The 125,031-nt window shown below is 37.7% G+C and overlaps 3 protein-coding genes across 6 annotated transcripts in view; 1 reads left to right on the top strand and 2 right to left on the bottom strand.

Annotated features, from left to right (window-relative positions):
* LOC127449948 (KN motif and ankyrin repeat domain-containing protein 2-like) overlaps positions 1-20,095 on the bottom strand; it is a 43,005-nt gene extending 22,910 nt beyond the window's left edge. The window contains exons 1-2 of the mRNA XM_051713590.1: positions 20,051-20,095; positions 3,598-3,698 (exon numbers count right to left, since the gene is read on the bottom strand). The gene's annotated coding sequence lies outside the window, so the exon portion shown is untranslated. The remainder of the gene's footprint in view (positions 1-3,597; positions 3,699-20,050) is intronic.
* Positions 20,096-33,142: 13,047 nt separating this feature from the next.
* LOC127449944 (dedicator of cytokinesis protein 6-like) lies at positions 33,143-114,589 on the bottom strand. Of its 4 annotated transcripts, XM_051713584.1 has the most exons (50): positions 114,416-114,589; positions 109,260-109,347; positions 103,564-103,739; positions 103,296-103,364; positions 103,055-103,178; positions 101,733-101,945; positions 100,894-100,979; positions 100,705-100,771; positions 100,316-100,465; positions 100,130-100,210; positions 97,584-97,740; positions 94,542-94,663; positions 94,352-94,445; positions 94,107-94,269; positions 82,716-82,833; positions 82,021-82,091; positions 79,940-80,078; positions 79,486-79,587; positions 76,038-76,124; positions 73,662-73,893; positions 72,714-72,878; positions 71,449-71,621; positions 70,195-70,296; positions 67,558-67,644; positions 67,202-67,297; positions 66,946-67,086; positions 66,701-66,814; positions 64,548-64,718; positions 60,135-60,274; positions 58,887-59,056; positions 58,551-58,699; positions 55,351-55,533; positions 54,821-54,947; positions 54,650-54,734; positions 54,355-54,451; positions 52,578-52,712; positions 48,323-48,475; positions 48,026-48,184; positions 47,567-47,667; positions 47,290-47,482; positions 45,685-45,828; positions 45,404-45,535; positions 44,822-44,836; positions 44,227-44,352; positions 42,670-42,759; positions 42,276-42,512; positions 42,052-42,195; positions 41,859-41,965; positions 41,522-41,695; positions 33,143-34,474 (listed from the first exon to the last, which is right to left on the bottom strand). In XM_051713584.1, exons 1-50 carry the CDS (start codon positions 114,541-114,543, stop codon positions 34,432-34,434), a joined length of 6,420 nt encoding a protein of 2,139 aa, XP_051569544.1. In that variant the 5' UTR covers positions 114,544-114,589; the 3' UTR covers positions 33,143-34,431. The 4 variants fall into 4 exon arrangements, with proteins under 4 accessions (XP_051569544.1, XP_051569545.1, XP_051569546.1 ...); XM_051713585.1 differs by lacking the exon at positions 67,558-67,644; XM_051713586.1 differs by lacking the exon at positions 70,195-70,296 and having other exon boundaries at positions 114,416-114,588.
* Positions 85,559-91,753, top strand: angptl8 (angiopoietin like 8). The gene is made up of 4 exons (XM_051713654.1): positions 85,559-85,901; positions 89,032-89,172; positions 90,509-90,619; positions 90,723-91,753. The coding sequence occupies exons 1-4, from the start codon at positions 85,599-85,601 to the stop codon at positions 90,732-90,734; spliced, it is 567 nt and encodes a 188-aa protein (XP_051569614.1). The 5' UTR covers positions 85,559-85,598; the 3' UTR covers positions 90,735-91,753.
* Positions 114,590-125,031: the final 10,442 nt, after the last annotated feature.

The following is a 125,031-nucleotide window of genomic DNA, read 5'->3' on the forward strand; positions in this document are numbered from 1 at the left end:
AGAAATAGGATCTTTGTGCCCATGTTGTTTTTTTCTAAATAAAAAAAAAAAAAAAAAAAATATATATATATATATATATATATATATATATATATATATATATATATATATATATATATAGCATTTTCTACAAATAAAATGTATTTAATGACTTTTAAAATGTCATGTGGTGTAAAGGTCAATTATTAGATATTAAAATACTTTTCTTAAAAAAACAATCATTAATAAAAAATTTTGAGTCAAGAATATCAAGAAGTTTTCTCAGGGTTACACCACATAACAAAATCTGGCTTTTCATAAAAAGTCAAAATACTGATATGTAATGATATGACAAAATAATGTTGTTGTTGTATTTTGTTTTTTGTCTTATGTTTTGTATGTTCTATGTCAACAAAATGTCTACCTACATGTTGGGTACACCACCTGACTTTGGTTTCGTGGACAAATGTATTTCACATATCACATTTTCAAATAAATTTGTTTTAAAAAGATAATAATTAAAAAGATAATAAAAGATTATTCTGCACAGCTAATGTCAACAGTTCGTTTTCTACAATATCCTTTTTAATTGGGACTTGGTTTTTATTTGTATTTTTTTGTCTCCGGACTTGCCCCAAATGACATTTTTTACTTTAAGCCCCAGAAAAAAAAAATTAAAATAACTTAAATAACATGTTCATCATAGAAGAGGTGTATTGAAGTAATTGTCTTGTGTGAATTGCATTTGTAATGTATTTTTGAAAAATGTCTTAGATCTGGACACATCAAATTGTGCAACTTGTTGAACCCAAACCAAACCCTGACAACCCAGAATACCCTAGAAACCACATAGCAAAATGCAAAAAACTTCTCAGAACACCTGCAGCAGTACCTTGACCCACAACCCCATAGCACCGTAGAGGTTTTGCATGGGGAAAACCAAAAATATATTAGTTTCTAATAGTTTCTTTGACTCTTCCCATATCCTCTTTTCTCATTTCACCGCTCTGCCTTATGCTCCCAAACAACCCCCTTCCCGGCAGCCCACCACATCCACGTAAAGAACAGGGCAGCACTGGCCACTACAGTGCAATGTGTGTTATTATAGTTAACGAAAACTAAATCAAAAACTAACTAAAATCATTTTCGTTAACTAAAATAAAAATAAAAACCAATTATTGGAAAAACTGAAACTAAACTAAAATACTTTTTCATAACTCCAAAACTAACTAAAATAAAATAAAAATGATCTCAGATTCATTTTAGTTGTAGTTTTTGTTATATTAGGGTGGATATGGGCAAAGTGGGACACTTTTGGAAATGTTACATTTCCTGACACTTTGAATTATGATCTAAACGACATGTAACCTAACATTATACCTTTAAAGAAAGCTTAGGATGTCTTCTACCTTTGTCAAAAGCAAAATGAAGAAATATTCAATACTAGGATGTAGAACCTTTGAAGACCCTCTTTTGACCAAATACCAGACTTTTTTCAGCAGTACTGGTAAAGTGGGACAGATGAAAAATTATTCTCTAGAAAATATCTACATCTATTTGGAATACATTTTAATATTTTCATATACACATTCACATCATAACATTAAGTTAACAAACTTTTTTTTATAACCTTAAGATTTACCTCAAATTTCTGTCATTTTCTTTACCATTGCTTTTCCCACTAGTGATCATGAAATGAGCTCTGCCACACAACCCAAAGTAAAATCATCCATTTAAAACCTCAAAAAGATAAAAGGAATAGTTGACCCTAAAATGAATGTTATCTCATCATTTACTCACCCTCATGCCATTCCAGATGTGTATGACTTTCTTCAGTAGAACACAAACAAAGATTTTTAGAAGAACTTTTAAGCCCTGTAGGTCCATACAATGCAACTCTGATGCTCCAAAAAGCACAAAGGCAGCATAAAAGTTTTCTGAAGCGATCTAATCTGTTTTGGGTGAGAACAGACCAAAATGTAACTCCTTTTTCACTGCACACCTTGCAATTGCAGTCTACAGGACTGATTATTATTTCAAGCTCAATTACACTTACTTGTAGAGTCCGTAGAGTGCTAGATGGTGCTGAGAAATAAAACTGAGCTTGAAATCATGATTGCCAAGGAGACAGCTGATGTCAAGATTTAAAGTAAAAAAGGACTTAAATATTGATCTGTTTCTCACCCACACCTATCATATCACTTCAGAAGACATGGATTAAACCACTGGAATCGTATGGATTACTTTTATGCTGCCTTTATGTGCTTTTTGGAGCTTTAAAGTTTTGGCCCCTATTGACTTGCATTGTATGGACCTAAAGAGCTTAAATATTATTGTAAAAATCTTTATGAGGGTGAGAAAATGAGAGACTTTTAATTTTTGGGTGAACGCTCTCTTAAACAGTTTACTCCCCAAATATTAGTTTAGTAATGATTTATAATAATTTAAGGAAATACATATGGATACAATGTGGATCAAGCTTAAATGTCCTTTGTCACTTTACCCATAATCACCCTATATTATAAAATTTGCAACATTTACAATCCACATTAAACATGAAAATACCACTAGATAGAGGTAACACAAGACTGCCCTGAGAATTGAAATTATATTAGTCATGTTAAATTACACCAGTAAACACTCAGCTTTGGCAGCCATAAAAAATTCAAAAATGAAAACTAAAATAAAAACTAAACTGAAACTACAAAACACTGAGAAAACGAAAACTAACAGACAAACTGTGAAAAATAACCAAAACTAAAGTAAATTGTTATACAAAATTGAATATAAAATATAAATAAAAACAAAATTAAAAATCCAAAACTACAATAACACTGGTGTGGCGCTGACCTTTCTCCCTCTTTGTCTGCTCATAAACAGTGTTCCATTGAGATGACAGTGAACAGAGCACAGTGTGCCCCCCTCCCCATCAGCGGTCTGCCCTTTCTCAGTGGCATGCCTGCAGACCTTTCTCCAGCACAGCCAGTCTCTACCCTCCTCCAGCAGGAATGCATGGCCCTAAACTCATATGCCCCTCTCTCCATACCTCTCTCCCGACTTCCATCGCTTTACATTCCAGAACAGCGGAAGTTGACATCTCTTGCCTCTAGGGTGTCCCCCACCCACCGGCAAACTATTAAGATTAGCAATCAACGGGAAAGAGGATGTAGAGAATCTTATATTGCTGGAATGGCACGGTAAATTTGGTAGCTTGTAGTAGCCTAACAATTTCGCAGCAAAAGTTCTTTTGAGCAGCCTGGATTACAATGTAAAAAAAGAAAACAGAATTCCTTTCATTTTGTTTCATATTATGAAAACATGTCGAGGAGTTTCATTAGTTGCACTCCAATGAGCTTTCTGAGGAGCTGATAAATGTTAAGGGGTGGTTAGTTTTGAAACTTGGTCATGTTCAAAGGTCACGTTATCAGTGTGTGAAATTCAAGGTCCATTCGCAACAAACTGTTTAATTTGTCTTGGCTTGGATGTGGAATTTTGGGTCCTTATCTATAAACAAGAAATAAACTGACTCCTTAAACACAGGGGAACCAATACTGTAATTTGTATCTTGTCTAAAGATAGCAGTCAGGCTTTTTGCTTCAATAAAGACTTGTAACTCACCGAGCTGCAGTGATGGTCTCTCTTCCCCGACCTCCTCGCTCAGGGTTCTCCTCTCCCCTCTTCCGATTCCTGTGTCTCTCTTTTAAGGGTGCCACCTAAATCTTGAAGGAAAGAAAATATAACTCTTCATTTACAGGACTGAACTCATATTATGACTAAAATTGGCAGATTCTTTGTATGAGTTTGGCCACAACCTTTATTTTAGATGCTCGTCCTCATCTCAATCATCAGAGAAGCCAATCCTAACGACTGCCTTTTCTGTGAGAGACTAATTCGTCTTGGCTCTCTATCATCATTGCTTACCACCACAACACACCCCTCTTCTCCCTCAACCACAACAACTTAAAATCCCCTTGAGCCTGGGAAAGCGCTGCACTGTGTGCAATGTTTTCAGTTTCAGAGTTCTTCTGAGTCACCCGCCTAAACCCGGAGAAACAGACACACCCCTGATGGACACCAACACTTGGTTGCAAGAAAATCCTTAATATTTGTAAGGTTATCCCCACTAACAATTTCTTTATCTTAAAGGAGCAGTTCACACAAAAATGGAAATTAGGTTGTAATTCCAAACCTGTATGACTTACTTTCTCCTTTTGAAAACACAAGAAGAAACATTTTGAATGTTGACCCTACTCTTTCCCATACAATGAAAGCACATAATGACTGAGGTTTTTAGCGGTATTGGGTTAGCAACAATTGTTGTGTGAGCTACAAGCTACTAATAACTTAAAGTATTTAAATTACAGTAAATCTGCTCTTTATAAAAAAAAGTAGTAAGCTACACTACAAGCTACAAACAACAACTGAACTGAAGCTATTTAAAGAAAATATTTTTAGATATATTGATGTATCTATATATATATATATATATATATATATATATATATGTATACTATATTTATATATTATATACTGTATATCAGACCTCCAAATCAGAGGTTCTGCAGAATTCAGTAATATCACCTGATAGTTATACTGTATATTTAATTAGGGTGACATTACCTTTAACCATGGTTTTAGTAAATTAACCATATTTTAACCATGGTATTTGTAATAGTAACCACAAAATTAACAATGGTTACAACTTAATGGTTACTACATTATTACTATAGTAAAACCATGGTTTATTTTCTAACAGTTAAACAAATAGGCTGACAACATTAAACTGCAGACAATTAGGCTGCTTTAGTTAGGTCTGCCAGAACCAGAAACATCCATTATGATCTATAACTCTGCATAAAATTGAATGACATCTACACTAATATTAATTTTTTTCTTTCCATATCTCAACCTTGGGATTCCTATCCTGAGGTCACCAGAACCGGCTAGATCCAGCTCCGTTTCTGCTTGGTGTCATACTCCACTGCTACGTGTCTCGGAGTGATGATGACTAAATGCAGCCGGAGCTAGCCAGACATCACTTCTGTCTTTTGACTTCAGAGGATGAACTGATGCCAACTCCAACTGTAAGACAATGGATACTTCATATGCCACTGCCTGAACCTTGGACTTAGGATAGACCTCACCGAAATGACCGGCAGGTTGAACTGCGATGCACCTCATTGATCTCTGCCTGCATCACCTTTGTCTATTGATGAACTACACTTAAGACTATCATTTAATTGCCAACAAAAGCCTTCATCAGCCAACTAACAAAGGACAATTCATCTATGTGAACTTCTGCAGTTAATCCAGGATGGACTTCAAAGACATTAGTCATTCATTTTAAAGTTAAATATTTTTTTTTTTTTTTTTAAACAATGGAACTTGACGCTTAGTTTACTCATTTTAAACCATGACTTGCACTGCACACAAATAACTAATGTTGGCATTATATTCATGCTGGTTAGCCAGAGGGGAACTAGCCCCCCACAGTGAGTCTGGTTTCTCCCAAGGTTATTGGGAACTGCGCCCCCCCCCCTCCCCACAGTTTATTTTTCTCTCTCTCCCGCTCCGTGTTGGCCTTTACCTCTTTTTTTTTTTTTCCATCCCCTTGTCTCCCAGATCCGAGAAGGCGGGGAAGGCCTGCTGGGAGGTGGGGCCTGGGCCTCTCATCCACGAGATGAATAAAGGCTGCCGGAGGTGGCAGTTCGGGAGAGAGAGAGCTACAGGCAGCTGCCCTGTGTGCATTTGTGTTATATGTCTTTTGCTTTAAGTTGATCATTAAATTATTATTTATACTGTCAAGCCGGTTTTCGCCGCATCCTTTCCTTTTTACCCTGTTACAGAGGGAATTGTTCATTTTAACCAGTTAATTTACATGAATGCCTAAAAGAAAGAATTTGGTTTTCCCAGCACTACATGAGAGAGAGAGAGAGAGAGAGAGAGAGAGAGAGAGGACGGTTTATGACAGCGCAACACTAGCAGACTCCAAACAACTCGATTTTGGCCTAGGGTGTCACACATGCAGACTGTTTTGCGGCGATCTCGCTCTCTTCAATTGGAGTTATGACACACCTGCCGATTAAGAATGGTGGAGGGGTGACAAACATCCAGACTCACCGCAATTCTCTCTCTCTGATTCTCGTAGAGCTCTCCGAAATAACAACAGGAGTACTGTCGGAGCATAAACAATTGTAATAGAGTGACTTAGGACGTGATTCATTTAGTAACTTTACCTTGTGAATGTGTGTGATTGTGTATTTATCCCATCGAGGCTTGTCTTGGAACGTGTATGTCCATATGCAGCTTTCAGCGAGTAAAGAAATGATGTTCAATAAAAACAGACAGTCGTTTCTCCGCTTTATGATTTCATTTGTCATTTTAGTGTAGGAGAAAACCGCAGGAAAAACGGTGACAGAATCACTATGGATTACAATCAGCGTTTGTGATGATATGTAGCAGAGTGTTATGTAAACGTTCAGATCAGCTTGACGTCTTGTCAGTTCTTCAGTAAAAGCTCATTGGTCATGAGCTTTTGAATGTTGATGATCATTTTTCCCCGTTGCTGTAACCATTAACTCAGCAGGGAGTACCGGCAATCAAGAGATTTATGACCTCCCACTCTGTCTCTCACCTACTGGCCAGCGATTATGTAAATGAAGCTCACACCTGAAAATCGGTGGAAAAATCAGCTAGTGTGATGCCGGCTTTAGGTAAGATTTTTGATTACTTCTGCTTCACCATTGCTGTGTTTGCAATGCAATGTGACACTACTCTCTGGAAAACTTAGCTCATTATTGAAAAAGCAGGGCCAGATTAACCTTATGGGCAATTTGGCACGTGCCTAGAGGCACAACATCCAGGGGGGCACCACATAATGGCATTTTTTGAATTATCTTAGGTCTGTTTTTATTTCAATGGTTATTAAGGTTTTTAGTATCATTAATCAGGTGAAATTATTGTCCAGAGGTTCAGACCTCTACCGAAACATGGTCACGTGGTACCTGTTACTTTTCTCAGTGCTGGCCAGGATGGGCCAATCACACCAGTCATTTATTATTACTGGATGAGGATTTTATAAATGCTTTTATCATCACTGCTGAGGCATCTTTCCACTCACAGGTATGAATCCTTGCAATTAGCCTATCAGTTTTTATTAAAAATAACTATCCAGTGTGCAAATGTCTCCAATGAGATATAAAATGTTCTCAGATGTAAATGTGGATGAGTAAAGGAGCTCATAGTCACCCTACTGAAAAATGTAGTTAAGTTAGTAGCATCACTACTTTTAGTTAACTACTCCCCAACACTGGTTGTTAGTCCCCAACATTCTTCTAAACATCTCATTTTGTGCTCCATGGAAGGAAGAAAGCCACAGGGGTTTGGAATGACATTAAGGTGGGTAAATAACAACAGAATTGTTTATTTTTGGTTGAACTATCCCATTATGGGGTTTGTTGCAACTGGACCCAGGTGGACATGACAACCAAAACCCTCACAAATATATCCTCCTACTCAAATCAAAACCAGGGCTCACTTGACTAACCAGACTTCTTTAAGCGTTTGTTCTGAGTTACAAATCTGCAAGATGAGAAATTTATCCACAAAAACTCACACAGAAATAGCACAGAATTCCATCCCTGGTCATCTAAGGTACCATCTAAACTTACCATCTACCATCTGAAGTGTCAAGTGCACATTCTTCTATAGCGCAATATTCAAAATGCATTTCTGCCGTCCTTGTGGTGACTTAATATGTTTTTACTGCGTAACAATGTCATAGTGGGAACATAAGTTTACATTGTTCTATGCTTTTATCATGCCAATATCTAGAGGGAGAAAGAAACAGTTTTATACAGGAGCCAAATCACAAAGAGCCATTCATTCAGCCCCAAACTCCACAGCTGGTTCTAATACAGAGCTGGGAGGAGCAGAGAGAAGAGAGAAAGATGCCAAACACACGTAATGGTTCAACCACTGCTGAGAAAGTTCTATTCTTTCTAGAAAACAAAAAGTGAAGTTTACCGTAATCATAAAATAGTTAAGCGTATTGTTCCTATTGGGGCTGGGCGATACATCGAATACCCACGATATAATCGCAACGATTTTGCTGACGATGTCAAATTCAACAATACTGTGAATATCGCGATTATTTTAAAGAGCCTTTTATTTGGCAATTAAGTTTCATAGAGTGCATCAGTAAACTAATTTCACGATCATTCAGGGCTGTATAATTGAACAAAATAACATCAAAATGGTGATATATTCATATGTGATTATTTATCTGCCAAAGGCTGCGATTAAAGACAGATAAACATGGTCTGTGTGTGCTTCAGAATGAACCGGTGACGCGCTGATCTGGGTGTACGCGCGGGGGTGGCAGGGCTCATGGGCTCGTGTTTTTAGCGCAGTTCACCTGCACTGTGAAGTACTGCAGGCAGGGGTGGACTGGCCATAGGGAGCACCGGCCGTTTTTCCGGTGGGCCACTGGGTAATTTGGGCTGGTACTACGCAAGTACCTACAGGCGATATAGGCAGCTGCCCTGGGCTTCAACATGACCATGTGGACCAGCCGACTTCATGACAGCTTCTTCCCCCAAACAATCAGACTTTTGAACTCCTGATCTCTCACGATCAATATACATCAGCACTGCACTTTATTAATCTCACACTGGACTGTCATAAATTATATTCTCTCTTAACAACACACTGGCAACTGACTATCAACCGACAGCCTGAATGTCAATACAACACTATACAACCTTACTGCACATTTATATATATTATTTTTATTGTATACTGTGTATTCTATATTGTGTGTATTGTATACTGTACATTGTATATTATTATTTGTATATTGTGTTGTGTGTAATTGTGTATATTAGATATGTAAATTGTGTTGTGTAAATCTGATGTTTATTGTAAATTGGTATATGTCCCATCACTGTCATGACTGCTATGTTGATCGGAACTGCACCCAAGAATTTCACCCACTGTTGCACTTGTGTATATGGCTGTGTGACAATAAAGGGATTTGCTTTGATTTGAATAATCACTAAATGACAAATAACTGCAAGTTACAACAAATACAATAACAGTAGTGTAAATAAAATTGGCAAACAGTAAAGCTATGAGCAGTACATAGTCATTTGCATAATTTATTTATACCGCAAAGCATTTCTGGGAGCAGAAGTGCGGATTGCTAAATAATGCTCACGCCTGACACAAATGCAGAAAATAAGTCATGAAAAATATTACTTTGTAGCTATTTGAGTCTTTGAGGCTTACTTTGTTTAAAGGATAGCAGAAACAGCACTTGTCAAAGCATTGGGCTTTTCACTTTTCCTTAAGAATAATCTGGGGAAGGAATTAAAACACTGCAGATATAAAGATGCAACAAACTCACAGAGTGAAAATATGAGCAATTAATCTGCAAAATATCTCCAAAGATCTACACTTTAAAAGGCATGTTTATTTATTGACACATATTTATATATGTACATATTCTGGCCAAGTTTGTTTTAAAAATAAACATTTACATATTGTTATGTGACTAATTGACATGAAATTTTAAGCACTGTCATCAGTGTCCTGCTGTGTGACACTTTCTTCATCTAACAATTTGGCACATGGTAAGTTGTGCGTGGATCTTGGAGAATAGCATGAGCCTCCACATGCTGTGAGTCTCCGCGGTGTCATGCACAGCGAGCAACGTGATAAGATGCTCGGACTGACTGTCTCAGAAGCTGAGGCAACTGAGACTTGTCCTCCGCCACCTGGATTGAGGTGAGTAACCGCGCCACCACCAGGAACAAGTAGTGGGAACTGGGCATTCCAAATTGGGAGAAAAATATATATGATTTATTTTTCAACAGAAATTGAGACGGAAATATAAATCAATGAGCCGGTGTGTTATGGTGTGGTGTGTTGCGAGCTGGGTTTTGATGGGCAGCACTGGGCAAGAAAGTCCAGGGCCACTTTTTAGTCCCAGTCTGCCCCTGCCTGCAGGTTCAAGCATTCGTGCAATTCCAAACATTAGTAACTGCTATAAAGTTATTATATAAATCTACAAACGGGGAAAAGTAAAGGAGACAGTGGTTCACAAGATGTGGAACTCATATCTGTCAAACAAACATTGCACTTCTCGTTTCATAATAAAAGCTCCTGGTGAAGGTGAAATAAATAGGACAGAAATATATTAATTTATATTTAACAAATCTTATCATGAAAATAATAATAATTCAGTATTATATTATAATAATAAACTTGACTGGGTTCCACAGTAATAATTTAGTATGATGCAATATTCATCTGGTTTCCAAAAATAGGCTAAGAGAAGTCGTTTTTGCACACCTTGTTCATTCATATATAAAAATGTTTTAGTAAAAATATATGAAGGTAAATAAGATTTGTATTAAGCTTCCATATATGACTGTATGTTAAATACAAGTATAAATGTGCAAATCAATGAAATTACATTTTATTCTCCCTTGTTTTAATTAAGTGAAAAACGTGCCTTCATCATTTTTAAATAGATTATTATTTAATGCCTTTGAAATATTAATTCTACATGGCTACAATGGCTGTTTATATAAAATGATGGTTCCTCTGATATAGCATAAAAGTGTTTGTTTTTTTAATCAGAGCAAAAAAATAATTATCGCGATATATATTGAATATCGTCAATTTGCTGAAAAATATCGAGATATAATTTCTGAAGCCATATCACCCAGCCCTAGTTCCTATCCCATTTGTGGATGCATTCACCATTGTTTTAGGAGTGAGCATGCAGCATGGAGGTGACATCTCATTTATTTTGATTACATAGTATAACATTATATGAATATATCCTGCACTAAACATCACATACTCTAATTTGTGAACATTTTTAGCATAAAAAGTATGTGGATGGTGATAAAATTAGAATAGGTCAAAGCAGGCACATTAAAAACAACAATAGCTAACTTCTTACTAACACCCAAAAATAGACTCTCCTCCAGAGACAGGACCTAACACTACAGAATGAAGGGGCCAAAACACAAATGTCCCCTTCCAACTACACATGGACCTAGAGGTCAACCGATAGTGGATACGATAACTAAGGTGGTGGAAAAGGCCAATATTTTTTTTAATTGATTAATTGAATGTTACAAAATTTCTTAATTTTTGCTTACTGTGACAGACGCAGACATAGAGGCTACAAGAATCCAAAATGAGTCAAATTCCAGATGCGTGGTTTTTGTGCAACCAAAATCCCAATAATAACAAGAAAAAAAAATTGCAAGACTTTTCATTATACATTAGCCTGAAATACACCGGGGACTCTTAATTTGAAATGTCTGTGGTTTCAGCTCACATTAACCCACAAGGGAAACAAACATGCGCTGATATGGCAGAAATAGAGTTGTATGATAGTATGCAATTCCGAACTCAGCCATGCACTTACAATCATCTACAATGTGTTACAATAAAATCACTATAAACATTTTCATATGGGCTAATAATTACTGTATTAGCAGTAATTAATCCACAATAGATCATCATTCATCAATAGTAGATCATCAGCGATTGCTTGTCAGTTGCCATATTGTCTGTGTCTCTTTCACATTAATAATCATGAATTAGTCCATACACAGTGATGGTGATGTAGTCTTGGCTCTGTTACAATGCTCTATTTGTATTAATATTCACTAAATTAAGCTTTTTGTAGCCTATATATTCACCAGATGAAGGGTTTTGGCCACAGAGGAACATGAAAAACTATCAGCAACTCTGAGTGTCAATTTGTCAATAACTGATAAGATCCAAAAGGTAACTATAAGCACTGATTAATCGGTAAAACCGATATATATCGGTCAGCCTCTACATGGGGTCATATTTTGTCCAGCAAACACTCAACAAATGTTCAAGACCTTCTGAGATGGGGATGATACTGTGCTCTTAACTACATGAGGGTAGTTATGAGGGTCATGGTCCATTGAAAACAAGTGTGTGCATGTGTACTGTATGTACAGTGTATGAGTTCCGAGTTCAGAAGGAGTTACAGGAAAGGGAGCTGCAGCTCCCCAAAGACCCAGAAACTGGTCGGTCACTTCCTCCCAGCAGGGGAGAAGGGGAGACTTAAAAATAAGGGAGGGATTAGAGAGGAAGGGAGAGAGACAAAGAGAGAAACAATAACAGAAAAAAACAAAAATCTGGCAAATTTAGCAGGAAGGAGAGCAAAAAGAGACAAAAGGGTGTAGGTTTAGAAACTATAAGGAAAGAGAGGCAAAAACAGCAGAGGGTGGTATTTAAATGGAAAACGTCTAGCGCAAAAATACTTTTGCAGCAAAACAGGCCCTAGACTGAAAAAACCCTATGTGTGAGTCATTGCAAATACCACTGGCTTTACATTTTGCTGACCATATGCTGCAAAATAAGCAGAGCGGGACAAGATGAGGCTTAAGGAAAATGTAGTTAAATCTTTGGACTATGGGGTGAGTAATGCTCTGAGCGTGACAGTCTCTGTACAGATTAAAAGGGCTTGCCCGTCAAGATTGTGATCATATTCTGTGCATTCCTCTGAGCACTCAAGAAAACAGACAGACAAAGAGGGAACTGTGCCTTGACTGTGAACTAAGGAAGTTTAAGAATTCAACTTTCTCCTGATGGTTGAAATAATGTATATGGTCCTAATATATACTATATAATTTTGCATACAGTGTCTTTACAATATATACATCCAATGTGGAAATAAAAATCTGACATTTGATGAGTGAAGAATATCCCACAGCAAGAAGAACATATTCAGGATGGAATTCTTCTCTGTTGGTGGTCAAAATCCATTGCAGTGATAGCAGATCAATATCCAAAAAAGAGAGAATGAGTGATGTATAAAACAGCAAACGTATGCTGTTGTGCAAGTGTAAAATTGAGTTATAACTGAAATCAGGTCTCTTAGACTAGGGTTTTCAAACTTTTTGATGCCAAGGACCCCCTTTGCAAGGGACCCCGTGTGTGAGAATAGTAAAATTGCAAAATTTACTAATTGGCTTTTATATTGTCACTGTACTATAATATTAAAAGCTGGAGTAATGTTAGATGTATAAACCCAAGATAAACATTTTCAATTTAAATGTATATATACACAAAATCTATATACTTTGTGTAAAAATGTATACCTTGAATGCACTGAACGCTGGATAAAAGCATCTGCCAAATGTATAAAATCAATTGAAAAAATAATATAATAAACATATTTCATTTAAAATATTTATATACAGTATATTGTGAAAAGTGCTATATACATTTTTAAATGTATACAATAAACTAATAAAGCAACTTTACAAAAATAGTGTATTACAACCATTTTTTTCATAATATATAAAAAGTACATGCCAATTTATTTTTATTTCTATTTTTCTCTCTTACTATTACTGTCAATACAATAAAATATTGGTGAATAATCTACTCTGATTAATTTCCGAATGAAACTGGAATAGTGTCAAATAATGTCAAAAATGTACACTTTTTTTCTCTGAACATTTTCTCCGCCCCCTTTTGGCCTCATGTGGGTCCCCGGACCCCAGTTTGAAAACCCCTGATGTTTCCTGTGATGAATTTGACTCAACTGTACGGAGAGGGAAAACTGCAATACTAACTACAAAATCCACACTAAATCCAAGGCAAACTGCAGTTCATAAGAGTTTTTTTGAAGTTATACAAGGGCAGACTAAAGTATCTGCATTATTGGGGGTCCTTTTGAAGTCAACTCATTGTCATTTTTCTCAGTTTAACTGAGCCCATTCACATGCACACAAATACGGTAATAACTAGCAAAAATCAATTTATCAACAAAATCTGACAACACAAGAAAACCAAGTTTACATGAGCCTTGTAATGACTGGATTATTTTCTGCTTTTGATGTCAAAACATCTTTGATTGGTTTATACTTAAACCGTTCAAGATCTTACCCCCAATAAAGTAACTGGTGTAAGACCGTGCATGTAAACAAGCTCAGTGTTTGTATAGTTTCTGCATTTTGCCTTTATATGGCACAGTACAGAACAGTAAATGAATGCATGTAGTTCTTTTTTGTCTGTTGACCAATTGGGCCTCAAGTACTTCTAAGGACATTTCTGCTAATGACTGTACTTCTGAGTAACATACTATGCAAAAGACCTATCAGCTTATTTTCAGCTGTTGAAATGTTTCATACAAGACCTTACAAAATTATGACCAGCGCTGGAAACTGTCCTGCTCTGAAGTCAGCATGGCCTGCACATATGGTGCTGTTTTTTACATTAGGGAGTGGTATGGAGAAAAAGACGGCATCTACCGAAACAGTATGGGCTGAAGTCAAAGCTCAAGGCCCAGGGAGGGGCCTCTCGCTACTCATGTTACCACTGGAGAAGGAGAAGAACAAACACACACCGCGACGCCATTGGTCATTGTGCTGACCTCTGACAGGAAATGGCCTACGGGGTGGAGCTGAGCAACAGGAATCACCACAGACATCCAAGTTTACCACTCCAAAACAGAATTAAAAGCAAATTCCTGAGAAAATGGGGATTACTGGGATGGTTCGCCCAATAATAAAAATTCAGTCATCACCATCCACTTTCATTGCATCTTTTTTCCATACAATGAAAGTGAATGGTGACTGAGGCTAACATTCTGCCTTACATCTCTTTTTGTTTCCCACAGAAGAAAGATAAGTCAATCGGGCTTGAGGGTGAGTGAATTTAAGCGTGATGAACAGCACAGAGTGGCTGAGTGGGGATATACTGTAAACGCTCAGAAGAGCAAAGAGAGAAACAAAAGAGACATGTTGTAAGTATAGTGTCATGCAGCAATGAAAAGGTCACGAGTGTGTAAGGGGAGCCAATGCATCACTGCGGTCAGAGCAGCTGTGGAGGGGAGACTTTAGGCTTTAGTCAGACTCTGCTTGGTAATGTAAACAAAAAGTAAGGAAAGCAGATTGCATGGCTACAGCGGGGGAACATTCACAGCCGTGGCCATTTCCAGGTTTCAACCCTCTCCTGTGGAAACCAAAACTTTTCCAGAGTAAAGTGCAACTCTCATACAAGCTTTCTAAAATATCCTGACAGAGCTGAGTATAAAGTTACTATAAAACTATGACCATGCGTACTGCCCTGCAAAGGCTAAATGCAAGAATGAAACTTAAAATGGCTTCAATGTTTGGTTTGCCTAGGTTTTAGTCTGGAGTTTGTGGTTACTGCAATTTTCACACTCTGTTTTCTCTGAATCTGTGAATGGTTGAGCCAAACCTGTTCATGTCATAGTCAAAGGGACCAGATTTCGGTCATATAAGACAGCATACAACTCAGTCTCATGACAAGTCGTAATAATTAGTACAAGACAGCAAAATTGTACAAAACTGTACGAGTTGCCTCGTACAAATACGTACGACTTTTAGTCCCATAGAGAAAAATGAACGAACCAACTGGGACTAGAAAACGAAAAACAAATAAATTTTAAGAACGAAACTGAAAACAAGAACGAATTTATTTGTTCCAGGGTGAAAACTTTATTTTTAAATGCTGGTATTGAGATAATAAGGTTATTAATTTGTTCCGATAACTTTTTTACTTTACCTGAAAAATTATTTTCTTTGTGATTTTTGTGAGGCATATGGCTTATTTTTGGGTTTGTTCTTCCAGACCAGGTCGCTTGTTTCTTTTGCCAGATCTGGTAACAGTGCAACTGGTATTTCACCCACCCTTAGCACACAGTACTGTCATGATAAATAGAATGTGATTAACTGTTCTTAGATTTAGAAAGGACGCAGTGGATCACCGGAGCCAGAAACGAAAAAAAAAAAAAATTATATATATATATATATTCTGATGAGAACGAACCAAAATGAAAAAACATTTAAACAATGTGAACCAACAAACGATGTTATTAGGATTTGTCCTAAGAGCTAACCATAAAGTTTAACCCCTTACACAAGCCCTAAACCTAACCATGATATTAATTGGAAAATTACTTCAGTGTATCACTAAAGAAAAGAAAACATCAGGTTTGGAACGAGATGAGGGTTTATCCACATATATCAGACATCTGTATTGCATAACTAAGCATGGAATATGTAACCAAATTTGTCCACTGATGTTTCCTTTCTTAAAGGATGTATAGGAGGCAACATAAAATTTGATGGCTGTATCGAATCGATTTGAAATGTTTGATGACTGGTTGGACTCAATAGGAATAAAAGTCATATCTTTTCCTACAAGTTGATATCTTTCGATTTTGCCATCTCGTATGAATTATTACGAGTTGACTATGTTAAAAGCATGCCAGAACAGTGTGTTCAAGTTTTCGGACACAGCCTTTGCCAAGGGCGGACTGGCCAATGGGAGAACTGGGACTTTTTCCAGTGGGCCAGCCACGAAACGGGGCCAAATGGGCTGCGATAAGCTGAAATTGGCCGCCGCGTTATGCAGAATGGGCCACAAAATGGCATTGCGATATGCCGAAGGGAGCAGTGATATGCAGAAAAGGACAGCGACCCCCACCCCAACAACTTTGGGCCAGTTTCATTTTGAAATCCCAGGCCAATTTCTCTTCCCAGTCCGCCCCTGGCATTTGCTAATAAGCTCATTGAGCAGTTCAAGTCTACATGTGCAGCACACACCCCAGAACACATGCACAGCACATGGAGCAGACAAACACTGAAGAGACACACCTTCACTCAGGGGATTCGTGTCTGTTCTAAAATTTCCATCCTCTCTTCCAGATTAATGCCATTTCCGGATTAGATGGGATTGGCAGAAGATAACAACTCTCTACATTCTGGTCCACCAAATGGCAAAATAAGGCAAATACAGCAAGCAGGAATGCAGTAATGGCAACCCCCTCAAATGTCAAAAGCATGAGACTTGGAGTATTAATTGATTTTATACTTGTTTATTGTGTCCATCAAACAGACACCTACTGTATGTGCACTGAAACTAAACCAGTTTGAAACTATAGCTGAAAGAGGAGGATGATGGGGAATCTTTGTGTCCTTAATTATTGTTGGCATTTTGTAACCTGCATGGAACATCACATTTCAACATGAAAGGCATATTTACATGCCTATCAAGCAGAATAATGCTCACTGAACACAAGTTAAAGTGAACATGACATTCATAAAATTGCTGAGAATTATTTTTTTTAGACGAAAGGCTGCCCACTGTTACACATTGCTCAGAGGCTGCTCTTTCATTGCTCAGGAGACTTAATTTTTAGTTTGTTTCTTACCCAAAACCGATCGTATCTCTTCATAAGACATGGAATTAAACACTTGAGTCGTATGGATCATATTTATGCTGCCTTTATGTCCTTTTTGGAGCTTAAAAGTGTTGAACCCCATTGACTTACATTGTATAGTCATAAACACGTCATACATCTATCAAAATATCTTTGTTTGCATTTCACTGAAGAAAGTCGGTATAAGGGTGAGTAAATGATGAGAGAGTTATCTTTTTGGGTTCCTTTAGTATGGTTCTCAGTTATGATTCATATTACTGTAGACTCAACATTTCTCAAATGTTTATCCCAAAGTACCTTAGGAGACATAAAAATGAGATAACTGTTGACATACAGTAAGAGTACTGAGCTATACAATTAATGTGGATGGCATAAATTGGTCTTGGGAGAATTTTATGAGAAATCTTTATATTGAAATCTCAGAATTCTCATTTGATTTTCATTGGAATCTTATTAAATCTGAATACAGTTTGAGGCATTGTTGAGATCTCTTCTGAAACTCTACTCTAGAAAATACACATGTGAGATTACTGGGTTTTTATTTTAATTTTAGGGAAGACAAAAGAGAAACATCAGAAGAGCAGAAGACTTACAGGGATGGTTCACCCAAAACTGAAAATTGTCTCATAATTTAGTCACCCTCATGCCATCCCAGATGTGTATGACTTTCTTTCTTCTTCAGAACACAAATGAAGATTTTTAGAAGAATATTTCAGCTCTGTAGGTTCATACAATGCAAGTGAATGGTAGCCAAACATTTAAATCTCCAAAAATCACATAAAGGCAAAATAAAGGTAATCCATTTGACTCCAGTGATTTAATCCATGTCTCCAGAAGCGATATGATATTTAAATCCTTTTTTTTTTTTTTACTATAAATCTCCACTTCCACTTTCACATTCTTTTATTTTTGATGATTCACATTATTTGCACATATTGCCACCTAGTGGGCAGGGAGGACGTTTTATATTAAAAAAGTACTTAAATATTGATCTGTTTCTCACCCACACCTATCATATCACTTCTGAAGACATGGACACTGGAGACACATGGATTACTTTTATGCTGCCTTTATATGCTTTTTGAAGCTTCAAAGTTCTGGTCACCATTTACTTGCATTGTATGGACCTACAGTGCTGAGATATTCTTCTAAAATCTTTTTGTGTTTTCAGCAGAAGAAAGTAAGTTATACACATCTGGGATGGCATGAGGGTGAATAAATGATGAGAGACGTTTCATTTTTGTGTGAACTATTCCTTTAAGCAGAAGTCCCCATTTTCTCTCCAGTTAATCTCATTGGGGCTATTTAAACAATGGGGCTATTAAAGAGGTCTCATTTGTGCTTTGGGTTTATCCTAAGAGGAGGTCAGTCATTAAGTGACACGCTGAGAAATATCAACAATTAAAACTAATTAAAAGCATTTGATATAGACTCGCGTAGCCCTGTAACTTAATTTATATTAGTCTGGCAAACAACATTTAGATGCCCAGCGTGTGTCCCACAGTACAAATGGGGTTTATAGCCACGCATTCCAGCGCAAGGAATTCCACGACTTCACCCCACGCGCCAAACGACAAGCATTCCACTGCCGAGCGCGACCGATGCGCACGAGAGTCAGAACTATGATAACGTGCGAATGTTGACACTTTACACACCTACACTGGCTGTTTGGTCCCCTACATACCGATAGGCGAGAAAATAAACAAAAAGTCCCACCCCAAAACAAAACAAAAAGTCGCGCTTGTTTACTAACACGTTAAAACTGAGTTTAACAGGCACAAATTCAAGCAAGAGGAAAGGGGAAAGTAAATAAGCAAAATAACCAAAACAGTAACGGGTCTGAATATTTATCTTTCTTTTCTGCTTTCCTTTTATCACGCGTTCTCTATAATATTTGAGAAGGTGTTTCATGATCAATAACACAATTACAAACAAACTTGCACAATTTATAAGAAAACAGTCAAGCGCACGTGTTAAACCCAACAATTTCTGACCAGCAAAGTCAAGGCAGGACGAAGCCGATTAATTCAAAGCCACTGCAACAAAAGTGATGAACATCTGGAAGTCATGAAGAATTCCAGCGGTCAGTCCCACCCTCTCCCCAGAGTCGAAGCAGTCACGGGGGTTTTAATTCATGAAGAATTTAACCCAACCCGCCATTAGCACTCATTTCACCATCATTTCCGAGCCCGTTTATAAATATGATATAATTACAAAAGCAATACTCACTGATAAAATACATTAAAAGGTGTTTTCTTCCCTGAATGGATTATCCCAAGAAGAGCGCGCGCCAATTTTCCGCGCGTCTGCAAATTAACACAGTTTACCTTAAAATATAACTCGCTTTTCTTTAATAACAGCTGGCGATATTCATAATTAATTAAATTCAACACGCCTGTATTTGAACTCTCAGGATCACACTTGCGCAACACTAGCTATTAAAGGCATTGTGCGCGCCTCCCATGAACAATGCCAAATAATTACCAAATGGCAATGATAGACATATATAAGCTATTAAATAACGAACATTGCTTTTCAAACGAATGCATTATTACCTCTGGAAATAAGTCACATAAAAGCAAGAGTGAAATAAGTCCGCTTTAATTGGTAAAATTCCCATCGTGGTCCCGTTACTTTGCAACTCAATGTAAAATCGAGCAGCACAAAGCCTGAAGCATCACAGCCACGTGAAGCAAACGCAAAAACGACAATACATATGTCTAATGCATAACTGCATGCGTTATTTTCATTAAAAAAAAAAACAAAACAAAATAACAAACACAAGGTTGACCATAGAGCATGTGTGTATTCTCACCTACTCCCTTCCAGTCCCTCAGTCGATGAGGCCAGCAGTCTCACTGACAGCGAGACAAAAACACCGCAGCCAAATCATGAACCGACCCCCTCCCTCTGCTCTTAAAGGAATAGTTCACCCAAAAATGAAAATTCTTGCATCATTTACTCACTCTCATGCCATCCCAGATGTATGTGACTTTTTTTTTTCTTACGTTGAACAAATTAAGATATTTAGAAGAAAAATTCAGCTCTGTAGGTCCATACAATCCAAGTGAATGGTTGCCAGAACTTTGAATATCCAAAAAGCACATAAAGGCAGCATAAAAGTATTCCATAAAACTCCAGTGGTTAAATCTATATCATAAGTGATATGATAGGTGTGGGTGTGAAACAGATCAATATTTAAGTCCTTTTGTACTGAAAATTCTCTTCCCTGACAAGTAGGTGGCGATATGCAGGAACAATGCCAATCACCAAAACACAACAAGAAGAATGTGAAAGTGGAGATTTATAGTAAAAACAAGATTTAAATATTGATCTGTTTCTCACTCACACCTATCAAACCACTTCAGAAGACATACTGTAGATTCAACCACTGGAGTCTTATGGATTTATTTCACTTGCATTGTATGGTTGCTGCTGGCGCCTAGCTCGAGTCTGTGTTTGTAGCCTGCTAGCTTTTTTAGCATCTCTTATCTATCCGTTTTCAACTTTTAATCTTAAATCACTGCCATTTTTCAGTGCATTGTTTTTTCCCCCCACATTATTCTCTTAATGCGATACAACTGCGTGCATTTTTTCACGTGCATTCGCTTTCTATTTTTAATCGCAATTAAACTGCGTGCATTTTACTGTGCATGCCCGTTTTCTCCTCTGTGTTACACGGATTATTGCATTGATCTCAAAGCACCGCTTATCAAGAACAACCATAACTGCTGAGTGACTCCAGCCAGGTCTCCTATGCAACCAAATTGGCCTGGTTGTTAGGGAGGGTAGAGTCACAACCTCCTCGTGGTCGTGATTAAGTGGTTCTCGCTTTCAATGGGGCACGTGGTAAGTTGTGCGTGGATCGCTGAGACTGTCCTCCACCACCCGGATTGAGGTGAGTAACCACGCCACCATGAGGTCCTAGGAAGTAGTGGGAATTGGGCATTCCAAAATTGGAATTGGAAAACGGGATAAAAAAAAAAGAAAAAAGAACAACCATAACAACAAACAATTGCGTGAGGGATTCACATCGATCTCAAACACTCGGCACTCAGGAACAACCAACAACAAACAAACAATTGCGGTAAGTCATGGCATGCGCTCATGTTATTGTTTCCTGCATTACATGCCACATGTTTACTATAGTTTCTTCCATCAGCAGTGAGGGATTTACATGTGATATATGTAAGGAATTAGTCAGGCTGACGGAGAAGAGTTAATGAGTTAGAGACCCGCATCCGAACACTAGTGAAGGTCAGTGAGAAAGAGAAGCCGGTAGGTACTGTTTTAGATGCAGGTAGTACAGAGAGCAACACACACACACACACACACACACACACACACTTTGGTTCCAGCTGTAGAGCCCCTGCAGCAGGGCGTTTGGGTGACATGGCATGCTTGCTCAGCAAAGTGACACCACACTCCCGTTCCTGTTAGGGATTCCAATCGATTCTCCCCACTCAGTGATGCACATCATATAAAGGTAGGGCTACTAAACATTAGATCTCTTTCTACCAAAACACTAATTGTAAATGAAATTATTACAGATCATAGTTTGGATGTGCTCTGTGTGACTGAAACCTGGCTTAACCGGATGAATACATTATTTTAAATTAATCTACTCCTCCAGGTTATTGTTATAAACATGAGCCTCATCTGAAGGGTCGAGGAGGAGGTGTTGCTACAATTTACAGTGAAGTTTTTGGTGTTACTCAGAGGACAGGATATAAGTTTAAGTCTTTTGAACTAATAATGCTTAATGTGACACCATCAGATACAAATAAAAAAAATTATTTTTATTTTTAACTTTTGCCCTTGCTACAGTATATAGATCACCTGGGCCGTTTTCTGATTTCCTTGGTGAATTTGCAGATTTTCTATCAGATCTAGTAGTTAATATAGATAGAGCTTTAATTGTTGGTGACTTCAACATTAACACAGATAATGAAAATGACACAATGGGATTAGCATTTAGCGATATTATCAACTCTCTTGGAGTCAGACAAAATGTGACAGGACCAACTCATCACCATAATCATACGCTAGATTTAATTCTGTCAAATGGTGTTGATACTACAGAAATTCTGCCGCAGACCGATGACATCTCAGATCATTACCTCATCTCTTGCATGCTGTGATCAGCTAATGTTATTCAATCTACACAACGCTATCATTCAGGTAGAACTATTCTTTTGACCACTAAAGATAGCTTCACTAATAATCTTCCAGATCTATCTCATATACTCTGTAAGCCACAAAGTCTAGAAGAACTTCATGTAATAACAGAAAATTTAAATACAGTCATCTCTAGCACTCTTGATAGTGTTGCCCCCCTTCGATTAAAGAAAATTCAGGAAAAAAGCCCTGCACCATGGTACAATGATCACACTCATGCTCTCAAGAGAACAGCTTGTAAAATGGAGCACAAGTGGAAGAATACAAAATACAGATATTTCGTGGTGCATGGAAAGATAGTGTCTGTAGCTACAGACAGTCACTAAAAGCTGCCAGGTCAGCATATTTCAGCAAACTCATAGAAAATAACCACAACAATCCTAGGTGTTTATTCAGTACTGTGGCTAAATTGGTTAGGAATAAAGCCTCAACTGATCCAGATATTCCATTGCAGCACAATAGTTATGACTTCATGAATTTCTTTACTGATAAAATTGAAGCACCTCAGAAAACAGTGTCTCATAATTTTCCTCATGAGCAGCTTCAATCCTTCACTGTCATAGGTCATGAAGAGCTAACAAAACTTATCAAAACATCAAAAGCCACAACATGTATGTTAGATTCAATACCAACTAAGCTCTTAAAAGATGTATTCCCTGTAATCTCAGAACCTCTTCTTAATATTATTAACTCCTTGCTATCCTTAGGACATGTCCCAAGAAACTTTAAAATGGCAGTTATTAAACCGCTTATTAAGGAGCCACAGCTTGATCCTAGAGAATTGGCTAATTATAGACTGATTTCAAATCTCCCATTTATGTCAGAAAATACTAGAAAAGGTAGTGTCCTCCCAACTATGTTCATTTCTACAGAGAAACAGTATATATGAACAATTTCAGTCAGGATTTAGGCCCCATCACAGTACAGAGACTGCACTTTTCAGAGTTGCAAATTACTTGCTCCTATCATCTGATCGCGGCTGCATTTCTCTTCTAGTACTTTTAGATCTTAGTACTGCCTTTGACACCATAGATCACGACATTCTCTTGAATAGGCATGAGAATTATGTTGCCATTTGTGGACTTGCATTAGAATGGTTTAGGTCCTATTTAGCAGAACGCTACCACTTTGTCTATGTAAACGAGGAATTGTCAAATTAAACAAAAGTTAAGTATGGAGTGCCACAGGGATCAGTTTTAGGGCCTCTGTTTTTCTCCTTATATATGCTTCCCCTGGGAGATATTTATCAGGAATCATGGAATAAGTTTCTACTGTTATGCCGATGATACCCAATTTTATATTTCTTCAAAACCTGACGAAATTTCACAATTCTCCAAATTTGCAGAGTGTATAAATGAAATCAAAATTGAATGGCCAGAAATGTCCTTCTATTAAATTCCGACAAAACAGTAGTACTAATTATTGAACCAAAAACCTCTAAAAATAAGCTGCTAAAATATAATTCGAATCTCAATGGATGTACTGTTACGTCGTCTTCTACAGCAAAGAACTTAGGTGTTATATTTTATACCAATCTGTCCTTTGAAAATAAAATTTCCAATGATTGTAGAACAGCATTCTTCCACCTCAGAAATATTGCTAAGTTACAACACATGCTTTCTGCTGCTGACGAACGAATTCATGCGTTCATGACCTCAAAACTAGATTATTGTAATGCATTACTGGTAGGATGTCCAGCAAGTTCAATAAATAAACTTCAGTTGGTAATGCAGCAGCCAGAGTGCTGATTAGAACCAAGAAATATTATCATATTAGCCACATTTTGTCGTCGTTACATTGGCTACCTTTTAGATTTTGTATTAATTTAAAAATTTTGTTAACTATGTACAAAGCTTGAATGGTCTAGATCCACAGTATTTAAGTGACCTTCTACCATGCTATATTTCATCACGATCGCAAAATTCTGGCCTGTTAATAGTTCCTAGAATATCAAAATACACACAAGGAGGTAGATCCTTTTCCTATTTGGCTGCTAAACTATGGAATTATCTCCCTAACACTGTTCGGAATGCTGACACACTCATTGAGTTTAAGTCTAGACTAAAGACTCATATATTTAGCCAGGCATACACCTAATTTATCCATCAACTCACAATTAGGCTGCTTTAGTTCAGTCTGCCGGGACTAGAAACATTTATCATGATCTATAACTCTGCAAAAAATTGAATGGATTCCTATCCCGAGGTCTCCAGAACCAACTAGATCCAGCTCCGTTCCTGTTTGGTGTCAGATTCCACTGCTATGTGTCTCTGAGTGATGATGACTAAATGCAGCCGATGCCAGCCAGACATCACTTCAGTTTATTACGATGGACTTCAGAGAATGAACTGATGCCAACTCCAACCATAAGCCATGGGATACTTCATATGCCACTGCCTAAACTTTGGATTTAGGATAGACCTCACCAAAATGACCGGCCGGTTGAACTGCGATGCACCTCACTCATCTCTGCCTGCATCACCTTGGTCTAATGATGGACTGCACTCCTGAAATGGTAAACATACACTATCAATTAATTGCCAACAAATGCCTTCATCAGCCAACTAACAATGGACAATACATCTATGTGAACTTCTGCAGTTAAACCAGGATGGACTTCAAAGACATTAGTTACAGTTCATACAAAATCTTTGTTTAAACACTGGCCCTTAACCATGACTTGCACTGTACACAAATAACTAATATTGGCATTATATTCATGCTGTTTAGCCAGAGGGGAACTGGCCCCCACAGTGAGCTTTATTTCTCCCAAGATTATTTGTCTCCATTAACCAACAACTTATGGAGTTTTGTGTTCCTTGCCACAGTCACCTTCAGCTTACTCACAGGGTTTCTAAATACAATTATTATTTAATTACTTATTTTTATACAAAATGTACAATCATATTTACGCAAACTACACAATGATGGCTCTAAGACTTTATAGATATTGCAGTTTCATTTTCTGTTAACGCAGGATTTTCTGTAAAGCTGCTTTGAAACGACGTGTGTTGTAAAAAGCGCTATACAAATAAAAATGACTTGTCTTGTGGACCTACAGAGCTGAAATATTCTTCTAAAAAATGTTGTTTGTGTTCTGCTGAAAGAAAGTCAAACATATCTGGGATGGCATGAGGGTGAGTAAATGATGAGAGAATGTTCATTTTTGGGTGAACTATTTCTTTAAAAAGCTAATGCTTTTATTCACTCTTCCTTTATTGTACATAATCCTCAACTATATTTACACTTCTCATTTTCACTTTTAAGATCCGCACAATCTAAAGCAAAAGAATCAACAGTCTAGTTCAGTTGGCTATCACTGGTGACAAACTGTATATATCTATGGAAAATTATTTAAATCACAATTGAAATTTAGCACATTGATGTGTTTATACATAGTAGCGACATTTGTTTCAAAAGCTATTATGTATTGCTAAATATATTTTGAGAACAGTTTATGGCAATACGAGGTTATACTGTTTTCATTGAAATGCCATGACATTGTGATGCACTTACCTCATAAATGATCCCCTCAGTGGAATAGGGCTGCAACTAACGATTATTTTGATAATCGATTAATCTAACGATTATTAGAACGATTATTCAACTATTCTGCGATTATTGCAACGATTAATCATTAGCTCTTAAGCGATTTAGCTTGTGACCCGACTTAAAAGGTCATATTAAACATGATTACTAACAAAAAAGAGGAGAAAATAATCTTTTAAAAATACTTCTAAATGACATTAATTCAAAGGGAAAAAATACTTAAGTTTAATTCAGTAAAGAAATTCACTGCAAAAAATCCTATTGTTATCAAGTGTTTTTGTCTTGTTTTCCATTTAAAATAGTCTAAAAATCTTTAAAACAAGATACATTTACTTGAGAAGCAACATAATATATTTAGACTTTCTTTAAGAGAATGTATCTTAAATATAAGTGTATTTTGTATATATAAGTGCTTTTTTATACTTTTATACTTCTGCGAGTGCAGTAAAGACAAAATATACTTATATTCAAGATCTATTCTCTAAAATCAAGTCTAAATATCTTATATGCTTCTTCTCAATGCATCTTTTTTAAAGGATTTTTAGATATTTTTAAATATATTTTTTTCCGATTAACAATTTTTTATTGATTCTCATAAATGAACAAAGAAAAACAAAACATATACACAGAATCAATCTTAACCCCCACTATTACCCCTCCCAATCCCACCCTGGCCCCAACAACATCCCAGTGGTCACAAATGATATAAACACACATACACAAAAAACAAATAAAATAAAAAATATAATAATAATAATCACCCATCCATAAATTACATATACCCAGCCCATTTCTCCACGAACCTGCTGTACTTCCCCATTCTTCTAAACGACCCCTCCTCAAAGGCCACCACTCTTCCCATCTCCGAGCACCACTCCTGAAAGAAGGGTGCTCCAGCCCCTTAAAATGATCTTCCTAGTGATCATGACACTGATTAAGACCCAACTCTTTATGTGTCTATTTTCAATGTCGATGACCGCCCCATCACCCAAAATACAGAGTCTGGGGCAAAATGATACGCAAGTGCCTAATACATCGCACACCTTCAACCAAAACTCCTGGATCTCAGCACACCCCCAAAAGACATGGGTTATGTCTCCATCCTCTGACTGGCATCGCCAGCAGGTGGGTGTGTCTTTAAGACCAAGCCTATACAATCTAGAGGGGGTCCAATAGAACTGATGTAAAATCTTGAATTGCATAAGGTGCACCCTTGCATCTCTAGATGCAGTCTTGATGTTTTTTAGAATCCTAGCCCAGTCTCCCTCCTCCAATTCCAAGTTTAAATCTTTCTCCCATAGTCTCTTGAGAGTGGTCAAGGCTCCATCCCCCAGACGCTGAATTAACAGGGAGTAATTCACTGATACCTCATGACCTCTTCCAAAAGCAGTAATCACCACTCTCATAGTATCTGCCACTTTAGGGGGGTGAATGCTATTCCCAATAATAGTACAGGGCAAGTAGCGCAGCTGTAGTTACCTAAAAAACTGAGATCTGGGGATCCCAAAATGTTGAACCAAATTTTCAAAGGATCTCAACACACTACTCTCTTATAGGTCATCGAGTGTAGTAACCCCCCTCACAATCCACTCTGATCTATTTAGACCAGTTGACTTTGTATCCTGAGAACTTAAAAAGGAATGAATAATTCTGTGGAGGCAAGGCATAGATCTAGTAGGGTCAGAGACGAATAATAAAATATCTGCATAAAGCAGAAGCTTATGTGCCACGCCTCCTGCCATCACCCCTGGGGAAATCATCCTCATTTGTTATCATGGCTGCTAATGGTTCCAGGGCAAGACAGAACAATAATGGGGAAAGAGGGCAACCCTGCCAGGTGCCCCTATCCTGAGTGAAATAATCTGAAATTAATCCATTTGTTTGTACCGCCGCTACAGGGTGTCTGTAACTTAATCCATCCAATAAATTTACTCCCAAACCCATACATTTCCAAAATCTTTAAAAAATAATCCCATTCTACCATTTCAAATGCCTTTTCGGTGTTAAGTGAGATGGCAGCGACTGGAGTCTGATAATTCGCCAATGGCCACACGATACTGATGAAATGCCTAATGTTATCAGAAGTGCTGTGGCCCCGAATAAATCCCACCTGCTCTATATGTATAAGAGATGTCATAACTTTACTTAATCAATTAGCCAAAATTTTTACAATATTTTTACGTCTAGCTGGATCAGGGAAATTGGACGGTAACTCTTACACTCGCTTGGATCTTTGTCCTTTTTCAGAATCAGACTGATCCAGGCTTGTGTCATGGTTTGAGGAAGCTTTCCATTCTTTAATGATTCCACATAAACTTCTAACAAAAATGGAGCGAGTTCTGTAGCATAAGATCTAAAAAATCCAGCAGCAAAACCATCTGGCCCCGGAGCCTTGCCTGTAGGCAGGGCCTTAATTACCTCGTCAAGCTCCTCAAAGGTTATCTCTGAATCAAGATAATTTTTTTGCTCAGTCGTCAATTTAGGGAGTTCTAATGGATCCACAAAGTTTCTAATATCATCATCAGTAGACGAAGACGTGGAATTATAAAGATCAAGATAGAACTCTTTGAAAGCATTAATAGCGATGTCTGAGGTAAATATTTCACCACCTGCAGATTTCACTGAGGGAATGGTAGAAAAAGACTCTTTCTGCTTTATATATCTAGCCAAAAGTTTTCCTGCTTTGTCCCCTGACTCAAAATATGACTGTCTTGCCCTGAATAACCAAAACTCCACTTTCCGTGACAAAATAGTATTATATCTGTATTTCAAATCGGGTCAATTCTCTGAGGCCATCAGACGACATTCCGCACTGCAGCTCTGCCTCAGCACTTCTAATATTTCCTTCCAAATCCACAAGTTCTTGTGCTTTGGATTTTTTGATGAATGAGGCATACTGTATGATCCGAACCCTAAGAACCACCTTAAGTGCCTCCCAAGCCACGCCCACAGAGGATACTGAGGACCAGTTGGTCTCCATATAAACGTTAATTTCAGCCTAAACATATATTGGAAATCAGGATTTTGCAAAAGGGACACATTAAAGTGCCAACTATATGATTTCTTTTTCTCCATATGTGGCGAACCTCTAAACTCACCAGGGCGTGATCTGAGACTAAGATGTTTCCAATTGAGCAATCGACAACAGATGAAATGAGGGACTTATATATATATATAAACTATTCTAAAATAAATCTTATGGACTGATGAAAAAAATGAATAGTCCCTACCAGATGGGTTCAAAAGTCGCCAAATATCTGCAAGACTAAGATTTTTAAACATCCTGAGAAGCGTCATTGTTGCTCTAGGGGGCTTGCACACTTTTGCTTCACTATGATCAAGGACTGAATCCATCAATAGATTAAAGTCTCCTCCCAATATTATATCATGAGGGGTGCCAGCAGCTTGTAACATCCCTTCAAGATTTATAAAAAAAGCCCTGATCATCAGTGTTAGGTGCGTAAATATTAGCCAAAATCAACCTTTGCCCCTGAATTTCAGCTAAAACAACAATGACTCTTCCTAATTTATCTTTAATCTGTTTGAGACATTTGAATTGTAGATGTTTACTTATCAGTGTAATGACACCCCTGCACTAACTTCAGCCAGCATTAAAGAAAACCCCATATCTTCCCAAATTTTTCAGCTTCCTGCGGGGAAAGATGCGTTTCTTGAAGAATCACTATTTCATTTTTCTTACGCTTAAGAAATGAAAAAACCTTCCTTCTTTTATGGGGTGCCACAATTCCATGTGGAGAGAGACAATTCACTCATATTAACATTTGCCATTTTGACATATTAGAAAAAATAGATTGTGTGTCAAAAACAAGATTATAAAGACCACATTCCCTTTTAGTGCAACAATCAAACCCCGCACTTCCCCCAGAACCAAACAAACAGAAAAAAGAAAAACGTGCGCATTAACCCCGTGCATGACAGAGCCAACGGTGTCCATCCCTCAAGACTCAAACAGTCCATGTACGCCTACGAGAGTCCCTGTGACAAATTTTGTGAGGAATAATTACATAACAGAAAATACTCCGTAAAACAAACTCTAGTCAGTACGCAGAATAAACACAAAGAACGTGTAGATTAATTCACAGAACTGTCCCGAAGGTGTGTTCCTCCACAAAACTAGCTCCAGCCTCTAGCGAAGTCAGCACAAAAAAAACAAACAAAAAAAAGGGCCGTTCAGTTTCCTCGGACAGACAAACAAATGTTCAGTTAACAGGACCTTCCAAAAGACCTGCAAAAAGTTCTCCACAAAACAAACTCCAGCCGCTACAAAAAGAAACAAAAAGAAACAAGAAAGGTACCCAGCTTCCTCGGATGGTCAAGTGTATGTACAGCGAGACAAGCTCACTTGGAGGCAATGTAAGAAACACACCATGACTTCCTCAGTCCATCAATTTTATGAAAGACATCGCTTGCTGTGGGCATGCAAATACCCTGCAGCCATCCTTAGTATCCATTCTCAATTTGGCCAGGAACATCAGTGCAAAAGCGATCCTCCGTCAATGCAAAAGTTTCTTGGAGTGTTATTCCACAAAACAAACTCCAGCTACTAGGCGGAACCAACACAAAAACAAACAAAAAAAGGTCTTTAAAAAGATCTTTATCGGATGATATCAGAAATTTGGCCAGAACTGATCGGGGCCTGTCTCCTGCGGATCTCCGAGCCGGGACCCTGTGAGCTTGCTCGATTTCCAGTTTATGGCCCGTTATGTCAAGCAGACTCGGGAAGAGCTCGTCTAGGAATTTCACCATATCTCAGCCTTCTTCATGCTCAGGAATTCCAACAATTCGGACATTGTTTTGCCGATTACGATTCTCCAAATCCTCCAATTTTTCCCAGACACGTTCAAAGTCTGTCTTGGTTTCTAGTGGATTAGCAGCTAATTCCCTCTCTGATGACTCCAGATAATCGATCCGCCTCTCCACATCCGACAATCTTGTAACCAACTCAGAGAATTTTGCCTCGATTGCCGTAATCGATCAACGTATTACAGCAAGATCCTCCAGGTCAGCAACAACCTTCGTCAGCTTCACAGACATGCTCACCAGTTGCCGCTGGATTTCTCCCGCCGCACTGTCCAAACCGAGTCCCTGGTCTGCGGCCCTGTCTGACGTATCAGCTTGAGCACGTAAGTGTCTTTTAACATTTAAAGAGCCTAAGGATTTTGAATTCTTTGCCATGTTAAATTCACAGAACAGTTATGTAGCAGGGTGTATCGAATCTCACCAGTTTATGACATACAAATAATAAAAAATTAGCAGTGTGCAGAACTCGCCGTTTCTATCAAATATTTGTATTTTTAATATTTACATTTATTCATTTGGCAGATGCTTTTATCCAAAGCGACTTACAAAAGAGGAAAACAAAAGCTAATCATCTTAAAGAGACAGTGGTATGAAAAGTGCCATATTACAAAGTTTCACTAGCATCAGAATAGTATTCAAAACAGATTAAAATGCATCAAGAATTATTTCAATTTTTTTTATGACTGGTTAAGTGCTCAATTTATTTAATATTACATTCAACATTCTCAGATAACATCTTGTTCTTCTGCAGTATAGCTGCTAAAGAAAATGTATGTTGTTTTAAAGGAGTTTTAGCTATTTATACTGGAAAACAAGCCAAAAAAAAATTAAAAACGTAGTTTGTTGCAGTGTACAATGGGGCGAAGACTACCCTCTCTCACCATTCTGTTCACTTCAATCCATCTTTAACTCACAAAACAAAACAAAAAAAATACGCAGCTTAATAAAGCTGCGTATTGTCACTTTTCTTCACGATAAGAAATGCACAGTGACACATATATTATGATACAATACGTCGCGAGCCATCACGTTACAATCTAGCTGCATTAAGCGCGCACACTCCAGAGATGAGCGTCCCCGTGACACTCTCCTCAGTCAGACACGAACTTCAGTGCTGCTCTCGCACGTCATCATTAGAGTTTAATATGATCTCATGTTACGTTAAATGACATCAAACGACTATTCGACAAATAAAATTTCTGGATCCAATTTTGTATTGTCGACGCTGTTGATAATGTCGACTAATCGTTTCAGTCCTACTGTGGAAATTATGAGTTTACGCAACTTCCATATGGGCTGTATAAAGCGCTATTACGCTAAAATTAATTTGTTATTACACATTATTTTTTTCCAGAGAAATTGTCTAGTTACATTTCAAAGACACGTTGGGGTCGTTTAGTGCAGCAGACAATAATCAAGCCGTGATGCGATTTATGAGAGCTGTATGTGAAAAGAAACGAGGGTCCGAGCACAATTCAATATTCGTTTCAAACAATGATCTGAAATATCATCGCTTATAGATAATTAGTAAAATTGGTGACTAGACACAATGAACTTTAATGTAATAAAGTGTTCTGGACTATTTTTTGCACAGCACGTGTCATCTCAAACATGATCAGCAATATGCACAAACAGTGATATATTACAATAATAGGCCCTCTATTTAAACACAAATATATATTTCAGAACTAACTGGATGCTGTAACTTCAAAACATGATTTTAGGAGAAATTTCTTTTAATACTTCTTTCTAGTGGCGTGACTTGGATCTTGCGGGCCCCAGTGCAAAGAAACTGTCGGGCCCCCTCTTTGGTCGTTTTTCATCACCCCTCAGGCACGCGGTCATTTTTATGGTTTCTTTTGGTCAACTGTTACGGGCCCCCTCTCACCCCGAGCCCTACAGCGGCTAGCCACCCTTCCCTCCCTCTAGTTACGCCTCTGATTCTTTCGAATAATAATATGACTTACAATAGCTTTAGGACTATTTCTTTTTTTTGTTTTGTTTTTTCACAATATTTGAAGGGATGCTGCTACAAAACATGACTTTAGGAGAAATTTCTTTTAATACTTTCTTTTTTATTTCTAATAACATTTTATAATTGTAAATGTGTAAGTAGGCCTACTATTTTTTTTTTTTTTTACATCAATACTTTTTTAAACAATATTTTCAGAAATAACGTCATGCTGCTACTACAAATCATGACTAACAGAAATCTATTTTAATACTTCTCTTTCGAATAATATTTTATAATTGTAAATGTTTAAATATTACTTGTGTTTAGGCATACTATTTTTTACATTAAATATTAGATTTGTTTCACAATATTTTAAGAAATAACGTGATGCTGCTACTACAAAACATGACTTAAGGAGAAATTTATTTTAATAAAACAAGTACAATTAGAAAAGAACACAAACATACATGAATAAATAAAAAAACAACACTTTGGTTATTAAAAAAATACAGTATTTAGACCAACAACTTGCACAGTATAATGTAGTTTACACAAACTTTAAAATAGTGCAAAACAGATATTACAGCATTCCAACTATATTAGGTAGGTGAATATAAGTATTGCTAGTTTAGCGCATTGTCTACATTAAAAAAACCTTTTACCCTATATCTTCACCAAATGGTCACATTTAAATCATTCTCTTTTGTTCAGTTAACATACTTGTGCATTAAATGGAAAGTTTACATTACATACTGTGCATTTAACATAACATTCTGATTCTGATTCGATTAATGAGTGATTCGGTGCAGCTGTGGCAGTAAAAATTCAAAGCATTCATATGAATGTTAGTGTGCTCTTGTTAGTGCAGTGTAGATCTTTTACACAGTTAAAGACTATATTATTGAATTATGCTTTCATCCTCTTCATCTGTTCCTAAAGGTACATACAGGATTTCCACTACACATTCTATAGTCTTGAAAAAAATCCAGCGTTTCTTTGCTTATCGACATTATAACTTGAGCCAAAAGCAGAATAGGTTTTAAAAAAAGTTTAAGTATGCTACCCTGTGATAGATTGGTGAAATAAACGTGTCTTCCCAGAGAGAGCTAGTATCTCAAGCTTGTTATTTGTTTGTATTGTAAAAGACATTTGACTTCACAAATGGTTTAATCCACTGAGTGCAAGCAAAAATTTGTTTGATAAATCAAACAGCACTACAAGGATTTCTATAGCAACAAATTAACACACAAATGCCTGTAAGGACTGTGATTCTTACTGTTTGCCCCTTTCAAACAAACACATAGGAAACAGACAGACAGAACAAACAAACAAAATGAGGAAGTGCAGAGGCGCATCTGGACACCCATGTGCTGCTGGGATTACCTAAAATTACCTCCAGTGTTGAGTAAGAAGCCTGGTTTTTTCTTGACTGATGACTACTCTGACCAGCTATCCTGCTATGCTCATGAAGATCATAATGACTGTGTTTACAGCAGATAACCTCTCAGAGTAAACAGGCTCAAGCTCTTTCAATTGCTCAGGTTCAGAGAGAGAGAGAGAGAGAGAGAGAGAGAGAAACTGGCTCAGGAAGGCTTGGTGTACAGTATGAGAGAGGAATGTGCAGAGTTTTAGTGTGTTGGAGTGAGAGATCCCGTCTGGCTCTACATCCACCCTCGTTCAGTGTTGCCACAACTCAGCACTCCACCCGCCGTAAACTGGATCGACTGAGAGAATTCCTGTAAAGAAGAGCAAGAACAGATCCATGATTCATAGAGATCCCATTTCATAAATCCACTATGGTGAAAGTAGTTAAAGGTGAAGCATGTAAATTTTTTGATGTCAAAATATGTTCTACTTTCCCAGCTTATTATTCAACTGTAAGCAAGCCATTCGTGGGTTTACCTCCCCCAAAGTATAAACAGTGAGCCTCCCAGGCACTATCAAAACATTGATGTTTATATTTTGAGTGGTCCGCTCAGCCCCGCCCATCCCTTTCTAGCTCAACCTATAGCGTGACTTTGGGGCATGGCTACTTGAAGTAAACTGTTCAGCCAGGCCAATATGAACATCAATGGCAGCCGTGTTACAGAGGAAACTAAATTTAGCTTTGCCAAAATAAAACCAGAGTGAATATTGGCATGGCATTTACAAGGTGGAGGACTTTGAGGGAATTTTTGGGGTAAGATGGAGATGCCAAACTTGCCGAGTTACTTCTCAACATGTAAGCTACACTCAAGTTAGCTCATTACTGTCAAGCTTCAGATAAATTCGTAAGATTCTCAGAACATGTATCCTTACGCTTACTAGTAACCAGAAGAATCAGAGAGTGCGAAAGGGGTGTTGGCAAAGATTGTTAGCATCTGTGGCATAATATTGATTATCACAAAAATGTATTTTGACCTAACCCTAGCAAAAATCTGGGTTCCAGTGAGGCACTTAAAATGGCAGTGAAAGGGGGCCAATTTTTGAACGCTAAAATACTCACTTCTTCAAAAGTATAGCCACAAGACACAAACAATATGTGTTAACATGATTTAAGCGAGATAAAGCCACTTACTAACATTTTCTGTGTAAAGTTATAGCCAATTTAACAACTTTGTTGCCATGATGATGTAATGTCAACAAACCCTAAAATGACGTTTTAAATAACTTAACAGCTCAAATAATACACATGCTTTTATAAAATTATAAGCTTCACATTTCTGCCTTTAAACCCTCTAAAAATTGGCTCCATTCACTTCCATTGTAAGTGCCCCAATGTAAAGAAAATGAGGGATGCATCTAAATAAATTTTTGTCAAAGTTAATATTACGCCACAAATGCTGTCGAATGAGCTTAACTTGTATTTAACCTGGAATATTATTTTAAGGGAGATATGGCCTAGATGAAGAAAAACAAAAGATGAACAGACGCATACAGTACATAACTGATTTGGAGATGTCATTTATTTTATTATTTTACTTTAGAATGAAATAAAATATTTAAATATTGATTAATTTATACTAAAATAAAAATTTTCATTTTATTGTTATTTTACTTAAAATATATAGTTTTATTTCTATAATTCATTTCAAATGCAGTATATTGTTTTATTTGTATTATTCGTTTTATCAGCTACAACTGTATGTTATTTTTTGTCTCAAATTGCAAGCTCATTATGCATATTGTACACACAAAAATGGGAAGAGCTTTAAAAAAATCCCAAGCTCCAATATGATTGGCTGGCAGCTATGGAACTTGTCACGATGGAAGAAAGGTGCCTCAGATTATGCCTCAGATACTCAGCTTTACAGGCTCCATATGGTTAGAATTAGGGTGGGGGCGGGTTAAGGGCATCTGCTGCCTGCCAGGAACAAAAAGAGGCACCTTTTTACAATGGGCATAACTTGTAGGAGTCAAGGTTCATCTTCTATTTCAGATAAACCTGCCCCTAAACGTCACAATAAATTAACTTTGGTTGGTCATTTTACATCCAAGTCTTCGTAGGCAGTTTTTGGCAAGAATAATCTGGAGAGTGGACCAGACTTTAAGGTGATTTTCATACTGGGCGTATTTGCTGTGGTTGGAATCCAAGTGCGATTGTTCCCGGCATCCCCCGCAGCATTGGTCTGGTTTCAGACACACTCATGATGCTGTCGAACCCCGGTGCTTTTCCATCATCAACTTGCATCATCACAAATACAGCTGAAGTCAGAAGTTTACATGCACTTAGGTTGAAGTCATTAAAACTCATTTTTTGGGGGCCTGGGTAGCTCAGTATTGACATGGACTACCACCCCTGGAGTCGCGAGTTCGAATCCAGGGTGTGCTGAGTGACTCCAGCCAGGTCTCCTAAGCAACCAAACTAGCCTGGTTGCTAGGGAGGGTAGAGTCACATGGGGTAACCTCCTCGTGGTCGTGATAAGTGGTTCTTGCTCTCAATGGGGCACGTGGTAAGTTGTGCATGGATCACGGAGAGTAGCATGAGCCTCCACATGCGGAGTCTCGGTGGTGTCATGCACGATGAGTCAAGCGATAAGATGCGCGGATTGACGGTCTCAGGAGCGGAGGCAACTCAGACTTGTCCTCCACCACCTGACTGAGGTGAATAACCATGCCACCACGAGGACCTACTAAGTAGTGGGAATTGGGCATTCCAAATTGGGAGAAAAGGGAATGAAAAAACAAAAAACAAAAAAACTAATTTTTTAACCACTCCACGGATTTAATATTAGCAAACTATAGTTTTGGCAAGTCATTTAGGACATCTACTTTGTGCATGACGTGAGTAATTTTTCCAACAATTGTTTACAGACAGATTGTTTCACTTTTAATTGACTATCACAATTCCAGTGGGTCAGAAGTTTACATATACTAAGTTAACTGTGCCTTTAAGCAGCTTGGAAAATTCCAGAAAATGATGTCAAGCCTTTAGACAATAAGCCAATTAGCTTCTGTTGAACCACATTCATCTGTACAAACAATAGTAGGCAAGTATAAACACCATGGGACCACGCAGCCATCATACCGCTCAGGAAGGAGACGCATTCTGTCTCCTTGAGATGAATGTAGTTTGGAGCGAAAAGTGCAAATCAATCCCAGAACAACAGCAAAGGACCTTGTGAAGATGCTGGAGGAAACAGTAGACAAGTATATATATCCACAGTAAAACGAGTCCTATATCGTCATAACCTGAAAGGCTGCTGAGCAACGAAGGAGCCACTGCTCCAAAAACGCCATAAAAAAGCCAGACTACAGTTTGCAAGTGCACATTGGGACAAAGCTCTTACTTTTTGGAGAAATGTCCTCTTGTCTAATGAAACAAAAATTGAACTGTTTGGCCATAATGACCATTGTTATGTTTGGAGGAAAAAGGGTGAGGCTTTCAAGTCAAAGAACACAATCCCAATCTTGAAGCATGGGGGTGGCAGCATCATGTTGTGGGGGTGCATTGCTGCAGGAGGGACTGGTGCTCTTCAAAAAATAGATGGCATCATCAGGAAGGAAAATTATGTGGATTTTTTGAAACAACATAACTCAAGACGTTAGCCAGGAAGTTAAAGCTCGGTCGTAAATGGGTCTTCCAAATGGACAATGACCCCAAACATACCTCCAAAGTTGCGGCAAAATGGCTTAAGGACAACAAAGTCAAGGTATTGGAGTGGCCATCACAAAGCCCTGACCTCAATCCGATAGAAAATTTGTGGGCAGAACTGAAAAAGCATGTGTGAGCAAGGAGGCCTATAAACATGACTCAGTTACACCAGTTCTGTCTGGAGGAATGGGTCAAAGTTCCAGCAACTTATTGTGAGAAGCTTGTGGAAGGCTATCCAAAACATTTAACCCAAGTTAAACAATTTAAAGGCAATGCTACCAAATACTAACAAAGTGTATGTACATTTCTGAACCACTGGGAATGTGTTGAAAGATATAAAAGCTGAAATAAATCATTCTCTCTACTATTATTCTGATATTTCACATTCTTAAAATAAAGTAGTGATCCTAACTGACCTCAGACAGGGAATGTTTTCTATGATTAAATGTCAGGAATTGTGAAAAACTGAGTTTAAATGTATTTGGCTAAGGTATATGTAAACTTCTGACTTCAACTGTATACACATGAAGGAGAATACAACGCGGGTCGCTATATTTGTATAATTTCTATTAATTTGGTGTCATTATGCACACCAGAGAGAGCAACACTTGCGTGTCTGTGCATCGCATGCCGTAATTCAGCATCTGTACATGTCCAGGAGAAACGACTATATTTGATGCTCGCAAACTGTCTTTTTTGAAGACACAGCTGGTTGCTTGCTCACTCACGCGTGTGTTCGATTTTGTGCAACTGATGATGTCATCGTGCTTAACAAATGCATGCAAAAATGCACACGCAAGTCATTTTATTTCTAGAACAAGTGCGGACCCGAGCACAGGTTGCTTTCTCACTCATGTGAACCATGCCGCAGTTCCACTGCAACCAAACTCAGACTACCACCCTATTAGGGGTGTAAATCACAAGTTTCATTAAGATTTGATCTAACAATGCATTCAGAAAGTATTCAGACCCCTTTTTTTTACATTTTACGTTGCAGCCTTTTTTTTCACATCAGTCTACACTCCATACCCCATAATGACAAAGCAAAAAACAGATTTTTGATAACTTTACAAATGTATTAAAATGAAAAGAAAAAAACACACAGAAAACCCCCTAAAATATCACATTGACATAAGTATTCAGACCCTTTGCTATGACACTGGGAATTTAACTCAGGTGCATCCCATTTCTCTGGATCATCTTTGAGATGTTTCTACACTTTGTTTGGAGTTCACCTGTGGCAAATTCCATTGACTGGACATGATTTGGAAAGGCACACACCTGTCTATATAAGGTCTCACAGCTGAAAATGCATATCAGAGCAAAAACCAAGCCATAAGATCAAAGGAACTGCCTGCAGAGCTCAGAGGTTGTGTCGAGGATCTGTGGAAGGCTACAAAAACATTTCTGCTGCATTGAAGGTTCCCAAGAGCACAGCGGACTCATAATTCTTAAATGGAAGAAGTTTGGAACAACCAGGACCCTTCCTAGAGCTGGCTGCCCGGCCAAACTGAGCAATCGGGGGAGAAGGGCCTTAGTAAGAGAGGTGACCAAGAAGCCGATGGTAACTCTGGTTGAGCTCCAGAGATCATGTGTGGAGATGGGAGAAACTTGCAGAAGGACAACCATGACTGCAACACTCCACCGATCTGGGCTTTATGGCAGAGTGTCCAGACGGAAGCCTCTCCTCAGTGTAAGACACATGAAAGCCTGCTTGGAATTTGCAAAAAAGCACCTAAAGGACTCTCAGACTGTGAAAAACAAGACTCTCTGGTCTGATGAAACAAAGATTGAACTGTTTGGCCTCAATTCCAAGCATCATGTCTGGAGGAAACCAGGCACCGCTCATCACCTGCGCAATACCATCCTAACGGTTAAGCAAGGTGGTGCTAGCATCATGCTGTGGGGGTGTTTTTCAGTAGCAGGGACTGGGGGACTGGTCAGGGTTGAAGGAAAGCTGAACGCAGCAAAATACAGAGATATCCTTAATGAAAACCTGGTCCAAAGCGCTCAGGACCTATGACTGGGCCGAAGGTTCACCTTACAACAGGACAATGACCCTAAGCACACAGTAAAGACAATGCAAGACTAGCTTAGGAACAACTCTGTGAATGTCCTTCGTGGCCCAGCCAAAGCCCGGACTTGAACCCAATCAAACATCTCTGGAGGGACCTGAAAATGGTTGGACGGTCCCCATCCAACCTGACAGAGTTTGAGAGGATCTGCAAAGAATGGCAGAAAATCCCAAAATCCAAGTGTGCAAAGCTTGCCGCATCATACTCAAAAAGACTTGAAGCTGTAATCGCTGCCAAAGGTGCTTCAAATAAGTACTGAGTTAAGAGTCTGAATACTTATGTCAATGTGATATTTCCATTTTTTTCTTTTTAATAAATTTGCAAAGTTTTCAAAAATCTGTTTTTTGCTTTGTAATTATGGGGTATGGAGTGTAGATTGATGTGAAAAAATAAATCATTTAAAGCATTTTAGCATAGGCTGCAACATGATAAAATGTGAAAAAAATGAAGGGGTCTAAAAGCACTGTATATTGATTCTCTTAGCCAGCGACCCGATGTTTGCGATACCTCAAATTCTGCTGCCATACGATTTTGATTCATTTCGATTTAGGGGCCTGCGTTTGATATTTCGATATTCTGTGCATATTTTACACAATTACAGTTATTGTCTCACAAATTCAACCAAAATATGAGAATATTTTACTGAGCTCACTGAAAAGTGCAAATACAGTATCAACATTGGGACATCCATAACAAAATAAGGTACTTAAAAAAATTATACAGAAAAAGAAATATAAAAAATAAAGTCAAATACATGTGATCATCAATCGTTTCATGACAGCTCATTGCTTTGTGGAATGAGGCAAACACTACAGTGACAATTAGTCATCTCTACAACAGTCAAGGAAGTCTTTCAATCCAAAATATTTACACACCCATGACAGGAGAGTATGTGCTATCCATGTTTTTTTCTTGGCTGCAAAATCCATGGTTGTACTGAAAAATTCTGTTACAGTTTACTGTGATAAATATTAGTAAAGATTTTGATGTGAAGATGTATAAAGTCTTGTAATTCATACTGGTGCAGAACAGGTGTTTCTCTTTCCCTCGTCAGCACAGCTGTTTGACATGGTTGAATTTCTCCATAGTGCTTTAAAATTGAAAAATTTCATGTAAAATTCAAATGCACCACGTTATCTAGGGAAGCCCCATTTATTCGCCCATGTGATCGGCTCTGTGCTTTCCTGTCACAGGAGCTCGTAGCCCTGTTGACCGCATGTGCATGGATAGAGCACAGTGCAACTTCAGGCTTCAATCACTCCACGCACATCCATGTCCCACATGAGAAGCATATTTAGCACTTATAAAGCGTGATGAATAACAAGAGGTTGCTGCATTGCCTGACGAAAAATATAAAACAATGTTTATGCATTAATAAATGACATCGTATCGTTGATGATTTGATCAATGCATCAATTAAGATCGATGGATTGTTACACACCTACCATCTACAGGTAATCTTGGGTTTGGCACCACGGTCCCCAAAACAGCTTTCACATTACCAATTTTTCACGTGAACTGTGCTCTATTGTAGACTAAACTGCCAGTGTGAAAGCTCCCTAAATCAATAGTCAACAGTCTGTCTCTGTGTGACTAGTATATACTAGCACAAAGCAAGGTGTGTGCGGTGATACCTCTGTATTGGAGTGGTTGGCAGAGGCAGTGGTCTATAGAGTTGAGGGATCTTGCGGTTGATAAGGGGACACAGAGCTTCTCTCAGCTTAGTGTAGTTGCGCTCCAGCTCTCTATGGTATTCCTTCTGATCTGGTCCAATCAGAGACTTGTTCTTCCTTAGAGCATCTTCACACCTAAGTAAAGAATATTCTAGATAGTTGGCTAAATTCACATGCGCTTTCATTAACAGGCAGAGTTAAAGTCAAGACTCAGTTCCAGACCAGAACCAGGTCTTGAGAAGTCTAGTCTCAAATTCTGATAATATGCAACAAAGTGTGTTTAACAAATCCACTCCACCTTTTAGTTAAATCCTTGAAGCAGAGGCGCAATTTATTGTGATGGCGGAAGAGCTTGGGGTCCTCAGGAATTTCAGACAGGAAGACCTGAGCCACCTCCAGTGGACCCTATATGACAACAATGATGTACAGATTCACATCCACAAAACAAGCCAACATAAATGGAAACTAAATGGATTGACACTAAAGTTTACCTGATTAACAGTGGTGCCGACACACCCTTGAAGCACCATCTGGAGCATCTTTGGATCAGCAGGGTCCTGATGGGTAGCAAAGGCCAGTTCCTGTGTTTTCTTTTGCATATCCTCGATTGCCACCTCCATCGGCATCAACATGATCTGCAGCACAGTGGAAACGTAGTTAGAAAATCTGTATTTACTAACAATTTACGAATCACTAAAACAAAAGTGTTCTACACCTCCTCTTTGTGGATGACATTGATGCGAGTCTTGATGTAGGGGAAGGCGTGAGAGGTGGTGAGGATGGTTTTGCGTTTGTATTGCTCGTGCAGGTCGCCGTGGGCGCGGCCATCCAGCGTGAAGGGCGTACAGTACATGAATGTGCGCAGGTTATAGTTTTTGTCAAAGTATGTGATGCGCTCCTTCAGCTCATATGTGTCGAAGAAGGGCTCCAAGTATGTAATCTGAAGGTATGCCTGGATAGCATAAACATACACAGCACTGGTCAATATGGTGACCATTTGTACAAAACTGCAGGTTCAAAATTGTTGAAACTGAGAACTGAATAATTTGGATCCAAATTTGTACGCTTGTTTAATAAAAAAGTCTAGATGCCACATGTTCTAATCTGACCTTATTGGGGTCCAGCTTGTTCTTGTCAACAGGGTTGGAGTCCTTGATGATCGTCACCACGTCATCACCAAATCGTTCCATGTAGAATTCCTACAAAAGAAACAAGCATAAATAAAAATGGGAATCGTAAGGAATTTAATGATTCTGGTTTGAATTTCACATAATGATTTCGGTTCCTTAATTCCATTAACTATCTTTTACTACTTTTTAGGTTCTTGATTAGGACCAGGTAAAAATCATTATCAAATGCATCGCGATCTTCATTTAAATAATCTCGATATCGATTCATCAATTAAACAATCTCGATATCGATTCTTAAATCCCAAGATTGATTTTTACTCTATGTGTAGCCCTCCACTACAATGGGAGGAAATCACTCACATTAGCAACCAAATTACACGCTACATGACTAAAAACGTCTGTGATTAGCCACTCTCTGGTGATTGAGCAGTATATTGGAGAAGAATTTCAACAGCGTGTTGAGAGTAAAAGTTTTGTTTGACTCTTTTAATGTACTGTGTGTCCAAAGACGAGATCCACGCAACCCATTTGTCATTGAACAGTGTCCCTTTTAATGCCCTTTCTGTTCTCTACAATCAGTCGTTGATCAAAAACAACAAAATATAAATTTTAATTCTAATCAAGCAGAGCACGGATGAGGTAAAGCCGTTCAAGTCTTCTCTTGTTAACATGAGCTTTTCTACAGACGCTCTTTACAGAAATGCCGGTTTTCTTAAAGAGACAGTACCTATTTTTAGCACGTGTTCAACAAATCAATGTAAAGAATTGTAAATAGAACAAATTATGTATGTAAACCAATAAACATGCAACAAAATATGCTATATAATATAATATCATATTCACTGATAGAATACATGGATTGTTTCATTTTTAAAAAGCAAATGATGAAAATTTTTACAAATATAATTAGTAAAATTAATGTTTTCGTAATATACATAGTTAAAAGGTCCCCTGTATAATTAACAGCATTAGCTGGGAGAGAATTTACAGAAATTACGGTTTTCCTAAAGAGACAGTACCTGTTTTTAGCTCGTGTTCAACAAATCATTGTAAATAGTCATTTCGAATTGAATCGAACCAAAATTGGTATCGAAAGCTTGTGAACTGGAATTGAATCAGGAAATCTGTATCAATGGCCAGCCCTACTATCGATTCCCAACCCCTAAGCATAAATATATTTTTCAGAAGCACTGGGGTCAAAGGAGCAATGTCCAGATTTAAGATGGGTTCCTCTTGGGTTATGAATAATTTCTCATAAATTAATATAAATATAAAAAATTTGGAAAAAAATTTACTGTTAAATGTTTTGAACTGTTCAGTGATTTAAAAAAAAAAAAAAAAAAAAAAAAAAAACCCTGTTAATAATTAACTCATGAGAAACAAATTGCAGTCCGAGAGGAATAAACCTTGTATCTGAATCCGGATGGCAATCTGCTAATTGGTGACCATTGACCTGGGTCATTATCTACCGATAAATCCACACATAATATTAATTTAATTTGTTGTCATTATCATCACTCTGGTCCAGAGACTTACCTCCAGTCTGTGCGAGATCTCGGCCAGCTTGGTGATGGATGGCTCTTTATAAACAAACTCCTGCTCGTCCAGATCTCCAAAGCGGCATCCATAGAAGCATACACGGAAGTACGTGCCAAACATCCTCTATGGCCTGAACATTGAGAACAGGAGAGAGAAGACACTGAGTGCCGCATAAAAGCCTAAATAACTTCACTTTAATCTGTTAAACACTGTTGACATGGAGTAATGGGTTTCTTTAAGTGAATGTGTATACATGTGAGGTAAATATGTCCTTGGAGAACACTGACTTCTGCTATTCTTGTGAAATGGCTTTACATAAGTGTGTCAGAGAGTGAACTTCAGTGTTGGATGGAACAGCTTGAATTTGATGTTAGGCAACCAAAGTTCATGTCCATGCACTCACCAGGAAAACATTCAGGCAGCAAAGGCCAGGCCACACAGAGGAGAGAGGGGGAGAGCGATAGAGACATAAAATGAGATAAAGACCAGAGACAGTTAGATTTTGTGGAAGAAAAAAATAATCCGGTAAAACGGACTGTGCAACATCTGGAACTGATAAATACAGAAGCACAGTGAGATCAATCAGCCTTACCTCCCATCCTGAACTCTGTGCGTGGACACAACAGGGGACAAGTCATCACCGACAAAACAAAGAATGGACATCAATCAAATATTTTACATCTCAGCAAACCACACGCGTTCAAGGAGCAAGGAGTACAAAGCTCAACTAAGTTGTAGACATATTCAGATCTTTAAAGATCCCATGGATGAGCACAGTTTTCTTTCAAACAGGATATTTAGGTGGGAAATACCATTTCGAATGGTTTGTCTCCTTTGTTAAATAGCCAATAGCTATAAGTTTACGTCAGCGGTGAACCATGATTTGTTACTTGCCATTGCTAGTCAGAAGCAGTCGGATAACGGGGAGGTGGCATTCTCTTTCTACAGAGCTTTTGATTTGACAAACATTTTTAAACACCTTAAGTCCATGATCAATCATAAAGGTTTTTGGTCCGTTTCTCCCAAAAGAGTAAGACTGTACGTTTTAAATGTGTATGCCTGCTGAAGGTCGATTTTGTCAAATTTCAGAAGTACACTAGCATATGGATGGCCTCAAAGCTTACAGACATGAACTAAAAGCCACAAAACTCCAATTTAACATGTTTCTACAAACCGGATTGTATACTTTGCTGAAGGCGTCCTGGAGTTTGCCGTGGACAGATGCGAGTTTCTTAAAGTCCCTGTTGGCCTCGTGAATAGGACAGAGGATCTTATAGACCTCGTTTATGGCCTCATACATGGCAGCCTAGAGGAGAGACAGAAACAGAAACTGCAGTCAGCCATTACTGAGCTAATAGTTAATAGCATAAAAATCTGTGGCGCTAACTTGGACACAAGTCTAAATCCTTTTGACTCCCTTGGCTACCAATGCAGTCTGAGCAGTGAAGCTCTCACCATGTTGAAAGAGGCAGCTGCTTGCTCCAAAAGCCCCACGAGTCCTGACTCACTGAAGTACTTCCCCGAACAGATGCCCTCCTCCTCTGGGGACAGGATATCATCAGACACTGCCGACTCTTCCAGCACATTCGATGAGATATTCTGCAAAAATGTAACCCAAGTGTCAAAGGTGCTAAACAGCGTGTAATATTCGCTGTGTATCAATGCACAAAATGTATAGTTCGATTCGGTTTGATAAGGTCAATAAGTTTTTGATACAGCAAAAATATATTTTTATTATATTATATTTCTTTCAATATATAAAATATTAGACATTCTAAAAATAAATGTAACTTATAATTTACAAAAAAAAAAAATCTTAATAAATAGGGAATTATAGTATAAATCTTTTATTTTTTAAATATTATTATTATAATTATATATTATACATTATGATAAACATTATTATATAATTAATTATAATTGTTTTTAAAAGGATTTTTTTTTATTATTCCTCTTATTAAAAAAGGAAACTAATATTTAAATATTTTATTGTTTTTATTTTTTTATTTGATTAAATGTTATAATTTAGTTTTTTTATTGTACAACGCAGGAATTATACAATAATACAAAAATGTAGGCGAGATGAAATTGTGTCAGAAAGAAAGCTCTTCACTACACTTCAACCAATACAATTAGATAAGATGCATTTTTACAAGCTTAAACATAGGTTGAATACTTTAAAAGTGGGACAATGGGCAAAGTGCGGCACTTAAAGGAATATTCCGGGTTCAATACAATTTAAGCTCAATCAACAGCATTTGTGGCATAATGTTGATTATAACAAAAATGAATTTCAAGTCGCTCCTCCTTTTCTTTAAAAAAAAAAAAAAAAAAAAAAAAGCAAAACTTGTGGTTCCAGTGAGGCACTTACAATGGAAGTGAATGTGGCCAATTTTTGGAGGGTTTAAAAGGCAGAAATGTGAAGCTTATAATTTTATAAAAGCACTTACATTAATTCTTCTGTAAAAACTTGTGTATTATTTGAGCTGTAAAGTTGTTTAAATCATAATTTATACAGTCATTTTAGGGTTTGTTGACATTATATCATCATGGCAATGAAGATGTAAATCTGGCTATAACTTTACAAAGAAAAGGTTAGTAATTGATTTTATCACACTAAAATCATATTAACACGCATATTGTTTATGTCTTGTGGCTATAATTTTGAAACAGTGAGTATTTTCAAATTTACAGATTGGCCCCCATTCACTTCCATTGTAAGTGCCTCACTGTAACCCAGATTTTCGCTTTTATTAAAGAAAAGTAGGAAGGAATTGAAATTTATTTTTGTGGTAATCAACATTAAGCCACAAATGCTGTCGATTGAGCTTAACTTATATTGAACACGGAATATTTCTTTAAGCTTAATCCTTTATCATTATGTGTATTTTCTTACAATTAAAAAAAAAAAAAAAAAAAAGAAACAGCATCAGGTTAATCCTTAAATAGTATGAGATGACATTCATGTAGCCATTTGGATCATATTTTCACACAACTTCAGTGACAAATTATAAGACAGTGTCCCACTTTGCCTGTATTCATACTACATATACAATTTACCTGGAAGGACACACAGCCGATGGGGAGGTAGCAGCAATCTTCAAGCATGTTGAGGTACTCAGCCACCAGGGCGGCACTATGCACCAGACAGTGAGCTGCTTCAGCATGGTTCCCTCGCTCCGAATGCTTCCCTGCCATGTTCTGCAGCCAGGTGAGTCTCAGATCAGGAGAGTTCTGATAACCCTTAGCAATCCTGCACATTGAGAAGAGGGATTTGTACACATAGCAGCAGAAGCAACATTAAATGTCACAGTTTTTATGAAGGGACAGTACTGACCTGTACATGAGGTCTAAAAGCATCTCCGGGTCTTGCTGGTATTCCTTCATCTTCACAGTATCGGTCAGAATCATGTGGAGGTTGAAGACCAGATCCTGTACCTGCAAAGGTGAGATACAAAAACCAAGTGACTCCACTGCATTAGCATTTGTTGTATCAACTATAATCTAGTTAAGATAAACCCTATACTTTAACTATGGCCGGTCGCTTTACATGTCAATCAAACTCTCGATTTTTGACTAAGTGGGCGGTTCTTGGTCAAAATAAGCTGCAAAGTGAACCCGAATTTATGCTGTCAAAAGTATGGCTACATGAGATATCTAAGCAGGTTTTCATTTAGCAGATGCATTTGTCCTTGCTCCAGGGTACAATAGTGGTGCCTAACGGATTATCATGCCATGTGGGATTCGACCCAACAACCTTTGGTTACCAGTCCAGATGAATCCAAGTGTGTTATACCTGCTCTGGGAATGGGGAATCTCTGAGCTCCAGGTCATCCTTGGCATAGGTGAGGATGGTCTTTAATGAGCGACGCAAATGTTCTTCATTGAAGGTCTGGGAGGTACCCACAAGTGACGACAGAGACATGGTTACCTGCATCTTCACACGTGCGAAATTCTACAGAATGGGAAGAAAAGGCACAACAGACTCAAGTTTACCAGACAACATCAACACTGCATGTCTATGTCTCCAACTTTGTGGAGCTATGAAGCACTGGAATCAAACATAGGTGTCTAATGTGACATGGTGCCTTACATTGCCGATCTCAAAGTTCTGTCTCATGAGCAGGTAGAGGGAGGCGCTGGCATGACTGCGTACAGAACTCACACTGCTGCTGCAATGCCGCAGTAACCGCAAACACAGATCGGCACACAACTCTGTGTCCTCCTCAAACAGCATCTCTGGGAACTACACAAACAAACACAAGCAGAGCTTAGGCCCTACTCTCAAATCGACTAATAACGTTAATATTCTTTGTGGTGGGGTGCCTGGGTAGCTCAGTGAGTAAAGACGCTGACTGTGCTGAGTGACTCCAACCAGATCCCCTAAACAACCAAATTGGCCCGGTTGCTAGGGAGGGTAGAGTCACATGGGGTAATCTCCTCGTGGTGGCTATAATGTGGTTCGCTCTTGGTGGGGCGCGTGGTGAGTTGTGCGTGGATGCCGCGGTGGATGGCGTGAAGCCTCCACACACGCTATGCCTCCGCGGTAACGCGTTCAACAAGCCACGTGATAAGATGTGCGAATTGACGTCCTCAGAAGTGGAGGCAACTGAGATTCATCCTCCGTCACCCGGATTGAGGTGAGTCACTATGCCACCACGAGGACTTAGAGCGCGTTGGGAATTGTGCATTCCAAATTGGGGAGAAAAAGGGAGAAGAAAAAATAATAATTTTATATATATATATATATATATACACACATACACACACACACTACCATTCACAAGTTTGGGTTCACTTGCCTGAAATGTTTCTCATGATCTTAAAAATCTTTTGATCTGAAGGCGTATGCTTAAATGTTTGAAATTATTTTTGTAGACAAAAATATAATTGTGCCAACATATTAATTTATTTCATTACAAAACTAAACTTTAATTTAAAAAAAAAAAAAAATTTTTTGAAATTGATGACTTGGACCAAATAATAAAGAAAAGCAGCCACTAAGTGCCCAACATAGATGGGAACTCCTTCAATACTGCTTAAAAATCATCCCAGGGTGATACCTCAAGAAGTTGGTTGAGAAAATGTCAAGAGTACATGTCTGCAAATTCTAGGCAAAGTGTGCTAAATGCTAACATATAACACAGTTTTGATTCATTTGGGATTTTTTTAGTCACAACATAATTCCCATAGTTCCATTTATGTTATTCCATAGTTTTGATGACTTTACTATTATTCTAAAATGTGAAAAAAAAAAAAAAAGAGAAAGAAAGAAAGAATGAGTAAGTGACCCTAAACTTTTGAACGGTAGTGTATGTATATTATTTGTGGTGGTGGTGGTTTTAATGGGAGACGTAATTCTCAAATTAATTTAGAAACGCAACTTCTCAGAGAGCTTTTTTGCATGATTATAGCTTGCTGTGCTTAACAGTGAGCAACAGTCAGTGCAGTAAAACTATCTGCAAGAATTTTCGTCTCTTTAATGCTTTAAGTTTAGTCCATTTATGCACACAGCTGTTTCAGCCTTCAAAGCACAGTGTCAACAATACATTAAAAGACGATCACTGTCGGACATTAAATCCTCTGCTGTGAGTAACGCTCCCATATTTGTGAGGTGTTGTGGAGATATTAAAGTCTTTAACCGATTCTGTCTGACACTGTTTAAATAAATAGTTGCAGTAAAAAAAGATGTAAACTTCTGGATGTCATGAGCTAAATGTTGTGCAAACACAATCTTACGGTTATGCGCTTTTGAATGAACAGCAAAAATCGGCCGGAAGCACTCCGGTTACAATAAAACAGGTCATTCTGAGTTCAGGAGTGGTGTTTTGTGCTGCTCTGTATTGGAGCCTTTCTTAATTCTTTCTTTGATAGTTTTGTGCAATAAGATGCTATAGTTATTTAGCCTATTTTATTTTTGAATATCCTTTAGTTACAATGTTGAAATGCTGTGCTTAGCATCCATATATTCCTCTGAATTGGGGTCTGATTGGGATCACATGAACATAACAGAGCCTAATTATACATGGGTTCCTTTAAGGGATAGTTCACCCAAAAATGAAAATTCTCTCATCATTTACTCACCCTCATGCCATCCCAGATGTGTATGACTTTTTTCTTCTGCTGAACACAAATGAAGATTTTTAGAAGAATATCTCAACTCTGTAGGTCCATACAACGCAAGTAAATGGGTGCCAAAAGTCAGCATAAAAGTAATCCATAAGACTCCAGGGGTTAAATCAATATCTTCAGAAGCGATACCACAGGTGTGGTTGAAAAACAGATCAATATTTAAGTCCTTTTTTTACTATATTATTTATTTTAATGTATATTATATTATTTTTTTTTACTAATTCTCCTCCCTGCTCAGTCATCTCCACTTTAGCTTTCTTTAGTTTTTGTCGATTCACATTCTTCATGCATATCGCCCCCTACTGGGCAGGGAAAATAATTTCTAGCAAAAAAGGATTGAACTATTGATCGGTTTCTCACCCACACCTTTCATATCACTTCTGAAGACATGGATTTAACCACTGGAGTCTTATGGATTACTTTTATGATGCCTTTGTGTGCTTTTTGGAGTGTCAAAATTGTTGGCACCCATTAACTTGGTTACGGAACTGAAATATTCTTCTAAAAATCTTAATTTGTATTCTGCAGAAAAAAGAAAGTCATATCTGGGATGGCATGAGTGTGAGTAAATGATGAGAGAATTTTCATTTTTGGGTGAACTATCCCTTTAAGCACAGACTAGGCGACTAATTGTTCAGGCAACCCATTGACAAGTCGGTTATGAAAAGTTGTAGTTTTGCACATTCCTAGTCTCTGGATATGGCTTAGGTCCCTCCTTTAATATAAGAGAATTGTTTATTTGTTTTTATTTTTGCCTATTTAAGTCTGCTTTCATAAGCCAGTGTCACACTAACCGATTTTTCCTCGGATTCAGTTATAACCTTCATTTACATAATTGAGTCCAGTAGGAGGGAGATGAAGCGTGCATTGGCATCAACAGGGAAAGCTCTTCAAACTTGTTTAAAAAAAACATTTCAGTCGCTGGGGCAGACTCTTGTAGTCTCGTCAAGTGGCTAATGAGCTTCTTCTTTTACTGTAGAATTGACAAGTTCTAAACGTTTTCATGATCTAAACATTTTCATAAGTGGTCGCACTCACAACCACATATCTTTACAAACGCTGATTGTAATCCAGAGTGACAGCTTCATTTAATTCTACCTGCTCAACAACAGTTTCATGTACAACAGTAAAGAGAAGACTCAGGGGTGCAGGCCTTATGGGAAGAATTGCAAAGAAAAAGCCACTTTTGAAACAGAAAACAAAAAGAAAAGGTTAGAGTGGGCAAAGAAACAGACATTGGACAACAGATAACTGGAAAAGAGTGTTATGGATTTGAACCCCATTGAGCTTCTGTGGGATCAGCTAGACTGTAAGGTGTGTGAGAAGTGCCTGACAAGACAGACACATCTATGGCAAGTGCTACAGGAAGTGTGGGGTGAAATGTCACCTGAGTATCTGGACAAACTAACAGCTAGAATGTCAAGGATCTGCAAAGCTGTCATTGCTGCATGTGGAGGATTTTTTGATGAAAACTCTTTGAAGTAGTTTAAGAAGTTTTTTTCAAATTGTAATAGTAATTTTTCACATTATTGATGTCCTGACTATACATTGTGATCAGTTGAATGCCACTTTGGTGAATAAAAGTACCAATTTCTTTCCATATGAGCAAAATCTGTACATTATTCCAAACTTTTGTCCACCAGTGTAAATCCCTTACTCACTGAAAGCTGCATATACACACAGGTGTTCAACAGTAAGGGGATCAGTATGGAGCTAGAACTAAAGCATTTTAGAAATTTGTTTCTAGACGTGACATTTAACAAAACATGTTTGTGGTGTATTTTATACATTTGTATTTTTAAACATCAGGTTTATTTGTTTTGAATTTTTTAGAGGTGGAATTAGCTGTAAAAATTCAATTTATATTGTATTATTGCAGGTTCAAATTTTCAGATTAAGAAGAAATTCAGAACTTTAAATACAAATCTCTCACGTTCAAATCTCAGAAATTCAGATAATAAACAAACTAAGTCAAAGGTCAAGCAAAGCTGGGTAATTTACTTATGCTCTGATAAGGGGATAAATAATCTATCACACACATTCACAGTGTAATGACACTCCATGAATCGCATCCTTATTCACTCTAATCACAATTGTTTATGTTCATCACACTCAGGGTCAGCGTTCTTAACAAACCCTAAATATGAGTAATAGTACTGTAATAGTAATGCTTTCCATAGAAAACACCACTATGACAGTTTAAAAGACACACGCACCTTGTAGACCAGAGCTCTCTGTGTGCTGAAGCAGTGTTGCAGGAAGAGGGCACTCTGGTTTCCAGCCATACTGTGGAGAAGAACTCGCAGCACCCCACCCAACACACTCTCTTTCAGCTCTGACATCAACACTGTCTAATGCAAACACACACATAGGAAAACAGCCTTTACCTATGTGAAAAAGCGACATACAATACCAGTCAAAGATTTGGACACCCTTACTAATTCTTTATTATTATTATTATTTTCCACATTTCAGAATAATAGCAAAGTCATCAAAACTTTTATTTGATGACACAAATGGAAGTATGGGAATTACATAGTGACCAAATGAGGTTAAAAAAATGCTTTGGAATTCTCTCAACCAGGTGCCACCAGGGATAATTATTATAATTTTTTTGAATTTTCTCCCCTTTTTCTCCCAATTTTGGAATGCCCAATTCCCAATGCGCTTTTAAGTCCTTGTGGTCGCGTAGTGATTTGCCTCGGTCTGGGTGGCGGTCAACCCACGCATCTTATCACGTGGCTTGTTGAGCACGTTGCCACGGAGACATAGCACGTGTGGAGGCTTCACGCCATCCACCGCAGCAACCACGCTCAACTCACCACGCGCCCCACCGAGAACGAACCACATTATAGCTACCATGAGGAGGTTACCCCATGTGACTCTACCCTCCCTAGCAACCGGGCCAATTTGGTTGCTTAGGAGACCTGGCTGGAGTCACTAAGCACGCCCTGAGATTCGAACTAGCGAACTCCAGGGGTGGTAGCCAGCGTCTTTTACCACTGAGCTACCCAGGCCCCCTTCCACCAGGGATAACCTTTAAACAGTCAGTATGTTTACACGTTACTGATTTAAAATCAAGCTAAAGCTGGGTTTTGCGTAGTCCAGCTACAGTCTTCATCTATCTGTCAAATACACGATATATTGCGTAATCAAATAATTGACGGAAGGACGTCAGCTGAGGAGGTGCCGGTATACATGTTGTGCAGCACCTGTCTTTCAAAACATGAGCACAACAGAGTGGCCAATTGTGGTCCGATTAACATGTCTATATGCTAGACGAAGTCAAGCTACAATCTAGAGATCAACCGATAGTGGATTTTGCCAATACCCATAACTAAGGTAAAGGCTAATAACCGATTAATCGGCAGATAGTTTTTTAAATAGATTAATAGTTCAAAAATATATAACAGGCTATAATAAAATACTATAACAGGCACAGAGGCTGCAAGAGTCTAAAATGAATAAAATCCCAGATGCAGCTTATTGTTCAACAAAAATCCAAATAATAATCAGAAAAAAATTAAGATTTTGTGCATAATGTGGGACTTTTAGCAGTAAGCAAGACATAAACACACAAGGGGCTTTTATTTTGAAATGACAGAGACTTTTTTGTTTTTATTTCACCTCTAGAGGCCGCTGTTATACTTAAGAGCCAAGCTGTTCCAACTGTAAAAATTCTCCAGGTCCGGCTACAAAGGAACACATAACCAATACTTCCAACAAGCAACTATCGGCACCGATTTATCGGTCTAACTCTACTACAATCGCATTACCTGTCTATTAGTCCAACTTTGCAGAAATCTGACTAGTACAATTCGCACTCAAGCGTTTAAATATTTTAAGAAGACAAATTATAGAATGAAATCAATCGTTTAAAGTGATGGTACACATACTGAGTATTGAAGGAGTTCCCATGTATGCTTGCAACATATTAATGTGAGAGAATGTGAGAAGAAAGAGAGAGAGAGAGAGAGACAAAGCCTCCTTTACTTTAACTATGATCTCCAGTGTGTCCAGGACTATTAGAGCAGCTTCTGTTGCCAAGTTTCCATCCACTACCGACTCCTGCTCCACCTCTGCTTTAGTTCTGTGCAGAGACGGTGTTATTCAGTGAGCTATTCATAGTCCCCACCCGACACACACACACACACGGTCGTATGTGTATCCTGTGATTATGTGCTTCATTAATTCAATGGACAGCTAGAGCAACACATCATTATAGAAGTCCAGTGAAACTGTAGAGCAATGGACATATATTAAAAAAGTGAAATGGAAAAAGACACACTTGTCCACTCTGTCTGCGTTCTGTCTCCAGTGAGTGACGTTTTTCCTCCAGCGGACATTCTCCTGGCACCCATAAGGACTGCGCTCTGAAGGCAAAATGATGAACGAATAATAAAAAACCTTAAAGCAGCAACATTTATTCATACAAACACATGGAGAGCATCTGTTGTACCTCTGCAGCGGCGGACCATCTCCTGTCTTGCTCCGATGGTGCCCAGTATGGCCTCCTCCAGACGAGCCTTCATGTCCTGAGACTTCTTCAAGGTAAAACTGTTGATCCTCTCCAGGGTTTTCTTCCCCTGAGACGAAGCACAATGAACAGTATAATCAAGAAGAGGTTGGTTATTCAAAACACAAAAGTGTAAAAAGGAAAAAACAAATATATGCAGAATAGTGATAGACTGATATATCTGCCATTTTATCGGCACTTTGGCCAAATGCTAGCTTCAGACTTCGTCATTTGCGTCAGTTCTAAAATCTATGAACAGCTTTGACAGTGGATAATACAAATCATTTTCAAACAATTGAAAATAAAATAAAATAAATATATTTTTTTAAATTCAATTTGACATTTTATTTAAAGCGGTCATTTTGTCCCCTGTGGTCCGCTTATAATGTTAGTCTGTATTTTGTGTTTTGTATACATCAGCCATTGATATATCCATATTGATCAAGAATGATGGGAAGGGAATGTGGATGTACCTTGTATTCGAAACAGGACAGACAGAGGTGCAGAAGATCAAGCAAGCGGTTGATTTGTGGCACAGACAGGTCTGAAACCCAGTGCTCCAACAGACCCGCATCTGCATTCTTCCACACCCACAGGAAACACACCAACAGAGTCCGGCTGCACTCCGCAGAGAGGGCGCTACACTGACGGCCTGCCTGAAACAAGCATAAACGCCTTGACACCCCACAAATACTGACATACAACAACAAACACAACACACCAAAGCTGTCGGCGGCCATTGCTGGGCTTGATTAGACATCACAACAGGCAGCCTGTTTGTAACAAGAATATACAATGTCTTTACTCACCCGTATGTATAATAAACACTCTAACACACATGACCCTTATTTCCTCAGCCATACACAAGACATTAATACTCGCTAATGGCCAGTGAGTTCACTTTGACAGCAAGTCCTCTTGTGTATGTTCAGGGGAAGAGTAGTACACAGTACTCTAGTGGTTGAAAGTGGTAATGCAGCTGAATGAACAGAGGTGTGTGTGTGTGTGTGTGTGTGTGTGTGTGTGTGTGTGTGTGTGTGTGTGTGAAGGGCTCCTCTAGTGGTGATGTTAAGACACTGCAGCTGTGACCTCATTCTAATCCAAATGAAAAATTCCAGAAGACCATGAAGTATCACAAGTACTCTATTTCTTTTTTAAGCATTTTCTATCTATCTCAGTAGAGCAATAGTGTGGGGTGAAAAGCTGCGGACAATACATTGCATGTAAATAAACTGCATATGCATTAATATGACTTTTTGATAACACTTTCATAAGCAGGGTTCGTACAGATGCTTCAAAGTGAAATTCAAGGACTTTTCAAACACATTTTAAATTTTTTTTTTTTTTTTTAAGGACTATGCTCCAGATGTCATTAAAACAACAACTTTATTTGTTCATTTTCAATAAAAATGTTATTCATTCAATTTATTTATTTATAAAACATCACTTATTACAAGTACTATTTATCTCAATGTGCATCTTTAATTACACATTCATACAGTAACAATTCCTGGTTCATTCATGACTAAATTAATGTGCAATTGTAGTGTGCTCCCTTAAAACAGTAGTCCATACGACTCATGTGCTGTGTTCCATGTTTTCTAAAGTCATGCAACAGATATACAGTATGTGAGGAACTGACCGAAATTGCAAATGGGTCATTCTGAAAAAATGTTGGCTTTCCATCTTACAAAATATTGAAATTTTCCATTCAGTTTTTGCCCAGAAACACTGAGGTTAAACATTTTACAACATTTTGACATTATTTTTATTCATAAAGGACAGCCTGACTGTTGTTCTTTCTTTTATTATTTCATTTTGTTTCACGAACGAAGCAAGGGTTAACACTAATGAGGGTTAAACGGGTACAACACCAAATTTTGTGTGTGAAAATATTAGTTAAAATGTGAATTCATAACTTTTTAACATGCTGGGAAAATCACTATATGCGTGTTTAAGCAGCCTCTGAACTTTGACCTAAAAAATTATTTTCCAAAACTTTCTGTATTTAAAAAAAATGTTTAAAACATAAAAAAAGTTTTAACATTGATAACACCAATGGCATGAAATCAAGGGACAAACATTCATTTTAAATTATTAATAGTCATTTTGTTTTGCTTTTTTGCACTAATGCGTGTATTAAAAATTAGTAAAAAATAAACCTAAATAACTGTAAATGTCACAGAAGTGGTGTATCAACTGAAGGGGACGAGTATTTATTTTTTTTTTCTTCAGGCAACTGACAAATTCAAATACATTTTCTAAAAAATGTGCAAAACAGAGTCGAGCCATTTCATATTATTGAAGGTTATGTTTTAGAATGATACCTTTAAAAAAAAATTATTTATTTTATTTTTTTTGGCTATTTGAAAGCTTTTTTTATTACTAAAAATGTCAAGGGACATGTTTGACAGCATACTTTGATATTGACCCAGATGTTGTCAGAAACAACCTGTTTCACAACAAAGCATTCTTTACACTATTTGACTCTACTGGTCCCGTTGTATGTTTCTTGCTGCACACGCAACTGTACAGCGTTTCTCGAAACACTGTCACAGTGCGTTAGTACGATGCTTCGTCTGCACCAGCAGAATAAATTTACAGTATGTTTGAGACAATTTTCATGGAACTGACAGTCATGAAAATCATCCGGGATTTTTTTTTTTTATGTAAGCAGTTCTGAGTAAGAAGAATACAGCACACAGAGAGAAGTATGCCCAAAAAAAAAAAAAAAAGAAATCCTTTATTCTCCATGATTCATCTCTGACAGGATTGAATACGTGTTTTTCTGAAAATAAATATATTTAACTTATTATTTGATTTAAGCAAAGTATTTAACGATTTTCTATAATTTAAGAACTTTTTAAGCACCCTGTACAAACCCTGCATAAGGTAATAACATATGATAACATTAAAAGTACTTTCACAGCATTGATTAATATTGGTTAAGAGATCATTTCTGCATAAACTAATACATTTTTAACATTAAAAGTTGTATTTGTTAATATGAATTAATGCATTATGTACTAACATAACTTACAATGAACAATCATATATTTATAAATAAACCAAGATTAATAAATGCTGTAAAAAAAAAAATCATTGCTAGTTCATGATACTTAATGCATTAACTAATGTTTACTAATAGAACCTCATTGTTAAATGTTTACTAATGTTTTATTTTTGGGCTTTGTATTGGACACAAATAGTGGACAGTTACAGGAAATTGTGATCTGGACATGTTGCAGGCCAGGCTTGAACCTGCATTGCCTGAATGAGCATCATGGCTTAACACATTCATTAACCGCTGTACCAACGTTCTGGAAACTATAACGTTGAAAGTTAAAATTCAGAACATTCACATCCAATTCAATGAATAATTTCACAGCATTTATTCATCTTGATTCATTTATAATACAAACTATAAATAAAAGGGTAGGTTGCATGAATATGTTTGTATACTTTTACCATCAATTTAATTTGGTACATAATTTTAAATGTGATGCCATTCAGTGGATCTACTGTAAGTGGTCTTTTGCTTGTTCATACTTCTTGTGCAAAAAAACAAAAACAAAAAACTTTTATTAAGATTTTTTATTTATTTATTTTTTTATGTTAATCACAAAAATAAAATTATTTATTCCAAGTTATTTATTCATCAGCAGGTACTCACCACTGGAGGTAAAGTGAAAGGATTGGATTTGGAATGGGGGAGTGGTGAGCCAGCTATCGCCATAGCAACAGACTGGCTGATGGTGCCATTGTCTGGGTCGTTATCGTCGACGAGCACCGAGGCGTGACGTACACGCTGAGGGGACGTGTCTGTGGCACACAGAAGTGGAAAGATACAGATCTCAGATGAAATAGGACTTTTGTTTAGTTTTTAAATATCTCTCTGGAGCTCTGACCTTTGCAAGACTATTCAAGTCATAAACAATGAGTTCGTATAAATAACGGAAAAGATAAGCTGGCTGGTCTATTGTGGGTGCTGGGCTATAGACTGACTAACCGGTGAAGTCGTGAAGCTGGGGTAGCGTCTCCATGACGATGGGGATGAGTGGCAGGTAGAGCTGGGCGATGTGAGAGCGGACCTGATGGTCTGTGTAGCGGGGGTCCGCATCATGACTGCACAGCAGAGAATGCAATGCACTGATTGCCTTCTTGTGAAGGAAAAACACGCTGAGAGAGAGAAAAATAGAGAGCGGTATGAGGAGTATGTATTTAGGAGTATCATAAAAATATAAGTCTACTACAGGGATGCACAATATACTAGTGATCAAATCGGGATTGGACATAAATTATTTTTATTATTATTATTTGTATTGCTTTTGTGGTGGTGGTGGTGGAGGAGAGTCCCCTGGTCACCATGTAAAGCAATCTGAGTGTAGTGCCAGAAAAACGCTATATAATTGTAACATTCATAAAAAAAAAAGTTACATTAAGTAATTATAATGGAAGTGAATGAGGCTAGTCCGTAAACATTAAAATACAGTTTCAAAAATATTGCTACAAGATGTGATCATTTTACATGTTAACATGTCTTTAGTGTGATAAAATCACTTACTATCCTTTCCTGTGTAGTTATATCCAATACCAGGATTATAGGTTTTGTTGTCATGGCAACTAAATTGTAATATTATATATGCTATGTGCATGTTCTGTCTCTTTGATGTATTCGAGGTTATATATTTACATCTTGTGACTATACTTTTGAAACCATGTGTATTTTAACGTTTATGGATTGGCCCCATTCACTTCCATTGTAAGTGCCTAACTGTAAAAGTATTTTCTTTTTTTTTCTTTTTTAACAAACGAGGCATGAGTCAAAATCATTTTTGTGGAAATCAACATTATGCCACAAATTCAGCTGAACTTGTTTGAACCTGGAATATTCCTTTAATACTGACTGTTTACTTGAATGATTACAAATAAAGAAAAAGCATCTGTTTACTTATGTATTTAAGAGAAATTGTTATAATTTAATTGGTTAAAGTAATATTTAAATTTTTTCATATAATAGTGTGTGTTTATTTGCATGTTATTTTTGCTGTGCTAATGCATGGAGTATGGATCAAGTTTGGAGAATAGCTAAATTAATAAAATGTAATATCTGCCAACATATAGGTTTTCAGCCATGACAGAATAAAATAAATCGGCTTTTGGTATCAGCCAAATAAATAAATAAATAAATTAAAAAAAAATGTACATCAGTGCATCCCTAGTAAAATACTTGACCACTGAAGGGAAGGTGTCTCACCCCTCTCTGTCTGGCTCAAGGATGAGTGACAGTTCAGACAGCAACAGGCCGGAAAGAAAATGCTGCTGGCGGAACAGCACAGACAGTTCGAACATGCTGACCACACCTTGATCCAGAACATGACATGAGAATGCTGAACTCTACAAAAAAAGAGAAACAGAAAGTGTGCTTCAGCACCACCATGGTAAAGTGCAAATTATTCCTTAACAGAAACCCCTCCAGGAGCATCCAGTTTGATATGACAACCAAGTTCAGGCGTAAACTCTAAGCAAGCTGATAGGTTCTTTGAACTGATTGTCTGTTAGCCAATTAGCTCACTCACATCTCGACAATTGGCTTGCATGGTTTAAGCTGATAGGTCCTTTAATATGTAATTGGGTAACTGATCGACTCATGTACTCTCTCTTTGCCTAACATTTAAATTTGCTCAGAATGCAATTAAGCTGTTTTCACTGCAGCATGCTGCAAGTTTTTTTCTCTGAAACCACATCCACCCCAGCTCCACTGTCTAGATCTGCTACATGGGGATTGTTTGTAATGTCTAATTGTGCAGTCTCCGCCTCGTCTCCTCCACATTTTGAGTTGACTATCAAAATCCTTGTCTTAACTTTTGCAGGACCACAGACAGCACACATACATCACAGCTAGCTTTTAATCTTCACCCTGCATGCTGCGAATGAGACACAAAAACCCGCATTTATACAAAGAAACCTGAACATTCACTTAAAAATCCCATTAATGTTAGTAAAATGTGATTAGAATTTGAAGTGCTTAATAAGTAGGCTATAAATCTGAAAATAGCAATGTGCTTATATTCTGAAAATAAATGCTCATAAATGTTTTTACTGATATAAAAAATGTGACATATATACATACAGTATATGCAGCATATATTTTCAAAATATGACAAAAATGGCCATTTTCATAAAAAATAAAAAAATAAAAAAAAACGTGTGGAATTTAAATTTGTACATAAGCGCTCAAATATATGAACTCTAATTGTATATGTGTATGGCCATATATCAGATTTCAATATCAGACAATGTAATAATTGCAACAGGCCTAATAATTGAATCCTCATTTGTTTTAGTTTACAGATTTATTGCACATCTATTTTAAACTCAGAGAAGTTGCATTGTATGAAGCAGAAAATTAAGGGTCTTCCAATACCCAGAGGTTTCACCTAAATGTATGGTAGGCCTATTTTTGTGTGTAATTTTTGCTTGCTTACTGCACATTCAGTTATTGTGCAGTAAAATATTTACATGTAATTGCATTTACATTGTAATAAACACAATTACGGAGGTATAAAATGATTTGTTTTTTTATTTGTTTTTTTCCTCCCCAATTTGGAATGCCCAATTCCCAATGCGCTCTAAGTCCTCGTGGTGTTGTAGTGACTCGCCTCAATCCGGGTGGCAGAGGATGAATCTCAGTTGCCTCCACATCCGAGACCGTCAATCCGCACATCATATCACGTGGCTTGTTGAGCACGTTACCGCGGAAACAAAGTGCGTGTGGAGGCTCATGCTATTCTCCGCGGCATCCACGCACAACTCACCACATGCCCCACCGAGAGCAAACCACATTATAGCGACCACGAGGAGGTTACCTCATGTGACTACCCTCCCTAGCAACTGGGCCAATTTGGTTGCTTAGGAGACCTGGCTGGAGTCACTCAGCACACCTTGGATTCGAACTCGCAACTCCAGGGATGGTAGTCAACGTTTTTGACCGCTAAGGTTAAAAAAGTGCTATATAAGTGCAGACCATTTACCATTCACAACTCAGCATGTCTCCATGCTTGCTCTGCAGTAGCAGCAGAGTAACAGATCTAGTCCACCAAGACCAATATCCTATCAATGTCATACCCACAGTAAAGGAATGTTCTGGGTTCAGTACAAGTTAAGCTCAATCAACAGCATTTTTTGAATAATGTTGATTACCGCAAAAAATAATTTTGACTCATCCCTCCTTTTCTTTAAAAAAAGCAAAAATCTGAGTTACAGTGAGGCACTTACAATGGAAGTGAATGGGGCCAATTTTTAAATGTTAAAATACTCACGGTTTCAAAAGTATAGCCAGAAGACATAAACAATATGCGTGTTAACATGTTTTAAGTGTGGAAAAAAAAATCCCTTGTTCTGTGTAAAGTTATAAACAATTTAACAACTTTGTTACAATGACGATGTAATGTCAACAAACGCTAAAATGACTGTAAAAATGACAATTTAATCAACTTTACAGCTCAAATAATACATGAGTTTTAACAGAAGAATTAATGTAAGTGCTTTTATAAAATAATAAACTTCACATTCCTGTGTTTAAACCCTCCAAAAATTGGCCCCATTCACTTCCATTGTAAGTGCCTCACTGTAACCTCCATTTTTGCTTTTTTTTAAAGAAAAGGAGAGACTAGTCTAAATACTTTTTTGTGGTAATCAACATTATGTTACAAATGCTGTCGATTGAGCTTAACATGTATTGAACCTGGAACATTCCTTTAACATGCTAAATCTTTCCGAGAGTTGTCACGACTGAAATGTGGTAGACAGGCAGCAGCAGAACAGGATTTGAACTCTACTGTCAGCTCCCAGCATTACAATGAAATAAACATCAACGCACAGTTACATACCAATCAAGTAACTCCAAATCACTAACACTACATGTCAGGATTTTGTGGGCAATTTATAGAAACATTTTCAACAGCTCACTCTCCCAAACCCTTTCAAGATGAACATGCACTTCTAGCTCTCAAGAGTGAAAAACCAAACATTTAATTATTGACTCTCCCTGCAAAGCTGAATTTGACTAGCCTGAGGGGAAATAAATCGGCCTCATTTTTATTTACATCCCTCATGCATAATCATTTTTCAAGAGCAGTCAAGAGCAAGAGATGTGCATTGAAGAATTAAAGGGGCATTCCAGGTTCAATACAAGTTAAGCTCTATTGACAGAATTTGTGGCATAAGGTCAATTGACCCTTCGGTAAGCCCCACCTTAAAAGCGCTTCTGATCAATCCTGTCTTAGCAACTGTTGTCCTGCCGCCATTACTCTGACATGCGTTTGCTATTTTCCAATGACAGCCTATGGAAGTAATGTGTGTTTGAGTACTTTTAAGCTGGATTTTATAAAAAAAAAAAAATGTAAAGAACATTGTTGTCGGGTCATTTGTAATAGTGACACGAGTTACCCAGAAAAGGAAACGCAGTGTTTTTATTTTTTTAAATTTTAAAATAACCTTTAAATAAATCTGGAGAAGAGCATGTAATGGATTAAACCGTGTCATCCCTCATTCACAAATGAAAATATAACATCTGCAACAACACCTACATTTGCTCTAAGGTAAATTAAAGCTGATAACTGAACGTTAATTCATTTATATATTGATTCAAGTCATAGTAAAAGCGATAGTAAATAAAGAGTTCACAGGATCAAAATGAGTGTTTTATGAGACGTTATAAACAGCTCTGTTCACTTACACTAATGTTATTAGATGTGTAATCACTATTAAATAAAGTTTTTCTCTTTTCAAGTGACTGTAATAATCGTTTGCCTTGATTCTGATTCACAGTCTCCACAGTTTTCATTGTAATTCAACAATTTCTTTTACTAAACACTTCAGATAAATATGCATTACAATGTCACTCTTCATACCAGCCCACGTAAAAATATTATCCATTCCGTTTATAAGAACATTTTGCCAAAAACCACGTCGCTCATGGCAATCTCCCACTCATTCCAATGATGAGTTCTGCAGAGCTTGTCAGAGCGAGCAACCGTAACCAAGGAGGGCGGAGAATATATTACCACAGAAAATAATTTAAACATTTTTTTTTTTTTTATAGTAAAAATTAAAAAGTAAAAATCATGGCTACAGTAACACACTTACTAAAAAGAAGAAAAAAATAGCACACCTGATAAATTATCAACATGTACATAGGAAAAAACACTAAAGTAAATAAACAACAAAAAGATCCCGAACACTGCTGCTGCTTGCGAATATACAATTTAAACTAAGTTTCAATGATCTATACATTGTTATCTGGATAAAGAACTGTTGTATTAAGGTGAGCGTACAGTATTTTTTTTTTTTTGGATAGATCTTATATTTGAGTAATTTGTTTGACTTCTCCTGATGTCTACTCAACGTGTGTATTTTAATGTATATTGTCTGGCACTGTGTACCATTGTAAGTGCCTTACTGTAACAATGATATTTTATTTGTTTGATTTTTTTAAACTGAGTGACAAGTCGAAATAATTTTCTGTGGTTATCAACATGAAGCCACAAATGCTGTCGATAGAGCTTATCTTGAATTTGTATTGAATCCAGAAAATGTCTTTGAGTAACAGAAAAGCACTGAGCTTGTATAAAAAATGTGCCACATGTTTGTGAGCATGTGTGTGCACCTGAGAGGTTGTGGAGGATGTGGAAGGTGATGGGGACGCAGGGGGACTGAGAGTGGCACAGGGCAAATTCAGGGTGATGTAGTGTTCGTGACTGCAGACGATTCGGATGAAGTCCATCCTCAGTGCTGTCAGAGAGCTGGGGTTCTGCGCTGTGTGCAGTTTATTATTAATCTGAATACATACAAATGCACCAAACAGTTATTTGAATGTGTCACACAAAAAGAGCTGTCTGTAGGAAAACACAAGAGATGCATACTTGTGTGGGTTGGGAACTGAGAACCGGTTCCTGTTTCTAAAAAATACTGGAACTGAATGATTTTCATGACAGTCGGTTTCCTTGATGGTAAAATGTTTTTTTTTCTAACAGCCTTCTGACATACAAATAGCTGTCACTGCAGTTTACATAAAAAAAAAAAAAGGAACATACTTCAGCTTTTAAGGGATAGTTCACCTAAAAATGAAAGTTCTTTCATCATTTACTCACCCTCATGCCATCCCAGATGTTTATGTCTTTCTTCCGCTGAACACAAATGAAGATTTTTAGAAGAATATCTCAGCTCTGAAGGTCCATTCAATGCAAGTGAATGGTGACCAAAACTTTGAAGCACCAAAAAGCACATAAAGGAAACATAAAAGTACTCCATAAGACTCCAGTGGTTAAATCCATGTTTTCTGAAGTGATATGATAGGTGTGGGTGAGAAACAGATCAATATTTAAGTCCTTTTTTACTGTAAATCTCCACTTTTACTTTCACTTGCAGATGTGAAAGTGAAAATAAACAGGTACCAAATGTGACTTTCAGCTATAAAACTGAAAGTAAAAGAGGAGATTTACAGTAAAAAAGGACTTAAATGTTGATCTGTTTCTCACCCACCCCTATCGTATCACTTCAGAAAACATGGATTTAACCACTGGAGTCTTATGGAGTACTTTTATGTTTCCTTTATGTGATTTTTGGAGATTCAAAGTTCTGGTCATCATTCACTTGCATTGTATGGACCTTCAGTGCTGAGATATTCTTCTAAAAATCTTCATTTGTGTTCTGTAGAAGACAGAAAGTCATACACATCTGGGATGGCATGAGGGTGAGTAAATGATGAAAGAACTTTCATTTTTGGGTGAACTATTCCTTTAAATCAGTGTAATTACTTACTGGTTGTTAACTTTAAAAACACAGTTGAAGACATAGATGCATACAGTTTTGTCATAATATATTATATTTTAATTAGGGCTGACAATTTAATGTAATTAAATGCAATTAAAAACATACATCTAAAAAAAATAACGTGTTAAAACAAATTACACAATTAGTCATGCCACCGGACCATAGTAAGGAATATTCACCTATATGTTTTTAGGAGTCTTGCTCAGCAGGGGGCAACAAGCGCAACTCCAACTGAACTGGCAGTGCGCAGCTGTACAACCAACAAACCACATTTACAGACAGCAGAGAGCTCAAGAGGACGCATTATTGCAAGATTCTCAAGATGTGTTTTTCTAAGTTTCAAACTTATGTGTTTATGTCACAACACAACCAAAGCATCTGACTGAAGCATGTGTACATGGACATGTCCTTAGAAAAGTACTTTTAAGTCTACGTCGAACAGATTGATGAATTCACTTGCAAAATGGATTGCTGTGTACTGTTGGCTAATGATAGGCTTATGTTCAAAGATATGGAAATAATTTATTGACTTCTAAACCACTTTTTGTATTGTCTTATGAATGATTTACTCATCTGCCACAATAATGTAATGCATTTGAATTATATGAATTATTAAATATTACATTTAAAATCATTTAAATATAATACGTTATAATGATTTTATGATTATTTATTGAATTATTTTCATTTGGGGGCCTTTCTCTGCATATACTGACATATGTGATTTATTGATCAGCACATCATGTAATTGATTTGATTAAATTTTTAATCAACTGACAGCCCTAATTTTAATTAAAAACAAAAACAATCAAATATGATCCAAAAATGCAGTACTGGTTTTGTTTAGTATATTTGTTGTGTGTATAGTAAGGACCAATTATTGTTCAAGTACTTAAATAATTGTTAAGGAACCAGGACCATTAAGTGGAACCAAAACCATTCAGATTCTTCTGATTCCCATCCCTATGCTTGTGTATGCGCATGCACCTGTTTATAATAGGAGCGGATAAGGTTGAAAACAAAGCCTCTGTCCATGAGAGAAAGCAGGTCATTGAAGAAAAAGGCCAGACTGCTGTTTAATCTCTCCACTAGCTCAATATCCTGAAACACACACAGATACAAGACCAGACAGAGATAAGCATACTTCCTGTTGAATCAGCTCTCCCGTGAATAACAACAACAGTAAACAGTTAAAAAAACAGAGCGGAACCCACAATAAGACCAGACCTTACCTTGTGATATCTGCTGGCTATGTCTACGCTGATGGCACACACTAAGGCAGCAATGTCATCCACAAAGCGATCTGGAAAGCGCTGGCGTCTGGGTATGTCCAGACGTGAAGACAGGAAAAGATGATGGGCCATGCTCTTCACCTGTTATCACACCAGAGGAATGAGTGATATCATCTTAAGCTTTGGTTTAAAAAAGCAAACTATTCCTTTAAACTGTTGCTGCAGATGTCGGCTGAGGGTTGGAGGTTCGACTGACCATGAGTTGGAAGAAGAACCAGGCCTGCTGCAGAGACGCCTCCCTCAGGGTACTGGTGCTCACCACCCACTGGAGAGCCAACTCTTCATGAAGCAACTAAGCATGGAGATCATTATTAAAATCATGAAGATATACTGAACCAGACACATGAATGTACACTCACACATAATCAAGTTTTAGTGGACAACCTGTTATGCACACATTCTGTTCACACAATACAGGCAGAAAACTGAAATGGTAATAAGACACATCTGTGAACAAGACAAAGTGACTGAAGGATTGGGTGAGTGAACGAAAGAATGATGGAAAGAAAAGGAAAGTGAACGAGTGAGTAAATGAGACAGTATGTGCTCTACCTTCTTGGCGATCTGCCTTGAGGGAGGGCAGAGAAAGGAGGCAGTCTCGATGAATGCAGACATGCGATTACATCCACGCTCAATGGCCTGCAGACCAGCAGGTGAACACAGGAGAATGGTGGTGATGGTGGCGATGATGATGATGATGAAGGATGGAAAGGAAGATCAGAGAAAATGAGGAAAGAGGGATGAAACAATGCCTGCTGGATGCACAAAACCAGGTCCTTTTACAAACTGATCAGCTGTTGTAGGAGTTGCACTGACTTGTCCATTAGTTCTCGACCCACTGGGTCTGTGTCAACTAGTTCTGGATCAGATTACTTCAGTTGCGCTTGTTCTACATGGTCACAACAAGAGGAAAATGTATCTGTCCACAAACTGCATAATTTGCATGGACAATTTTAAATACGCCAATGCGATAAAAGGAATGTCATAACCGAACCGCCCTGGCGCTATAGACATCCGAGATGGTCATTTGAAGTTCCTTTGTTCACACGCAAAATTTTTGCCAAACCTCCTCAAAATAATCAGGTGATGCCCAGAGACTAACACAAACTCTCAGTGAATGGGACACGACTGTTTTAGCACCAGTTAATACAATGGAAGCAATAATGATCTGGCAATGGAGATACAGTACTTGCTATAGTTTACTTCCATGTTGCTTTAGTAAACTTAAACATGAAATAATCACATAAATAGGATTTATTGAAGTGGAAATATATATTGTGACACTATTCCATATCTCGAGTCACTAAAGACCCCGATACACTTTTTGTAATTAAACAATTAGAAAAAAAAGTTGTTGTTCTTTTTTTTTTTTTTGCTAGAAGATTCATTAGAGAAATGTTGAGGAATTCTAGAGAAGTGGGGGCATAACTCCAAAATATGTATGAGGTAAAGGAGATAGAATGAGGTCCCGGGTCACTAAGGACCCGAGGTATGCATTTAAGGGTTAGCTGAAACATTAATTGTATGTAACCTGGGTTTTATATTTCCATCACTGTGAGAGGCATGTATTGTTGTTGGTATTAATGGTAACTAGTTTTCTACATTTCTTCTGACTGGCAGGCAGGAGAAGCACAGCAGGAGAAGGAAAGACAGAGTTGATAGATTGGAAAGGTGGCATCGACACACAAAACCTTCCATACAAAAGCTCACACACTCCCAGAAATGTACACGCATGTACAAACCTGAGAGCCGGTAGAGAAGCTGGCACAGGATTATTGTGTAGGATGAGAAAAATCATACTAGTGAGACAGTTAGTGATGGTATGAGGGTGTAGGAATGGGATACAGTCAGACTTTGTAGCATGTACATTTTGAGACAATTAGTGTGTAGGGTTTGAGACAGTAAACTAATGTTGGGTTTGAGGTTTGAGACAGTTACAAGTAATGTTATGTGTGTAGGGTTTGAGACAGCAGCAAACAATGTTGGGTTTAAAGGGATAGTTCATCTCAACTCTGTAGGTCCATACAATGCAAGTGAATGTTGAGCAGACCTTTGTAGCTCCAAACATCACATAAAGGAATAAAAGTAATCCATATGACATTAAATCCATATCGTCAGATCAATATAATAGGTGTGGGTGACAAACAGCACAACATTTAAGGCCTTTTTTTATTCTAAATCTCCACTTTCACTTTCACTTGTGAAACTAAACAGGCACCACATGTGACTTTCAGATGTAAAAGTGGAAATTTAGAGTGAAAAAAGGACTTAAATTTGTATCTGTTTTTCACCCACACCTATAATATCGCTTCTGAAGACATGGATTTAACCACTGGAGTCTTATGGATTACTACTATGTTTCCCTTATGTGCTTTTTTGGAGATGCAAAGTTCTGGTCACCATTCACTTGTATTGTATGGGTCTACAGAGTTGAGATATTCTTCTAAAAATCACCATTTGTGTTCAGCAGAAGAATGAAAGCCATACACGTCTGGGATGGCATGAAGGTGAGTAAATGATGAGAGACCTTTCATTTTTGGGTGAACTATCCATTTAAGGTTTGAGACTAAATAAATGCTACATTTAATATTAATGTTAGAACATAGAGTTCCAAAGGACATCATGTTTATAAGGTTTGAGACAGAAATGGGTATTATAAGGGCATATTTGAGACAGTAACAGGTCATGTTAGGGTGCAGGGATTGAGAAAGTAAAATGTTATGTTGGGTTTAAGGTTTGAAATATATAACAAATAATGTTGGGAAATAGGGCCTGAGACAGTAATAACGGGGTTCCCACACTTTATGACCAATGAATATCCATGACCTTTCCAGTTGTCGATTATTACTGGATATGTGGACATAAAATTGTTCCATAGAGTTTTTGAGGGTAGATATCCATTTGTGTGTGTTTAATTAATACATTTAAACGATTATACTTATTAAAGTACAAATGTCTCCAAAGGTCAGACTGATGTTTTACTCTATACAAGCCCTCACAAAGAGCAATATCTAGCAAATTAAATATTTTAGACCAGAATTTATGCTTTAAATGAAAAGTTTACAATCACAACAGACATTTCCATGACATTGGGAAACTGTGGGAACCCTGTAACCAGTTATGTTAGGGTGTGGGGTGAGGGTCTGAGACGGTAACAGGTCATTTTAGGGTGTAGGGTTTGATTGGCACCTGTCTGAGCTCACAGCTGGAGTTGGGGTTCCGACGGAGCACGGCCCTGGAGCCCCCTGGAGCGTAAGCAGAGTTTACCCAGGAATGCGAGCGGTCTATCACCTGCTCATCCACCGACGATACAAACAGACACCACAGCACAACACGGGAGGGGAGGAAGTGCAGGAACATGGAATTAATTTAGGAGGAGGGAAAGGAAAAGTCAGGAACACAGTGAAGAAGGGGTGGGGAGAAGAAAAGCAGCACCACAGCAAAACCCAAATCATTAGCTGTGCAATCAACAGCTGGCACAGGAAACATCTCAACACATGCAAACACATGAATCTCTGAGCCTGCAGCTCCATCACACAGCACAAAGAGTGCTTTAGATTTTCATCAGAAAAAGAAGAGAAAGGACAGAAAAACCAACAAGCTGTGTAATGAAAAACAACCACAAAAATCCCTCAAAGTACTTATTTGAAGGGATAATTTGCTCAAAAATGAAGTCAACTTTCTTCCTTGGAACACAAAAGGAGAAATTTTGAAGAATCTTCACAGATATTTTCATATTATGGTGACTACAAGCTGCAAAAAAGCAATATGAAAGTATCAATAAAGTAGACCAACTTGCTTTAGAAGTCTTTTGAAGCCATTCAATAATTTTGCTTAAGACACAGACCTAAATTTAAAGGGGTAGTTCCCCCAAAAATGAAAATTCTCTCATCATTTACTCACCCTCATGCCATCTCAGATGCGTATGACTTTCTCTCTTCTGCTGAACACAAACGAAACGATTTGTAGAAGAATATTTCAACTCTGTAGGTCCATACAATGCAAGTGAATGGTGACCAGAACTTTGAAGCTCCAAAAAGCACAAAGAGTCAGCATAAATGTAATCCAAAAAACTATGCTGGTTAATGTCTTCTGAAGTGATATGATAGGTGTGTGTGAGAAACAAATCAATATTTAAGTCCTTTTTTACAATAAATCTCCACCTCTGACCAGCCCCGTCCAGTAGGTGGCGATATGCAAAAAAAAAAAAATAATAAAAAAATAAAAAATGTGGAGGTGATTCAGCATAAGAAAATCATACAGATTTGGAACAGCATGATGGCGAGTAAATAATGAGAGAATTTTCATTTTTGGGTGAACTATTCCTTTAATACTCAATTCTTTGTACCCGTAGCTGCCAATCAAGACAAGAACAACACATGATTGAGAAGTCACACTGAGGTAAAATTGAACATCCAGTCAGAAGCCAAAGGAGGAGCCTACCTTGCTGCCAATGATTCTCTGCACCTCCTCATCAGGGGTGGCTGGTGTGGAGGCCAGGTCGGGGTTGGAATTACTAATGCTTCTGGAGCGGGACAAGAGCAAGCTGCTGGGTCTTGCCGTCGCCCTAGAGAGCGTGGCATACTGGATGGGGAGCTCATATGGTGCGGCTCCAACTGAAAAAGGATGAGGGTAGCATTCAGTGTATGACCTCAAACAAGCTGCTCTTGAGAAAACTCCTCTTGTGGCCAAATGATAGTGAGTGTAAAAGGTTAAGTAACTTAAAGGTTAAGTAACATTTACAGTTTTAGTAATGGTTCAAATAACTCTCTAAGGTACACAGAGGGCATTTCATAGACTTAAAGGGATAGCTTGCCCAAAAAAGACACTGCCATGTGGATAGTTCATCCAGAAATGAAAATTCTATAATTTACTCACCCTCATGTCGTCCCAGATGTGTATGACTTACTTCTGCTGAACACAAATTAAAATTTTTAAAAGAATATCTCAGCTCTGTGGGTCCATACAATGAAAGTAAATGGCGACCAACATTTTGAAGCTCCAAAAAGCACACAAAGGCAGCATAAAAGTAATCCATTAGCCTCCAGTGGTTAAATTAATGTCTTCTGAAGTGATATGATAGGTGTGGGTGAGAAGCAGATCAATATTTAAGTCCTTTTTGACTATAAATATCCACCTTTGACCAGCCCTCTCCAGTAGGTGGCGATATACAAAAATAAAAAAGTGAATCACCAAAAAACAAAAGAATGTGGAAGTGAAAGTGGGGATTTATGGTAAAAATGACTTAAATATTGATCTGTTTAACACCCACACCTATCATATCGCTTCTGAAGACATGGATTTAACCACTGGAGTCATATGGATTAATTTTATGCTGCCTTTATGTGCTTTTTTCAGAGCTTCAAAGTTCTGGCCATCATTTACTTGCATTGTATGGACCTACAGAGCCGAGATATTCTTCTATAACACTTCGTTTGTGTTCAACAGAAGAGAGAAAGTCATACACATCTGGGATGGCATGAGGGTGAGTAAATGATGAGAGAATTTACATTTATGGGTGAACTATCCCTTTAAAAGGAAATAAAATTACAAATCCAGCCAGAAAACTACAATACTCTTTGCAATTTTAATCCATAATCAGCAAAAGGACTATACAAAAAATAAGACGTGAAACAAAAATTAGCTCTGGTAATCAAATTTAAAAAAGAAATTATGTGTCCATTGTCAGAGATGTGTTTATCATTCACCAATAGGGGGTGATACAAGCTCTGTGGTGGGCAGGTGGAAGCAGTAGTGGATGAAGGAGGCCAGCAGATTGTTACGGCCATGGTGGTCCTGGTTCCCCTCCAAGTTCTTATGGATCTGGTTTACCAGCAGGGCCATGGCTTCAAAGGCAGCACGGCCAAGATTTACTGCATATGGAGGAAGGAGAGAAAAATGGATTAAAAAAAGGAAACTAACAAAGGAAATAATAAAAAAAGCTTGCTTGGCCTGCTTAGGTAATTGCCCCTGACAAAATATTTGCACTTTCCTGTTAGTCACTTTGGAAAGAAAGCACCTACAAAGAACATAAATGTCATGTAATTGTATAAAAGGGATAAAAATAAAGCAAATCCAAGATGTTGCAATAAGACATGAGATAAAGAGATTAAAGAGAGGGATGTTTAAGGCCAGAGAGCAGAAACATACTCAAACACAGATGTGAATGCTTGGCCAGAACCGTTGCACATGCTAAACATGTGTTCTTGCATTACTGTGGTCAGTAATCATGAGGTCGATAGAGTTAACTTTAAAGATTTGTGCTATTAATCCCAGATTAATGTGGACAGATGACTATAAGCCATTCGTAGGCTGATTTGCCCAAAAAGTGTAAACACTGTGGTACTATACTGTAACACTGCTCTTGTTTGTTTGAGCGGTCTCAAACATCCTGACAAAAGAACATTAACATGAGTTTGGAATGAGACTATCCGCCTACTTGACCAATGGCACACAGGGGAGTGTTCAGGAAACCTGTTTGAAAATAATCATTTTTGGAACTGCGTTTGGTGACACTAGTGGCATAGAAATTACACACTTCCCATTACAACTGGATTTTAGGACACATTTAGTTACGCAATGACGCACAACATCAAGTGTTTGCGTATTTGCATTAAGTATGTTTTGGGCCTTAGAGCACAGTTAGTGTTGCTCACCGATCTGTCCTGCTATGACAGGAGGGTGCACGATTAGCAGTATGAGCTTGCTCATCAGCTGATGCAGGAAGCGCACACAAGTGTCCAACAGTGCCCCCTTCAGAGCAGCCATGCTAGCCTTCAGCTCCGCCTCCACATTTGCCTCTGTGATTACAACGTCCTTCAGTCTAAATGGGAATGAGTACTCCTCCAGAACATACACAAGAGTGAAGAACTTGTCCAGGTGTGGGTCCTATACACACATCAAACAGGCACATATAATAATGTAACATTATACAACATGCTTTTTCTCTCTTGTTTGGTGTTTGTCTACCTCAGCATGTTTAATCTTTTAAATATTTAATTTATAAATCACAATATTTATAAATTCCCTCTGAAATTGTCATTTTTCCCCAATCAGAGGAACCATCCCTTTTAAGTAGATTTAAAAGGCTTAATGCAATTTGTAAAAAAACAGTTTAAACTGTTTAAAAATTACCAAGGCATCTTTTTCACCTTGTTTTTCACTTAATGAACACTAGACTGATATTTAATCATTTTAATTTGTATATGCACCAATATATCAATGCATAATAACACAGGAAGTATTTACCTACATTTATTTTATTTTTTTGAGTAATGAAACAAACTAATAATTAAAGGTGCAATCGGTAAGTTTTTTTTCCCCATGTCATCTTGGACTTACACTGACACCTAGGGGTGTGGATGCAGCATCATTCAAACACACTGTGTTTCAGTTTCTGATGCCACTGTACAAAAATCACTAATCACTGTAAACCATGATATATTTAATCCATGAGTAAAAGTGTCCAACAACAGGGTTGTTACTGAGATTAAGCGAGTAGTATTCAGCTGGTCATGTGATTACAACATGGCAGCACCTATGAGGGGACCCTCTCCATGTAGAAAAAGGCAGCATTTATAAGGTTATTGATATGACTGGAGTCTTCATATTACATGAGTGCTCATGATTTTATACAAATGTTTTAAACTGCAAATAGTTTGAGTCGTCAGTTTTTTTAATGAGGAAAAAGATAACTGAGTGCATCTTTAAATCAGTTTGAAATCAATTAATTAAAAAAGATGGTTTGAACAGCTTCATGGAAATGAATCAAACTTACCAACTTTAAATCAGAGATGCTATTAAAACACTGGTTACACTTTACAATAAGGTTCCATTTGTTAATATTAGCTAACTACATTAGATAACATGAACTAACCATGAACAATACTTTTACAGCATTTATTTATCTTGGTTAATGTTAATTTCAACATATACTAATACATTTTCAAAATCAAAAGTTGCATTTGTTAACATTAGTTAATGCAATATGAACTAGCAATGAACAATTGTATTTTTATTAACTACCATTAATAAATGTAAAAAATACTATAAAAAAATATATTGTTCATGATACCTAATGCATTAACTAATGTTAACCAATGGAACCTTATTGTAAAGTGTTACCAAAACACCTCTTTCTTAAAGGGATAGTTCACCTAAAAATGAAAATTCTCTCATCATTTACTCACACTCATGCCAACCCAGATGTGTATGACTTTTTCTTCTGTAGAACACATAGATATTTAGAAGAATATTTCAGCTCTGAAGGTCCATACAATGCAAGTGAATGGTGGCCAGAACTTTGAAGCTTCTAAAAGCACATAAAGGCAGCATAAAAGTAATCCATATGACTTTAGTGGTTTAATCCAGATCTTCATTAGCGATATGATATGTGTGGGCGAGAAACAGATCAATATTGAAGTCCTTTTTTACTATAAATCTCTGCTTTTGACCAGTAGGTGGCGATATGCAGGAAGAATGTGAAACGGCAAAAAACAAAAAAGAATGTGGAAGTGAAAGGGAAAGTGGAGATTTACTGTATAGTAAAAAAAGGAGTTAAATATTGATCTGCTTATCACCCACACCTATCATATCGCTTCAGAAGACTTGGATTAAACCACTGGAGTTTTATGGATTACTTTTCTGCTACCTTTATGTGCCTTTTGGAGATTCAAAGTTCTGGTCACCATTTACTTGCACTGTATAGACCTACAGAGCTGAAATAGTCTTCTAAAAATCTTCATTTGTGTTCTTCTGAAGAAAGAAAGTCATATACATCTGGGATGGCATGAAGGTGAGTGAAAGATGAGAGAATTTAAATATTTGGATGAACTATACCTTTAACACTCTCATACTCACAAGTTGTGATACAAGGAGGGATCTTAAGGAAACAAAACAAATCACAGTGCTGCTTAATTTTATAATGCCAGCAGTCAATGTGAATGTTTGAAAATCTCCACCCTTGTGTTTCTATTGAATATTATTTCCTAGTTGTGTGTTGGTGAATGTTTCACTGTGTACACAAGCATTACCTGTGTGTGAACTGAGGAGGCTGCTGTCACTTCTACATTAAAGACTCCTTTGTGGTTGTCCACCCATTTCATCCCTGGTAACTGAACCTGAAATACACACAAGCCACATCATATCCTCACTTCATGCATTTTCATGCCAACACAAACAGTTGTTATCATGACACCAAAATCATTTGTTGATACCAATACCAGTGAAAGTTGACAATTCTAGTTACCAATTTCAGTACCATAGCAAAAATTAAATGAAACAACATTAAAATACTCCCTTATTAAACAAGTTTGCACAAGTATTAAAGTGGTCATTACATGAGGAATCAAAATGTTTGTATGTTTCAGTTCATTGTCCTATAAAAAAAAAAAAACAAAAAAAAAACACTGCAATTTTCAGAACTCAAAACTTCCTCCTCACTGCAAAAAGAGTATTTGTTGAAACAAAGCTGCCAAAACGACTCGTTCTCTACTTCCTCCACACTGTGATATCACACTGTGGTAGACTCCATAACAACACATCAATGCCTTATCACCTCCATAGCCCCGCCCAGCATCAGTGAGCAGTGAGATGGCAATGAGAGAGCAGACAGCCAATCATAACAGTGGGTTTACCGTCAAGTCTTAAAGGATAAGCAGCACCAAAACAAAGCATTTCTGACAGAGGGTCAGAATGAGGGTGGAAAATGATCATGTTTTACACATAAATAACTGTTTTTTGTACAAAACACTTTACTAATATTATAAGTGAACCTCAAGGAACATATTAAAATAATAAAAAAAGGCATGTCACGACCCCTATAACAAATAACGTGATAATTACATGTACCCTTCAACCCAAAGCACAACATGGCTCTAGATTAGGGCAGGTTAAAAAATATAGGTCTTCCGATTAATACTGATTCTTAAAATCCCAAGATTGATCTTTTACTTTTAAACTAACTTCAGTTTTGGTTGTGTTGATATTTATACATGTTGATTAAATAGTAACTGTACTGCATAGATTGGGCCCTGCTGTTAATTTTTTTAATTACATTTTCGTAATGTACTAAGTTAGAAGGTTGACAGCATTAGCTGAGAGAGAACTTCTTTCCTATATAGGCAAAATGGACATTAGAACTGAAATATAGGCTACCCAAATTAATCAGAATCGAATCAAATCAAATTAAATCTAGAGCTTGTCAATGAAATTCGAATCAAATCAGGAAATCTGTCTCAATATCCAGTCCTACTCTTAATGATTTTCTATTAGCTGCAGCAGTACTAGTGCTTTTTCAGTTTTTTTTCCCTGTTGTGCCTGTAAGCTTTCCCAAGTTCAGTCAGACAGCATCCAAGTGTCAATTTACAAATCCTACTATGTCTAAGACTTGGCTCAAGAATATCAATTACATAATGTGACATTTGCACAGTAGGCCAAACTGAATTGCTGGCAGAAATTGGAGAGGGGGTGTTAGCTTGTCTTATTATTTCTACATGAATAAGCAGAGAGTCAGGACACTAGCTCAGTAAAGTTCTCTGTCTGCCTGAGAAAAAGGATGATTCTGATATATTAAAATTTAGCTTGATGTCCATTATTTTTCTGGCTAATGTTTTGATGCCTTTAAATTCAAGCTAATCTATATTTTATCTCCAGGTTGATGTTTATGGGTGATTACAAGGGTGATAACAACATATCGGCCCAATATAAATAATAAATGTTCCTTAGACCAAAGATGGCAGGTAAATATGTACAGTAGGATTGCTCCGATTCCAAAATTTTGCCTTTGGTACGATACCAGCCCTGGTTACTCAGTATCGATACTAAATCGATACTATAATCAACAAACAAAAAGCCTCAGATTTTTGATGAAATTACACAGAAAATGACTTGATTAAAAGAACTGCATAAAGTCTCACAGATACAAATTATGCATTTTCCATTTTAATTTTTCTAGATTCCATGTTAAATGTTTTAATTAAATGTTATGTTCAAATGATGTTTAATCAAATTGATACATACAGCTTTAATCAAGTAAAAATATAATAATTACCTTACTATTATATATATATATATATATATATATATATATATATATATACATATATATATATATACATACACACACACACACACACACACACACACACACATACTCACACTACCAGTCAAAAGTTTTGAAACACTTACTCATTCTTTATTATAATTTTTTTTTCACATTTTAGAATAATAGTAAAGTCATCAAAACTATGAAATAACATAAATGGAACTATGGGAATTATGTTGTGACTAAACAAAATCCAAAATAAATCAAAACTGTGTTATATTTTAGCATCTTCAAAGTAGTCACCCTTTGCCTAGAATTTTCAGACATGTACTCTTGACATTTTCTCAACCAACTTCTTGAGGTATCACCCTGGGATGCTTTTAAACAGTATTGAAGGAGTTCCCATCTATGTTGGGCACTTAGTGGCTGCTTTTCTTTATTATTTGGTCCAAGACAAAACTAATTTCAAACATTTAAGCATACACCTTCAGATCAAAAGATTTTTAAGATCATGAGAAACATTTTAGTCAAGTGTTTCAAAACTTTTGACCAGTAGTGTATTAATTAACAGTATTAATGAAAATCACAACATGCTGATAATACACTTGCGTTTGTGATATTGCTTACAGATGATAATAATAATAATAATAATAATAATAATACAAGCATTTAATATTAGATAATTGTTATTATGAGTATTATTGCTACCTTTTGAATATTCCATTTTTATACAGTAGTTATATTTTTCTGTATTCAATATCACGGATCAAGTTGAACAGAGGTTTCATTTTAGTGGGACTTTTATTTTGACCTGTTTTTGATGGGTTATTTATATCAAGCTTCCCATTAATGCTGGGATAATCCCATCGTGACTCTCGAGCTGAAATCTCCGAGCTGCACCGGAGGAGTTCATTTAAGTGTTAACAGCCGTTTATACTCTAAACACACTGCATGAAAATGAAGCACCAGCAGTGTGTGTTGAGTTTGTGTGAGCGTGTGCATGCGTGCGCCCGTGCATGAAGCAGATGACAGAGCAGAGCAGCACCTCGTTCATTCTGTAGCGTGCAGCGCCTGTGACGGTATAATATTTAATTAAATTACATCCTTCTGCTGTTTAATGAACACACTTGGCCATATCCAGAGGTTTATTATTTTATTTTCATATTGTCATCGATTTCATCTTAAAACTGTCACATCTCATATCGTTTTACTAATGACAGCATACTGTATGGTACTGAAATTAGCAACAAGATGATATTGTACCATTTAAATTTGTTTGGTATTGCGATACTTCGTTAGTACCGGTAAACTGCGCAACCCTAATGTGCAGTAGTAGTTTGTGAGTTCTGAAGGAAAATGCAAACAACAACAAAGCAACACTTTCCCACACCCATTCCAAAACTGAAGTCAAATCCAGAGCAGGATAAATGGCTTACGTCAGGAGTGAGGACCGAGTAGCTGGGTGGAGGTTTCTCCACCAAGACAGGGAGACTGAAGGAGCCAGTGCGCAGGCGGCCGTGCTGCATGAGGGGGATCCACTGCAGAGAATAACATGAACTGCGATTAACCTCAAGATATTTGCACACAGCCACGTGCAGTTCAGAGGCATCACCGTACTATATGTGGCCTACAATCACGTGATACAACAACTTCAAAGTGTCAAAAGCAAAAGCAGGGGAGGCTGTTACTGTTTCCCAGCAGGGATGGAGAGTGTGTGGGAGCTGACGCAAAAAGGATGCTTTAGGTGTCTCTCGAGGGGGCGGGGGGGTGGGTCACACAAGGGTGAGTGTTTCATTGGGTAGCCTGGAGTGCTTTTTGAGCACTGCGGGAGGGTGACTGTCAGGAGAGGGAAGGAAGGAAGAGGAGAAGAGAGTGGGGTCCTTCTCTTACCGTGTAGCCCACGGGCGTCTCCAAGGGAGTGTTCTGCTTGGGCTGGCAGCTGATGTGATAGATGGTGAAGAGCAGGTGGTGGTTGTCGGTGAGGTTGGCGGGAAGCTTCATCTTTACTTCCTCGTAGAACTCTGGGGACCTGCACAGATGGAGAGAGAGAAAATATGAGAGAAGAAATTGAGAAGGGCAGAGAGAATGTGAAAAATGGGTTTAAAAGGAATAGTTCTCCCAAAAATGAAAATTTGGTCATTATTTTCTGACCCTCATGTCGTTCCAAATGTGCATGGCTTTTTTCCATGGAACACAGAAGGAGATGGTTTGCAGAATGTTCATGCTGCTCTTTTTGATACGATGAAAGTGGATAGGGACTGGGGCTGTCAAACTCCCCCCAAAAAAAGAGAAAGAAATAATAAATAAAAAAAGCACTGAGACGTGTCATGCCAGAATTGTCTTAATGTCGGTCACTTGAAAGATGCATGACATTTGAAAGATATGGTGAAGGACTTGATTTTTAGCAAATAATGACTTCTGTCTGAAGATTTCAGTCTGTTGCATTTTTACCTTTATAGGGCAATTTTTTTCTAACAATTTAAAACAAACTATGCCTCATCAATTTGTCAAATATGTTCATTTACTAACTTCATTAATACAAGTTCTGAAGTTTGAGAATGTATAACCTCTTACCTTTAAGGAATATTCTGGGTTCAATACAAGTGAAGCTCAATTGACAGCATTTGTGGCATAATGTTGATTACCACAAAAATGTATTTCAACTTGTTACAGTGAGGCACTTACAATGGAAATGAATGGGGCCAATTTCTGGAGGGTTTAAAAGGCAGAAATTTGAAGCTTATAATTTTATAAAAGCACTTACATTAATTCTTCTGTTAAAACTCATGTATTATTTGAGCTGTAAAGTTGTTTAAATTGTTATTTTTACAGTCATTTCAGTCATGGCAATGACTTTACACAGAAAAGGTTAGTTATTGATTTTATCACACTAAAATCATGTTTACACGCATATTGTTTATGTCTGTGGCTATAGACCAATCCACAAAATTTTGTATTAAGTGGTGGCAGAAAGCCGGTAGACTTTTGTGTTAGACTTGACAGATCAGATGATTAAAAGAAAGTACAACACAAACCCATCGTAAATACAGACATATTCTTAGCTATACAATTATTATAATGAGTTAATAACAAACATGAAACAATGTACGCTATAATTGTTTGCTGCAAAGTCGTGAGTTGAAATGATCTCCTTAGTCCAGTCAGCTGACGGCTTGAAGCCACAGCCATCTACGAGAGCTCTCGAAATAATTTTTCAACAACAGAATCCAATAAAAGATTACTTTTTGTGCACGGTTTTTGCCACCACTTCAGTGTTTGCCGTAAGCGGTGACGTTGCCAAAGGATTGGTCTATACTTTTGAAACTGTGAGTATTTTATCATTTAAAAATTGGCCCCATTCACTTCCATTGTAAGTGCCTCAATGTGAATTTATTTTTGTGGTAATCAATATTAAGCCACAAATACTGTCGATTGAGCTTACCTTGTATTGAACCCAGAATATACCTTTAAGAAGTAAATCAACATCAACTCATATTTATGTCATAATATGCATAACTAGGGCCATATTTGAATATCAAGAACTAACTAGATGTTACAAGTAAAAAAAAAAAAAAAAAAGAGAGAATGCATTAAAAGGGCATTTTTTGGCCACACATTTTGAATTTTGGGGGCTTTTTGTCATTTTTTCCCCAATCCCCTCGTAATTTCTGACCACGCAAAGCTATCTTCTTTACTAAAAGTACTTTTATGGTGCTCTTATTGTGCATTTTTGTAAACTGATAGGCTCAATCCCCATCCACTTTCACTGTATGGAAAAGAGCAAAATCAACACTGTTAAAAACATTTCCTTTTGTGTTACACAGAAAAAAAGAATCATCCGGTTTTGGAACAACATGAGGATTAGTAAAGCTTTTTCATTTTTGGATGAACTCTCTCTAGAGCAGGATTCAGGGCAATGAGTAAAAAGCATTGTTTGTAAAATTAATAGTAAATCAGGCAAGGGTTCATACTTATTATGGTAAATCACTGGGGTGTAAGCCTCTTTGCAAAACTCTGCACAGCTTGACTTGCCAAAGATTACCTGTTCAGAAAAAGGAGGAAATCGCATTGTATGTGTGAGTAATAGCTGAGCCACTCCACTAGATGTCACTAGGGAGATAAATTTCATCAATGATGCTGCCCTCACTAATCAGAACACCGTGGATGGATCACAAACTGAATTTTGCCTCTAATGTATCTTCACTACATATGGTCTCACATGAGCCTTAAACCAATTAAGAAATGTTTCAAAGTGAGCAACTGGTGTGGAACTACAGCTCTAACATAATTAGGGAGTTTCTAAAATGCGTGATTAGATTAAGAAAATGTAAAAAGGTTCTGCAAGTTCACTATGAAATCCCCAAAATTTCCCAGAGCACGTCTTAATAGATCTGGAGACCGAGATCAGATCTAGTGACTAATGTAACCTGTGTATTTAGTTGGAGCAAAATACTATGACATGAATCGATTCGTTTTTAAGGAGATCCTGCCATTTTATTGGCACACATCTGGGGGGCTTTTATTGTTCATAATTAAGTTTATCTAATGGATGAGATCATATCAAATGTGCTTGGATAATCCAAAATGTTTTTTCATGAGAATATGTTTTGACCGTGTGACTTCAGCCCCGAGCGTGTACAGTGCGTGGGTGTGAATGGTGACTCACAGGCATGGCCTGGCTGGGATCCTCTCCTGCCATGAACTGCACCTTCACTGCAATGTTCCTCACTGATCCCTGCCGGCTGCTGAAGTTGACAGTCTGAGGGTAAATGTACAATAGACTCCTGAGAGAGAGGGAGAGAGAGAGAGTGGGAAATAGATGATTACATAATTAATCCTTATCTATCAGGCATTAATGGTTTTAAGGAAAGGCCTGTAGGCCAGTGATTCTCAAGGGGTTTTGTTTCCGGACCCAAATTTCACATTGGACATCAAGTGGCCACTCAACACAGCACAAGCGTAAAAAAAAAAGGCCTTCAAAAGAAACATTCATTAGACCCGACAATACACAAAAGTGTTAAAATCACATAGGCTAAATAGGAAAACTGACGATTTTGGAAATGCAAGCACAAGTGTGATCTACGGTTTATACTGCTTTGTTGTGATGTGTTCAGATCCCATTGCTTTCTCAACAGGTTTGCCTTTATAGTTTGAGTGTTTGTTGAATTTCGATGGTTTCATGCTCTTCGCACCCAATATAATATTGCACAAAACGCATTATGAACGGTACACAAAACAAGAGTTTTCAAGTCTTATAAATGCTAAATCTCTTCCTGGTTTTAGGACAACAAACTGAACGGCTCTATAGATCGCAACAGTCTGGTTCTGGAAGTAAAAATCCCAGTAATTTTCCCCATAGGGGTACAGATTTTTAACAATAACATAAAACTTTAAAGACAGACCTACCGTGAACTCTGAGCTTGTTAATCGATGGTGTATGTTTCTGTTGAAGCCATCAGTTCAAGTTATTTCAAATGTATTTATTTTTTTAAAATCATGTTTTATAGCGCAATTTCTGATGAATGACTACACTACCCATGATCCTGAAGGGAAAGATCCACCAAGCAATTGAACAGTGATCAGAACTTTGTAGCTCCAAAAATCACAAAGCAAACATAAAAGTAATCCATATGACTCCAGTGTTTAAATCCATACCTTCAGAAGAGAAACAGATCAAAATGTAAGTCCTTTTTTTACTCTAAATCTCCACTTTCACTTTTACATCTGAAAGTCACATGTGGTGCCTGTTTAGTTTCACTTTCACATCTGAAAGTTAAAGTGGAGATTTAGAGTAAAAAAGGACTTACATATTGTTCTACACCTATTAAATTGCTTCTGAAGAATTGGATTTAAACACTGGAGTTACTTTTATGTTTCCTTTATGGGATTTTTGGAGCTACAAAGGTCATTCGTAGGGTCACCAAAGGTCACCATTCACTTACATTGTATGGACCTACAGAGCTGAGATATTCTTCTAAAAATCTTCATTTGTGTTTAGCTGAAGAAAGAAAGTCATACTCATCTGGGATGGCATGAGGTGAATAAATGATGATCATTTTTGGGTGAACTATCTCTTTAAGTACATAGTCTTGTGCCTTTACATTTTTATCCAATTTTCACACTTTTTTTTTTGCTGCTTCAAATAAAAATTTGAAATCTTGTTATTCACCTCAGAGCTGGTCGGTTTGGTTCATGGCTTAGCACACTTTAAAGAAGGATTTAATGAAATCCTTATGGAAAATATGAATGGGAAAAATACTTCCAGAACCAAGACATCTGGAAAAAGTGGGTGGGCACAGTTGCACTGTATTATACACAGTTTAGGGGAGACAACATGTAAACTGTCAATTTACAACTGCTTCAAGTTAGAAACTTGACCACAAATATTCACAAAAGAACCACCTGTGGAAAGCAGGAACAAACATCTAAACATGAGGTGCTCCATGACAATCATCCACTCTTAACATCTGCATGTTTGAGGAACAGTGGACAGAAACAGACATGAAAAGCCCTGCAGATGACCTTAAAACAAGCTACTTTACCCCAAATCAAACACTGAACGGGTGATAGCAACATGAACATACAGGCAACAATCTCTTGGACTGCCACTAAATACTATCTTTTACATAACTATTATCATTCTATCATCGTTTGCGTAAAACTCAAATATTAACTCAACCGTTTACAGTCTTAATTTATATATACAGTGGGGACCAAAGGTCTGAGAGTACTAGTGACAATTTTTCTATTTTGCATTGTTCTAATTTAATACAAAAACTTTAGATTACAAGGAATTATATTAGCAGCTTAAAAAATAAAGTGCCAAGTTGAATTAAAAAAATTAAAATGAATTTCAGAATTTCTTAGTATTTGTTGTGTCTTCTCTTTTCTCTCTGACATGGACTCCACAAAACCTGATGATCCATGTTATCCAACATGATTTGAGAATGTTCCAAAGAGCATCTTGTATGTTTCAGTGAAAGAAAGAAAATCTGACCTTTTGTACAGAGAACATGGTCAATGTCACACATTTGCTTACATTTCACTGGTGACGTAGAAATAGTGCAGAATCTTAAATCATTTTGCACCATAAATGTCCTTTCTTTTACATTTTTCAAGATCCTAAAACTTGTTTATTTCCTGTTTCTTATTTCCAAGATTAAATAAAAATTTAAAAAAAAAATCAATGTGGTCTCAGACTTTCAGACCCCTCTGTATTTCCAACTGTTGTCTATTTTACACTTTGTGACATGGGTTCACTGGATGCTTTGGGCAAGGGGAGGAATGTGTTGGCAGCCCGTTCCAGTGTTAGGCACGTCCCTGGTTCAATACCACAAAACCTTTGTCTCACCGTCACAAGTCAAGGTCTCTCTCTCTCTCGGACACACAAAATTGTAAGCAAAGCTCTGATAGGACTGTGTCCACACTGATTTCCCAATGTCCACACTTCAACATGGTCACAGCTTATAAAAGCAGCACCAGGTTGCATAGCGTTTAACCAGAGCTGTTTTTGATTTCTTGAGAGGAAAGTGTGAACTTCCACTCCAGGATGCAGGTGGCATTATGTGTGCTGTGTGTGGTTCTGTGCATAAACGGGGGCTTCTCATCTCCGCTGAAGTCTGCTCAGAGCAGGGAGAAGCTGGCCTCTGTTGATGATGTTAACATTCTGATGTACGGGGTGCTGCAGTTCAGTGAGTCCCTGCACCACATATACCAGAGCACAGAGGCCAAGCTGGCCCGCGTCACACAAGCAATCAGCAGAACCGAGAGTGATGTGAGGAGACTGGGCCAGGACACAGAGGAGGCAGCTCAAACTGAATGCCAGATCAAAGAGAAACTCCAGCTTATTCAGGTTAGCCTATGACGTTTTAATAGGAGTCACATTAGTGACTTACCGATAAATATTGGCCAGGCTAATTAATCGGCCGATATTTGGCCATTCTGAGATTATCAAAGTTCTTACCCTCTTAAGTATTTCATTCTTACAGCGGTCACAAAAAGTATTTAGAAATTTAAGCCACGCCAAAAAATGATCAAAACACATGGCACTATTTTAAAGAAAGCTTAAAGTAGGAGGCTGTGCTGCCTGCTCGCTGGTTTGATGAGGCATGTTGCTTGTACAGCACCTGCGCTGACTGCCCCCTACTGCATCAAAGTGGTACATCAAGCTTGTATGGCTCAGATGGTAGGAACATTCCTTATTATGGAATTTACGTAGAGGTTGGGGGAATGAGTAACTGTGTAAAATGTTTTAACACATTACTTTTCATCCATGCTTTCATAACCTCTCATTTAGATTACTGTAACTCTTTTTACAGGTTAACCTGCAAAAGTGCTTTACCGCTTACAACTTGTTCAAAATTCTGCTGCTCGTGTTCTCACACAAAAGAAATCAGCTCACATAACTCCATTCCTTCGCCAACCGCATAGGCTCCCAGTGTCCGATCGCATACAGTTCAAAATTCTTGTCTTAGTCTTTAAGGTCTTTCATGGATTAGGTCTAGTGCTGGAAACTTGCTTGTTGTCCCTAAGTTTAGACTGTCTACTGTTGGTGGTAGGGCTATCAGCATTGCTGCACCAAAGCTTTGGAACACTCTGCCCCAAAATCTCAGTGAAATTACTTTGTGTTAATTTATGTTTTTGTCTATTCTTTGTAAAGTGTCCTTGGGATCTTGAAAAGTGCTATATAGATAAAAATTATTATTATTATTATTACTACTAAATAAACACGTTAAATTGACAGCTGTAAACAATTCATGAATTGTTTTAAATTATGACAAGAGTGTTACAAGTGGTTGTCAAACATTGGAACATGTCCATAGTTGTGATGAACAACACCTATGGTTACTCTGCTCACTGTATGTGAGCGCAGATGTCCACAAAAAATCCTCTTCTGTGCAGTAAGTTCTGAGAGAATCTCTAGCATCATTTGTTTGGAGATCCATACATTTTAAGTGTGACTTAAGTGTCTAACATTTTAAGGGGCCACTTTAAACAGTTTTTAACTTATAAGTAAATAGTGCATATAATGGTTGTTTCATTTCAGCAATATTTGTAAACATAATTCACACTATCAAGTACATCAAGACAGTATGGAAAATGCTAATAAAAACAAAAAGGAGTGATTTGTAATTTCTATTTTATTCACGATATTGAAAGCACAACAACAACACATTATTTGATGTTTTATCTTGTGAATTTAATTGTTTTTTTGTTTTTGTTTTATTATATACACTCATTTCAAATCAAATGACTGCAACACGTTCCAAAAAGTTGGGACAGTCGAGTGTTTACCTCAGCGTAACATCATCATTTCTTCTAGTAACACTTTAAGCATTTGGGCACTGAAGACACAAGTTTGTTCATTTTAGCAAGTAGAATTTTCCTTCATTTATCCACTATGCAGGTCTTCTGCGCTTCATAATGCACCACACATTCTCAGTTGGAGACAGGACTTCAGGCAGGCCAGTCTAGCACCCGCACTCTCTGCTGATGCAGCCATGTACTTGTAATCCGGGCAGCATGTGGTTTGGTGTTGTCCTGTTGGAAAACCACTTCTGAAAGCATGTGATCTCCGATCCCTCAGACATAGTCTTAAAAACTGTCATTTGTCTGTAATGGATTTAATGACATGTGCTCAGGGATACTTTAGTAAACCTTTGACATTCAACACCATTTGCCGCTGTGGTTTAGTTGCAAGTTAAGGCTTTACTATGTAAAACAGAAACCATACATCAACACTGTCCAGAAGCGTCGCCGACTTCTCTGGGCTCGGTCTCATTAGAGATGGAGAGTAGAACAGTTGTGAGAAATGGTGATGTTACATAGTGGTAAACACTGGACTGTCCCCACTTCTTTGGAGTGTGTTGCAATCTGATTTGAAAGGATTGTATATATATATTTTTTAAATAATTAAATTCACAAGGTAAAACATCAAATAATGTGTTGTTGAGGTGCTTTCAATATATCACAGGGTGAATTTTGTTTTTATTTGCATTTTCCATACTGTCCCAACTTTTTTGGGAATTAGTGTTGTACATATTACATTGGCATATTATATTATAATGGCCATCATTCACCCTGTGCTCAAGATATTGGCATAATTGGCCACAGAAAAATCAATGTCAGTCGACCACAAAGTACATGTGTATACTATAAGTCTCTGTTAGGAATTAGTAGGGGGAGCACCACTGCTGAAAAACTGTGCAAGGAACTGACATTTCTGTTTACATATGCTACAGTTTAATCGCAGTATTGCTTTAATCACATTATAATCGTATTAAGAGGGTGCATGCAAACGTCGCCATTGATTCAATGTCCTTTACTGTCTTCCCTGGTGAAACGTTAGTTCAGACCAACATGATCCACCCAGACTAGAGTGAAAGTCCTATCCAAATTAGAGCTCATTTTATGATCCAACAGAGACAGAAAAACATGATAATAACAGAGAGAGAGAGGGAGATTATGTACATTGCACATGTAACAGCCTGTACGTTTACATGCTCAGTTATAATCGAGCTACAGCGGGTTTTTGTGTAGATCAGTTAGTCTCCGTCTGTCTGTCCAGCTGTACACGACACAATGCAGAAACAAATATTTGAAAGAAGGACATCAGCCAAGGAAATGCCAGTAATACAGGTCACAAATCACCTCTATCTTTCAGAGCATGTGCAAATCGGTGATGCCAGTTCAAAGTCGAGCTGCAAATGCATAAATCGTATCCATTTTTTTTTTTTTTTTTTTTTATAATAATAAAGATATTCACAGATTGTACGATTTCAGTCTGACTAAAGTGTTTACCTGGCATTTTAAAAATACGAGTTTTTAAAGAGTATGTAAACATTATGAATATCTCTCTAAAAACATATAGGCAGAAAGATTAGCAGACAAAAAGTCTTTTAAGATCAGAGGGAGAGAGGGAAGTAATAGAACAGCGTACTGGGAGCTTGGGTCATTGTGTTGAACACCTGTTCTGATTGCAGGCCCAGATGGAAGGGCTGCAGGTCCAGGCCCAAGAGAACAGAGGTACAATCACCAGGGTGGAGCAGGAAGAGGCGGCACTAAAGAAAAAACTAACCACTCTGGAGGAAAACTTGAACAGCTCTGTGCCAGGCAAGATCAAGGTACTAAAGATGCCAAACTGTGCTATCTTAAACCAGTACACCTTTCAATCAAAACGCATTTACTGGATTTACTCTAAACCAGTCAAACGGTTTTGTTTCAGGACACAGATTTCTCAATTGTACATCAAGTGGCAACACAACACAGTACCGTAAAAACAGTAGAGTAAAAATTAAACAAAAGTTCTGTAAAATCAAACACTGAAAATTATTAATATTACCATGAACTGATTGGCCCAACAATTTGCCAAATTATTAAAAAGGAATATTCCAGGTCCAATACAAATATAATATTGATTACCACAAAAATATCATTTCAACTCATTCCTCCTTTAAAAAAAGAAGCAAAGATCAAGTTTACAGTGAGGCACTTACAACGGAAGTGAATGTGGCCAATTGTTGTCAGGTTTAAAAAGGCAGAAATGTGAAGCGTATTATTTTATAAAAGCACAAACATGATACAACTTGTGTATTATTTGAGCTGTAAAGTTGTTTAAACTGCAGTTTTTACGGTCATTTTAGGGTTTTAAGGTTAACAGCATTAAATCACCATGGCAACAAAGTAAGAAATTTGGATACAACTTTAGACAGAAAAGGTTAGCAAGAAATTTTATCACACTAAAATAATGTTTACACACATATTGTTGACATCTTGTGGCTATACTTTTGAAACGGTGAGTATCTTAATGCCTTACTGTAACAAGATTTTTGTTTTGTTTCTAGAGAAAAGCACGGACAAGTCAAAATTATTATTTGAGGTAATCAACATTATGCCACAAACCAGAATATTCCTTTAACGTAATATAGGCTAAAATATTTATTTCAAAAAGTCTCTTGTATTTCATGCTCCAGGCAACCAATACTTTACAGCACAAAACACATACTGGCCAGGTTTACCCTCACAGGTGAACCCATTTTTAATGCAGTGTGTGCTGTATTTATTTTTACATTTGCACAGTTTTGTTCATGCTTTATTCAAAGGTGAGAGCATGTCAACATGCAACCTGTCCATGTTGGCATCTTCCTAATTTGGCTTGCTTCTGCTACCAAGGTGAATTTGCACCAAAATAAAAAAGTTTGATCAGATACACAGCTTTTGACATCAACAACAAAAGAGATGGCGTACATTTTTTACTCCCTAAAAGTTGATAAGCTTCTATATTTTGTTATTCTACTTTACTTTGTACGATTTAATGGTTAGTTGCGTTTTATTATTTGCGTTTAGCATTATTTTGTCCCCTGTTGTCCATGACGCTATTAGAACAGATCAGCGACCCATCAATTGATAGCCACTGCTCAAGACTTTTCTCTTGAAATAACTCATATCTCAATTTGACAGGATACGACACTTAAAAACATCACTATCCTAAAGGATCTGATGAAGTGGACGGAGGAACAGAAACTGAAACTGGAGATTCAAAACCAGCAGTTGGCCGAGTTACAGAAACGGGTGAGCCTGATTGTCGACTTACTAGTAAACTCATGATGATTAAACCTGAGATAACCAGCTCATAAAACCATAAGCTCATGTCAGTACTTGCTTCTCATTTCAGAATGTGGTGTAACCACTGAAAAACCTGACTGTTTACCTGAGAAGAGCAGGAGCAGCAATCCTCAAACACTCCACAACAAACAGATCTCACACCTACTACATTTCCATAATATAACTTTGTTAATAATTTCACTCACATTGGGCTTCCTTCATGAAACACAAGCAGGATGTCACAAAAAATGTGCAGCTTTTTTTGGTTTATCTATGTAAATCGCATCGATTTAGAAGACATTAATTTAACCGCTGGAGACTTATCGATGACGTTTATGTTGACTGTCTGTTATTTTTGGAGCTTCAAAAATCGGATCACCATCTACTTGCATTTTAAGGACCTACTGAGCTGAGATATTTTTCTAATTGGTTTATCTATGTTTATTATAGCATAATACACAATTATCTATAATATGCATGTATTTGTGGTTTATTGGTATAACCAAAGAATAATAAAAGTGTAAATAATTAAATTCACAAGGTAAAACATCAAATAATGTGTTGTTGAGGTGCTTTCAATACATCACAGGGTGAATCGAAATTACAAATCATTCCTTTTTGTTTTTATCTGCATTTCCCATACTGTCCCAACTTTTTTTGATGAATGTGATTTGGGCTAATTTTTGGAGGGTTTAAAAGGCAGAAATGTGAAGCTTATAATTTTATAAAAGCACTTTCATTAATTCTTCTGTTAAAACTCGTGTTATTTGAGCTGTAAAGTTATTTAAATTTTCATTTTAGGGTTTGTTGACATTACATCATCATGGCAACAAAGTAAAATTGGCTATAACTTTACACAGAAAAGGTTAGTGAGTGATGTTATCACACTAAAATCATGTTTACATGCATATTGTTTATGTCTTGTAGCTATACTTTTGAAACAGTGAGTATTTTAATGTTTAAAGATTGGCCCCCATTCACTTCCATTATAAGTGCCTCACTGTCACCTCGATTTTCTGCCTTTTTTTTTTCCTAAGAGAAGGAGGGACGGGTCAAAATACATTTTTGTGGTAATCAATATTATGCCAAAAATACTGCTGATCGAGCTTAATTTGTACTGAACCCGGAATATTCCTTTAATAATGAAACTGATTCTACTGCAAAGATGGGTGTATAAAAGAGAGTTAATAGGTAGAATACAGACAAAAGAATGATGATAGGCATATCTTACTTTGGACAGATGTGTGAATGGCTTACAGCTGCAGATGGCACGTGAGTGAAGCAGCAGATTAAAAAAAAAAAAAAAAAAAAGAGAGTGAATGGGCACTTAAGAATATTTAAGTAAATTTGATTCCTCTTGAAGACTAATTAAAGCTACACTATGTAACTTTTTTTCTGTTTGTTAAAAAATAACAATGTATTAATGAGGGAGAGCAACAAAATCTTCCAAACCATGTCTTTACCCAAAAGCACTTTGATAAACCTATAATAATGATTTATATTTTAGAGCTGTCGGGACGGATTTCGCTGGAAATTGCACACATGCGTCATTCGCCCATGCGTGCTGACGTCATATCCGTACACAGAGAAAATAAGATCCAGCTACTGTAGTGCGTGAGTGGTGTGGGAGTAGCGTGAAGCTGAAAGTTAGTGACAACAAATGAGAAAAATTGACCATGGATCATTCAAAACGGCAAACCTCCGGGGAATCACCGGTTGCAAAAACAAAGAAACCCTGAACAGAGCAGAGTCTACAAGCAAAAAGGGAAAGCGACAGAGTCCGTAATAAAACCCGAATCAACATCAGCTTGGCTTTTCAGAGGTGGCGACAACTCCGAGATCTGAAAGAATTTAAAAGCGACCCAGAGATGGCTTTTTTCTTACTCAACAGGTAAGATATTTTATTGATATGTGTGTGTGTGTGGGTAGTGAAATACAATAATTATACTGTAAGTGGTGCAGAACTTTTCACTTGCTAGCACACGTGTGTATTTAATTTTATACGTGTGCAATCATTTTATATATCCTTTAGTCATAGGCTTGCCAAGGACATGCGAGTCTTGAAATGATGTTGACCACTGGTTGGTAACAATGACGATCTCTAAATTAGTTACTACGTTGGTCTATTCGGCCAGAATATCCTGCAGTTATAAAAACTTTACAATGTTTGACCTTATCAGACTAGCAATCGTTATGTCTAATGTTAATGAACGTTGCCTTACTTTTGTAACGTCATTTATTTCAAAACATCAATGTTTCCAATAAGTCAAAACAACAGCAGAAGATATGGCACTTACCTGCTCAGATGACCTGTTTTCAAATATCCATATTTTTTTTTCTCCCATTTTCTCCCCAATTTGGAATGCCCAATTCCCAATGCACTCTAAAGTCCTCGTGGTGGCGTAGTGACTCACCTCAATCCGGGTGGCGGAGGATGAATCTCAGTTGCCTCCATGTTTGAGACCACCGTATCACATGGCTTGTTGAGTGTGTTACCGCGGAGACGTAGAGCGTGTGGAGGCCCACGTTATTCTCCGCGGCATCCACGCAAAACTCACTACGTGCCCCACCGAGAGCGAGAACCACATTATAGCGACCACGAGGAGGTTACCCCATGTGACTCTATCCTCTCTAGCAACGGGGCCAATTTGGTTGCTTAGGAGACCTGGCTGGAGTCACTCAGCACGCCCTGGATTCAAACTCACGACTCCAGGGGTGGTAGTCAGTGTCAATACTCACTGAGCTACCAAGGCCCCCCGGATATCTGTCTTTTCCTTTCTTTCATTATTTATTTGTCCATTTACTCTGATAAGATGTCCTGTATCCTTGTGTACACTCGTGCCTTGAACCACATTCATTCGCTCATAGGAACAGAACCGAAGCACAACCAAAACAATGTTTTTCCGCAAGATGCATGCAGGTTTATTTTTTAACCGCTAGAGGGCCAAAAGTTACATAGTGTAGCTTTAAATAATACATTTTAAAAAACTATAACACGCTCTTGGAAAATGTTACTACGATCGTACAGATGTAGGTAAGTTTGCACCAGTTTGCTAATAACTCTACACATTCATTCATCCTGACTGATCTTAACTGTCTAAACTGAACTTAGCTGTTGGCCTCAAAGTAGGTGGAACCTTAGATCACCCCTACCGATGATATGGACCAATGGCAGTAAGAAGGTGTTTAGCAGCAGGTAAGAAGTTTTCCTGAAAGTTCACCCTGGCGAGCTGTTACGAATCATCGGAACAATTGCAAAAACATCTTTCTTTTGACTAGATTTTGTTCTAAATGACGTCACACATGATCATTCTTCGATTTCCTAGGAAGTATACAGGGCCCTTAAATGATGATAGAATTTTCAATTTAGGGATAACCATTCCTGTAATATTAGTGATTTCAATCACACTGTCTGGAAATTAAGTTTCCTCTACATGAATGTGTGTGGACTGACCTATAGGTGGTGTGAGGGGTGTAGACGTAGCGAGTAGGAAACTCCAGCACCTCCTTGGTGGGGCGCACACGTGGGTCAGGGTAAGGCTTCACATGAAGCAGCTCTGGAGACAGACAGTAGTGAGGGGCCTCTGGAGCCGGAGAAATGTCTATCTTTAACTGAGCTATAGATAAAGATACAGAGAGTGTGATTAAAGGTTTAAATAAAAGAACTAATGAAGAAACAATGAGTGTGTGGGGAGGTACCTGTGACAGGTCTGAGTCGCCGCAGGACAGATGACGGCCTTCTCATGTCTGCCAGGTACTTATACAAGTCCTCATCACTCAGTCTGTCCCCCTCCTGCAGCAGCACAGAAAGAGCCAGCATTCATTCACAAGGAAACAAAAAAGCATGCTAATGTACAACAATCAGAAATAGTCAAACACAGACACTGGCCTGTTTGAAAAAATTGGTGACAGTAAGAGTGGCTGGACGGAAATTGGTGAAGTTGGTGTCCTCTCCTACACTCATCCTCTCGAATCCTTTCTTCTTTCTCTCATTCCACGTCCCCTTGCGTTCTGTAAGGACAAAAAAAGCAGTTTGCAACATCACTGTCATATAGCCTATATATAAACAAATTCTGTATGCATAAGGGCTTTGCGATGTACTGTATATTAAAGACATATTTGCGATAATTTTACCAGTGATATACCATAAAACTAAGCAACACAGAGAATACTGTGATGATTTTAATGTGCTTTTATGTGGCCATAAGGTTTAATAAAGACAAAATATTTGACTAGTTTCATGATCTTTCCTTGTCTTGCAACTCATGAGTATAAGAGCTTTAGACAGATATTTTAAGAGATTTTCTGTCATTACTCTAAAAAGTTAAAGGGTTAGTTCACCCAAAAATGAAAATTCTCTCATTATTTACTCACCCTCATGACATCCCAGGTGTGTATGACTTTCTTTCTTTACCAGAACACATTTGAAGAAAAATTGAAAAATATCTCAGCTCAGTAGGTCCTTAAAATGCAAGTAGATGGTGATCCGATTTTTGAAGCTCCAAAAATCACAGACAGTCAACATAAATGTCATCGATATGTCTCCAGCGGTTAAATTAATGTCTTCTAAATCGATGTGATACCATCACTTTTGGTGCAAAAATATAAATATTTAAGTACTTTTTTTTTACTCTAAATCATGCTTCCGGTCAGGAGCGGTATGCATGTGACGTAATCGCATTGGCACTTGAAGGGCGTGAAAACTGACACACGCGAGTCACAGCCGGAAGAGCAGTGCTGTTTACAAGTAAGGAGGAATGCTGTATAGTTGCTTGTTGGTTTTGGTTTAGATCTGTTTCTTTACTCACCGAGTGGAGAACGTGAGATTACCTCTGTATCATGGCAACATGAATACGTCACAAGAGAGATTGCTTGGACTCCACCCTCTCATGAAGCTTACCCGAAGCAATAAATGATTGTTAAATCTGCACTATGTAAAAATTTTTGGTTAAAAATGAACAAATTGCCATTATTGATTAAATAAAAAAAATCAGTGTTTGAAACAATGTTCTTACCATACCCTGATTCACTAAGGTAAGCCTATAAAAATAATTTGTATTTTGAGCTGTCGGGTTCGATTTGGCATAAAATTGCTGGCTTATGACTTACATCCTTGCGTCATTACGTCATGTCCGTGAACATAGGAAAGAAGAGTCAGCTGTCTCGTTCCCATGTAAACAGTAGATGGCAGTAATGCACTGTTTTAATTTGTGAGTAGCCGTTAAAAAGAAGAACTCACACTGTGTCGGACAGCATCGCAACAATCTGGATGGATGTTTATCTGTTATCCGTCCGGCGAAGTTGTTTACTTGCTTTAATGCTTGGATATGTTTTCTGGTAGGGTTGTTGAAGCAAATATTGCTTGTCATGCTTCTATGACTTGAATAATACTCGTATGTTAACCGATCGCAATGCATCTATGTTGTCGGGGGAAGTTACTGTGACATGTTTACAATTATTTATGACTTCTAAAATTGACTTAACTGTTATATTGCATTTTTAAGCATACTATTTTCATGTTTAATAAAGTCTATTTTATCCTCGTTTTAGGTTTTTAGTTTACTGTGTTATTGTGTACATTCATAAACATACTAATTTAGTATTACAGTTCACTTGCATTATCAACTGAGGGTGTACAATATAATATAAAAATAATAAAGTCTTCCATTGAACTCCTATCAGCCATATCACGAGTTGAACCTCTTCAATTGATAAGTGTAGTACAATACAAACATTAATAGTAGATAAAACACTTGAAAATTTGTATTAAAATATACTGGTACTGATTGAGGTGATTGAGTCCCCTGTTCTTTATGTAAAAGCTCTTTGAGTGTAGTGTCAGAAAAGCGCTATAAGTGCAAAATATGTAAATAAGAGTGTTGTTTATCTTCATCAAAGCAAGTAATAATTCCATTTTAAATGTTTAATCATATAACATTATATCAACATGAAAATTGCACATTATGACTCCAGCTCCAATCATGATCACACACAGGCGATGTCAAGGTAAGCTCAAATCATGAGATACATCTGCCAAAAGAGCAGTGCCGAAACATGACTCACGTTTAGTGTTCTTCCGCAAATTGCTTGCAATTTTAAGTTACAACCACAGATGTTGCTAGATAGCACAAAGTTACATAGTGCAGCTTTAAAAAGTACTTAAATATTTATCTTTTTTCACACCAAAAGTGATCGCATCGATTTAGAAGACATTAATTTAACCGCTGGAGACATATCGATGACATTTATGTTGACTGTCTGTGATTTTTGGAGCTTCAAAAATCGGATCACCATCTACTTGCATTTTAAGGACCTACTGAGCTGAGATATTTTTCTAATTTTCTTCAAATGTATTCTGGCGATGAAAGAAAGTCTTTCACACCTGGGATATCATGAGGGTGAGTGAATAATGAAAGAATTTTCATTTTTGGGTGAACTATCCCTTTAACAGAATCCTGCATTGCAGGTAAATATTACTGTTTATTACTATGTCTTGTTATATTGGTACATATAAATAAAATGATTCAATATCATTCTTCATTGACTTCCATCAGTGGAAAAGATTTGTTGATTACATATCACTACATTTCTACTGTATTTTACTTATTGCTTTAAACATTTTGAATTTTTTTGGCATTAACAATGGCTTTTATATGATCGACATGATAATTCCTTTAAAATCCTTTCAGAGTAAATACATAATTATTGAGATATGTTGAATGTCAAAATATCAGGATAAAAAAAAAATAAAAAAATTATTTCATAATTTTTTTTTGCTACATCGCTCAATCCTATATGCAACCACATTGTGTGTTACTTTCATGGGAGTCTTCAAGGTAACTGGTTGAAAGAAAGTAAATGTCATGCAGTAAAGGAGTTAAGCACAGGTGCTGAAGACAAAAGTGTGGTTAATGACGGTGCTTGTAAATACCCGTGTCTGAGTCTGAATCTGAGTGCTCAAGTCCTCCAACACTGCTGACGATGTTGAGCAGGTGAATGGCCGTCCAGGCGAAGGGCATCCGGAAACGACCCAATCGAGTGCACGTCTGCTCCGCCTGTGCCCTCAACTTCTCCAGCTTCTCCTTATGCTGTACACACACAGCAAGGTGAAATCACATTAGTTCAACCATATAGGTAGTTACTCAATACCAGTGTAAAGGTAATGGGTGAGCAGCAGTTATCATGCCATTTCAAACAACCCAAAAAGCAACTTGGCATCAGAATTGTACAGTGACAGTAAGCAGTTCCAGCATCTCCTGGACCTTGCTCATATTGAAGAAGAATGACAAATATTGCAGCAGTCCAGAGCAAGTTGAGAAATCGTTAATCATGCCAGATGTGCCTGATGAAATACTCCTGCACTAACCCTTATGTGCATGCCAGGGTCATGCCATTAATGGTGGCCCGGAGGAAATATGATCATTTAAAAAAATAACAAAAATATGAACCTGTAACGAATTCCTCTCTTTTTTTTATATGCAACATTTTTATTATTATATCATTTGTAAGAATATTATTTCTTAAGCAATAGTTCAAACAAAAAGGAAAATGTATTTAAAAAAAGTCTTCACAGGTTTTTTTTTTTATTTGCCAGGATTTACAATATCAAACATAATTGGTTCACATACGTAATAAATTTCTATTACAACTGTATCAGTATCAAAAAGTTTGTTTTGCTATTATATTTTCTAAATGTATAGTTTCTAAAGTCTTTTCATTACAAAACTGCTCTAGTTTTTACTGCAGTTATTCACAAACGTAGTGAGAAGTCATGCATGGTTTTACCAGTGATTAACTGTGGTCTTCTTTCAAATATCACTGTTAAAACTATGGAAACTACTGAAGAACTATGGCAATTTTTCATAATTATTATGAACCAAGCAATCAGTTTTCTTCTGTGTAAAATCTGTTTAGGGTATGTTTACACGACAACGATGTACTAAAAACGGAAAAGTTTTTCCTTTGCGTTTTTGAAAAGTTTCGCGTACAGACGACAACGTTGTCAAAACGATCCCCGTTCACATAGATCCGCGAAAATGACTAAAAAGGCTGTATTATGCATGCCAGGCCAGTAGTTAGCGATGTCACTTTGTAAAGAAACACTACGCACCTGTGCACATAAGCATTCTTCCACAGAGCGGTGAAAACAAACAATGAAGATGGCGAAAGCATCGAGCAATTTTGTCAGGACAAAATCTTGAGCAGCACAAACACAGTCCTGTAGTCCGCCATTGTAGTTTTTAATGTCTTGGAAGTACTCACGTGCATGCCTATAGACTGAACACGTAATACGCGTGTGCATGACGTCATCGTTTTCACAAATTCACGTTTTTGTATGTTTACACGGAGACGATAACGGCATCGTTTTCAAAAACGTGCACTTTGAAACCCGTTTTCAAAAGTTTGCGTTTTCAGGCCCCAAAACGCCGTTGTCGTGTAAACGAACAGCCAAACACATTTCGTTTTTAGTTGAAAACGTTGTCGTGTAAACGGCCCCTTAGAATCTGCTCTTTGATTGTAGAAGTAAATGTAACTGGCTTTAATTATCTGCAGAAAATTAAAGGATGACTGCACTTAATCAATAGATGTACCAACTAACTGTAAAAATATTTCAGTTTAGCCCTATACAAATTAGATGTATATAAACACTTTTTTTTTTTTTTTTTTAACAGATGTTACTGTTGCATCCCAAGTCAAAATCAATGCTAAATCATCAAATGAGCATTTCAGCAACAAAATATACAATATAAAATAATGTCACTATCATTATTAGTTTTAATCATTACATTAATTTTAATATATTAATCCTTAAATGCATGGGTGTTTTGCTAAACATTATTACATACCTTGGGTCTTTAGAGACCTGGCACTTATTTATCACAAACAGATCTACAAAATGCTGAGATAGTGTAAACATTTCAGAAGCATTTTTAAGACAATTAGAAAATAATAGAATAGAAAATATTGTTATATTTTGGTGTTTTATTTTTCATACATCAAAGAGATGATGCAACAAATGACAGAAGGAGATTCATAACTTCCACGCTGAAATTTTACGCGACTCAACTGGCTATCAAATGCATTCTGTATTGAGCTACACTTAACACATTAGCTACAATTAAGTTACACATATGTATATTCTCGGGCACTTGTTGAGTCTAAATAGATGTACAACTTACAGAATTTCAGCAGTACACACAAATGTCAATAGCCATATCATACTGTTCAAGTTTTGTACTTGCTATAGTTTACTTCCATGTTGCTTCTAGTAAACTTGAATAAATATAATCATATAAATATGACTTATAGAAGTGGAAAAATACAGTATATTGTGACACTATTACATATCTTGAGTCATTAAAGACTCAAGGTAAGCATTTAAGTGTTAAGGACAAAAATCGGTTATTTTTTTCACCAGTGCTACCAAATCCCAAAGTGCCACCATCTCTAGAGCCCTGCACACGTGCACATCTATACCTTAGTGGAATCAGATTCCTTCATGACCATGTATGGCTCACAGCATTCGCTGATATCTCCCTGCTGAAGGACTTTCTCCAGCTGAAAAACATACACACGCACACAGCTCTTAGTCCAGCATCATTGTACATGGACCTTCTTTGCCCTCTAAAATCTGTGTGGTACTGCACCTCCAGCTGGTCATACCTTAATGACTAGGAAGATGTCATGGGACGGGTATGTGATGGAGAAGATAGCAGATCGGGCCAGGGTGGAGATGGCTACATGGGGGTTGTGAGGGCGGAGCAAGCTCTTCATTTGATCCGAGTTCAGGTCAAAGTGAAAATCCTCAGAAATCTGAGAGAGGAATAGGTGCACGATCTCACGAGCAGGCCCACAAACAATATGCGCAAACAGAACACGGCAGAATTGGAACGCCGGCCCATCATTTACAAAGTTCATTCATTCACATGACTATTCAATATTTTGGCTAATTTGATAACACCTTTCAACTGCCAAAAAGAGCATAACACTATCAGCTCCATTTAACACATTTTCCAGTGAGAAACACTTTGTAAAGAATATGACCGTGATACCTTTTTCTTTTCCTTGACATCATACAGAGCCAGTGATCCAAATATTGGCTCAATTTCAATCTCAAATCTGGGGGAACAACCACAAGGCACAACACAACTCAGAACTGCATTTGGTTTAGCTGTTCAGTGGGAAAGTGTGAAAAAGAGGGTGTGATTCATAACAGTTTGAAGAATGGCTGAGAGACTTACTTGAGTGACAAACACTTGACCATGATCCTCTGACCGGTGTGCTCTTTCGGCACTTCTGGGATGGAACATCTCTCCACAGCCTCGTCCTGACAAACAAACAGCAATGTCTTTATGACTACAGCTCAGTCGATGCCATGGCAACGTTTGCTCAGTCATCAGAAACAATGTGTACACAGACATAATGTGAGAGTCGAGTATTAACAATCCAGAGGAGAGGGAGGAAAGACAAAGAACATGCCATGTAAGAAAGATCAAACAAAATCACTGATGGATAATCAGAGATGTCGTCTACACTTTTAAACTTCAGCGTTTGACAGCTCTCCTATGTGAAAGCCTCGAGTGTTACTCATCATCTCCTACACTACCAGTCAAGTTTCGACACGACTGAATCTGTTTCTCATAAAAACATTTTGATCTAAAAGCTTATGCAGTTTAAAACAGTTTTATAGACAAATATCAATTGTGCTTAAATGCTGATTTCTTTACAAAACTACTATTTTCATTTGGACAGAATGGATGAGATAGATAGAATTGTGAAGGAAAAGCTTCCAAGAAGTTCCCAGCATACTGTACATGGGAGTGTGCAGAGCTGTACTCTAGATGAAGGGTGGCTAATATTAAAAAAAAAAAATGGTTTTGATTTGTTTGAAATGTTTTGGTCACTACATAATTCCCATACTTCCATTTGTGATATTATTCTAAAATGTGGAAAACAGTCATAAGGTCGTTTAGGCCTGCATTGAAGACTCTTCTTTCCTTTTTCTCCTTCTTCTCCTTCCTTTTCTTTGCTTTCACACATGGTCATGCATTTTCTCACTCTGTCATGAATGATTTCAGACCTCATCTGGTGCAGGGTAAAGCCCCAAGAGATCAGTGTGGCGGCCCTGCAGGCGGTTCTCTGCATTGCGGCGGTCCATATCCTCTGCAGCCGTACGCTCCAACACGGAGGGCTGCAGCGGGTCAGGTGTGGAGTTTTTCAGGTCAAATATACTGGAGGCCCAGCTGCCCCGCGGCGTGTCATCCAGCGACATGGAGTGCCTCTTTGAGTCATCCTGTCACAGACAAAACTCAGGATTATGACTTCACCTTTCAAAACAAAACAACATTATTCTTTTATAATGACCATAATGATTTGAACAATGACTTTTCTCATCATTCATGATCTCTGAATGAGGATGTTTTTGAAAATTTTATAGAGATTACAATCCAAAGGAGTAATTTCTAGCCCATGAAATATTTTAAAGCTGAGCATAACTTGAACAAAACATATTTACTACAAAGGTTTCAGTCTTTTTCAGACTTGGAAATCAAGATTTCCATGACATTGGGACCCCTATTATTAAGATTCTTTAAATATTTTACTTTATTACAAAGTAAAAACATAATTTTTTTTTAAATGTCCATTACAAAAAAAAAAAAATCCCAAAAGTATCTATTTTATTTATAAAAAAAATAAATAAATAAAAATAATAATAATAATATATATATATATATATATATATATATATATATATATATATATATATATATATATATATATTACTCTTTTATAATTACCATAACGAACACTATTTATACAAGATTTTTTTTTTCAGTTTTATTAATAACATTATTTTATTCCAAAAATATTATTCATTTATAATGACCATAACGAAGACTATTTATCCAATTAATTTTTATCAGTTTCATTTATAAAACTCTTTATTAAAAAAAAAAAAAACAATTCTTTTATTATGACCTAAGCGACGATCATTTATCCAGCAATGTTTTTATCGGTTTTTATAATGACATTAATAATGAGCATTTATCTAGGCAATTTCTCAGATTCACTTTTCTCCTTTCTTTTATTATTCATTTTATTTAGGACACAATACAGGTCAAATCAAACCAGCAGTTCCTACATAAGTACAACAGATTGGCTGGCCATTTGAGATTTTTTTTATTTATTGCATTTTTGCACCTTTTTTATAGGGACGGTGAGAAATATGAAAAGAAATGTTTGGGAGAAGAGGGGGAGTGGGACTGGGAGATCAAGAGCCACAATCGTACTCACGTCAGCCACATGTGCATCATGGCTCAATGTACTAACTACTTGTGAGATTATATGAGTGTGTTTAATGCCAGCCACTGGCTCTGGACATTATTCACCACAGACGGTTACCTGCTCGTCCTGATGGTCAGTGGTGGCCTCATCCAGCTCAAAGGTTTGCTTGACAAGCCCTTTCTGCTTCTCCCGCTGCCGCTCAGAGTTGTGTGGTGTCTGTATCGTGCTGTATCGCTGATACCTAAAAGAACACAACGCAGCATGTGAATACATACACTTAACACCTAGTCCTCTAGTAAACATCCATGACATACATGTATGTTACAGTCAAAGCTCATGTATGAGGCAGAATTCTCACTTCCTCTGGATGATGAGCCAGGCATCAGTGTAGACCCCCAGGGCATCCCTCACTCTGGGGTCCAGCGAGCTACCAGCGTGCAACAATGAGAACACAAAAGATTATGTCAAAGCCCAGATACTTTCAATACACTTACAGGCAGCACAGCACGGCTTATCCAAGATGATCAGATTACATGATTACCAATGGGGGTGCGAGGAAGGGCACGGTTTGTTACACTTTGACACTGTATATGTGTGCGTGCATGTGTGTGTGATGAGTGACTCACTCCTCTTCTGGCACAGCCAGCTCTATAGTAGCACATTCTCTCTCCTGCAGCACCAGCTCCAGGTCATCAGTTGGGAACTCCAGCAGGTGTCTGAGGGGTCCGGGCTCTGCTCCTGGTGGATGACTGCTAACATACTCCTCATAGTCCACTGGCTCCACCACCTCTGTCAGAGGCACCTAGAAGGGTATACAGGCCACACTGGTCTCTCAGAAAGTTCGAGTTAAATGACTGAATTCACATGTGTAACTTGAGAAATGGCATACATATGCAATATTGGGGACTAACATTCTGCACCACTAGTGGCACCAAACGGAACTGCAAAAATTATTGTTTCCAAACAGGTTTCCCAAACTCTCCCAATGTCTGCCATTGTTCATTTAAATATGTAGTCTTGCCCCAAACTCATGCCATTGGTTGAGCTAATGTTGCCATGTCGGGCCACTCAAACAAACAGAACAATGTTGAAAGGGTCACAGATCCAATGCATCATTTGTTTGCAAATTTGTTTAATTGGTTTGATATTCTGTTATCTAATGCAATGACATTCATACATTTTAAGTGTGGTTTAGGTGTCCACACATTTTTTGGAGCCACTGTATATTGCTCTCATAAAGTGTTCTAATATAGATTTATTTTCATTTCATGAGTTAACTGGTTCATATAGTCCAGAAGCATATTAAGGTTAACGGAGTTGGATTGCTGTCCATAACGGAGGGGCTAGAGCATGGAACTGGGCTTGAATGCTTGGTTCACCCCCCTTGTCGTATGACCCCTTTATGAAGCTGCATTGCAATTAGCTACTACTTGTTGTCCATAGCATTTAGTGTATCTAATACTTTTTCAAAAGTGTAGCTTGCCTGTAGCTTAACTACTTCAAGAGAAGCTTAAAAAGTAAGCTTCGGTTTCAAAGTAGCTTCCCAGTACAGTGAAAACTTCAAAATAATCTTGCTCATAGAGAGCTAGTGTGCATGTTAGAGGAAGAAAAAGGCAAATGATTGTGGTTTGTGGTCATTTCCACTTCCTCTTTTCACTCCAATCTATAACCACTAACATTGGAAACCTAAAGTCAGAAACCACTATTGAAAATGCTTCTTTTTTGCTTTTTTACCACAAATTTTCAGATTATATGTAGGGTGTTGATTTAGTGTGAATAGTTATATGAAAAATAATGCGTTAAAAATGTAATGCAATTAATCATGCCCCCTTAAATTCTGTAATAAGCCTTGATGTTTTTGCGTTCCGCAGACAGCAGGGGGCAGCCTCAGCTTGGACTGTATCTAAAACTCCTGGGGCTGTACAGGCAACATGCCTCGTCAAACCAACGAGAGCAGGCAGCACAAAATTAATACGTAGCATTTCACAGATGATGCGCTTCTGGGTTCAAAGACAGTTGGGCAGAGTGCAATAGAATGCAATGAACTTAAGTTACGTTCTTTTAAAGTTTAAATCTACTTTTACTCTTGAAATGCATGTTCATGGTGCGAGACACTGAAACAAGATGCAACCAAAGTGAGATGCTCCAAGAGCATCCGTCTGATACATGTACTGTATACATATTACGTAGACAAACATTTTAAATCATGCAGACAGTGTGTGTCCTCTGAGAGATTGACAAACTCAAGTGAAAATGGATTACTGTCTAGAGTAGGGATATAACATATGGAAATTCACCTAAATATACAGTAGTTTATGCTGTGTGTGTGTGTGTGTATGTATGTATGTATGTGTATATATACACACACACACACACACACACACACACACACACACACACACACACACACACACACACACATACAGTTGTGCTCAAAAGTTTGCATACCCTGGCAGGAATTGTGAAATTTTGGCATTGATTTTGAAAATATGACTGATCATGCAACAAAAAAAAAAATAACTGTCTTTTATTTAAGGATAGTGATCATATGAAGCCATTTATTATCACATAGTTGTTTGGCTCCTTTTTAAATCATAATGATAACAGAAATCACCCAAATGGCCCTGATCAAAAGTTTACATACCCATGAATGTTTGGCCTTGTTACAGACACACAGGGTGACACACACAGGTTTAAATGGCAATTAAAGGTTAATTTCCCACACCTGTGGCTTTTTAAATTGCAATTAGTGTCTGTGTGTAAATAGTCAATGAGTTTGATAGCTCTCACATGGATGCACTGAGCAGGCTAGATACTGAGCTATGGGGTGCAGAAAAGAACTGTCAAAAGACCTGCGTAACAAGGTAATGGAACTTTATAAAGATGGAAAAGGATATAAAAATATAAGAAGTGGAAAATTCGGGGATCTCTTGATACCAAGCCAACGTCAGGTAGACCAAGAAAGATTTCAGCCACAACTGCCAGAAGAATTGTTCGGGATACAAAGAAAAACCCACAGGTAAGCTCAGGAGAAATACAGGCTGCTCTGGAAAAAGACAGTGAGTTTGTTTCAAGGAGCACTACTAGTAAGACAGCATGTCAGCTTCCTCTTCTAACTCAACGTGATAAGCAATATCTCAATATAAAAAAAACAGTGCAAAGACTTGACATCCTGGCAACTGTAGCAAAACTTCATGAAGTGTCACTCAAACGAACAGAGCCTCTTTACAAAACTGCATGAGGATGAAGCGCATCAAATATATTCTGCGGAGGTGCGCTGACTGTCGCAAGGCCAAGTCACTGACGTGCACAGAACAGGGGCTACAGGGGCGCAAGCCCCTGCCCCTTTCGTTCACAAATCTAAAGGTGCCCTTCACAAATGTAAAGGTGCCCTTTTAAGCGGAGGTGCCTTTGAGAGTGCATAGATTTAAGTGGAGGTGCCTTTACTACAGCACAATATTGTAAAATATAATTTGTATCAGTTGTTATACTTTTGCGTTACTTTTGCATTCCTCACAGCCTTGGATGATAGCGCTCCCTCTCACTCACATGCACGTGCAACCAAACACAGCGAGAGATGAGATATGATACAAAAGCCCCGCTTCCCTTAGTTACCGACACCTTCGAGTTTTCCTGTCGGCATCTGTTTTGCCAGAAAGCACAGAGAAGCGATCGCACAAGTAAATTACCTCAGCAATTATTATACAACACATTTGTCAACCGCTATGTATAGTTATGTATGTATATTTAGTCAGCTGTCTGCCACTTCAAGTCCTTCAGAGAAGGGGTGGCATAAATGGAATCAGAAAAATAATTAAAAAATTAGTGCCCGACCGATTTATCGATATTACCGATATTAGCATTTCACCAATATATCGGTATCGCGTATATGTTTACCGATATGCGCAGATATGAAAACTTTTTTCAGAACATATAAAGCAGAAAACAATGCTTGAATTGTGTCATAACGTAGTCCAGCAGAGCGTGCTCCGACTCCATTGATTACAGAGCTGACTCTGAACTGACAGTGGCTCTGCAGACAGGGCAGAGTTAAGCGGTGCAGAGTTAAGCAGTGTCTTCTCGGTAAGTTGCTAACTAGTTTGTGAAATACATACTGGAAAGTTAATAAACAATGATCCCATCATTTTCCCTTTTCAATATAACTAATATAAAGTTAATGCTGTCCCTGACAACCATGTCACTCATGTTTATCACATCTGTTTGTTATAGTTTGTCAGTGCAGTCAGTAATGTAGCAGACTGAAAGGTAAACATCAGAACATCTCTTTGCAGCTCAGCAGACAACGGTGCACTAGGGAATTGTGTCTGTTGAGTGTTGATTTCACACTATGTTGTTACCTAGTTGGTGAGATGTAATACTGGAAATTAAATAAACAACGTCCGCCTTTTACTCTCCATGACAACGAGCTTATAGCTAACTAGCTAATCACGTAGCTACTTTCATTGCTTGTCAGCTGAGTGGAAGCTAATGTGCAAACATGTATTCACCAAACTGTTCAAGATTCACAGTTTGATACCCCCTTCAACCGAACAATTCCAGTCAGTTGCATATATAAAATGTAATATTTAGAAGTCTGGTTTTCCACCGCTGAATGTTTCCCCTGAACTTGTATGGCAGAATACAGTGTTACACCACTGCCACTCTTTATCTCTTGACTCAGCAGGTGTAAATGCTTCTTGTTTTACAACCTGCTCCTAATTGACTGGCAGTATTAACATAGTCAGCATTTGACTGATACTAAACAGTACTACTGATGTTTATTTAGCTATTTATTGTATTTTTATTTATTCTTTATTTAAATGGTCAGCAACTGACTGATACTGAACATACAGTACTGATTTTTATTTAGCTATGATTTTAATTTATTCTTTATTTAAATGGTCAGCAATTGACTGATACTGAACATACAGTACTGATGTTTATTAAGCTATTTATTGTATTTATATTTATTCTTTATTTTGTCAGTGTTCATTTCTAGAATTTGTTGACAAAGTATAATAATGTCAAATATTCTTTTATAAAAATATTTGTTTAAGAAAGCAGCCTTCTGAGTTCTTTGCATAGTCATATCGGTGCAAAATCGGTGAAACATCCACATAGAAAAGGTCTGTTTTCATTCCAGCTCAAAAATGAGCTATATTGGTAATCTGTGAATTTCCCCCCCTCTAAAATCGGTCTAAAAAAATCCCATATCGGTCGGGCTCTATTTAAAATAACTGACATTTTTGTTGTTGAAGGGGTACCCAGTTAATGCACTGCACACCACTGAGAGATAGATATATATATATATATATATATATATATATATATATATATATAGTGATGATGTGCAATATAAATTGGGGGGGGGGGGGGGGGCAGACTTTCTTGTAATCAAGTAGGTGGGGCTTCAAGGAAAAAGGTTGGGAACCACTGGTATAATGGATATTGGATAATGCCATACACACCGCTAGAGCGCGTTGTTTGCTTTCACAATGCTGAATGAAGCGCTGAAATGCAACCTATATTTTTAAACGTAGCCTTTAAAGGTTTAGTAATTGTGCAAGACCACACTGCGATTTTAAACTTAACTCATTCAATCATGCCGCATTAATGGATACCATACCAATGTCTCAGAAGTCAAAGTCTGCTGGTTTCAAAGTGTTTTGGATGGTTTCCCTCATCATGTATAGGTAAGTGCTGCTTTCACAACTGTCCTGTCTGTAACAATGGTTTGTCCACAATAATGTGAGAACAAGAAAGAATAAAAATTAAATATTACATGTTCTTAGAAGTGCCAACCCTTCTACATATTGTGGTAATCATTGTTTCTGGATTGTGTATTTGAGTTCACAGAGTTTTTACAAAATGTGTTAATAATGAATTATAAATAAACCATTGTTTTTTTTCATATCAGCATTTTCATGTTTAAAAGCACTTTGCTGATGGTTTTAATTTGGTCAATAATTCGGTGATACAAATCGGCGGCCGATACATTGGTGCAACCCTAATTATTATATATATCATGTATTACATTTATAATTATTTACATTATATTAAATCATCTTTATTTGGGGGCCTTTCTCAGCAAATATTGATATGTATTAATAGCCCTGTCATGTAATTAATTTAACTGAAATTTTTTATTTTATTATTGACAGTCCTGATTATATGATTTGAGAGTATCTTGTGTCCAGGTTTGTTTTCAGAGTAAATAGTCTGCAAACCGTTAAATTACGCCCTCATCCTCCTTACCCGAGATCTGGCAGGATTCCCACAGAGGAGCAGAAATTTACATGAATAAACACAATAGCACACTAACCGGCTGATGAGCTCCAGCCCGTTTTTTGGACAGCTGTGGAGAGCCGTAGTCCCGAGAAACCTGCTTCCTGACCTCAGTCACTACTGTCCTGTGAGAAACAAAAAAAGAAAGAAAATGAGAAAATTATATTTACTTCAGGGCTTTACAATAAGGATTTTTTCTGCATACCCAGTTAGACCACTAGTTCAGATTTTTCTTGTCCAGCCAGTATTTCAACTATAATTATCAATAATAATTATTAAAAAGTAATAAAATATATCAAAATATTTTGCATAAAATATACACACATATCTATGTGTGTTAGACAGAAATACTGTACATCTCTTATTGTATTGCCCTGTACTTGATTCTTATTATCAAATCAGGTGCTCATAAGCAAACTATAAACTATCACAAAGGCGCTCAAGTTTACAACACATCAGCCACACAGTCAGTGAGACGGGTTTGTATCAGAGTGAAACAGTGGCCAAAGCAAGCAGCTACTTAAATGGGGACGAAGAGATGCTGAGCCGCTGGCAGAAAGCAGGCAGTACTTCACAGCTCGCACTAAAAGAAAATGAGAGGCATTAGTGCTCAACAAAGCCCAATAACCCAGTAACCTCTCATCCACTCAGAGACAGGCTGCAGCTGCTCCCTAACAAACTCTAACTGCCTTGCTTTCACATAAAACATGCCTGCTCACACACACACACAGCTGCAAATGCTCCAGTTTCCTTCAAAGCACACACTTCCCATCATTAGTGGTGTTTGCTTTGCTAAGACAAGCATCACTATTGCTATTGCTCATCCTTGTGGTTAAGGATTTGAACAAACCCCTCCATTAAACTTCAATGTGTAACTCGTCCCGTACTGATTGTGCAACAGAAATGAATGATACCTAAAATTGTGGGGCATGTTGAGGACAGGTAGAAAAGCATTACATTTGTTTTACATTTATAGTCATTGACATTGTTTTAAAAAAAATGTCCTGGCAGACAATAATGCAGAAAAAAAAACATTTTTGAAGGAGGGACCCAAGCCAAATCTAGGGACTACAATATCATATGTATGTGGGAATATTGTAGCAGCAGGCAGAGCTCCAAAAAGGGGCAGAAGCTCCAAACCGCTAGCAAAGATATACAGCGCCCCTAACCTAACCTTTTCCCTAACCGTGTGTGGAAGTGTCACCCCCTTTTGGAGCTGGCCCATACCTCTTCTAGTGTAACCCTGCCCCCTTCTGGAGTTACCCTGCCCTATTTTGGAGATTCAACCCCCATTTGGAGATCTCTGGACTGCAGCCGGACTTTGAAGCACTGTGATACGTGTGCCATCTGATGAGGTTTGACCAAAATCCCGTGGAAATATGAATCGCTCCAATTTGTCATTGTTGGTTACACGCAGTTTAATGCCACGCAGTGACACTGAGGAGCCCTTTGTCACACCTGCTTCCTCTTTTGCTAAGGAGATGATAGAACGAAGAAACACAGAATCTTAAAAGTCTTTCCTTCATGTGAAATAAGTGATCGGAGAGCCTTTAAGTAATGTGAAATTGAAGAATTTTAGATAGAAATATTTTACTATTGCATGTTTTTAATATACTGTATATATAATATCTTTTCAGTTTGGCTAGGTTCCAACAACAACAGTGTAAACGCAAAATGGACCAAGACTAAAGTTACCAAAAAGAGAGACAGATATTGGAAGTATTTTGAAATATTTTGATATTTAAAATAAACATTTTAATGTCATAAGTTTTTAAAGAATTAAAAAGGAAATCATGTAAAAGTTAAATATGAAAATTACTTCTTAAGGTTTATGAAACCTTACATCTATGACAAAAGTATGACAATTTGTATGACAGTTAATCGTCACGATTGCGAAAGCCCTAAAACAGACAGTTAAGTGGCATGATCGTGAAAGCCCTAAAACAGACAATGAATCATCACAATCGTGAAAGCCCTACAACAGACAATTAATCGTCATAATTGCAATTATTTGTTTGACAATTAATCGTCAGCCAAATTTCATAATCGTGACAGCCCTACATAGCATTGCGCTAAAACTTCTCAGAATAACTTTTACACCTGGTATTAGGGCTGTCATGATCATGAAATTTGGCTGCTGATTAATTGTCAAACAAACAATTGCGATTATGAAGATTAATTGTCTGTTTTAGGGCTGTGATGCAGGGACACAGATGAGAAGTACGAACTGAAGCTCAGGTATTCCACTAAAATAACAGTGAATTCTGCTTGAAATGCTGCATTTGTCCTTAGATTAAATTTCAACTCCATCTGGCAAAAACAGTGCGGCATTTATTCGAGACTTTTTCTGAGTTTATTATCATGCAGTAACAATGACAGTGAATGATATATGCAATGAAACTGAGACCCTCCCCTCGAAAATCCGAACACAAGTGGTCACAGGACATGCATTTAAGTGACCTGGTGTAAACAGTAATGTGTCTCGTCTGACCACATGTGATCAGATCACCCGAGAGGCATCTTAATACCATGTGTAAATGGGGTCATAGCACTGCATTTCAACATCCTGGCAAGCACCCACAAAATCCATCCTATCATTAAACTTTTAATACATTGTCTTTAGACTACAGCATCAGGCCCATCACTTAACCAAGCCTGATGTGGTCCAAACAAATGAATCTGGCCCCCTCCCAGATGTCGTGCCACTCCACTGTGTAACCATTTCCTGAGATTGTAACACTGGCTGTGGCAAAAACTCATAAAACAAACTCTAAGCCTGACAGGCTAGCAGGGTCAAGCTGGAATGATACTGTGCTGTTTATTTTACAGTGAGATGTTCACAAATGCAAGCTAATATGTTACATTTAGGTGGTGCATGCTCGTAAAATAATACTGCAAGACAGAAAACATGGGTATAATAATGCCGCTTGTACCGTGGCTTCCCATTTCCTGCTTCAAAAGGAAAGAGGAAAACTTGTCTGCTCCAGAAGCAATAGACGGAATGGAGCACACCACCCTTTCTTACATCCTGCAATGAAACAATGAGTCTGCTCTCACAGAGGTTAATACAGGGAAGACCATGAAAAAGATGCTACTAGCTACATGAAACATAAGCCAGTGCACCAATGTTTCATGCCTGTAGTGCACGAAATGGGAACAAAAAAACAGTCATCTGGAAAATTTGACATTGCTATTGCAATGCAAGGCTGAGATTGTGCACCAACCAACACAAACAAAAAAGTAACAAAGTACCATAAAATTGGCATGGTTTTTGGACATGGTTTTACCATGGTAAAACATGTTCTTTGGACATTTTATTTGGACATGGGACATTTTGGATAGGTCTTTCTATAGGAATTATGTAGTGACTTAAAAGGCTAATCAAATCAAAACTTTTATTTCAGACTCGACAGTCTCTCAACCAACTTCTTGATTTGATTTTGTACTACTACTTTAGACTTGTACTTCTTAATTTATATTTGTCTTCAAAACTATTTTCAAGCATTAAAGCATACACGTTTGGATCAAAAGGTCTTTAAGATCTTGAGAAACATACCTTCAGTATGGATTGACTGTGTGAAGTACCCTGTTGTAAATACAATGATTTAAGAACATAGTGATCAATCATTCAATAATACGGTAGGCCTATATATCAAAGTACGCTGGTATTACCATTTCTGTGGCATGGTACAGTCACAGTACCTTTTGTAAAGAAACAATGCACACTGAAGACACATCCCACAAGCTTGTTTATCTTCACTGACATTCCAAGATTTAATTCACCTTTTTTCATTGGAATGCTGGGGTGATTTGAATCTCCTTGTCATATATCAGGGTCGCTCTATCCAGGTCTATAATGAACAAAACTGGCCATGGCCCACGACTCTAAACAAATTAATAAGAAAAATCCTCAGCAAAAACTGAGATGATCCCTGTCTAAGAAAAACATTAAATGGATAGTTCACCCAAAAATGAAAATTCTCTCATCATTTACTCACCCTCATGCCATCCCAGATGAGTATGACTTTCTTTCTTCAATATTCAAAATATTTGAGCTCTGTAGGTCCATACAATGCAAGTGAATGGTGACCAAAAATTTGAAGCTCCAAAAAGCACATAAAGGCAGCATAAAAGTAACCCATTCATAAATCAATGTCTTCAAAAGCTATATGGCAGGTGTGGGTGAGAAACAGATCAATATATAAGTTGTATTTATAAATCTCCACTTTCACTTTCATCTTTTTTTTGCATTATTCGTGCATATCGCCACCTACTGGTCGAGGCTGGTTAAAGGTGGAGATTTATAACTAAAAAGGACTTTAATATTGATCTGCTTCTCATATCTATCATATCACTTCTGAAGACATGGATTAAACCACTGAAGTCGTAAGGATGACTTTTGTGCTGTATTTATGTGCTTTTTGGAGCTCCAAAGTTCTGGTCACAATTCACTTGCACTGAATGGACCTACAGAGCTGAAATATTCTTCTAAAAATCTTCTTGTTTGTTCAGCAGAAGAAAGAAAGTCAGACACATCTGGGATAGCATGAGGGTGAGTAAATGATGAGAGAATTTTCATTTATGGGTGAACTATCTCTTTACTTCTTAATGAGCAGATACAAATACATAATATATAGGGGAACGAATCTTTGCCGGTTTTCCAGCTTGGACATACAGTAATAGCTACTGACCAATCAATGAACTTCAAGTTGCCTCGCTACATTCGTGATCTGTAATACCAAAACTCAGAATACCGTTCGTTTACAGTGTTGCAAACTTCTTTATTAAAAATGGGATCGCCCTAGGCACATTCCCGACACGTAAAGTGATATATATTTGAATAGTTAAAGTGTAGCTGCTTTCAAAACGACATTCTTAGTTCCGATATCACTGTCAGTGATAACATTACAGTTCATGGCGCTGAATGAATCCAGAAATATCCCCTACATGAATCCCTAATCATTTAACATATAACAGGAATGGACCATATCATCATTGCAAAGTGCATAATATACCAAGAGAGTAAAACAGAGACAGTTTAGATGTTGCGAAGTGCGGTGCTTTGAACTAAACAAAAGGTTAATCTCTGTGTAACTCGTGGTGGCGGATCTCGCCCACACGGCTGAATCCCGATGCGCGGGACAACTACTTTACAACACCCTCACTGTTGAACTAACTGTACAGTTAACCTACCTGTTAATCTTGTGCACAAACGCCCTCCGTTCGCTGGTTAAACTTGCCATCCCACCTAAACATGTAGAGCTGCTTACAGTTTCCCTGTACTTTGGTAATATTGTGGATGTGGAGTGGAGTGGAGTCATACAAGCTTCCTTGTATCATTTGTGCGCACAATGGCGCCTTCTATCGGTTTGGAGCAGAATGGCGCTGACTGACTCACTGAACCGGTTTCCAATGACGCACTTGCCGAGAAGGATATAGTATAGAAGGACCTGGCGGCAGCCCGCAGAATGAGGCGGGGCTGCATATGGGGCGGAGTTACACGTGTCGCTCCGCCACAACCTACTCTCATTGACTCGTTCATCTTTCCTAGACATACATGATAGGATATGTTGTCATCGTTTCCGGTGTTATCATTGTTTGAGAGAAATTTAATAGTTGAGCCAAACAGTTTGAATATAGTGCTTACTTGTATGTCATATTTAATTCTAAATTCCTTGGATTTTAGACTGTGTTAAAAGTGAGGACCAAATCGGGATTTAAAGGCTGAGACTGACGTGAAAATGTTCTTAAAGAAATGTCAACTGAGAAGCATGTATGAAGCATGTGGGTTTTTTTTTGTTGTGCTCATGCACCGTCAGTACAGTATTAACAGTAGATTATATATGCCTCATGCAATATGCCTTATTTTCTGCTGTAACAGACTATTCATTACCTGCCGTTGGTTTCTGTGTGCATGTCAGTTAGAAAGTAATTTTTAGACCGACGAGATAACGGAGCACACATTTTTGGAGCAAGGAGGAGAGATAATCATTTTCAAAGAAATGAATATGTAAGGAATAATTGACTATGGCTCATTGAATTGTTTAAAAATAATGCACACCCGAGGTGGTGACGTGCAGTGGAATGAACGTTACACCTCGGGTGTGCATTATTTTTAAACAATTCAATGAGCCATAGTCAATTATTCTGCTTATACCAGGGTTAACCACACCTTAAGACATTGTTCAGGGTTTTATCTCAAGACATTTTCTGGTTTTCGTCCCTAAAACGGTCTTATGAGAGGAACTACTTTCTTCCATCACGGATTCAGCGTCTTGCTTTAATACAGTCCAAGCCTTCGTTGCTAGTTCGAAAACATCACTTTAGAACTAGCAACGGAGGATAGTGAAACTTGCACTGCTTTACTCGAGGACATACTGGGTAATGAGGTAATGCTTTTGTGCATGTGTGTGTGTGAGAGAGTTTGTGTGTGAGTTTGTGATTGAGGGATCGAAAGAGAGAAACTCAGAAAATGAGAGAGATCGCTTCTGGGATTACCTTTTTTGGTGCAGCTCTCATCAGAAGTAACATCACTTAAAAATCGCCAAGATGTAAGTTTCAGCACTTCTCAGCAGCAGTGAGTGTTGCCATATTTCCATTGTAAACCTTAACAACGTTTTTCAACCTTACTGAGATGCAGGAATGCACTGACATGACGGCTCTGTTTTCCACTCACGAGTAAAAGTGTGTGCGTAAAGCGTATATGTGTGTGTCCATGAGTGTGGGAGTGTGTGTGAGGGGGGCACGAGGGTGTTTCCACAGATAGCTCAGATAATATAGAAACTGTTGTATTGATCAAGTGTATCTAGCTTTGATACAGCTCAAGCCTTCGTTGCTAGTTCGAAAACATCACTTTAGAACTAGCAACGGAGGATGCGCCGCTTTTCGGCATTGGAGTAACAAGGTAGTGTGCGTGCGCGCGCATGTGTGTGTCTGAAAGCGAAACAGAGGGGAAGTGGTAGCGCAGTGCTTTCCACTATAGCTATGTGAAGCTGATTAGGGTGAAATACATTGAAACATTAAAAGTTATTTCTGATAAACTGAAAATATTAGTGGAATCCTTCGTTGAAGCTAGTGAGGTGCAGAATGATGCCCAGCAGGGTAGGGCGATCTAGCTCCCGACACATGGGCAAAGACGAGGTATCCTTTGTAGAAACACAGCTGACATGCAGCGAACTTGAAGGCAACCACACACCCAACAAGCAGGCAACCAACAGACACACAAGACAGGATCAACTAGGCAGAGAGAGTGAGGTTAGTTACTTCACATCAAACAACAATCTAGTGAGACATTTGGTCAACCCTGAACTACATTTAACATTAAACCAGACAATCCAGCAAAGGACATGACACACGAGGGGAATAATATAGGCATGAACAAACAAGGGGCAGGTGCCGCTCGCAGCTGAATGTTAGCATGATCAGCATTCCCATGGAAACAAACAGGGTTCCCATGGAAATGCTGATTCCACGTGCCAGCGGCATCTGAAACACATGAGGGTGAAAACTCAACATGCTTGGAACAAAACAAACAGAACATGGAGCATGAGTGTCCGGATCCTGACACAGACCAAAACCGAACCAGACAGGAAGTCAGGATCCAGACACCATGCCCCAGACACAAAACACAAGAGGGAACGATGATGCCATCGTTTTTTAATGTGCATTATGATTGTGTTTCTTGGATTATCAGTCAAACAAATATTTTTTATATTATTTGGATGAATCCGTTATTCGTTTTGAAGTCATTATTTGTACCTTTCTGAATAAGGTATTCGGCTTCAGGCACATCCCTATTCTATACATATGCTTCAAAATTACAGTTCAGTTCTTAAGGAGTAAAACACTTTTTTGAGGAAAACATTACTGAGTACACCTTTAAAATGGCAGGTGGAGCAAAAAGATGATTTTGGATTTTACAAATAGCCTAAAACAAAGGCCTTTAATGAAATGACAACAACGGCAATATAGTAAAATACACCATGTTCAATAAATAGTAAACATGTAAAATAAGGAATAGTTCACCCAAAAATGAAAAATTGATCTCATTATTTACTCACCCTCATGATATCCCAGGTGTGTATGACTTTCTTCACCAGAACTCATTTGAAGAAAATTAAAAAAATATCTCAGCTCAGTAGGTCCTTAAAATGCAAGTTAATGGTAATTTTACATTTGATGCTTGAAAAATCACAGACAGTCAGCATAAACGTCATCCATACAACACCAGATGTTAAATTAATGTCTTCTAAAGCGATAGGATCCCTTTTGGTTAGAAAAAGATACATATTTAAGAACTTTTTTTTAACTCTATGGTGCATTTGTGTGCTTATCCTGGATGTCTCAATTGAGTGGAGAACATGAGATTACGTCTGTATCATGGCAACGGAATATGTCACATGAGAGACCGCTTGGACTCCACTCACATTTGATCATAGTTAAAAAGTAGTTAAATATTGATCTTTTTCACACCAAAAGTGATCACGTCATTTTAGAAGACATTAATTTAACCTCTGGAGTCATATCAATGACGTTTATGCTGACTGTCTGTGATTTTTGGAGCTTCAAACTTGCATTCACTTGCATTTTAAGGACCTACTGAGCTAAGATATTTTTCTATTTTTCTTAAATGGTGACCAGAACTTTGAAGCTCCAAAAAGCACATAAAGGCAGCATAAAATTAATCCATAAGACTCCAGTGTTTAAATATATATCTTCTGAAGCGATATAATAGGTGTGGGTGAGATGCAGATACATTTTTAAGTCATTTTTTACTATTAATCTCCACTTAAACTTTCACATTCTTATTCTTTTGTTTTTGGCCATTTCACATTCTTTGTGCATATCGCCACCTTCTGGGCAGTGAGGAGAATTTACAGTAAAAAATAAAAAAGTTGTAAATATTTATCTGTTTCTCACCCACACCTATCATATCGCTTATTAAACCTCTGGAGTTTTATGGATTCCTTTTCTGCTGCCTTTATGTACTTTTGGAGTTTCAAAGTTCTGGTCAACATTCACTTACATTGTGAGGACCAACAGAGTTGAGATTTTCTTATAAAAAATCTTCTTTTGTGTTCAGCAGAAGACAGAAAGTCATACACATCTGGGTTGGCATGAGGTCGAGTAAATGATGAGAGAATTATCATTTATGGTTGAACTATCCCTTTAATATCAAAATAAAAAATTCTTCCACCAAGTAAAATATTTCATTAACTGCCACTGAGCAATGCGCCATGTTGAAGCTCTTCAAGGTTTCTTCAGACTTCCGGTCACAGGTGTGCGTATCGAACACGACACATCCAATCCGTTTTTTGCCTTGGAACTATCCGTTTCATAAAGTGCCATTTTAACAAAAAATCATAAGGACTGTAGGAAACAATCGAAATGTAATATGCTTTGATTTGGGCAGCTGTTACGGAAGCCTCTCCAGGTGCTCAAATGTCGTTGTTAATAAAACTTGACACATGATTCGATGCTCGAGAGAGTCTAAAATTCAAGTCATAACATTTTTCCATGGTAAAAATATTTTTAGATATGCCTAGAGATCAACCCCCTAATAAAATAACATATGCTTTGGAGTGCTGAATCTGATGCACCTAAACATTAAATACAATCAGTGTGCTGTAAATCTATGTTTGTATGAGTTTTGCTGTATGGCCACCAGAGGGAGCTGTACTCCATATGTGCTGGAGTCTTACAGCCTGAAAAGGCGTTGGCCAGAAAATAATGACTCAACCCTCCGCCCTATTGTCTAGATGCAGTATTGTCCAGAACTATAATACCAGATGAGCTGTTATAATTGTATAAATAATAACAATTAAATAGAGAATGTGTGCACACATGTTCTTCGGGGTAACAATGTATTCGAGATATAGTTATCTAGGAACCATATTTACAAGCCAGGATTCTTCAGATTTCAAAGACAGTCCTTCCGCTGTTGGTTGAATAATATAATAGATCACAAACTTACACAATTACATTACAGCTATGCCAATAATCCCATAATCATGATTCAAATAGTAAGATATCTCTATTTCTTTTTCATAAATCAAGTCTCGCACCCAATATCAGATTACCAAGAGACGTTTATAGACCTTTTTTCCCCCAAGGACACACACGATTTATCAGTTTAGAGCAAAGCTATCATTCCTCTCTCCTTCTCCCTGCTGTAACCTCTTCCCATCCCCCATGGTCAGTGAGGTATGACCATACAGTGCTGGCTGCCTCCTCCCTATAGCTCAGCTCAGCACCATGCTCCATTAATTCAGCACCAAGGAGAGCTGCTACTGCAGGTACAACAAGCCAGCACTGACCTAAGGAATGACCGTGGTAGTATGTGTGTGTGTTTTCAGGTTCTCAGAGAGAACAAGGGCATTGTTAGTGTATTTGAGGAGGGGCTGTGTAACGGCCATGTATGTTGTATTTTTTTATGTGCAGTCTATGCCCCTCACAGCTGTGTGTACTCTGGGCCGATACCATACTAATGAAGATAAATGAATCCCTCTCCTCTCTATGGCTCCAGACACTGTGCAGTACTAAACCTGATGCTTAGTATCACTAGGAATAAATATAGACCTTAAAAAAAGATGTTGTGAATCTTTGGGGGTTTTTGCTACTGCTGTCTTACTAGGGATTTTGTGTCATCAACCTGTTTATGACTCTATTTGAGAGTGTGTGTGTGTGTGTGTTATGATGATTTTGAAGGATGAGCTGCCTATACCGATGAGAGTGGACTGGCTCGGTGAAGTAATGGCCCATCATTCGAGCAATTACATTAAGAGAATTACCGCATTGCGACTATCATACAAACCGAGCACATATATCCATGGTGCGCTGCTTGCTTGGAGTACTAAAATACAGAACACTTGGATTTCTGAACTCTATGGCAGTGATCAGATGAAGCATGTGACACCCAGATGAAGAATTAAAAATATTTTTAATATTTTGAGTTTAAAAACTCAGGATCATTAGCTTCACTGTAGGGCAGGCAGCACTTACATCTTGTTCTTTCCTTCTCTTTCCTCCTGCCTCTCCTCGTCGAAGGCTTTCAGTTCCTCGACCAGCACTATTGTTTGACTGCCCCTCCCCCCACATGCAGGAGAGCACCCCCAATCCCTGCTGCATTACCGAAGAACAAAAGAGAGAGTGTCAGACGCCACCCTCTAGATCTCTTTCACACCCCAGCCCCCACCCCTCTTCCAGATGGGGCTGCCTTTTATCAGGGTCTCTCTGAACCCCAAGAGTCCTCCAAAATGGACGTGCCCCTCCCCCTCGCCCCACTCTTCAGCTGTCCGTCATCCACCTGCTCGCTCTGCCACGCGCCCGTGCCTAGTGCACGCCCCCTTCCCTGTCCCACCCTTGCAACTAGCTCCATTCAAATCATTAACCACTTGCTTGCTATGGCCTTGCTCCAGGATATTATGTTAGCAGCTGTAAACCCTCTATGATTTGGACTCAAAGGTCCAATATTGTGTTTTTGGCACACCTGTCAATGTGAGACTATTTACAGGGCATTAATGTTTTGTACTGGCCATGAACTATACTTTGCATTATATATATATATATATACACACATACATATACATACATATATACAGTATAAAGAGAAAAAAATTAAGAGGCAAAGTCATCTCTGGATTGACTATTTATAGGTATGTGTTTAAGTAAAATGAACATTTTTGTTTTATTTTATAAAGTACTTACAACATTTCTCCCAAATTCCAAATAAAGATATGGTCATTTAGAGCATTTATTTGCAGAAAATGACAACTGGTCAAAATAACAAAAAGTGTTTCAAATAATGCAAAGAAAACAAGTTCATTTTCATTTTTAAACAACACAATACTAATGTTTTAACTGAGGAAGAGTTCAGAAATTAATATTTGGTGGAATAACTCTGATTTTCAATCACAGCTTTCATGCGTCTTGGCATGCTCTCTACCAGTCTTTCACATTGCTGTTGGGTGACTTTATGCCACTCCTGGTGCAAAAATTCAAGTAGCTCGACTTTGTTTGATGGCTTATGGCCGTCCATCTTCCTCTTGATCACATTCAGAGGTTTTCAATGGGTTCAGGTCTCGAGATTGGGCTGGCCATGACAGGGTCTTGATATGGTGCTCCTCCATCCACACCTTGATTGACCTGGCTGTGTGGCATGGAGCATTGTCCTGCTGGAAAATCCAATCCTCAGAGTTGGGGAACATTGTCAGAGCAGAAGGAAGCAAGTTTTCTTCCAGGATAACCTTGTATGTGGCTTGATTCATGCGTCCTTAACAAAGACTGCCCCCAGATCATCACCAATCCTCCACCTGGTCGTCTAATGGTTAGACGGAGACCTGGAGAGGCCTTCAAGCCTCTCACACCCAGTCTTACACCCACTGTGAAATTTGGTGGAGGATCGTGACGATCTTCCTAAGTTAAAACATTAGTATTTTGTTGTTTAAAAATGAATATGAACTTGTTTTCTTTGCATTATTCGAGGTCTGAAAACACTGCACCTTTTTTGTTATTTTCACCAGTTGTCATTTTCTCTCTCTCTCTCTCACTCTCTCTCTCTCTCTCTCTCTATATATATATATATTTACTGTATATATAAATGTTTTTGTCCTTATGACAATGGAATTATTTAGCTATTTTCCTTGGATATTTGTGACAAATAGCGTGAGTCATTGATTGTGTCACTTGCAGCATCATGTTCAAGAGAGTCTCTGTCTCTCTGCAAAACTGCACCTGCTACAAAAGCTTGAAGAAACATTGCAATTTTGTTTCTAATGTCTTCGTTTTGGTGGTTTATTGCTAGGAATTTTCCACATATGTGTCACATCATGGCTTTAGGCATCCTAGATAAACTTCTGATTTCATAGATACAATTTTCCACTGTGGAAAAGCTGTAAAATGTCTGTAACCATTTTTATTGCTTTGTTTTGTATCGCATATACCATTTACAACAGTGACTACATAGTTTTTAAATCATATAATGTTCCCATTCTCCAAAATGTAATTCCATTTCATTTACTTGCCAAAGTAAATTTTTACTTGCATTTGTCGCTTCACGAGTTTTCATTTTGGACCCTGTACGTATTTCTCCGGGGTCACAGTAAATCACAGTCATGCTGATATACGGAACAACAGCATGATTGCTTTTAAAACAGTTCTATGAACAAGAAGTTAATATTGAGTCACTTTTAGACACAATATGGTAAGTTGTTTTCTATTTTTACTCCGCTAATGAAAATAGTTCCAAACAAAGCCAACGCAGGACCAACCATTGCATGATGCAGAGGAACGCACACGGTAGGGACTTTAAACAGCAGCTGCAGGCAATACAGCTACAACAACATGAATTAAATTAAAGCAGCTAAATAAAAATGGTGGAACGGAGCAATCATTCATTCAAGCACGAAACAAATATGTCTTTTGAAACAGCAAGAGATGGGTTGCTTTTACTGTCAAATGATCACCTACTTTCAGAAGAAGAGTTTTACTCTTGTCTGATGTCAATAATTCTAAAAACATAATCATAATTATTGATTTTTGGTTTAATTCAAAGTCTATTCTAAACAACCATGGGATATACATTTAACATACGAGTGTTGAGGAGGATAGTTTGGCTATTTACGGTGCTCACTTCACATCATCTCTTGTAAAATATTACATTTACTTCCCTAATCTGTCACGTGGTATCAACAACGGTTTCAGTACAACATCAGGAAGTAGCGGCAGCTCCATAGCTGCCCCTTCCACAGCTGTTGCTTAAAGTACCTCACTACTGACAGCCTGTCTGTAACACCACGAAGACATACAAGCGGAGTGATATTATACTTAATATCAGCACTCTTGGAATACTGCTTGTCCAATCGGATTAGAGGACCGGAACTACAGTAACTGTTTATATGGAGAATAATAGAGGGCAACGGTCTGGTTCTGAAATTAAAAATTCTATTCATTTTTTCAATAGATGAAATTATTTAAAACGATAACTTGTAAACCTTTAAAGACAGACCTTCTGTGAGTTTTGGGGTTGTTCATTGATGGCATATGCTTCTGTTGAAGCCATCAGTCCGTGTTGTTTCAACTTCATTGTTTATAAACCGTGTTTAATAGATTTCCCAGTAAAAAACTACACTACCCATGATCTGAAGGGACAGATCCACCAATCAGAGAACCGCGGCCAACAAAGTGCATCAAAAGAGCTCTGCAGTGCCGTTCTCTTCCATGACGCACTGTGAATGATGCAATCCAGACGGCCTCCCTACACCCTCAAACTACATATATATTTGTACATATCGGTATATTTGGCAGTAAACATAGAATATATTGTTTCAATACTGATAATCAACAACCTAAAATCAGTAGTTTTACATGTTTCCATTGTTTTTTATTCAATTATGTTATTTGCAATGCTTCATGGAATTGTAGTTTGTGCCCTTGTAAAAGACGATCAGCACACAGTCTTATACCTTTGTCTGATTTTTCTTCAAATTAAAGTTTGTAATGTTGTAATTCACATCAGAGCTGGTTGGTTTGGTTCATGGTTCACAACTCTTTTATGGAAGATTTTATGAAAAGCCTATGCAAAAAACGAATGGAAAAAATACTTCCGGAACTCAGATGGCTGAAAAAGTGGGCGGGCACTGTTGGACATATAACGACTATGAATGTAAAAACAGTGTATAATAAAGGACAGGACAAAATGACAACTCCAGTGAGTACATGTAGATGTACTGAGATCAGAGCAGAGAACATTACGAGAAATGTTTGTCATAATCTGTACATTTAATTTTGAAGCGAATTATATCAGAATGAGTCATATAGTCTGCGGTAAGATCAAAATATAGCATCTGAGAGCACTGGGCTTCTTAAAGTCAGCAGTGATGCCGGCTCATGCGCAAGGAGGGGGTAGATGCTCATTTGATTGTGTTTCTCTGAAAGCTTTAACACATCGCATCCTCCGAGTTGTATTTGCTCTTGTCTCCCCCCCACAGCGCTCCTCGAGCCTCAAGGGAATGGTGGAGAGGAGCAGCACTGGCCAGCATCTGTCACGGGGCAGCTGTTGGTCACTTAATGGAATTTGTCCTGCCACTGATGGGCCAGAGGCAGTGGGAGGTTGGGCTAATGACTCCTGAATCTGCTAAAATCTTGCCAATTACTCAGAGATAGAGAAATCTATACTGCCACTTTACCTTCTACTGTTACAGTGTCCTTAAGAGCTGATTAGTGATAAGATTGTGGTACAAATATGTGCATTACAGTCACACATTCCAGCATTTTAGTCATACAACAATGTTAGCAATAATTTAGATAAATTAACTAGGATTCAAATGTCCCTATACCCCTGCCTATTCCAGCATGAATCTCAAATTGGACAAAAGAAGACAATATTCAAATTTTGGATAGTTAGTGGTGTAAATACATTGAAGTTTTGGTTTGTTATTATGCAGTATATTGTCAATTTAGAATGTGCTAGAGTCTAGAATAGTCCTAGAACAGTACCAGCCTGGTCAATGTTTTCAGAGGCAACCTCAGTGCTCGAGAAAGAAGGTCCTCTCTAGCTTTGCTTACCATTACATATATAAATGGATGTAAAAATAGTGTTGACAGTCTTAGTTCATGTTTTTAGACCTTTATTCACAGTAGCACCATTCATAGTTTAATTCCATGAATAATAGCCAGGCTGAAAGGGATAGGCTTACAGTCTCTTTAATGGCATGTACTGTATAAAGCTTATGGATCATACCTAATTTTCCACAACTCATGTTGTCTGGAGTTTTTTGTCTACTGAAATTTCATGGAAATATGTTTATTCC

The sequence above is a fragment of the Myxocyprinus asiaticus genome, chromosome 13 (assembly GCF_019703515.2).
Source record: "Myxocyprinus asiaticus isolate MX2 ecotype Aquarium Trade chromosome 13, UBuf_Myxa_2, whole genome shotgun sequence".
Lineage (NCBI taxonomy): Eukaryota > Metazoa > Chordata > Actinopteri > Cypriniformes > Catostomidae > Myxocyprinus > Myxocyprinus asiaticus.

Bases quoted from the DNA above. Each gene is read 5' to 3' on its own strand.
- LOC127449944 (XM_051713584.1), bottom strand. From the start codon at position 114,543: ATGACTCCACTCCACTCCACATCCACAATATTACCAAAGTACAGGGAA. The intron at 80,079-82,020 runs GTATGAACCCTT...CCATCTGTGCAG, and splicing joins CCAGTGATTTACCATAATAA to GTCCCCAGAGTTCTACGAGG. The intron at 42,760-44,226 runs GTAAGTCTCTGG...TTTCTTTTGTAG, and splicing joins AGATCTCGCACAGACTGGAG to GAATTCTACATGGAACGATT.
- angptl8 (XM_051713654.1), top strand. From the start codon at position 85,599: ATGCAGGTGGCATTATGTGTGCTGTGTGTGGTTCTGTGCATAAACGGG. The intron at 85,902-89,031 runs GTTAGCCTATGA...TTCTGATTGCAG, and splicing joins AGAAACTCCAGCTTATTCAG to GCCCAGATGGAAGGGCTGCA. The intron at 89,173-90,508 runs GTACTAAAGATG...TCAATTTGACAG, and splicing joins CTGTGCCAGGCAAGATCAAG to GATACGACACTTAAAAACAT.